Source organism: Pelobates fuscus, chromosome 2 (genome assembly GCF_036172605.1).
Source record: "Pelobates fuscus isolate aPelFus1 chromosome 2, aPelFus1.pri, whole genome shotgun sequence".
NCBI lineage: Eukaryota > Metazoa > Chordata > Amphibia > Anura > Pelobatidae > Pelobates > Pelobates fuscus.
Window position 1 is genome coordinate 156,381,697 of NC_086318.1, and position 144,179 is coordinate 156,525,875.

General features: G+C 41.8%; 4 protein-coding genes across 4 annotated transcripts; 2 read left to right on the plus strand and 2 right to left on the minus strand.

Annotated features, from left to right (window-relative positions):
• The first annotated feature begins 10,665 nt into the window (after positions 1–10,665).
• Positions 10,666–36,554, plus strand: VWA5B2 (von Willebrand factor A domain containing 5B2). Its single transcript, XM_063442882.1, has 21 exons — positions 10,666–10,809; positions 11,925–12,083; positions 12,618–12,837; positions 13,193–13,386; positions 13,759–13,890; positions 19,374–19,498; positions 19,793–19,966; positions 26,663–26,773; positions 27,103–27,305; positions 29,848–29,962; positions 30,078–30,263; positions 30,357–30,540; positions 30,952–31,268; positions 31,421–31,619; positions 32,378–32,713; positions 32,813–32,947; positions 33,397–33,483; positions 35,272–35,340; positions 35,607–35,664; positions 35,736–35,859; positions 35,946–36,554. Exons 1-21 carry the CDS (start codon positions 10,671–10,673, stop codon positions 36,552–36,554), a joined length of 3,876 nt encoding a protein of 1,291 aa, XP_063298952.1. The 5' UTR covers positions 10,666–10,670.
• On the minus strand, positions 35,673–48,293 carry ALG3 (ALG3 alpha-1,3- mannosyltransferase). The gene is made up of 9 exons (XM_063442883.1): positions 48,022–48,293; positions 47,640–47,739; positions 46,216–46,363; positions 45,285–45,445; positions 42,764–42,884; positions 42,434–42,639; positions 42,275–42,351; positions 37,148–37,292; positions 35,673–37,049 (listed from the first exon to the last, which is right to left on the minus strand). The coding sequence occupies exons 1-9, from the start codon at positions 48,224–48,226 to the stop codon at positions 36,860–36,862; spliced, it is 1,353 nt and encodes a 450-aa protein (XP_063298953.1). The 5' UTR covers positions 48,227–48,293; the 3' UTR covers positions 35,673–36,859.
• An 810-nt stretch (positions 48,294–49,103) lies between these two features.
• EEF1AKMT4 (EEF1A lysine methyltransferase 4) lies at positions 49,104–70,658 on the plus strand. Its single transcript, XM_063441109.1, has 3 exons — positions 49,104–49,312; positions 55,155–55,438; positions 70,182–70,658. The coding sequence occupies exons 1-3, from the start codon at positions 49,159–49,161 to the stop codon at positions 70,467–70,469; spliced, it is 726 nt and encodes a 241-aa protein (XP_063297179.1). The 5' UTR covers positions 49,104–49,158; the 3' UTR covers positions 70,470–70,658.
• Positions 70,659–86,886: 16,228 nt separating this feature from the next.
• Positions 86,887–91,258, minus strand: CAMK2N2 (calcium/calmodulin dependent protein kinase II inhibitor 2). The gene is made up of 2 exons (XM_063441110.1): positions 90,451–91,258; positions 86,887–87,546 (listed from the first exon to the last, which is right to left on the minus strand). Exons 1-2 carry the CDS (start codon positions 90,617–90,619, stop codon positions 87,476–87,478), a joined length of 240 nt encoding a protein of 79 aa, XP_063297180.1. The 5' UTR covers positions 90,620–91,258; the 3' UTR covers positions 86,887–87,475.
• Positions 91,259–144,179: the final 52,921 nt, after the last annotated feature.

Here is a 144,179-nt window from a genome sequence, read left to right on the forward strand (position 1 = left end):
GGGGCACAGGCCTCTCTCACTCGCCTCCAGTCCATTGGACCCTATCCAACTCTTTGGTAAAAGAGGCATCTAATGTACCCACCCCTACACCCTTGCGACACTTAGGCAGGAGCTTATTGCTAGATATCTAACTGTTTTTACGTTTTATTAGTTTTAGTACTGCATTATATAAAAAATGTGCTATGTTATCAATGCCAACAATTGTTAACCCTTGTTGGACAAACAACTTGCACCAGCTGTTGTGGCAAATGCAAGCCTGTCTGTACCGTTTATGCACTACTAAAATAAAAAAAATAAAAAGTATATTCTTTTTATAAGGGTTCAAATATATCACCATACACTTGACGCGTTTCGCCAAATCACATTCTTTATTAAAGTATTCCATATCTGCTACAAAGGTTGATTGTTAAATGTGTGAACATTACTCGAGAACATGTTTATTTCATTAATGCCATTCCTCTAGAAAGTTTAGGTATAGGTATTACGCTAACTGCTGTTAAAGCCAACGGCATTCAATGTCTAACCTCTATGCAAATGAGTCATCATTACAGATGTTAAAACCATTTTTCAACTTGTTTTTCACATTTGATCTCTTGCCTGTTTTCATGGTTTAACACGACTGGGTCACCAGAAAAGCGTTTCCAAGTGGTATAATTGTCTGAAGTTTGTATTATTATAAAAATTTTGCAGTTTCTTTTGGTTTGTGCTACAAAGACACGCCTGTCTGCAATTGACTATACCTGTACAAATAAACTATATTTTAAAGGTCACACTAGTACCAAAACCACGTCATCTTAATGAAGGGGTTTTGCTTCCATAACCTTGATCTTTTTTCTGGTAATGTAAAACTTGCTGTTTTTAGAGAAATGGCAGTATGTTTATTTTGCCCATATATACAGGTGATACTCGAAAAATTAGAATATCATGCAAAAGTTCATTTATTTCAGTAATGCAACGTAAAAGGGGAAACTAATATATGAGATAGACGCATTACATGCAAAGCAAGATAGTTCAAGCCGTGATTTGTCATAAGTGCAATGATTATGGCTTACAGCTCATGAAAACCCCATATCCATAATCTCAGTAAATTAGAATATTGTGAAAAGGTGCAATATTCTAGGCTCACAGTGTCCCACTCTAATGAGCTCAGTAAGCCATAACACCTGCAAAGGGTTTCTGTGTAGGAATCACAATCATGGGGAAGACTGCTGACCTGACAGTTGTGCAGAAAACCATCATTGACACCCTCCATAAGGAGGGAAAGCCTCAAAAGGTAATTGCAAAGGAAGTTGGTTGTTCCCAAAGTGCTGTATCAAAGCACATTAATAGAAAGTTATGTGGAAGGGAAAAGTGTGGAAGAAAAAGGTGCACAATCAGCAGGGATGACCGCAGCCTGGAGAGGATTGTAAGGAAAAGGCCATTCAAAAGTGTTGGGGACTTTCACAAGGAGTGGACTGAGGCTGGAGTCAGTGCAACAAGAGCCACCACACACAGACGGATCCTGGACATGGGCTTCAGATGTCGTATTCCTCTTGTCAAGCCGTTCTGGAACAACAAACAACGTCTGAAGCGTCTTACCTGGGCTAAAGAAAAACAGACCTAGTCTGTTGCTCAGTGGTCCAAAGTCCTCTTTTCTGATGAGAGTTTTGCATCTCATTTGGAAACCAAGGACCCAGAATCTGGAGGAAGAATGGAGAGGCACACACTGCAAGATGCTTGAAGTCCAGTGTGAAGTTTCCACAGTCTGTGTTGATTTGGGGATCCATGTCATCTGCTGGTGTTGGTCCACTGTGCTTCATTAAGTCCAGGGTCAACGCAGCCGTCGACCAGGAGATTTTGGAGCACTTCATGCTTCCTTCCGCACATGAGCTTTATGGGGATGCTGACTTCATTTTCCTGCTAAAAGCACCAAAGCCTGGTTCAATGACCGTGAGATTACTGTGCTTGATTGGCCAGCAAACTCGCCTGACCTGAACCCCATAGAGTATCTATGGGGCATTGCCAAGAGAAAGATGAGACATGAGACCGAACAATGCAGAAGAGCTGAAGGCTGCTATTGAAGCATCCTGGTCTTCCATAACACCTCAGCAGTGCTACAGGCTCATAGCTTCCATGCCATGCCGCATTGAGGCAGTAATTGATGCAAAAGGGGCCCAAACCAAGTACAGAGTCCATATGCATGCTTATACTTTTCAGAGGTCCGATATTGTTCTATGTGCACTCCTTGTTTTATTGATTGCATGTAATATTCTTATTTACTGAGATTGTGGATTTGGGGTTTTCATGAGCTGTAAGCCATAATCATCGCCCTTATGACCAATCACGGCTTGAACTATCTTGCTTTGCATGTAATGCGTCTATCTCATATATTAGTTTCCCCTTTTACGTTGCATTACTGAAACAAATTAACTTTTGCACGATATTCTAATTTTTCGAGTATCACCTGTACACCTCTGGTGGCTATCAGACTTCAAGCTACTAGAAGCACTTTCTCATTGAATACATTGTTATTGAAAGCCTTAATGTTTAGCATTGCTCATCGTAGGCAATTAATGTAATACAGATGCATGCTGAATTAGCTGAGTGTAGCCATACCACGATATATGTACCAGAGATAGCATGTAGTACAGTTCTGTTCTATCTGTGCATCTATAAGGTATCCCAGGTGCACACCTCCTGTATCCTTGGGGAAAAAAATGAAAGTTCTCTAACATTTATCTCAACTTGCTGCAAGATTCCTTTGTCACATTCTAAGTCACACCAATATTTTCCCTGTGTTGTTGGTACCTAACTGTATGGGCTATCATACCCATCAGAACGGGCACCCAAAACGGTGGCCCCTTGATGTTTAATTATTCTACTAATACAATTTATTACTTTTATGACCTGGCTTACCTGGGCAACATTGTAATTAAAAAAAAAAAAACTAAAAAACTAAAAAAACAACCTGATGAGCGATGTGGTGCCAAATGTACAAAAACAAGAATAATTGAATTAATTTATTAATGAGTAACCACGACAATCTGTGTGAACACATTTTTTGTGATTTAGTTGCTTCTATACAAATGGTGAAACAAACACAGTGAGAATTAATTACAGTGACCCAATTGCAGCATTGAATGCTGAGCCGTGAGTCTGTTTTTGCTCAGTTTGTGTTCCTCTGTGTTTGGTGAGAGCAATATAGTTTAAGTGTGTACAGATAAATGATTAATACTCTAGTAAACATGGCAGGATCCTGGCTGCATCTCTAGGAAACCTTTGAAATCGATTTGAGAGTAGCCTGGAAACTAGAGAAACGACAGAAGAGATGCCATAAAATGGTAATGTGTGTAACGGGTGCATAACACACACACACACACACACAGGACGAACACTAAAGTGCTTCTCTATGGTGTTCTACATTCAGGTAAATAACAATACACTCTTTCATAAGGATTCTGAATAAAAAAAGGTTCAAAATAAATAAATTAATAAAAAATACAATTCTCTCTCTCTCTCTCTCTCTCTCTCTCTCTATCTATCTATCTATCTATCTATATATATATATATATATATATATATATATATATATATATATATATATATATATATATATATATATGTCTGTCACTTGGGGAAATCAACATCCTGAGTAAGGGTCTTTCATTTATCCCCACTACGAGAGCCAATAGTTTCCAATGGGATGTGGAATTTTTCAAATTTGGAAGAAGTCTTAGATTGAAAGACTTTTTTAATAAAACACAGAAGGACCAACTACCAAATCAGACACCACAGGGCCACAGATTTAAAAATCCCAGCAAGTTCGATCCACCCTTAAGTCACTCTACAATTAAGACTTTCCTAACCACCACTAAAGCTAAGACGGAGGAAATTCTTTCTAAAAAGAGTTCAGGTCATTCTAATCTCTCTAAAGAACAGAGAGAGATGGTACAGAAATTATCACAGGATGCTTCAATAACGATACGACCGGCAGACAAGGGAGGGGGAATTGTGATACAGAACTATAGGGATTATGCATCAGAAATATTCAGACAGCTGGAAGACGAGAACACCTACCAAGTCCTCAAGGGGGACCCAACTGCGAGTATAGCACAAAAAATACAAGAAACTCTCACATTTGGGCTCACGGCAGGGTTCATTGATGTACAAATGATCCAATTTCTAAATAAAAGCAATCCACGTACCCCCATCCTATACACACTCCCAAAAATTCACAAGGATGCCTCAAAGCCACCCGGACGACCGATTGTCTCGGCGGTGGATGGAATCCTAGAGCCGATCGCGAAATATTTGGATTTCATATTTAAATCACCGGTAAATGCAATTCCAACCTGCTTGAAAGACACGGCTCACTTAATAGAGGAGCTCAGGAAATTGGAAGATATTGGAATATCTATTATTTTCATCACCTTAGATGTTTCAAGCTTATACACAGTAATTCCACATGAAGGGGGCATAGAAGCAATGCGGGAACTACTCTCGGAAACAGAAAACTATCAAGGACCCCCGATTGAGTACACACTTGAGTTGTTAGCTTTAGCCCTCAAAAACAACTATTTTAGGTTTGAAACCAAGTGGTATCTACAAAAAGCAGGGACATCCATGGGGGCGGCAATGGCCCCCATGTATGCCAATTCATATATGTACCAGTTTGAGAAGGAACATATCTTTAAAAGATACTCACAACTCATACTAAAGTACTTTCGGTACATAGATGACATATTGATACTATGGAGAGGCACCATAGAAGAAGCACAAGGACTAGTGAATGAGATAAATGAGTCGGATACTCCCATCCAAGTAACATCACATATTCATGACCAAAAGATACAATTCTTGGACTTGGAGATATCATTGGAACAAGGGAAAATAGAATTCCAATTATACACTAAACCTACCGACCGCAATACCCTGCTCCACTATGAAAGTGCCCACCCTAAACACGTGAAGGACTCATTGCCTTACTCTCAGTTTCTAAGGGTTATAAGAAACAACTCAAATAGGAGCCGTTGTGAGGAACAAATGCAACAAATGTATAACAAATTTGCACAGAGAGGCTACACACGAGTTGTATTGGATTCAGCACTCAGGAAGGCCAGGGAACATATGACCGAGGGTGTGACAATGATCCGGGACAAAAAAACCCGAACCCCTTTTCCAATGACATACAATTCATCCACAACCAACATCTGTCGAGAGATTAACAAGAATTGGCACATCATGGAGAATGATAAAAGTCTTCCAGAAAGCATACGGAACAAACCAATGTTTTCATATAAAAACAACAAAAGTTTGAGGGACCTTCTAGTTCAGACTGATCCCATTAAGAGTTATCTGCCGACAAATAGGAATACGAGCAACAATGGATGCATAAGATGCCTGGGATGTGTAACCTGTGGTCACTTGATCCCCTGTAAAACTTTTAATCACCCACACACGGGACAGACCTTTAAAATACAACACAGAATCACCTGCCGGACGGACTTTGTAATTTATAAACTCTCATGCCCATGCGGACTACGTTGGGAAAACTGAGACGGCCCTCTGTGAGAGGATCAGGGGACATAGGTCCAGCATTAGACTGGCCTATAGGGACAACAAGTCTGACAAACCAGTCGCACGCCACTTTTTGGAAAAAGGGCATCCTCTCACAACATTGAAGTGTGTGGCCATAGATCATGTCCCCGTCTCAAGGAGGGGTGGTAACAGACAGGAACGTTTACTACAAAGAGAAACATGGTGGATCAAAAAGTTGGGAACATTAGCCCCACATGGACTAAATGAAAAATTGTCGTTTATAGCCTTCTTGTGATAAAATTTACAAGAGAAGGGGCCTTAGAAACCATGTTACGGTAATCTATGGAATGGGTCTTGGTATCCAGCTGTGTAAGGGTGCCAACCCCTCCTTGTGATGAGTTTAAATTTTCCTCTATTTTTAATTCACATTAATTATGATTTAATGTTTAATATTATGCTCACTCTATCTCTTGGATTGGGAAACCCTATTTGGGTGTTTGGTCGCCATACTATAACTCTTTTTACATTGGTCTCAGTATAGGTATTCGCATGGGAGGTGTTAGTCTTCTCGCTTGGGAGTCTGGGACTACCCTTATTTAACTTCTTAGGAAGGATGGAACGTTAACCCTTTCAGCTGCTCACTGCAGTGTATTTTCCGGGCACTTTTTTAGTTCACGTTGGAATTGGTTTTTAGTTCACGTTTGCATTCTTATCTACACTGCAGCACTATGCACTTTATGTGTAAATTAGCACTCACACATATATTAGTAAAGTTGCATTTTTGTAACTGATATCAGTATACATTTAGATTACATCCATTAGGATGCTTACCACACACGGTGTTACAAACGCTTAAAAAGCAGGCATGACTTTATCCTGCTGACTATGACACTCTGGCAATAATCCTCAATATGGTGGGTGATACTGCCTTTCAATAGCTCTGGCCATCCCTATTGGGATGGCTCACCACATAGTAATAGTATTGAGCACTTTTTTATAGAAGACCTGAATGATGTGTCTTTGATTCCACTATACCTTTAAATAATTTTTGTCACGGGAGGATATGTCTAACTCTTGGTACTATTGGGGTAGCTAGAAGTCCATAGGCACCTCTCTGTATATATTTCTCTAGCTTTGTCTATGTTTGAAGCCAGATACTTTGACAGATAGATACCTACTCGTATTCATTACGAGAATGTATTCGGATTCCGGAATAGCCGACCTAGTGCGCATGCGCAGTACGTTCCCATAGTGATGGGAAACGCGATCTACCAGGAAGTAACTGGAGGGCGGATCGTTAGATGCAAATGGCGTCTCGATCTCCATAGTGATCGGTTACGTCACGAGGTCACTCGGATCACGTGACAGCGCGAGCAATAGCCGGAAGGAGATGTTTCCCGGCGTTTTGGCATCTAGAGGCTGGAACCTATCATGAATTAGCTGGCGTCAGACTTGAATAGTGAGTCCCAATCTAATTGATGTTCTTATTTAAGCAATGTATTTTCATTTATGTTTTGTATGCTGTCCTGATGAAAGCACACAAGAGGTGCTGAAACGTTGACTACGGAGTAAAGTAATATTTTTCTATTTATTTGAAAATCCTGAGAGTGCTGGTCTTTTTTTGGCTTTATATTTATTGTGCAACCAAGCACCAGGTTAAAACCTTTTTTGGTAGGAGTGCAAGACTTTTTTTGTATTTTTTATATACCGTATTTATCGGCGTATAACACGCACTTTTTCTCCCTGAAAATAGGGAGAAAATCATGGGTGCGTGTTATACGCCGATATCCTACATTTACTTACCTGTCTTGAAGCGTGGGCCGGCTTCACAGCGCGCACCGCGGAACTGGAACTTAAATTTCAGGTTCCGGTTTCCAGGGGGACTGAAAGGAAGTGTGCACACTATTGTGTGCACACTTCCTTTCAGTCCCGCCGGTACTGGAACTTAAATTTCAGGTTCCGGTTTCCGGCGGGACTGAAAGGAAGTGTGCACACTATTGTGTGCACACTTCCTTTCAGTCCCGCCGGAAACCGGAACCTGAAATTTAAGTTCCAGTTCCGCGGTGCGCGCTGTGAAGCCGGCCCACGCTTCAAGACAGGTAAGTAAATATGGGACAGAGGGAAAGTGCACTAGGGGACACTATGGGAGGGGGGGGGGGACACACTATGGGGGGTGGAGAATACTATGGGGGGGGAGAATACTATGGGAGGGGGGAGAGAATATTATGGGGGGGAATACTATGGGAGGGGGAAGAGAATACTATGGGAGGGGGGAGAGAATACTATGGGAGGGGGGGAGATTACTATGGAAAGGGGGGGGAACACTATGGGATGAGGGGGGGGAATACTATGGGAGAGGTGGAAATTTCCTGGAATTTCCTTCTGGAAATGAGGTGCGTGTTATACGCCGGGGCGTGTTATACGCCGATAAATACGGTATATATATATATATATATATATATATCTATATCTATATTATAAATAGAGTGAGAGAGAGATTGAGATTTATCTGCTCTGAAATGCTGTTTTTTTTTTTTGTTTGTTTTTTATTCTTTATTTTTGCAGTGCTTTTGATGGTTACAGGCATACATATGGTACCCCAACGGCATTCCATACGTTGAATTCGAAACATAAGTTACAGTGGGTAGTAGATGGACAGTGCACTTTTTTTTTTTTATATGACATAGATGTTACATAGATAACAAGCTGATAAGTGTCGCATTAGTGTATAAAATGCTAGGCTAAAATTGCGCTTAACTCCTACGTATCAGTAGTTATAACAACATGCTAGAGCTTTAAAAGCGAAAACCATAAGTTTGGTAGCAGTGTGCTGTATTTTCCTGGCTCGGCTGCGCTTGGCAAATGTTACGGTAAGATTCAATAGCGTAATCTGCGCTTTTTAAGATAGGTGTGCACGCTAAGTAAATACAGTTCTGGCTAGTAACTGTGTGAACCTTAAAGTAAAAGAACTGATTTTAAAAAGTGCAAATAAAATCACCTGGCTACACTAGTATCCTAATTCAACATGCAGACCTTGATTCTGGTTACAAGGGAACAGTGCTTATGTTAGTCTAGTGTCAACATGAGTTATATAGGTATATAATGCTAGGCAAGAGTTCTGGCTTGTGCGTTTAAGCTTGTAGCAGTGGTATGGGTATAGAAACTAGTCAAACTTTAAGTCTCACATACAGTGGGGGCAATAGTGATCGACAGTTGCTAGTGTGAGCTGCTTAGAGATAAGTAAAAGCATACGTTCCAACAATGAAGACAGATTCAAATAATAGTAAAGTGGGAAAAATAAAAATAAAAAAGAAAGTCAGTTATGAGTCCACAGACCAGTCCCTTTTAACCCATGCCGGTTCGTGGCAAGTCTCCAGGAGTAGAAAGGCAGCGGACATCGGAGCGTTGCTCGCATGCCGGGGGTCCCCTCTGACCCCAGACCTGTGTAGAGGGCAGCAACTTCGGACCGCCGACCAGAGGGCTCCGTGTGTTCAAAGTATTCCCATGTCTGGTGCAGTGGAGAATGCCGGTGTTCCATCGCCGCCTGTGGCGGGCTTTCTTCCTGCAGGGTGGTTGCTGTCGCGGAGGCAAACTCCCCATGACCCTCAGCCCGGGCGGGCCGCGTGCCTGTATGGCTAGCGTGGGGATGGTTGCTGCGCCAGGAGTAAGGCGCCTCTGATCCCTCTTTCTCGCTGCAGTAATCGGGTATGGATTGTATAGCCGCCATTTCGGAGCTTGTGTTTGCGCGGGTCGAGTGTTCATGTGGCGTGAGTCAGGCTGTCGCTTCTGTGGCAGTTTAGCAGTCGAGTGGGTCTGTGTTGGATGGTGTATCTTTTCCATCAGTTTTCGCCAGAAGTCGTTAAAGATTTTCTCCAGTCTGGCCGCACATCCAGATTCGTCCTGGCTGCTGATAAGCCACGTGGACGCCGCCATCTTTGGCGAGTCTCTTGGCCCTCCGATGGGTGTTTTTGTGCCCACCGTGGCTGAGGGGACTCCTAGTAGTGGACCGGGATCACCCCCGCCGGTCCATAGGGGGGGGTTGCGGGGTGCTCGCGGGTGGCGCTCAGCTCTCGGGCCGCTCCGGACTGGGAACTCGGCCGCTGCTCCCCGCCATTGCGCTCCCGGCCGCATGCTTCCGCGGGTCAATCCTGGTGCCTGTTGTCCGTTCACGGTCCGCATCACCGGTTCACCGTGTGGACTGTGAACAGGGTCGTCGTTTAAGGTCAGTGTGTGCCGGTTCATGAGGTTTGGAGGTGCCTTTTTAGCTGTTTTTTGCAGTTTAGTCAGGAGCATCAGTTAGGCACGTCTTCCCTCCATGGCAGTCAGGCCCCGCCCCCCTGAAATGCTGTTTTAATGCTGTTTAATTACCTTTTGAAGGGTCACTCACCAAACCCAAATAATAAGACCAAAGTTAGTCATTGTACATGACCACTTTGCAACAGATTGTTTGCCAGGGTTGTCATGAAATAAAGAGGATTTCTTAACCCCCTGTCGTGGAGAGTAACCTACACAATGTGAAGAGATCTCTAAAGTCTTCATGGAGATTTACAGTAAACAAACAAAGAAAAAGGTTACCTGCGCTCTTCCAAAATCCCTATGCATATTTAAACAAATGGAGGTTATTTAGTTTCTCCAATGGCCATGAGAGACTTTAGCCCACCTGCCCCGTTAAGGCAGACCTCTCAGGTGGGTCCTACACTGACCTTTCACCTTTCACCTTGCTTCCTTGAGCTTCTGGCAAAGATATCTCTGAGACAGAAAGGGGTATTTTTTATATACACCTCTACATGCTTATTAACCCCCAATAAGGAACACATGGGATGGGCGACAGCATTGTAACATAGCTGGGTGATACACAAGTGAATACAAATACAAAGAAACAAGTCCTGCGCTCAAACTCCCATCACTACTGGGCGGCAGCAGCAGCAGCGACCATAGTACACATCAGCCCCAATACATACAGTAAAAACCAAAGAAAAATGTTACCTGCACTCTTCCCAAATCCCTATGTATATTTAAACAAATTGAGGTTATTTAGCTTCATGAAGATATGCCTCGAGGACCAAAAAAAGCAAACCATATCCTTTTCAAACTGACCAATGTGATCCTGATTAAAGTGGCAACCTGTTATTCTCTCTTTTAAAGGTTTCAGAATGCCTGGACTCTACAATGCCTCCACCTGGGTGCAGCTCCCTCTAGAGGCTTCTTCTATAAGTGCCTGTGCCAATGGATACAGCTTCGGAATCGCTGCACATCTCACCTACCTAAACACGAACAGTGACTCTGTGCACGGTATGAGATTATTGATTTTTCTATTTCACCTGTTCCTGGATATTTAGAATCGAGGCCTAATTGTCTGCCATCAGGGAGGATTTCATTGTAATGTTAAATCTGACAGGAAGTGTTCTCACTAAGAGCACTTCTTGTCAGTCCGGGTAGAGGAAACTGAAAATCCTCTATCCGCTAAGCAGCAGGCACAGGAGGTTGGCGGGATGGAGGGGATGGACATGTAGGGGGAACTGTGTCATGTGGAGTGGAGGGGGACTGAGATACATGGAGGGGAGTGAAAGGAGGGATAGACGCTCAAAAACTAACCAGCAGGATGGGAGCACTTTCCCTCCTGCTGATTGCCTCACCGGGCAGTTCTTGCTGACAATATTAAAGGCAGGAGTGCTTTATTGGGAAGTATGAAGTGAATCTCATCTGTTTAATTGTCAGCTGGGAGGCGTTACTATTTTGAAATATAAAACTGCTATTTTCACAATGAAATTGGCACTTTTCTAAATTGGAATTGTAAATGGATACTACACAGCCATATAGCGATTTGGCAAGCTGAAGTGCTCTGGGTGGTGGACTGCTCCTTTAAAATATATATCCAGCCATTTGCAATACTTTTGAAACCTTTGAGACTTTCGGACAAAGTGAGGCTGATATATGCATTGTTTTCCTCCCCTTCCCACAATGTCAGCTATCTTACAAAATATGGAGTTCCCACCATGGATGATGGCTCAGGATTTTGGAGGGTTAGAGGACCCTGGTTTTTCGGTGGTTTACACATTATACTGTGTTTCTAAGTTGGGCTCTGTTGCAGATATGGATTGCCTTCCTCTTCTCCAGACGAGATGTTTTTGTTATTTGCAAATACAAGATTTTACTCTCTGTGAGAGTGTAAAGCAGGCTGCCACCTAGAGCCAGCTTTTATGAAGACCTCATTGTCCAAGCATCTGGAAGAAAGAGCCTGATCTCCCCGAACACTTGTATTTGGGGAGACCTAACTCACATACATCACTGGGCTCAAGACCTGTGTGTGCATAAAACGCTTCAGGTGAAGCATATTTTAGATTTTTGCACTAATGTAAGCAAAGGTTTTACTGGAGAACTTTAGCTTTACTGACTGTCCTTTGCAGCCATGTTTATATACCTACTGGAGGAGGGAGAGGTGGTGACGAATTTTGAGGCAATCATTGGCAACCGCAAAGTTCAAGCTCAGGTCCAGAGCCAAATCCGAATGGAGGATTGCTGCTCGGAGTGCCAGTGGGAGTCCATACCTTGCTTCTGTCCCAATGGTGAGTCTTGTCTGTCTAACGAACTTCAAAAGCCATACCTAGGCTCAGTGTCCCCAATAGCTCTGTGCACAAAACTGTAAAAAAAACAGTATGCTTTTAGATTTCTGGTTTAAATGAAATAGACTTTACAAATTTGTAAGGATATCACATTTACCTTTTTATTTTCAACCCACTACATCCTGCTCCCCCCCCCCCCCCCACCACCTACCCCATGTCCTTTTTAATGGATATGTCCAAAATCGCAATGTTACATTTGTAGGAACTCAGAAGTGTGTGGAGTCGTAAACATTCTTCAAACCCCTAAGTCTATGAAAGGAAAGTGTCACCAGTCCCTTAAACTACCAAACAGTCCTTTATATGTTTTATAAGACATTTGAAATTAAACTCTTACCTTATTGCATTATTTTTTTTTTCAATAATGCATTGTTTTACATTTCTTCAAAGTTCTTCAAGAAACTACTCAGTAATGTGCTTACATTTTTATTTTATTTCCGTTTCCCTTTTCTTTTCTTTTCTGTGCGCACTTGCTCTCAGGTCACATTGTGTTGGACGCAGACACAGCACATGATTTGTTTGCCCTCAGCGTGGGAGTACTTCCCCCTTATACCGTTCTGAATGTGACCTTGCGAACCAGTCGAGAGCTGCACACCCTTCCGAGCGGAGCCGTGCGTGTGATCCTCAACTCCACACTCACACCCTTGGCCCCTGAGCCAGGGACTGCCAGCGAACAGGGGGAGGGTCTGTGTGACGACAGGTTGTGCTCATGGTGATTGTGCGTTCTGTGTATGGGGGCTTGGTTTCAACTTCTTGCACCAATCTCAGCTTGCAGTCTTTAAAATTGAATTGTAATGTGTACTGTACTTTCTGTCATTGTGGCCACGTACTAGTGGAGGTCTGTAGCTTTAAATCTGCTAGAACTGTGTGTTGATGCATGAATGTGCAACTCTTTTTGATTACGTGATTATTATGTTGTGGTGCAGGGTGCTGTGTGGTGTTGGGGGCTCAATTGAGGTGAGTACATTCCCACCTCTAATTAACACTAGGCTCAGTTTTAATATTATTTATGCCCAGTGTTTATAATATAACAATGTTTAAACCATGTTTTACAGCCCAACCAGTTGTTTTGGGGGTGTGAGTGGTGCTGGAGGAAACTCTTGGGTTCTGCTTCCTGATTCCTCACCCCAAATGCAGCCTCCAGGTCGCTCCAATTCCCTGTCTGCTGCTCTCACTGGGCCAGCCACCAATCCACAACATTACCAGTTCAGCTTTCGTCTGAAGGTCCAAGGTCCATGCCTGTTGGCAGGTAATAGCAGTATTTAGCAGTGTGGTATGTCCAGCACATACCTGTTTACACTATTAAGAAAATGTATCTGGTATGCGTTCATACCAGCTAAATAAATAAAACTAGAGAAATGAAAATGAGTTGGCTATATATTATCATAGTAATCTAGGATGAAAAGGTCCACAAAACGTATTTGTGTACTCATCCTTACTTTACATAGCTTGGTGGTACTCTCTCCAACAGATGAGCAAGCAATGCATATAACACACATCATGTATCCAGTTAGAATGCAGACTTTTTTTTTTTTAGACTCCGTGTTCCATTTTGTAACCACTCTCCTCTTCCCAGGCTTTCTGTTAATAATAATATTTGCCTTATCCTCTTTTCTCACAGGTATAGAGAGTCCGTCACATGCACTCCGAGCTGATGCAAGCCCATTTGCTGTCTCAGCCTCCTCAGTATGGATCAGTCTGGCCGAGGAATACAAGTGCGACAGAGCTGTAGAGATAATTCTGCACCCCAGTGGTAAGAGAATGGTTATGGGTAGCAGTGAGGGCAATACCAGATGGGTAACATTGGCTGTTGGAGAGGCAGTGATACTAAGTGATCACTTAGTTTACCAAAGATGAAGTTGAAATGTGATAAGACATGTATTGTAAATTTTCAAGCTGGACAAAAGTGGTAAGTGGTGTCCCTCAGGGTTCTGTTCTGGGACCGCTTTTATTCAAAGGGACAATCCAGGCACCCAGACCACTTCTGCTCATTGGAGTGGTCTGGGTGCCAACCACTACTCCTAACCCTGCAAGTCTAATTATTGCAGTTTTTTATAAACTGCAATAATTACCTTGCCTTGCAGGGTTAACTCCACCTCTAGTGGCTGTCTACTAGACAGCCACTAGAGGTCACTTCCTGGTTTGTAGCAAGGATTTTCCTTGCTAGAGCGTCGCTGGACGTCCTCACGCTGTGTGAGGACCTCCAGCGTCGCTCAAATCCCCATAGGAAAGCATTGAAATTCGTTTTCAATGCTTTCCTATGGGGAGCGCTAATGCGCATGCGCAGCATTGCCGCGCATGCGCATTAGGTCTCCTCGCCCAGTGGGCGGGATCAGTCTCGCACACCGGCCAACGGAATCACAGGGAGGAGCGGCGCAGAGGAGGAGACAGCGATGAGGGACATCGCCGCTGCCTCAGGTAAGTATTGTGGAAGTATTGTGCTGAATTCAGCTGCAGATTATAGTGTAAAACTGTAAGATTTGGAGTTGTTTGTGGAATTAAATCACACTCAATATATTAACATTTTTGGACTATACTGGGTAGTGTAATATAAACTTGCACATGAGTCAGTTTTTAAGTGTGAGAAATGGCTGACAATCCCCTCCAGCAATGGTTCCATTGCAAAACTCCATTGTGGTGAGAGAAGCCTGCTAATGTGGACACAATATTATGAATTGGGAGAGAGTATGCCAATTCCCTTTCATATATTGGAACCACAACCTGTGTGTAAGGACCCAAAACAAAAAAAAGCAATCAATGTGGTCAGAGGCCTAGACTGTGTCTGCCGACAGGAAAGCAGAGTCTACAACCAGCTTTATGTGTGAATGTCAATCAATATAATTTCGTTGTCCAATGTCTCTCTGCCAGGAATAAATACAATGTGATGACGGTGGATCAGTACGGGCAAAAAGCAGGTTGGCTTGCAGCACAAGATTAATGCTTCGAAATTAGATGGATCTTTTCCTTCTTGAGGAATAACCTTCTATCCCACACAACCTAGGGATTGAAAATCTGAGACTTATCTTACAGTTACAGTCTACATTTTCTCCAGAGTACATAGACTTTGTCTGTAAAATTTTGAGTTTTATGCTTACCAAAAATGTCTTTCTCTTTAATGGCATGATTTACCATCAGACTATGTGTACGTCAATGGGTACTTCGTGTGCCCCCTCATACGCAAATTTATACCTGGGCACATGGGAAAGTAATCTTCAAACCGATGAGCGTTTGGTCCAACACTTGACACAAATACACTGTTGGAAACGCTACATCGATGATGTGCTCATAGTATGGCTAGGTTCAGCAGACGATTTCAATGAGTTTGTACGACTGTTGAATCTGAATGATCTGAATCTACACTTTACAAGCGAGGTTGGGGGTAAACACCTACACTTTCTGGATATCACCCTGTCATTACACGATGGTCGAATATCCACAACTCTGTACCGTAAAAAAAACGCTACGAATAGCTTTCTTAATTGGCACAGTTACCACCCTTACCCCTCTAAAGCAGGTATTCCGATTGGGCAATACCTGCGGTTGCGCAGAAATTGCTCAACTCTTGAGGATTTCAAAATAAAAGCTGTCAGCCTACGGAAGTCCTTTAAAGATAAAGGATATCCTAATAGAGTGCTGAAAAGGGCATATTCTAGAGCACTAAACTCCGATAGAGTGAACCTTCTCCATGATAAAATTCCATCTTCAAGTCACCAGATTCGATGTATCGGGACATATGACGCAGGTTGACAAACAATGCTGTCAATTCTTGGCAGATACTGGCCAATCCTGACATCAGATACCCATAATAAGTCAGTGATTTCATCATTCCCCTCCGTTACAGCACGTAGAGGGAAGAATTTTAAGGACCTACTGGTACCCAGTCATTTTGGTTCCCCTAGTAGTCCTCCTAAATCGCATTTACCCAAAGGCACAGGTGTGGCCACTGTAGTGCCTGCCAATATGTAGCCAGGGAAACCAGGACCTTCTCTGATAGTTTGAATCAGGATTTTCATTCAGTACAGTCTTTTTTCAATTGCCGTACAGAGGGAGTAATTTACCTTCTGACATGTTCCTGCGGAATTAAGTATGTCGGAAAGACTTTCCGTCCCTTTAAGTTCCGCATAAGGGAACATGTTAATTCAGTCAGAAGGAAATTGGAAACTCCCATCTCAAGGCATCTCAAAGCATACCATGCTAATTCATCCAGTAGGATACGCTTAATGGGCATAGAACTCATACCCCAAACCCAACGTAAAGGGGATTGGGATCGTAAGTTAAAGCAAAGAGAATCCTACTGGATCTACAAGCTGAAAACACTCACACCACAGGGACTAAATGAAGGTTTTTCGTTCACATCATTTTTATAGACTTATAGGTCTCTCCATCAACAGAAAATTTGTTTACCCACGTCTAACCTTATTTTAATTGCTGTCTGTAAATATGTTTATATGTAAATAAAAGTTTTTTGTTTTTTCTTTGATTAATCGCATAAATCGCTACCGGCTCTGACTTGACTATAGGGCTGATCTAATTGGCCAAAAGCCATCACTTAAGACTATAACTTTAATACCTTTACCATAATTTTAATAGAGGTCCTTTTTACAGTCTTTTATACATTATATACATTTTTTGGAAACAAACTATTGGGAAATGTGTTTTTTTCTCTCTCTCCCTCCCCCCGCCCCCCCCTTCCCCTCCTTCCCCTGTCTCACTTTGCATAGTGTGAGTTACATATAATTTAGTATTTGGTAACTAACTTAACATTGTATGGGTCTTTTGACAGTAGAGGGCATTTTTCATTTATAGTGTAGAAGATTTTGTGATGTGATGGGGTTAAAGTATTTAACCCTTAATTATATCATTGTTCTGGACTTTACACCGGCTTATTTTTTGCCCTGGCTTACATCTGGCAAGATGACTGTACTTTGTAGCTCATCTCCGTACTAACCGCGATGTGGAGGGGTGTGCTGCTTGTTTATGCACCCTCCCCTTACAGTGATTGACTTTGCCATATTCAAATAGTCACAAACTATAGACTATGATACGGCAAGGGGGGCGTGGATCAATGTTGATTGATCCCACTACAATCCAATAGTTTCTGTTACCAGCCATGACACAGTCAGAGGGGCGTGGTGACATCACGTCATTCACCCACGCCCCTCTACACGTCGGATCAGCTGAAGGACTTTTCCCCTAATTAGATAGGTATTTAACCGGCATAACGGGAGTAACATGCGAACTTGCTCCTGACAACGGTGTGTATTCACGCTGAAACGCGCGTCGAGCGCTTTTATTTCTATATTTATTTTCACTTTGGGTGGCACTTAGGTAGTCAGTATGTTGGTATGAGTTAGTTAGTATACCAGGTATTTAGGTTTTCTAGGTAGATAGCCTTAGTCCCCTTCTGGACTTTATATTTAGGGCGATTTAACCAGGACCCTTTTTGTCCATAGGACTTATAGTCTACCTATGAGAGAGGGATTTTTTCATTTTTCTCTTTTCTTTTGGGTTATCAACTCCTTTTTCTGTTTGTACCTAGGAAGTTGTGGGTGGTATAGGGTGGAGAGGAGCTTCTTTCTTCTGTTGCTCCTGTCCTCCTACCCTTTCCATCCTTTTACCCATTGTTATATGGAACTTCCCTCTCCTTGTTCTGTTACTCCTTTTATTATCTGGTACTACATACATCCCCTCTTTCTGTATCCAGAGCTACTTTCTTTGGGATCCCCTTGTTTCAAGGGTCTCCTTTGCTGTATTTAATTTTGTTTGGGTTACCCCCTATTCTGTAGCTCTGAAGTAGGCTTTTACAGGACAGATTCTACGACTTCACAATTCATTGTGACGCTGTGGCTCTGTCTTGTATCTCTTATTTTTCTCTTACATAATAAATATGTGTCACTTGAATCTGGTGGTTTGCAATCCCCATGAATGTGCACAGAATAAAGAAATTAAAACTGAACACAATGTTTTACAGAGTTTCACTCATTAAACTGAAGGAAAGATTTAGCCAACGTCTCCTGTCAATCAAGACAATTACAGCTGGAATATGGATCCCATTATCAGCATTATCATAAGAACAAATATTTCTATATTGTTCAATAAATACATATATATATATATATATATTTGCAATTATATATATATATATATATATATATATATATATAAATAAGTAAAAACTTACTTGATTATATTGTAATTATTTTGCATCACATTTAAAGATATGCTCGCACATAATTTCAAGTGCAGCTTGTAATCTATGCATATATAATAAAACAATTGTCGTGCTGATTTACAGCCAGTCTAAAGCTATTCGTACCCAGTCAAGTAGACCTTTTAGCTTCCGATCAATGCTTTCTTCTGTCTTCTACATTCTTGGCAGAAAATTGTGATCTTATTGAAAGAGTTTTTGTGAGAGCTTGGCAGAGAATGGGATGCTCTGGGTAAATAATTGCTCAACTGTATCTGCTAAACATAACAATTAAAGTGGTTCAGCCAAGGCATTTATGGTGAAAACTGTTTTGTATGTAATAATATAGGCAGCACATGTTTGTGTTTGGGCAGTAATGTCCCAAGAGGATGAAACATTTTTGCAAAGCCCTAAATTAGATTTAGTTTGCTAAATTGTTCAGATCACTTTTTCCAGAGCCATTATTTTACATGGCCATTAAGATGTACTGTGTGGAATTAAGCGTTCCGGGATGTATTGTGTATTTGGCTTATGATGCAGAGCAAACTTGCTACAATCAATGTGTCTGACCGTGTCTTCAGATTTTGTTTTTTCTTGACTCTGGATCACAAGTGCATTGCTCTGGTGCTGGTCTAGTTTAACGACTGATCAGAACTGTAGTAACAGGGAAGCTATCTAGAACACAGCAATAAAGGAAGACTAGTATAGATCACCATGACGTCTGAAGTGACACAAATGTTTATTTTGGCTATGAAACCGTAAAATTATTTAAGAGAAATGTGCACTAATAAACCCCTTTGAGTGGGTTCTGCTAATATGCTTCTAAAGTATTGCTTCTAAAGCGTTGCGGAATATGTTGGAGCTATATAAATGCCAATCATAATGATAATAAAAAAGGAAATTTGCGTAGCAACACAGGTTTTCTTCCTGTGAATGCCATGTGTACCCTCAAATGTTTGTCTGATCTGACTAAGGACTTTTGTAAGGCTCTGTCTATTATGATACGGCTTTGGAAAGCTGATTTCACTTTGTTTGTCTGTCTGTCTTAGAACCACATCTCCCGCACTTGTCTCTTGAGCGAGGAGCCAAAACCTTCTTGCAGTATGAGATGCAGATTAAGCAAAGAAAAGATTTTATCCGTGCAATCAAGAAATCCAGTGACCCAGAGAAACAAGTAAGGAGACTGGTATAACACTCGTGGGGACAATGAAATGGGTGAATGCATTTAGTGTGATATTATAGAACAGTGGGGAAGTGACAGGATTAGAAGTTTATGTGACACGACAGAGAAATGGTCAAACGTCTCTATTGTAAGCTAATTTGAGCAGGGTCCTCAATGACCTCCTATTCCTTTTGTAATAGTTTGTCTCGTTTGTTGTTAAATCCCCCCTTTATATTTTAAAACGCTATAGAATATGTTGCCGCAATATAAATTCCAATAATAATAATGTTTAATCTCCATGTCTAGGTTAACTTTGTGCGAAGACGTTTCCACAAGGATCTCCACCTCACTCCAGTCCTGATGCTGAACTTCTGTCCTGACTTATCTGCCCTCAGTTCCTTGAGCTCTGACCTCCCTAATGTGACTCGGGAGGTCATATTCCTTTTGCATCATGTAGAAGAGCCCTCCCGCAATTTTCGGGTAAGAGCTGGCACCATACACTACTCAACATTAGTGATGTCCCGAACGGTTCGCTGGCAAATAGTTCCTGGCGAACATAGCGTGTTCGCATTCGCCACGGATGGTGAACATATGCGATGTTCGGGCTGCCCCCTATTCGTCGTCATTGAGTAAACTTTGACCCTGTCACAGTCAGCAGACACATTCCAGCCAATCAGCAGCAGACCCTCCCACCTCCTAGACAGCATACAATTTTGATTAATTCTGAAGCAGCATTCATTTTTTATTTTTTTTTTGGTTATACATTATCCCCCCATAGCCAGTAACCTGTGTTTATTATACATTAGCCCCCCATAGCCAGTAACCTGTGTTTATTATACATAATCCTTCCATAGCCAGTAACCTGTGTTTATTATACATTATCCCCCCCCATAGCTAGTAACCTGTGCTTGTTATACATTATCTCCCCCATAGCCAGTAACCTGTTTATTATACATTATCCCCCCATAGCCAGTAACCTGTGTTTATTATACATTATCCCTCCCATAGCCAGTAACCTGTGTTTATTATACCCCCCATAGCCAGTAACCTGTGTTTATTATACATTATCCTCCCATAGCCAGTAACCTGTGTTTATTATACATTATCCCCCCACAACCAGTAACCTGTGTTTATTATACATTATCCCCCCACAACCAGTAACCTGTGTTTATTATACATTATCCCTCCCATAGCCAGTAACCTGTGTTTATTATACATTATCCCCCCATAGCCAGTAACCTGTGTTTATTATACATTATCCTCCCATAGCCAGTAACCTGTGTTTATTATACATTATCCCCCCACAACCAGTAACCTGTGTTTATTATACATTATCCCCCCACAACCAGTAACCTGTGTTTATTATACATTATCCCTCCCATAGCCAGTAACCTGTGTTTATTATACATTATCCCCCCATAGCCAGTAACCTGTGTTTATTATACATTATCCTCCCATAGCCAGTAACCTGTGTTTATTATACATTATCCCCCCACAGCCAGTAACCTGTGTTTATTATACATTATCCCCCCACAGCCAGTAACCTGTGTTTATTATACATTATCCCTCCCATAGCCAGTAACCTGTGTTTATTATACATTATCCTGATAATGGGATAAAGTGGTATAGCGGATGGATGAGTAGTTTGGTTCGTTTTAGAGGTTTGTAGAGAAAGTATATAGTGATCATGATTTTTAGCGATATCCAATATTTTTAAGGTGGTCCCAGTGCCACCACTCATATCTGGTGTCACAATAGCTTGCATTTAAAAAAAACAAAAAACTTTTTTGACTGTAATATAATAGCAGTCAGTTTCCTTCACACGTGTGCATTTCAGGGCCTGCCAGGGCACAGTGTCACACCAGTGCAACTCATATCTGGTGTAACAGTAGTGTACATTTAAAAAAAAAAAAAAAAATACAGGGGGCTTGATGTCACCTTTGGGGACCCTTGGTGTTATACGTGGCTGGGTGGAGGAAGAGACCTTCAATGACATCAGTGAGGACAAGGAACGGGACATGGCTAGCTTGGTATCCAACCTTGTGCAAATGGGGAGTTTGCGGTTGTGCAAATGGACTGTTTGCGGTGCGTTAAACGGGGAGTTTGGTCTGTCACTGTGAAGCGGGCGTAACCCTTACACTACCTGATCGATACAACATCATACCTGATGTTTTAAAGCACGTTATTCCAAACAATTTAGGAATGGTAGGTGATTTATGCCCTTTATGGATTAAAACCAGACTCTGCATCAACTATGTAATTTTCCATCGGAGTTTTGCCATGGATCCCCCTCCGGCATGCCACATTCCAGGTGTTAATCCCCTTGAAACAACTTTTCCATCACGATTGTGGCCAGAAAGAGTCCCTGTGGGTTTTAAAATTCGCCTGCCTATTGAAGTCTATGGCGCTTCGCCAGGTTCGCCCGTTCGCAAACATTTGCGGAAGCTCGCGTTCGCCATTCGTGAACGGAAAATTTCATGTTCGCGACATCACTACTCAACATTTACACAACATGCGGTTTTGTTAACGCAACTTAAACTGTGAGAGATATGTTTAAATAAATGGAATATTGCCAACTTTAATTTTGACAATAATCAAACCCAGCGCCGGTGCAAGGATTTTTGCTACCCTAGGCAAACAAAAATTTGCTGCCCCCGCCGCCCCCCATTACATTAAAAAGACTGCAGAGACAGGCTATAAACACCAAAACATTAAGCCGCAGTGGTTCTGGTGACGATAGCGGCCCTTTAATATGAGGTAAATTAGAGACTAGTGTCACTAATAATATACTGGATTGCCTACTTACCACCAGATGAGGACAAGAGGATGATGATGGGCTCAGGTTGCAGTCTGGCTCCTCATTTCTGGTGTAGAAGAAGCTCTCTGGAGACTGTTTGTAACAGTGCTCACAACAATTAATGAACAGGAAGCAGCTCCATTTTTGGGGCCCCTTACACAGCTTAAGGTCTGACCGTGAGTATGCCTTCAAGGCCCGCCCATAAGTCCACCTACATGGCCCACCCATGAGTTCTCTCACAGGGAGTGAAGTGTATGTGTGTAGGGTGATATGTTATGTGTTATTGCAGAGGATGTAATGTGTGTGTTGTTATAGAATGTAGTGTATGGGGATACCAATTTGTGTAAGGGATGTAGTGTGTGTATAGGGGATGCAGTCTGTGTTTGTGTGTAAGGAATGTATTGTGTATTTCTGTGTGTGTGTGTGTGTGTGTGTGTGTGTGTAAGGAATGCAAGGTGTGTTTCTGTGTATGTAATTTAATGCAGTGTGTGTTGTGGGGATATTTATGGGATAATAATAGTAAACAGATGAGAATTACCCACTATTTTTAATTCTCAGATCCCAAAGAACGTATCGTTATAAGTGAAATGTATATCATATCAATTAGTCACAGATTTGTTATAAAAATAGATAATATTTATTTCTTAACAATTTTAATAATAATAATGAGTAACATGCATAATAATAATCAATGGAAATTCAGTATAACACAAGTATGCAATACAATATGATAATATAAAAACATCTCCTGGTTAATACAGTAGTTGTCAAGAAGATTTATGGCTGTCTTCACAGAGACAAAGAAAGTTTCACGGGGAGAAGAGAATTCCTCAGCGTGCAGCGTAAAGCAATAAAGCCATAAAAATTTTCAGCTGGCAGTTAGAAATAACCCTTTCAATGCTGGCTAGACCTCCTAAGTAATTCAGATCTACTCTTGTGTGATTTTAAATAAAATAACATTTAAACCAGTCATAGTCATTAGTCATTTCCTTGTATTCATCCAATGAGAAACCTACATGTACTATAAGCTGATATTTTAATTAATTTGTCTAACAGATATTTTATCTTATTTTAGAGCAAATCAATACAGCTGGATAAATGTCACAATATGCTAACGTGATATTAATCACACAAATACATTAATGGCTATATTAATCCCAGCTGCAGATGGGATGCTATAACCATATATATATTCTTTAATAATTAAGATTTCTAAATATGGAAATCTGAATGTGCTTTTATCCAGTCATATATCATGCTATTAATTTTAATTAATTTTAATTAATTAATGGAAGCCAGTATAATTACCAGTAAATAGATATTCTCACCAGATGTTCTCAGGTAGCTTCAGGAACTTGTTTGTCATGGGTCTCTTTCTCTGCATTGTCCGATTCTCCTCTCTCTTCCCTTGTCTTAACTTTTTAAAGGGAAAATTCCTTAGGTGATAACCAATAGCATCACTGTGGGCGTGGTTCCTTTCTAGGTAACCATTTTAGTATTTGGACTCAAGATGGCAGTCTTGTCCCATTAAACATACCTATCCAGGAAGGAGTTAACTTTTCCTGGTGGCTATTTTGACGTCATTTACGTTATCTATATGGTGGCTATAATTTTATATTTTCTGTCAGATCAAGAGGTTTTCTTCAGACTATGCGTCTCCATATTCTGTAGTAATTCCTAATATGACAGTTTGTAATACTACAAATGACCCCTAAATACAATGGGACTTTGTTAGGTATAGAAAGTAAAATACAATTATTTAATCTCCTCTGCCCCCTATGTCTGGGTTCAGAATTTATTCTATTCCATTAGCAATTAGACAGTCTGTCCATCCCCCGTTCTCAATGTCTTATCTATTTGGTTTGTTTATACTACACATTCCATTCAGCTCGGGCAAAGCGGTCAGTTTTACAGGAGGGATAGAAATCCTGTGTCTCTTTGTTAACTTGAAACAAAATGGAGTCTGGTATGTCCAGATTACTTCAGAATATACACTTTGTATTTCTATCATAGCACAAAATGTCTGCCGATATAAATACCCTGACAGTGTCTGTAAGGGGTGCATTGAGTGTGTGTAAGATGCATTTTGTTTCTGTAAGAGAAGCAGTGTGTGTATGTGTGTGTGCGTAAGGGATGCATTGTGTGTTTCGGTGTGTCTGTGTGTGAGTAGGGATGCATTGTATGTTGCTGTGTGTGTGTGTGTGTGTGTGTGTGTGTGTAGTGATGCATTGTGTATTTCTGTGTGTAATGATGCATTGTGTATGTGTGTAGTGTAAAAGAGAGGGTTTGTGGGGTAGGATAGGAGCTGAGCTCTTTTCTTTTTTCTTTAGTATTCTCCCCTCCTCCCCCTTAGTGCTCTCTCCTCCCCTCCTGACCCCTAGTGCTCTCCTTTGGCCCCCTGTAACTTAGTGATATTCCCTTCCCTCCAGTCCATTAGTGCTCTCCCCACCCGGCCTGTAACTTAGTGATCTCCCCTACCCCTTCATCCTACGAGCTCTCCCCTGCGTGGTCTCTCCCCTCGCTTCCCAGTCCCTCAGTGTTACTCTCCCTTCCCTGTCACTTGGTGTGTCCCCCCTTCGTGATTCTCTCACTCCCCCCCTCCCCCAACCTTAAGACCCTTACTGGTCCTTCTCCCCCAACCCCTTAGTGGCCCTCCCTCTCCCTCTCCCCCCCTCTTAGTGGTCCTCCCTCTCCCCCCCCTCTAGTGTTCCTCTCCAGTCCCCAACCCCCGTTAGTGGTCATCCCTCTCCCAAACCCCTTGGTGGTGGTCTTCTCAACCCCCCCCCCCCCCCCCCCTTAGTGGTCCTCACTGCCTGTTGTGTCTCCTACTTACTTATGAAGCGTGGCTGGGCGGCTCAGACCGCGGTACAGAAACTGATCCCAGGGGAACTATATATTTAAATATTCAATTCACTTCTGCCTAAATCATTCCTTGTCTACAGATTCCTTCTCTCAATCAGTTAAGCAAACTTGAACCACCAAACAGAACGTACAAGGATTTTTGTCTCTTCCAATATGTATGGAAATATAATACATCATTGAATAAACGTAGACTCATAATATTGTAAAGTGCTACGGAATCTGTTGGCGCTATATAAATAATAATAATAATAATAAAATTATAAGCAGTAAGAAAAAGTCATACAAGTATAAATATTTACTTACTCCATATATTTCTTATAATTATTCATTGTATTGCCTGTTATATTTAAATAATTTTTATGCAAATGTTATTGTTTAACCCCTTAAGGACCAAACTTCTGGAATAAAAGGGAATCATGACATGTCACACATGTCATGTGTCCTTAAGGGGTTAAAGTATACCACCTATTTTCGAATCATTTTATAAAGCGCTAAGCCAGTAATAAAATAACATCTGACTTTTTTGGAACACGTTTCTATATGCAATCTCTTACTTGGCTCTCCGTTTCTCCAACTGTTTTCCTTTTTAGTCTGTTTGTTTGCATATATTTCTTCGTTAAGGATTAAACATTTCTGATGGAAAGCTTCAGATATATTAACCATCATATATATAATTTCCATTCTTTAGTGGTTTATAGGAAGAGCCTTCAAAGTGAATAAAATATGGTGCCTGACTTTTAACACACACATCCTTAAAATAACTGGCAAAAAATAGACAAAAATGAAACCGTGTATTCATACAACCTATATTAATCATAAATCATAAGATCATAAAATATATACTTCAATTTTATATAGCTTGTCCTTTTTCAATTTTCAAAAACAACAAAAAACACCACCATAAAAAGTAGTTGGATATATTCATTATTTAAAAGGTTACTTCAAACATTCAGCATTTTAAAGTGGTTGAGGTGCAAGGAGCCTGTATGTGCATCATTTCAATATGAAGTACATGCAGAGATATTTAGGCTCTTTGCTTGAGGTCTAACTCTCTGGAAGCATCATTATCCAACTGAGAATGAGAGTTCCGGGTTGACTATTGGCGATTCTGTGCACATTCTGTGTGCATGATTCATTGGCTGGGAATACACAAGCTGATGGTCTATGCCAATGAATGGATGGCAGGATTGTCATTGCAGAATCCGAATGTGATTCAGCCAACATGTTAGGAGGCTTGGTGCACGGCAACAACTATGGAAGAAGCAAACTGTTAGAAAATAAACCAACATATAAATAGAATAAAAACATGTAATATATGAATATACCCTCATGCTTTCCCGAATCTTGATTGCACTGATTCTGGATTGAATAATATTGATGTGGATCATTCACTGATACTGTTAAAGAGATATAGAACATAAGAATGATGCTTGAAAAATACTGCAAGTCTTTCTGACACGAGTGTTGACCAATTGTCTATTTTCCTCCTTTTACTTTTTCACTTGAACGTGTTGCAGGATGCTATTCTGCTGGCAGTGAGGAGTTTACCTGCACGCACTTTACTGAATGTAGCAGGTGGCATGTTTGACAGCAAGACCTTGTTCCCCACCAGCAGGCAATGCAGCAACGTGAGTGAGGGGGGCTGCAAGGGATTCTGGGTACTCTGTACTACTGCCTGCAAAGAATACTGGGAGCTTGGTGAGAATTTGCAGTACCAATCACACGGCACTTTAGTCTACGCTCTTCTTTCCTTACTTTATCCTATTCTCCATTAACCTCTTGCACTTTTCTCCATATTAGATCTGCTTTGTCTATCTTATTTAATTAAAGTTAGGCTTATGTAAATTAAGTCTTGGAATTCACATTAGAGCTCTATGTATATTGCCCTGTTTAGCCTTGCTGTTGGAAGCAGCTTATTAAATGTGAAGAACATGACTGAGCGTTTCTTATTTAATAGGAGTCCCTGGACATGGCATGTGATTACATACAGAGGGGCAGTTTGTATGGCACCGCCAGTAATCTGTATTCCGTGTTAAGTCGGATCCTGGCACTCCCAGTGCATCGTGGATACCCACGACAACTCTTCCTTTTTATGGACCATACTGCCAGTTGTCCTGGCAAAATCATGGAGTTGCTAAGAAGGCATGTAAAGACCACGAGGTAAGAGTGTTCTGAACAGTTTTTCTATATGGGGATAGATACTGGATGCAGTGCCATCTTAGCAACATTATGGGCCCCGGGAAAAGCACTGCACTGGGGCTCTGCCTACACACAACTCACCGGAATAAATATTTTAATTATAGATACAATTAAGCTTATATTTAAGCTGCTGGTGAAAAAGTAATAACACAAAGTAAAAAAAAAAGTTGAAATAAAGTTAATAAAAAATAAATAAACATATATATATATCTTATATAACGTCATACTAAGTGTATTTTTTTATTAATATATATACATATATTAATATAAAAATACACTTAGAGTAAAATTACACACGTTACATCTATCTATGTATATCCCCTTAACGACCGTGGACGTACTAGGTACATCCGTCAAAAAACGGTCATAAGGACCGCAGACTTACCTAGTACGTCCGTGGCAAATAGGAGCCCTGGACTTACCTGGACCGGCTATCCGCACCAATAACAGTTGTGGGGGACTGCCAGAGAACCCAGCAGTCCCCCTGCAGCAGCTCCGGCCACCCCGGCTCTCCAGGGCCATGTTCACATCGCCGCAATAGGACTCTAGGAGCTGCCAGCAGGGGGACTGTCTGAGCTGTCAGGCAGTCACATCATATATATGCATTATATATGTATAATATATTATAACATTCTTTAATTATAATATATTATACATATATAGGAAATAAAAGTGTGTGTGTGTGTGTGTATATATATATATATATATATGTGTATGTATGTGTATATATATATATATATATATATATATATATATATATATATATATATATATATACACACATATTTTATAATTTGTTTTCTAGTAAATTACATGATATAATAACAATAATGGTATCTTTAGAAAGACCATTTAATGGAGAGAAAAACTGTATATAATATGTGTGGGTACAGTAAATGAGTAAGAGGAAAATTACAGCTAAACACAAACACTGCAAAAATGTAAAAAGAGCCCTGGTCCTTAAAGGACCACTCTAGGCACCCAGACCACTTCAGCTTAATGAAGTGGTCTGGGTGTCAGGTCCAGCTAGGGTTAACTAATTGTTTTATAAACATAGCAGTTTCAGAGAAACTGCTATGTTTATCAATTCGTTAAGCCTTCCCCCTAATCCTCTAGTGGCTGTCTCACTGACAGCCGCTAGAGGCGCTTGCGTGATTCTCACTGTGAAAATCACAGTGAGAGCACGCAAGCGTCCATAGGAAAGCATTATGAATGCTTTCCTATGTGACCGGCTGAATGCGCGCGCAGCTCTTGCCGCGCGTGCGCATTCAGCCGACGGGGAGGAACGGAGGCGGAGAGGAGGAGGAGAGCTCCCCGCCCAGCGCTGGAAAAAGGTAAGTTTTTACCCCTTTCCCCTTTCCAGAGCCGGGCGGGAGTGGGTCCCTGAGGGTGGGGGCACCCTCAGGGCACTCTAGTGCCAGGAAAACGAGAATGCTTTCCTGGCACTAGAGTGGTCCTTTAACGGTAAGAAAATTGAAAAAACGGTCTGGTCACTAAGGTGTTAAAAGAAGAAAAACTACCACAACAAGAGGACATAGTCTTAAATTAGAGGGGCAAAGGTTTAAAAATAGATGTGCCGAATGGTTCTTATCTGCCGTCACATTCTATGTTTCTGTATGTTTCCGTCCGCTGAATACATACAAACAGACTGCTGAATACATACAAACTGCCAAATACACACACATACTGCATGGAGGGGTGCAGTGTATGTACAGGTGCTGTGTGTGGGTGGGGTGCTCTGTGTGTGTGTCTGAGGGGTGTGCTGTGTGTGTGTGAGGAGTGCTACAGAGTTTGAGTGATGCAGGTAGCAAATGTGTGTTTTGAATTATTATTTTTTTTTAAATCAATACTGCTGTATATTAATAAAGTCTTCACCACCACTACCTTCATCTTACCTTTGGTGAAGCGGGGGGGGGGGGGGGGGGGGGACACAGCCAGCCCTGGTGGTCCAGTGGTGAGTTCTGTACAGCCTGCAGCTCATCTGGCTGCAGGCTGTCTCCTGTCCTCCTGCACGCAGAATGATGTATGAAGCATTGCCATGGTAACCTGCGGCAATGCTCCACACAGTCTGCTCGCGGGAGGCGCGATCTGCCTTACAGGTCCCTCCTAGTCCTCCCGCCCTCTCTCCTCTAATGAAGGGTATTTGGGACGATGAGGCCAACAGCAGGAGAGCAGGGCCGACTCTCCATGTGCCGGCAGGGCTCACGGTCTTCCTGGGCATGCTGGGCAGCGCAGTGGGGTGCCCATGCCTGTGGGCCCCCGGGTAACTACCCAGCGTGCCCATGCCAAAAGACGGCCCTGACTAGATGTACATGCTATATATGCAGTTGCCTATTGCCTGAGGCTGAAATGTATATGCTGCAGGACAATAGTAATATTATTACTATTAAACATCGTAAAACACTTGTTGTTTCCCATTATCTCTTTGGCCAGTACTGTTTTTTTTTGTCCATATATAATTATACTGATGAAATGGTTTTATATACCTCTTTGTCAATTGTAGGGTGTTTGGTATTGGTCTTGGCTCCACTGCAGATCACCAACTTCTTCAGAAAGCTGCCGGTGTAAGCAGAGGGACAGTAGAAATGATCAGTGAAGGGGAGAGACTTCAACCCAAAGTGAGCTTATTGTCCTATATCTATGCCTTCAATCTGTATTGAATATACTGTTGACAGCTTTGCTGGACATTGTAGTTTGATTCCACAAACTGATATGGTGTGTTGCTCCATCTAGCTAATTAAGTCCCTGAAAAAGGCACTGGAACCGGCCCTAAGTGACATCACGATAGATTGGTACATGCCAGACACCATGGAGGCACTGTTAACTCCCCATGATATTGCTTCACTCTACCCTGGGGATTCTCTTATTGGCTACTGTGCTCTGTATCATACAGCCAGCTTTCGTTGCTCAAGGATTATGGTGAGAATGTAAAAAAAAGAATAATAAATCATGGTTACCACTCTGCATTCGTTTTTTTGTAACCACTGCATTGTCGAACCATTTCTGTTTCAGGGCCAGAGGCCCAGGGGTGGCTCATTCAGCTCTGTATTCCAATCTCAGGATGATTCAAAGAGTACTGGGGTCACTGAAACAAGTTGCTCAAATCCCTCGACAGATGATGTAGGACGTGCACTTCAGGAAATATCTCAGGAGATCTCAATGGAATTCTCAGCATGTGCAGAGGACGCAGAGAGAAGTAAGAACAAGTTTGTATCCTTAGTTGAGTCATGAAATCTATGCAAATGTATTGAGTTTCCTCCAAAATACATGAATACAAGGTGAACTAAGAGATCACAGATATAGGACTAAATTTAACCCCCTAAGGGCCAAACTTCTGGAATATTAAAATTATTCTATAGGAGCTTGCTATGTGAGGTATGTTATTAATGTTCAGTAAGCAAAGATTCATCAGCACTCAAATGGCTTCAAAGAGTTGTCAGGAACCATTGATTCAGCAAAGTCTCTTTTATGATGTACTGCCTTAGTCATGCTATTAAACCATAAATGTGTACTATTCATGCACCCTCCTTTCCTTCATCGGAAAACATACTGTGGGTGTGATGACATCTACTTTGTTTAAAAATCTGCTCTTCTGTTTGTTCCTCAGGTGGTGAGGGAGTTCCATTAAGTGATATTAGAAAGCGAATTGTTCAGTCATCCTATGTGCAAGACCAATATATTCTCACTCACTGCTCTGTGAGTACTGATCCAACCCAGGCACAGGTGCCACCATCGGTTTGCAGTGATCCCACTCAAGCTCCCACCTATGGATCAACCAGCAGTGAGTCAGTTGGGTCCCGAGATGCTGCGTTTGAGGAGTGCACCACCCCTTGCCCTGCCTTTGACTCTCAGCAGGCACAGAAAAGTATATCACTAAGTGAAGGGGCACAAGGCCCAAAGAAGAACTCCACCTCTTCCTGTAAGGTGAGACGGCAGTCTTTCAATCTTCATTATAACAAGACATTGTGAACCTTCTCTTAAAAAAAAAAAATATAGAAGTACATGATGGTTTTATTGATCATTGATGCATACACTGGCTGCAATACTTCTATACTGACTAATTTTTTTTTCCTCAGCCCCCCCTAACACAGAGTTCAGAGGAGCTAGTCAGACGAAAAGCCCTGATTAAATCAACTATGTCTGGCCGGAGTTTCTCTTCCCCTCATGGAGAGTTGGACATGATGCGACTACGCAATGTCTTTGATAAGGTGTCTCAGAACCGAAATCCTGATATGGATGTGAGAAACTCTCATGGGGAGAGCCTTGCTGACTCATGTAAGGGACACCTTTGTGGAAGAATAACGTCTAGTTGTAAGCGTGCAGCACAAAAGGTTTATAAGGAACCTCGGTTCTAGATCTGAAGGAATTAAGATGTATGAAAAGGACATTTAAGTTACGTAGCCACTAAAACTCGTTAAAATCTACTGGGAAATCCTCCCTTAGTACAATCAGTCTATCACTGATGTCTAAGTTGGACAAAATACAATTATATTGGATTTAGTATTGGAAGTGCCACAGAGTAGGAGGTGGTTTTCTCGACGCCGAGAACAGATTTTCTTTTAATGAAACTGCAATGTTTATGTTGAGGCACTAAGACAGCCTCTTGTGAGGATCTTCAGCATCATTTTTTTATGAACATGATTTTGCATTGTATAAATTGGTTTAATGAATTTCCAAAAGTGTTACACATTTGGATTCTAGTTTTGTAAAGATGCAAATATTTACACTTTTGTTTTATGTTGAGAGCATTGGCTGTGTTTAATTCTGATTTATATCAAGTAGTTCAGTTTTGGATGGAATTGGACAGAAAAAAAACATTAGCTTTACATAAAATTATTTGCTATATCTGATCGGAAGGATTTGACTCCTTAAACTTATAAGAAAGGGGTGCTGTAACCACGAAATAAATTTCAAACGAAGATAAATATACGTCAAAATACTTGATAGGGAAGTGTAATGGATACTGATTTGCACATTGCTTGTGTATTTTTTTTATTTAACAAAGTCTCTCTCTCTCTTTGGGTACATTGCAGGTCAGATTCTCTCTCCTTCCAACCTGGATTGGGACATGTTGGTCGATGCGCAGTACCTTTTCTCGGCATCTCCTTGTGTAGAAGGAGGGACTGCAGGATCCAGGGCAAGCAGTGGTTCTGTGTGGCAATGCCGGGCTGTGATTCGTGGTTTTATAGGGGGTAGAAGCCTCTCTTGGGAGACTTCAGTTAGCCTGGAGTCCCTTCTTAACTGTACAACTGAAGAGACTACTGCCAACCTTGAGGAAGAGGTGGACTGTGACCTACATCACTTGGCTGCACGCTCTGTCATTGAGGACAATGAGGACATGGCTTGGAGAGAATGTGATATTGAACATGGTGAGATAGGATTTTATGGAGTTAACACGCACAAAATTAGATTTACTGCATTCTTGTATATGATCATTACAATAGGACATAAATAAAATTCTCTTCCAGGTTCCCCTCGTAGATTTCGCTTGAAAGCTGTTCAAACTAGTAAATCTTGCTCACAGATCTCCAGATTTACTTTCCACGTTCCTATTGACCCCAGTACTCAGGATAATCTACCAGCGCAAATAACCGTGTGCAAAGGTATGAGGGATGCTATGCTCTGCAATTTGGTTTTGTAGGGAAATCAGATTAAGTGTTACAATATTGACCTGACCACCATGGGTGAGGGAGAGTTTTTGTAAAAGCTGCAGTTCTCTTGTTTGCTGCCTGTGCAAGCCCCCTCCTCCATCTCCACCCAGACGTTCTGTGTCTGTCCAATCACAAACTTCCCGATGCAGCTGAGTTAGAAGTCTTTGCAAAGCAGGTGCCCTGGGAAATTGCCTGCTATGTTTATAGAAAAAAGGGTTAATCCTAGCTGGACCTGGCACCCAGACCACTCCATTAAGCTGAAGTGGCCTGGGTGCCTATAGTGGTCCTTTAAAGCATAGCCTATTCAGGGAATGGTTCCAGTTTGACTATTTTGACTTAAATTTGAATTCTCATTTTAGTAAATAACCATACAAATCTTTCTTTCTGTATGTATGTCACAGGTGGACGCAGTAAACGAGGCCTAAGGTCAAACTCAGGAAGTTTTGGTCAAGGGGACAGTAGGCGTTCAGAAATATTTGAAACTACAGGTAAATTATGACGTTCGGGCTCTTCATCCATTGGAGACCTCTTTCAACATAATGTAGAAATACTATATATATATATATATTTTTTTTTTTTATTTCTTATACAAATATTTACTGCAGACAATCACATGCTTAAGGAGAGTTTATAGTTCTTAGATTTCCTAGGTTTATCTAAATCACACTACAAACTCCCAGTCAATAGCTATAGCCTGTTCTAAAATGTTAATATTTGGGGCGGAGCCTGTCAACCGAGCGGACCAGATGTGCATTGCCTGTGCTCGTCTGCTGGGACCACCCAAAAAAAAAAAATGAATATTCTCTGGAGCTGCTACTCACCGCTATTGGCAACCATCTTGACAAGGGGGAACCGGTGTATCGTGGGATACCAAACTTGGGCCTCTCCAACGCTATAAAGCCCGCATCGAGGCTTGCGACCTACCTCAGCAGGGACTGTGGAGAGATGGCCGCTCTCCAAGCTCTTGACCGGGCAGAGTGCAGCACATACCGAGCTACCCCCCCCAACGGACCGGTGGGGGTCATCCTGGTCCCCCCCCTTGACATACCCCATGTATTTCTGCTGACTACGAGCTGCTGAAATTGCACAGCAACGTGTTGCAGGCTCTCTTAAGATGGTGGACACTCCAACGCTATACATGTCTAACTCAACACTGCCCATGACACCCATCCAAGACGCATTTGAGCGACTGCTTACTAATGTGGGCAAGCTCTTTGAAAGCTTCCTTGCCAAGCTGTCAGCAAGCACCAAAGTGTCGCCAGCTCAGAACCAGGAGAGAGAACATGGTCAAAGCCGAGAGGAGGTGAGCAGGCCCTCTCTAGGCATAACCCTTCCACAAGCAACAAACCCCTCTGCAGTTGCCACGCCTGGGCTGAAGGCCCCAGGGGATACAATCCACCTGCATCTACCACAGTGGCTGAGGACCCATCCCCACCAGGGAAAGACTCTGCCTCATGCCAGAGCCCCCCCCCCCCGAGTCTGTGGCCCCATGATGCCGACATTCACAGCCCAGGGCTTGAGGGAGGATGGGCACAGCCCTTGCCTTGCTGCCTACTACTCAGACCATCACAAACTCCCGGTCCAGGGTACAGGTTGACGGCGAACTTCCAGGCACATTGGCATGTTTTTCAGCCACGATCTGCGGAGACCTGTTCATAGAGAGAGATGTTTATGTGCTTCTTACTGCTGCTTTCACTACTTAATCTGTAATGCAGCTAACACCAGTGAGTTTAGTTTTGGGGGGCAACTCTTATACCATTTTTGCTATAGCACACTGACCCTATGTTGATAACTCTTTTTCTTTAATGGTATGCACAGCTACGTAATGTCTTCATTAAGCTTGCTTGACATAACCTTACACAAGAGCAAGTCACTCATTTCTTAAGCACAATAGCATCTCTTACTACAACCACTCATATAGTCAATTTGTGTAACTTGTACTTAAAATATTTTTGAGCTCTCACCACTGACATACCTATAATGCATATTACATTGTTGTGTACCTAACCTGAATCTAGTAACTAAAAAAATTGTGCCGTTAGCTTATGCTGTGACACGGTTTACTCTGTATTTTCTCATTAGCTTGAACCTGCTGTTGTGGCAACTCAAGCTTGTTTGTAACTCTAAGCACTGCACAAATAAAGATTGACAAAATTGTTATATTTGCTCTGCTGGCCACATCTGGTTACCCTATGACCTTATTTATTACTGGTATTTATAAAGTGTCAGATTCCGCAGTTCCGTTTATAACTTTTCATCCATACATACTGTTACAGGTGAAGCTCCTTCCTTCCCACATTCTTTGGCTTCAGACACAAACTTAGAAAGGCAGCAATGCAAAGAAGGTGAGTGTTGCATTGGGTCTGTGTTAATGTATCATCACATTCAGAATGGAGGAGGGGAAAGAAGATAAAACCAAGTGACACCTACAGAATTGTCAAGCATTCAAAGTATTTTTCAAATTTAAGGCCAAAGTAATCAAATTCAAAGCATAGCTGACTTGTAGAATTTTTCTAATTTGTCCTTAAATTTAAAATAATGACATATCGCTAGTTCTCACTTTGGCGAATAACCTTGCTAATATCCGTAACACACTAACTTTGTATTGCAGGTCAAATTCTTAATGTTTCTGGCTCACAAAAATCTTCAGATGCATCACTGAGCTCAAGGTAAGACATTTTCCATCTACATATTTTTATTGAATGGTGGTGATATGTTCTCAGACATAATTTTCTTCCAGGATCAGCCTTGGTAAAAGAAGGATCCGTAGCATATCTGGAAAATTACCCCCTCTGAAGCCACCATGTATTAGTGGAAACAAGGAGAGTTGCTCAGATCATGGTATCCAAGACTACCTCCCTTTGGTGAGAGCTGTATTCATTCATGCTATAGACTACTTTGTTGTACATATTATTCTTTGTTATGCCCCGAACCTTTATTTTCTCCTCAGATAAGTTTGCAATCCCCAGAAGGATATTTCACGCTAAACAATAGCTTTTCCAGTATGGTTCAGATATCTCTCCAGCGACTCCTTCGTGCCTCACCCTACAGCTCTCATCGTGGTAGCCTAAGTCCAGTGTCTGAGCCATTGCCCCAGGACCAATCAGAAGTTTTTAGAGGTGGAGCACAGACTTACAAAAGGGGTTCCCAACCCCAAGTTCCAGTTACCCAAGACTCCCTTTTCCTTCCTATACTTACAACATCATGTCCCGAAGCGCTGTGTCATCAGGCAGATAGTGGACGTGGGTCAGAGACTGACCCATGTGACACTTCCCCATGTCCTTCTGAAGCTGGCACTGAGCAGGATATGGATCTAGAAGGATGTTCTTGGGCCACGGCTGTTGCTCTTGCATGGCTAGAGCATCGCTGTGCTGGCTTTTTTACAGAATGGGAGCTATTGGCAGCACGGGCAGAGGGATGGCTTCGGGCACAAACTCTGACTGAAGGGCTACAGTTGCCTGTTCTTAAAGGAGCTGCTCGTCATCTCTTCTTGTTGCTTCGTCACTGGGATGAAAACCTCAACCTCAACATGCTTTGCTATAAGCCAGGTGATGTCTGAGAAAGATGTTTGTAATGGGAAATAAAGGCATTACCCTAAGTTTGTCCAAAGTGCCTCTGTGAGTGGTAATGGGGGGGGGGAGGGTTGGTGGGTCCTTCTTAGAAACCAGTATCTTGACACAAAACTAAGGTCTGTAAATAACCGTTGTCCACATTTATTAGATTAAAAAAAAAATATGAATTATTATAGTTGTCATACCTCCAGACTCAAAACACTGGAGTTCAGTTCATAGCACCAGACAGTGCTGTCCTGAGTATTGCCAGTAGAAGAGACAAGTAATTTTGCCCCATGCTGGATTGAACAGGTTAGTCTTTCTTCTTGCGTGTGACCCGTGCACTGTTTGCAGAGCTGGATGTAGATGTATCTTCGTCAGGTGGAGTACCATACCACAAGTTCAGCAGAATAGCTCCATGACATAAGTGAAGAGCACAGGAACTGAAGACCGTTGAGGGAAAAGTGTTCCAGGACAGCTCAATTAAGCCAAGGATTAAGATCCTGCAGAGAAAACAAGAGTCGGGTATTATTTGTGTATTCTGGTATTTTCTCCCTGCTTTCTAGACTGCACTCCCACCCCAAGAACTTGAAAAGCATACTTTGCTAGTCCAGGCAGGAAGGCGGTATTTGTGCCCCACAGGAGGTATGGCAGTGAGTGGAAGTACCAGACGTAGAACTGATAGTGAAGAGAACGGCTGAACATAACACCCAGGAAATTACTAGAGAACAGGACAAAGATGATCTCTGTGAGAGTTAAGGTATCTAGTGTTACAGCAAGGAAGAAAAGACTACACACAGAAAATATGTCTATGATAATACAGCAAATAATAATATTTGAATTATGGGCAGCTGCCACTGTTTTTGAAGCTATAAATGCTTTATTCAAACTTTGTAGTGGATGAATGGTCGCCACAACAAAAAAAAGTATATACATATTAATAGCATGACTATTCCACTACGCAAAAATCAATGGTCATTTGGATCACAAACTTTCATAGAGATATTCACTGAAGTCTGAATGGCCTCGTACTGAATGTGGCAAAACTCTCCAGTGCTGTACAGGGATTTTTGGAATGCAAAATCCAGACACTGCTCATACTATTTAACAAAGTCTAGATTTTGCAGAGCAGGCTGAGAAAAAAACCTGAATGTGGTCCAAATCTCAATATAACCCTCATATTACTACAAGGGAGAGATTTAAAACCCACCTTATACCCCCACCTACCTTGGTGTGAGGGGACATACCTACTAAACTGCGAGCAGTGTACAGCTGCTCACTGTAACTATAAACTAGCAACTGGTGAGCCATTTAAAAAAAAAATTAACAGCAGCTGTTCCAGCAAAACTATGTCCCCATGCTACGAACACTGATTGACGATATGGAGAGATGGGTGGATAAGCCGATCTCTTGGATTGGCAGGATCCATTCAGTGAAAATGAATGTTCTCCCTCGAATTTTGTTCCTGTTTCAGGCACTCCCGGTCCGAGTGACTAAAGCGGACTTGGGAGCGCTTCAACAGGCTGTGGGTAAATTCATTTGGCAGAATAGGAAGCATAGAATCTCGCATAATGTTCTTTATAGAGCGAAAACGAGGGGAGGCTTGGGGCTTCCTAACCTCTACTTTTATTATTTGGCAGCCCAACTAACCCAGATAGCTATGTGGCACTCCCCTGTGGGGGAAAGGCGATGGGTGGACTTGGAATCTACTCTTCTGGGCTCAGATATGCCGCAATAGACCATTGACACATGTTAAGTGCCCGGCTATCCATAACTCCCTAAAAATATGGGACGCTACCGCTTCAAAGTATGGTTTGTCCCCCCGCATGTCTCCATCGGCTCCTTATCTGAGGAATATGGTGTTCCTCCCTGGGATGGAGGCAAGGGACTTTACAGGCTTAGAAAGTACTGGGGTACAGAGATTATACCAACTGTATGAGGGCGGATCACTTATATCCTTCGAGGGATTGAAATCCAGAGCCCCTTTACGTCCGTCTGACTTTTTTCGATACCTCCAACTTAGGGACTTTGCCCAGACCCCAGGGGTGAAAACAGCTGCATTGACCCCACTCACGTTTTTTGAGCAGATGTGCATGAACAATTCCAAAAGGTCTGATTACGAATTTGTATGTGCATTTGAGCACGACTACGTCTGAGTGGGGGGATCTTATATTGCCCAATGGGAAAATACAAAAATCTTTCACTATGAGATACAGTGATAATACAATTTCACCAGTGTAATATAACACCAAGTGTTGTAAGTAAATGAAGAAACTTTCCTCTAAATTGTGGATTTTAACCCGAAGATCTCCTCAAATCTTCCTTATAAACATGAAACCAAAATATGGGTCAATCCAACTATAGGGAAATAAAAAATAACATAGTGCAACTCAAGAGACAAATGGATCACTCACACTTTAACTGTTAAAACAGGGCGTATCGATATTCCTTGTGGCTCTCTGGTGTTTCTTTGGTTCCCAATTTATTCAATCTCATATGTATAGAGAGAGGAAAACAGAAGCATCCAAAAATGAAAATCAGAAAGGCTTGTGCAAAGTACAAAAACATTTATTACTTACACATAGGTAAGGATCAGTCAGCATAAAATCAAGTATGCATGATTTACCTGCCATACTGCTACAAGGTCCCTGAGGAAGTCCCTGAAGTGGGAAGAAACGCGTTGGACACACTGGGGGCAGTTTTTACTTGATTTTATGCTGACTGATCCTTACCTATGTGTAAGTAATAAATGTTTTTGTACTTTGCACAAGCCTTTCTGATTTTCATTTTTGGATGCTTCTGTTTTCCTCTCTCTATACATATGAGATTGAATAAATTGGGAACCAAAGAAACACCAGAGAGCCACAAGGAATATCGATACGCCCTGTTTTAACAGTTAAAGTGTGAGTGATCCATTTGGCACATAACACTATTACATATTCCAAACAGAGTTGCACTATGTTATTTTTTATTTCCCTATAGTTGGATTGACCCATATTTTGGTTTCATTGCCCAATGGGAGGCGGACTTGAACGAGGAGCTAGAGGGCGTTGAATGCCAGGAGATTTGGGAGGCCACAGCGACCTCGTCGATGTGTGTCTCCATGCAGGAACAGGCTTATAAGACCATGTTCAGATGGTACTCCACACCGGTAAAGCTTTGCAGGATGAATAAAATATCCACAGATTTATGTTAGAGAGGCTGTGGCCAGAAGGGGACTTATCACATGTGGTGGGATTGCCCAGAGGCACAAAAATACTGGAAACAGATTGCGGACCTGCTGCGGGATATCTTTGACAGAGAGGTCCGCTTGGACCCCTGGGTCTTCCTACTGGCCAGGTCTATGGATGACTGGACTAGAACTGAACAGAAATTAATACTTAAGGTAAACTTAGCTGCTCGGAGGGCTTTAGCACAGGTCTGGCTGCAGAGGGGGGGATCTGGTTATACAAAAAATTAGAGATAATTTCTTGATGGACAAACTAACAGCACAGGTCAGGGGTACTTTGTCTAAATTCGAAAAGGTCTGGGGCCCATGGATAGATAGTGGAGTTGGCGACTAGGAGATGAGGGGGGGGGGGGGGGGGGAGTGTATTCCCCCGGCCCCCTGTGTCTCTTGATGGCCGGTCTACACCAATTTTTGATTCACCCACTCTGCGCTCCCGCGGAGAGACGATTGGAACTTGCAGTCTATCCTCGCGAGATAGTCCTCTGTATTACCGTCGCGCTGTTGCTATCCATTACGATACCCCTTTGTGCTTGGGCCGCGTAGTCCTACCATGGTCGTGGCGATTGACTCCCTGTTCCACTCCTTCCTGTTCCTCTCTTTCCCCTCTCCTCCCCCCCTTCTATCCCTCCTTTCTCCCTTTCTCTCCTCCCTCTTTCCTTCTCAGAAGTTTTGTATACTTCAATCATTCTTAACATTACTTTCTTCTCGGATCTGACCGGTACTTGCATCTCAATATCACCGAGTATGTGGGCATCGTTTCTCATATGTAGAGTTACAGGTGGTACTAGCGTGAAACTAGAGGCACTATGCTGAAGGCTCTGTGAGCGATATAAGCTTTCTCGAGCGATGCGATCCCACCTGTGCTTTATATATGGGCGCTGTATGAAAGGGTTCTACGCGCACTGGTTGGTCAGATCTTGGTTACTTCCATTTTTATCTTTTTCCTTTTCTCTAAAAACTTGGCGGGACACCTATGGAGGACGGGCTATGGCAGTCTGTACACAACAGCCTCATGCACTTGTAGAATGACTTTGTATGCTATGCTCATTTATCTCACTTGTGCACCCTTGGATGTATATTCAGTTCTTTGTGTCTAACTGCATTACAATGTTTGTATTCATATGGTGTTTTGCCTTGGAATAAATAAAGAATAAAAAAAAAAAAAAAAATTAACAGGAGGGGGACCTGTCTTTATTATATAAAACAATGGGGAGACATCTCTCTCTCTGCTGCTTTCCTATACTTAACAATGCTATCATTAAAGAAACACTATAGGGTCAGGAACACATGTATTGTGTTAAAACCACCGTCTGCTGCCACCAAATATAGTTGAATCTTACTTTTGTTAAAGTCTGCAGCTGCTGGCTCTGCCCCTGATCGGCCTGCTTGGCTGACATCATCAGGAATGTTGTTCTGAGCCAATCACAATGCTTTTCCATAGGACTGGCTGACTATCAAGGAGGCAGAGCAAGCAGAAGCCAAACATAGCCCAGCCAATATGCATCTCCTCAGAGATGTATTGAATCTCTATGAGGAAAGTTCAGTGTCTCAATGCAGAGGGTGGAGACACTGAGTACTGCCCCAGGAAGCACCCCTAGTATCCATCTGAGGAGTGGCCAGTGGAGTTAACACTAGGCTGTAAACACTGCTTTTTTTTTTAAAAGACCGTGTTTACTGCAAAAAGCCTGAAGGTAATGATTCTACACACCAGAACAAATACATTAAGCTGTAGTTGTTCTGGTGACTACAGTGTCCCTTTAATATAAAAACAAAAGCCTAGCTGCAACAATAAGATAAAAAAACAACAACAAAACATGCTGCAACAAAAATAAATCCAAGTGAGCCCCTGCAGTATGAGCTTCAAAGTGTAAAAAATCTTTATAAAGGTTTCCCATCGTTTGAAATCCTAACAGCTCTGATTAGTGGTCAGAATTTGACCATTCTCACAAACTGCTGTCACAATGTGGAGCACTAACAATTCAAACGATGAGGGACCAGGTTTGGCTGATAATTCTTTGTCACTTTCTAGGTATGCAAGAACTGGGATAAGCACCATGTAGACAATGGATGCCCAAATAGTAGATCCCCAGATGTTTTAGAATGACAAAGCATCATGGAAGCTGTAGTATATATATATATATTTTTTTTTTTAACAGCTGGGGATCTACCTTTTGAGCACCCCTAGTGTAGACCTTTGGAGACAGAATATTTAGTTTTTTGTATATTATACAGCATTCATTTTCTGCATAAACCTTCTAATGTCACCTTTATGCCAATAAAGTACTGTACTCAGGACCATATTCCAATTCAGTTGTTGTCAGATTTTTACCACACTGCAATAATTGTGCTTTTGTAACAGTTTTATAAAGCTCCGTGTGCAAATGTACTATTTATGTTAATCACACTATGCTAACCAAAAAAAAAGGCTGCAAATATGTTGTCACATTCAAACTTTAAGCAAAACACACCAAAACATTAGCTCCACTATCTTAAGGATACGGTTTGCTGAAAGTCTTTGTGATGCAGACTTCTTCTGTTTTGGATTCTTCAAAAGTGACAGGATACTATGTCCAGATCTGTGGAGAAAAGACAGAACGTAAACAAACTACAGTAACTCATCACATTCAGAAAGGACAAAATACTCTTTTGGGTGCTCACCTATGCCAGCGAAACAGGCAGAAAAGCACCAATGCAATCAGGTGAGCTGTGAGCAATGCCAAGTGAAAAGCACGGTGGTGGAACACATATTCTGGAAGGAATCTCCAGTTCACTGTCCACTCAAAGAGAAACTGTCTCCCAAAGTCAAAGGACCGATGCAAATACCCAATGGGATTCTCCAGCAGGAAAGGGAGAGCGAGGACCACCTGTTCCAACAGACATGCAGAGAACAGGAAACCTCAATATAGGCACAGTGTAGGTGGAATTCCACTATTCACATAGGGAAAATAAATACCCATTTTATATTTATATTTACACTTGATAGGTTACCTGTAGTAGACCACAAATGCAGAGCTTTGGAATAGTCAGCAGTAGCCCAAATCGGCATAAAAGCAGGTAGAGCAGGCCAGGGGCTAGCAGCAGTATGTTCATCTTTACAGAAACCGCTAGGCTATGACAGAGAAACACCACATAAAGATAAATACATAGAATATTAGAGAAAAATCACTTTAGAATACAAGAAATGTAAAAAGATTACTTGCACACATTTGGTAGAATCTTCCTGACAGTCAAATTCAGCCCTGCAATAAAATGCTGCTCATAGCAACATTTGATTGGAGGAGCATAGCGTTTGGCCGTGACTGTGTATCTTGTCCAGTACTGCTTTACTATTAAAAGTATTGGAGTGGATGAGAAAGGCATGCTGATGGAGTAGGCGGCTGCAGTGGAGGATTGTCAACACTGAAAACTAGGCAAGTTAAATTAGAAGTAGGTAGGCACACTCAATCAAAATTAAATAAGAGAATAACGACACAAGCTATTTAAAGTCCAGGTGCTCACTTAAATAAGGTCCTATTCCCAGAGGACCACATAAGAATACAACGGATATCCAATCAAGGAGCACACCAATAATGTGACATTTTTTTATTGTTGGATAGATACAAAAAAGATCAATATCTCACAATTAGTGATGTCCCGAACAGTTCGCCAGCGAACATAGCTTGTTCGCGGTGGGCGAACATATGCGATGTTCGGTCCGCCCCCTATTCGTCATGGAGGTGGGAGGGTCTGGGAGGGAGGGTCTGCTGCTGATTGGCTGGAATGTGTCTGCTGACTGTGGTACAGGGTCAAAGTTTACTCAATGATGACGAATAGGGAGCGGACCAACCATCGCATATGTTCGCCCGCCGCGTTCGCCATGAACAAGCTATGTTCACCGGCGAACTGTTCGGGACATCACTACTCACAATGCCTATCAGAACAAATCAAAGCACGACTCACATACTGATGATGTATAGAAAATAATAAGAAGTTATATGATAATATCCAAACAGGATATATAGCAAATTAATACTTAACTACCAATGCAATTATTAATTCATAGAGATCTAAAATCTTAACATTCCATCCCAGACAAATTATTATATAGAAAAACCAATGCATACCAGAATAAGTGAGAAGAGGGAACAAAAGTCAATCAGCAAGCCCCCAACGTTTCGGCAAAAGAGATGCCTTTACCAAGGAAATTATATTTAGTTAACTTTCATTTTTACTAGCAAAGGGGGTGGACATTGATAACTGTAATAGAAGGTCCCACCCGAAAAAAACTTATTTTCGAGACTAAAGGTTCACTTTAAAAGTTAGATGGATGTCTACAAATTCACTTAACAATTGAATCTTTCTTTGCATGATCCTTTTTGGATTGATTGGGAATCTGTAGAATGTGTGTGCTTCGTACATATCTTCCTAGTGTTAGTACGACATTGCAAAAACATAACTATAAGGGCATTGCCTGTGATTCTGCACATTAAATCTAAACAACAAGAAAAATGCTGGAAAGCAGTTTGAAGCTGTCACTTCCTTTGGAAATTACACCACTTATTTAAAAAAAAAACTAAAAATAACTTGTAACTTGACTTTATAACTTTTTTTTTTTTTAAACAGCTGTTTTCCTGGCACTATAGCTTCCCTTTTGTCACGTACCTGGGTCCTGCACCGATGTTCACCTTCTCTCCTCAATGAGCTGAAGTGGTTTAGGTGCCTATTGTGTCCCTTTAACAATCACAGATATGTGAATCTATTTTGAGTTATTTTTCTTTAGTTGCACTTGAAGTGTGAACATTATGATAAGCAAAACAGTGAAAATGCAGTGAAAATGCATTTTCCAATTTGTAACTTCCTATTTTATGTTGTGTTAGATTTACGTATAGGATATTAAAGGAAAGCCATATTTGCCCCCTAAAAAGCAATGTATAATATGTGTGGGTGCACTTAAACCGAAATCCTTGAAATACCGAGGAATATACACATAGCACAAACTCTTGGTTTTGCTCTGGTTCAGATGTTGTACAATTGCCTCTGTCCTTAAAGAATTAAGTTTAAGCGATATTAATTCTAGGAAGTGACAGTTTCTCACTAATGGTCCACTCCAAGCACCATAACCACTACAGTCTGGTGTCCCCTAGCACACAAGCAGTGTTATCTTTCAAACTGTTGTAGAACTACATGGAACCAACCAGCACCCACTTTCATATAAGCCGATTTTGGAAAAGCTCCAATGAGCTAAGGAGAGTAACGCAAGACCGCGATCCGCCTGTATCAGCTGTTCTGCATGATAAGACTAGATGGGTGCCTTGGGGAGCAAGGCAAGTTGGCAAACCATTCTAAAAGGGTTTGAAAAATTACACTGGGAGTGCACCAGTGGACTCCTTGCACCATAACCTCTACAGTAGGCTGAAGTGGTTATAAGTGAATTTTTTTAAGTATTCAGAGGTACATAAATAAAAATACCGTAAATATGTCTTGTGAAATAGTATAGTCGTCAAATGTATACAGAGATGTATTATGTCACCTGTAGAAGAAGCATCCCCAGTTCCACCAGTCCTGCAGGAATAAGTTGATAGAGATGAAGAGTATTACCATGGCAACAGGATCATTGAATAGCCGCAGCAGAAAGATGGAGTGCACTCGGTATGAGGCACAGCACATAAAGAAAAATACATATGGTGGTACCTAGAGTCAAAGCATGAAAATAAGTTTGAGTGACAAACATTCAAAGGGAAATGCACTTCTAAAAGTACTTGTTTTCCAATTTTATGTTATAATGTTACATATACATTCATCTGAACGAAGTGTATAAAAAAACAAATAAACACTAGTGCTAACGTAATGAAAACATGAAAGAAGCCCCAGGAGGTAGTCCTATGCTAATTGCTCCTTTGCAGTGTGCGTGATCTGTATTCAGAAAACATCTTGGTATTAAACTCTGAAAGTCTATCTTAAAACTCCACATGGTCCAAGAGAGTATTGCATAGAAATGTATGCAAACACACATCAACCACTCACTTTAACAAAGCTATATTTTATCCTGAAAGGCTTCCGAAGTGAAGTGTGGAATCATGCATTTCATTTGTTTGGGGCTGGGGGGAGAGAAGGAGGGAACTATGATATTGTGGCACAAAAGAAGTGGAGAAGAAAAAGGAGAGGATGAACAAGATATGGGGAAAAAAACTTGGGAATTATGTAAAAATGTACGAAAAAAATAGAGTGGGTAGATCCCCTTCATATTGTTCCATCACCTATATCTATTAATTGTGAAGTCAACTGCTATTCTACATTTATATAAACCTGTAGAATATAATATCACATTCACTCCAAAGCTGTGCATCAAGCCTGGGTCAAATGTTGTGCTGTTCTCTCCAGTGCTCTGATAAAGTTCTGATAAGAAACTGGATCTGGACAGACAGAATAGTACAAGTATTTTGAATCTTACTGCTCCTCACCTTCTTGGTTAATACATAAATACGAAATATAAGTATCAGCGTTATAATATACAGCACAGCGAATATGTATTGAGCCAGGCGGATGTTGCTCCCATGGTCTGTTAAGAAGTAAAAAGCACTAAAAATGTAAACAAATCCTGCAGGATACCTGAAAAACAAAAGAGTGTGATGGTGAGCCTGGAGACATAATACCCAACTATACCCATAACAGATCCACCCCTTGCACGAACATCGACAATTATGTGTCAATCATTTCCAGAGTCCGTTTAATATAATGAAACGGTTTATCTGCCACTTAAATGTTTTTTTCATCTCTTTATACCCAAGTTTGTCAAATTTCTTCACTCAAGGTATCCACTGTGTGATTTGCAGAATATCTCATATAGTACTAGCATGGCTGAGTATAAATAATGTTACCTAGTCATCAAAAGACAAAACCTTATTACAATCTTGCAGAAATATTGATATTGATATCACTTATTCACTTACTCTGAATTGCAGTGAGCGGAAATCGAAATTGCAAAATTCAGAACAATAAACAAGTTGTTACTATTGCTAAATGGCATATATTTTCAAATCAGCTTTAAGTGCCTACATTTTGCAATTCGCTTTTTAACTGGCTATAATTCATAGTTCAGTGAATAAATCTGATACAGGGTTACTCACTAAAGTGAGATATCAAAGTAAATTTCAGGTATATAGCTGACCTGGAAACATCCCATAAGTTAGCTATAATTCCAGTTCTACTACTTTGGCAACTGTTTCAAAATTAAGTTGTTATGGTGCCAGGAGGCCACTAGGTGCTCTCTTAACTTAAGGGGTTAAACCGCTCTCGAATTGTTTAACTCCAAATGCTGCATACAGCAGCATATGGCTTCTAAATATTTCAGGAAACGTGGTGTCTCGCCGGGCAAGGGCGCTGCCGATTGGCTTAAACCCTCCTTTCTATCTGTGTCAGCTGACAGCTCTAGTCAATCACCAGCAGTCCTGCCCAGCGGCACTGTTTCAGAAGCCGGATGCTGCTGGGGGCCACGGAGACCCAGAGCTAGAGGGGGGCATTTGGAGTTAATCCAATCGAGAATAGTTTAACCACTTAAGTTACTAGAGCACCCGGCTGCCTCCTGGCACCATAACACCTTAATTTAGAAGACTACGTCACCCAATGGTGAATTTCTCAACTTAGTGTATGGTGGTCGCAGGATGCAGGATAAGGTGAGGGGGCACCAGAGAGTACTATAGTGGTAGGAATAGAGCCTTGTATTCCTAACACTATAGAATCCCTTTAAATTTGAATTTCTCAAATTTCACAACGAACAAGATTTTGTCAAGGGATCTTTACGGCACATAGTTATTACTGTTCTGCCATCATAAAGCCGTGGCCTAGAACACAACTCATACACTTCCAGTCCTAATGTTATACTCACACCAGGGGCCCAGTGTCCCCCTGAAGCTTTGTATAGTCATAGGTCCCATTGATCACACCTTCTACTTCATCCATGTAAGCTTTCCAGTCAATTTCTGTATCTATTAGGGACGAACATGAAGAATAGGGTTAAATGTGAGCCCCAAAGAACCCCTTCTAGTACTATGTGTTGTACATGGGCACAAACTGTGCCCCTCCACTATTTGGAGTTCAAATCTCATAATTCCCAGCCAGTCAATTTTTTGTTCAAACTTATTGTGAGTGAAACGGATAGCTGCAAAACTAAATAACCCCCCCTCCCTCCCACTTATATATGTTTTTTTGTTTTTGTTTTTATGCTGAACATATTGTCCCTGCAGCCTCTCAGAGTAGCCCATACTCACAGGGCACTTTCTGTATGACCCAGTGGCTGACCCCCAGCTCTGCCAGGCACAGGCATGCCCCCAGCAGGGCGGTATACCGGGGGTCTGTCAGCAGCTGCTGCTTGTTCTGCCATCCATGCCGCAGGGCCTCGCTGATTGGAGAGCGGGGCACCGAGGGCCCACCACTGGGACCCCCTCTTCTGCGAAGCCCACCAGCTGGAGGCATCCTAGGGAGTAACGTGCAAGTCGGCCCGGCCGGAAACAGGAAACTAGGGGGGTGAACGGGACAGGTGCTCTACGGGTATAGTCGGTTAATACTGATATTCCGCCGGTAGATGGAGACATTGCCCGGTGTATGGAGATACTGACTGTATTGGTGTATAATACTCGGCAGGCACAGGACATGCCCACTGCTGCTGTGTAAGACATTGTATGAGCCCGCACACAGTCTGTGTATTGGTAGCAGGCAGTGAGCACACACTCTGTGTATCGGTAGCAGGCAGCGAGCACACACTGTGTATCGGTAGCAGGCAGTGAGCACACACACTGTGTATCGGTTGCAGGCAGTGAGCACACACTCTGTGTATCGGTAGCAGGCAGTGAGCACACACTCTGTGTATCGGTAGCAGGCAGTGAGCACACACTCTGTGTATCGGTAGCAGGCAGTGAGCACACACTCTGTGTATCGGTAGCAGGCAGTGAGCACACACACTGTGTATTGGTAGCAGGCAGTGAGCGCACACACACTGTATATTGGTAGCAGGCAGTGAGCACACACTCTGTATATTGGTAGCAGGCAGTGAGCACACACTCTGTATATTGGTAGCAGGCAGTGAGCACACACACTGTGTATTGGTAGCAGGCAGTGAGCACACACTCTGTGTATCGGTAGCAGGCAGTGAGCACACACACTGTGTATTGGTAGCAGGCAGTGAGCACACACACTGTGTATTGGTAGCAGGCAGTGAGCACACACTCTGTATATTGGTAGCAGGCAGTGAGCACACACTGTGTATTGGTAGCAGGCAGTGAGCACACACTGTGTATTGGTAGCAGGCAGTGAGCACACACAGGGAACTTTGTGACAAGGGGCGAATGTTGCTGAGCTCGTGTTTCCGGCCGGCCGGTTAAGGCTGTTGCACTGACTGGAAGTAGCACATGTTCACGATGTACCGGGAGCAAAACTATTGGGACTCTCGTTACAAGGAGGAGCACGATCAGACGGAGAAATATGACTGGTTTGGGAGTTACCGGGATTTCCGTGACCTTGTCAGACGGCACATTAAACCGGGGACACGTGGACTAGTACTGGGTATAAATACACATATTGACCTATTACACTACAATGTACTTTAGTACTGGGTATTAATAAACATTGATTTATTACACTACATTGTACATTAGTACTGGGTATTAATTCACATATTGACCTATTCACATTGCACATTAGTACTGGGTATTCACATATTTATCTGTTACACTACATTGTGCACTAGTACTGGGTATTAGTTCACATATTGACCTATTACCCTACAATGGTACACTAGTACTGGGTATTAATGAAAATTAAATGACTTATTACACTACATTGTACACTAGTCCTGGGTATTGGTTCACATATTGATTACAGTACATTGCACACTCTTACTGGATATTAATTTACTTATTACACTACATTGTACACTATTACTGGGTATTAATAAACATTGACTTATTACACTACATAGTACACTAGTACTGGATATTGGTTCACATATTGACTTATTACACTACATTGTACACTAGTACTGGGTATTCGGTGACATTGACTTATTACACTACATTGTACATTAATACTGGGTATTAATTCACATAGGGACTTAATAACGACACCTATGATAGATTTTACTATGTACTGCAATGACAATGTATTTCTCAGCAAACGTCCCATAACGATTGTGTACTGTAGCAGCATTGCTTTTCCCAGTGGAGATCCATTTGATTAGGAGACAATTTGTAAAGAGGCAGTCTAAGCACAAAACCCACTAATGCTCAGTTTGTAGTGTTTATACTATATTAGCACCTGCTCATGTTTTTTATTTATTTTTTATTTTGTTTCCTTGTCACAACGTTTGGGAGTGGTGAGTTAGAAACCAGGGCTTTCCCCTTGTATCCCTCTCTCGTCTGTTTTGCGTATCACTGCTGTCCAGGTTAGTTATGGGGAATTAGTATGGATTGTATCGACATTTTTTTCATCAAGTGCCAGAGAGCCCCACTGTTAGTGACAAATCTGAGAATTGGCAAAACCTGGTTAAAATGTTAATTTATTTTCAATAATAATGAAACATTGACAGTTTTCTTTGAAGTGAGAGTTTGAAGTAAAATGTTACTCATAGGTTGTTTCTGTTTGGTAGTTGTTGGGTGTTAGAGGATTTACCTGATGTTGGCTCTGGTTCTTCTGCGTTTAGTGTGTTGATTTGAATGGGTTGTTGTGTTTTCTTGACCATAAGGTCAGTTTTTAGGTTTGCTGTCCTCCATTTGTGGATGTGATGGTAGCTGCATTTTTCTGTGACTCGTTAGTTGTTTCAATGTAAGCTGTCTTTAGCGTATTGGATGGCGTGTGGCTTATTACCCTTCAGTGGGTTTTCAGAGCTTTTAATACAGACCCTATGCAGTATAGGTGATAGTGATGGTCCCTGATGGTCTCCACGTGTTACTTCAGTGATGGGAACAGGTTTTTCACCCATGTCCAATGCTTGTGTATGGTTGGTATGTTCTTCATTTAGTGTTAATGAACAAACATAAAGAGGAATCCACACTCTTATCTGGGTCAATGAACAAACAAAAAGAGGAGTCCGCACGCAATTTAGCTTGAAAAAGATCTATCTTGAGACCGAAACGTTGTGTGTTTTTCTAATAAAACTGCTGCATAAATTGTCCTGAGTGCCTGGACTACATTTATTCTTAATTTAGTGCTAGTCTTTTGACACATTTCCGAGTATAGTTTTTGAGGTAAATTAATCTGTACGGACACAAAAATGACAGTAGTCATCTGGATGTTCAATATTATTCCTTCCCTTGCAAGCAAATCTAAATATTACCCTCAATGGTCACATCCATAATAAGCAGTAATTCTGCAAGTGGGTCGGTTATATTATGACAGCTGTGTACTATCATTGGAAAAGCACTCTGACTTACATTAAATAATAACTGCCTGTATTTTTGTTGGACCTTTTTGCATCTAATAAAGTGTTTTTTAAATTAATAAACTACAACTTGCCTTGATTACTTTTTTTGTGTGTGTTACTTGATCTAGAACAATTCTTCTTTCCTGAAATACTGGAAGGTAAACAAACTAATTATTTACTGCACAAAATCCAAGATGAATGCCTCAACATTAAAAAAACTGTTTTACAATCTGTCTTGTTTTTCATGTTGTATTTTGATTTTCTATGAGAGAGGATGGAGTGGACGGAGATGATCAAGTATGATGATCTCAGTTGAGGTAGAGGGAGTTTTTAAAGGTGAAAATCTGCTTAATCTGGAGCAATTGAAGAACTCTGTTTGGGTTTCCCCCCCAGCACTATTGTTCTACTCCATTAAAAAAAATGAACTTTATAAGACATTCCTTTTTAAAATATTCCTCTTAATTTTTGTTGAGAACAGTGGGGCACGCAGATTGCCATGCCAATGAGGCTGTCTGTACCGTTGTTACAAGGAAGTGCCTACCTATGGGTTTCTACAGTTTACTTTAAACCCTGAGTCTACCATGCAAATGTTAGAAAAGACATCAAAAGAGCCCAGGCAAGCTGTTACTGTGTGTAAACCATGCCTGTGATTTTATGTGATGAGTGGTTTCAAACAGAATATTTTAGAGAGATGATATCTACGTGAATTAGTAATTAGTAGGAACATAATGGAGAAAAAGTCAAAACAAAACACAGTTTAGGGCAACATCCTTTAACCCCTTAAGGACCAAACTTTTGGAATAAAAGGGAATCATGACATGTTACACATGTCATGTGTCCTTAAGGGGTTAAAGTAACGATTAAATATATTTTACTAGTTTTCAGAAAAATAAATCCTCTCACACGTGTGTAAAATGTGCAACTCTGCTTTGCTGCAAATCTTGCTTTTTGTAGCAGAGCTGATCCACCACATTTTTGTAGAGACCTTAGTTCCTTGTTGGTGCTGGACAATGACCAATAATTGCCTCCTATAGAGAGATTTTGCAGACACAAGGAGCATAATATATCATAAACACTCATAACAGTTTAGTGAATGTACACCACATACATTTAAAAGCTGTAAAAATATGTTATATAGTAGGGAAAAAATAGTTGTAAAAACAATAAATAATTTGCAGATATTTTACAAATTGGATGGGGGGAAAATACAGCAACCGTATGGTATAATGGTTCCTTCTTCCTTTGGACATGTTTGCAGGCTTTGATGAATTATCCAGTCTTGTGAGATTTATCTTGCACAATGAGCTGCTAGCAGGCAAGAGACAAGGTTTTTGCAGCTGTTAACATATATCTGTGAACCCTTCATAACTCTAAATAGGGTAATAAGGACTCGCCTGCACCTTCTCCTCCAGCAGGTCCCAACTTGAAAATGCGAGCTATGCAAGTAAGATCTCAAAATGAAACTTTTTTTTTTTCAGTAGTCCAACTTTGAGACAGCCACTAGAGGCTGGATTAACCCATTTATAAGAGAAACTGCTATGTTTACAGCAGAAAGGGTTAATCCTAGGTGGACCTGGCACCCAGACCACTTCAGCTGGGGAAGGTGTGGCTAGGACTTCAGAAATAAAGTAATTTAACATATAAATGGTCATATACTAACGTGAGAATTCAAAGAGAATAACAAATGTAAGGCCACAGAAGCTAAACTGAAAGCATAGCTGACTTAGAGATGATTTCCAGTTTAGCTATTGTGACCTTAAATTAGAAATTCACTTTGAATTCATTGTGAATTCTCACTTTATTTAATAACCTTGTGAGACTACAGGGTCATGATCCGTGCACCAAAACCACTTTATTAAGCAAAGTGTTTTTTGTGCTTCGATTGTGCATTTAAGATAGATGAGCAGCTAAAACTAATCTAAAATTTTAAAAAGAAGGCAACATTGTTCCACTGTTCCATTGCTCCATTTGGAAAAAGTTTTCTCTTTGATGTCAGATCTCAGTAAGGATAGCTATAAAGTTTCTGACCTTTGATCCAAGCAAATCACAAAAAGTTTCTCTTAAATGTAAGGCCACTGTGGAATTGGAACCTGGTCCTCTGGCTGTTGCTAAAGATATAATGCCGTTGGATAATTGAGCAAAGCATCAATGTGCTTTAAGTATGGAACGCTTTTTGTTGGTAATTAATATGGGCTGGCTAGTAGATATCGGGGATAGTTGTTCTAATTGTTTTAATTGCACAGATTTTCTTTTCACCAACACCTTTTTAAGTAGAGCTGAAGAGCTGATTATAGTTGGGTTTTCTTTTCTTAATCTGTCCTGTAAATGCCAATAAGTGTAAGACTGCACTGAAATAGGGTAAATCAAGTATGCATATGCTGCCGAACTCACTCGCAGATTTAATAACAAAATGAATTTGAGATTATCCATCCAAACTGAATGAGTTTTCCATTCCCATGTGAGAAGTGTATTGAACAGAGAGAACAGAAACAACTCCTAACTATAATGGGAGACAACTTTTAAAGGACCACTATAGTGCCAGGAAAACATACTTGTTTTTTTTTTTTTTTCCTGCGCCGGGCTCCCTCGGCGCTGGGACTCTCCTCCTCCTTTCCCCGCTAGAGGCTGGATTAACCCATTTGTAAACATAGCAGTTTCTCAGCAGAAAGGGTTAATCCTAGGTGGACCTGGCACCCAGACCACTTCATTAAGCTGAAGTGGTCTGGGTGCCTATAGTGGTCCTTTAAAATAATACTCCAGAAACCATAACAGCTTTATCAAAATGAAGTTGTTATGGTACCTGAACTGTTCCTTTAATACTATACAACACTATCAGAGTTATTCACTACAGTGAAAATTCAAAGTGAATTTTACATTTTAGGCTAAGGCAATCGAACTGGAAGCACAGGTGACTTAATTGCTGATGTAGTCCTACACGTATAGTAATAAGGCAGTCTTGCAAAGCAAAAAAGAAATTGTTCTACAAATGGTGTCAACATAGGGCTACCTGTTTTCCACTCCAGGCAAATGATAACCTGTAACTTGGTGGGAAAAAATAAATAAAAAAACACAATGGAACTACAAAGTTGTGAAATTTAAAAAAGTATATATAACTTTTTAGCTTATTAGTGTCTGCGGTGCATTTTTACACAAAAAAGTGAAAATGACTATATTACAAGGTCTTCTCCATTTATTTGCATACATTCTGTTTTTTTGACCATCTTAAGAGTCAGAAAGGCAGAAAACTTTATTAGTTAAAGGTGCTCTCCAGTGCCAAGAAAACAAACCCGTGCAGTTTGTATCTGTGAATTACTCCAATGTCTAAGGACTGGGTGGTCTAAAACATGTAAGATTTTTTTTTTTGGCTTGTGTTTTCCCCTGTTTGTTTATGTACTTTGCGGAATAAACCATTCCTATTGGATTTGGAGCCGCTTGCTTTTCCTGGCATCATTTTTTTGTTTTTTCTTTGCATCACTTTGTAAGGATTTGGAGTTCCTTGATTGGTGTCCTCAGTCCCAGAGGGGATTTGTTTCTTTACCCCACTTTAATTTTTTTCCTTTGACCTTTAAAGGGATTTGTGCATTTGTACTTCACATCACAGTGTTATGAGCTCCCTGGTTTCCAAGTACTTTTTTCTGATTTCCAAAAAGAAAAACAGATACTGCTATTCTTGTTATGTATGTAATAGCAGTTACTGACAGTCTAACTAAAGGTGCGCCGAAAGTATTTGAGTTGGAATTGTTTGGTAAGACATGGACGAGTCTTGCGATGTACACACATTAAATAAGCTGCTTCTTTTGGCACAGACTGGTACGATCAGAGAAGTCAGCAACCTCTCCAAGTAATTACTGTAGAATTATCCACAAACAATGTAGATTTATATGGAACAAAACATTGCATAAAGCCTTATTTCACACTGGCAAATCTATAAGACTTTCTGAATGTGGAGGTGATGGATGTCATTCATTGCTGTGTCTGTGATTGCAGGTTGTGGCACTAGCTCTCTAAGTGTGGATCTGCACAGAGATGGAGTGGACCCAATCGTTAGTATTGATTACTCTCCTGTTTGCATCAAGGAGATGGAGGAGAAGCATGCTGGCATACCTGACATGACATGGCTGGTGATGGATGCACGACAGCTGGAGTTTCCTGATGCAAGTTTTGATTTTATCATTGAGAAGGGGACGCTGGATGCCATGATGGTGGGAGAGAGGGATCCTTGGAGAGTTACCCCAGAGACAGTCGCTGTCATAGATAAAGTGTTGAGTGAGGTGAGTGGAGTATCAAGGATACATATTTCAATTGTCATTTGACTATACACCTGGGTTCGTTGCAGTTTATGAGATACAGCTACTTACGGTGGGTGTCTTTTTTTATTTTTAAATTAAAAAAAAGTGTTTTTATTTTATAATGCATGAGTGAGCTTCATTCACTTCCGGATTTGGTGAGAACTCAAATGAGATTCTGCTCAGCCAATGACTGCAGAAAATTCAAATGTAACTATTTTTTTATTATTGTTTTTAACTTATTATTGTGTGTATTGTATGCACTTTCTATAGAACACATTATTAAAAAAAAATGCATCAAATCCTATCCAGACTGTCCCTTTAACAAAATTGGTTAGTTACTTTAGATACATAGATTGTATAACCCACCTGTTGCACATGTATTGTGTGCACCTATAGAGTATCATCACTCAAATGTAACTCATATGTAACATCTTACTGCATGCACAGAGCCTCATTACTGAGACTAGCAATAGCTAAATGTACCCTCACTGATACCTTACTGTATGGATCATTTTTGAAATTAATAAATGCCTGTGATATGTTATGCCACATATCTAATAATAATAAAAAAAAGTCTACTATTAAACTACTAAAAAATGTGCAGCCACCAAGCTTATTATTAGTGGGTTGTAGTTGTACGTATATTTTTATATTCCCATTCAAGTAAGATTGTAATAAGTACAAACAGCTTTAATATTTTGTGCTGTGAATGGAGCAGTGTTTGTATAATTGTCCTTTCTGGCATTCCCAATCATGGGACTGGCCATTCCATGCTAGTATGCAGTTTAGAGGAGGAGTCCCCATGCCAAACCTCACATTTTATTCGTTATCACGCTAGTCCTCCAGCAAGAGTGTGACAGAATCATAAACAATCTTTTAGGTTAAAAGGGCCCTAATTTTCGCTTACACCTAACATATTACTCGATCAGACTGTGTGATGGAAGTTGCAGCATGTGTAGTTGTTCAGAAATATATATATGTTGCATTGGGATTTAAATTCCAGATATATGTACATGGTATGTTTATGTTGCATCCATCTCTGGAAAATGTCAAAAGCAGGAAATTAAATAAATTCCAGCTTTGTAGAGTTACCTGCAATCACCCCACCATCAGTTGTGAATGATAGCTGATGGCAAAATGTATCTTTTTATATAAGTAGATGTCTGTGGCATCTCCCTGTACATGTGGTAGAAGATCTTAGCAGGATCCTATGGTCCATCTGGATCTTCTATAAGCCCGTCGTTTAAACTTTAACCTATGAGCAAGACCAAAAAAATTACTGCTGAAGCTAACATGCCGGAGGAAGGCACTAATGGTGGAATAAATTGACGTTCCCATTCCATCCATTTTCTAATAGCAGGTTCCAGCAGACATATTATCTGAATGGGTCTTTACAAACCAGAAGACCACCAAGTCACACTTGTACAGTTTACATTGACCATGAGCCTATATTCATACTTTTGTTAGAATTTTGTCTTTTTTTTTTTTTTTGCTTTGAAACCTTTGGTCCATGTGATTATTTATCTTGTTTTTAATTTATTTTAAACTTTACTTAACGTTAACTCTTTCACTGAATACAACAAAATCCCAGCACTTGCATAAGTCTTCATGTTTTCTCCTCTAAGAGCTTTTCATTTGCATTACATTGTTGCACCACTCTATAGTGAACACATGGTGGCGTTTTGAGTCTATTTTGCCAGTCAACATGGTGCATTTTTATCTTAGCAATTTTTTCCCCAAGGACAAAGATATGTATTGTAGAAACTTACAGTAATAAACGCCCTGTAAAATGAAATCATTTGACATGTTGTGTCCTTGTGCTCTCCGTGGTTTCATTTTTATTTTTATTTTTTTTCTTCAACTAATGTTCTGACTTTTCTAAAATGTTTGTTACTTCATTAAGGATCAACATGTTTTATTTTGTTAATTGACTTTAAACATTTGTAAGTATTATTTTCTCGTGAAAGTGAACCTTAAAATCCTTACGGGGAAGCCATTTTCGCTTTATTAAAAGAACATTCCACTAATAAAACACAGGAGAAGGCGGCGCAGCCAGCCTCAGTGCACACTAGTCAAACCGGGCCTGGGAGTTTAGGGAACGAATTGCCAGACTAAGGGAACTGTGCTAACCAGCAATGCTAACATTATGAAGCTGTCCTCGAAAGTGCCCCTGGCATGCCTCGATGCCTGTCTTAACCTTACCTAAAATCCTGATGTACAGATGTATGTTATGAGATGATACCATTGGAACTGTACCGGTATTTACCCTACTTTGTACCCTCCCTCCCTCCCTTTCTGATTCTGTAACCAACCTACGACCAAAATCACAAATAAAGAATTTATATAAAAAAAAAAAAAAAAAAAAAAAAGAACATTCCAAGTATAGGAAGTATGAGAATGCATTTGACAAGGCTCCATCCCACTGTCTCGTTTTAAAGGGGAAATATATAGACAATACAGCTGTGTGTTTCTCCTCATGAACCCAGGGCAAACTTGTGGCTACTGATCATAGTGACCATACTTATCACATTGTCTCCAGATCATGAAATAATCAGGCATATTATGGTATTCAAGAAGCAAGTGCCTTTTATTAGAGTATCCAGGTTATTTACTAAACTGACATCTTAAAGTGAACTTTAAATGTAAGATCAGAGTAACTGAATTGGACGCATAGTTGTCTATTTTGGCCTTAAATTTTCTATCCACTTTAAATTCTTACTTTGGTGAATATCCCTGTTAGACTTTGTAAAATCCCATCATAAAGATTGGGAAAGTAGGTCTACAAAAGAAACAGCGGGGAAAGAAGAGAACAAGTTGTAAGGCTATAATCATTCATTTATCATCGATATCCCTTTAACATATTTCAATGAAGGAATTGCTTTAAATTAAGAAAATAAAATCAAAAACGACCACATTGGAAAATGAAATACATGTTTCACGTAGGCTGTGTGAGTTACAACAAGGGGAAGTGTGGAATAAACAGAAACAAATGTTTTTTAACCGTTAAATAGCAGATGGTTGAACTTTGACACTGCCGAGGCATGAGATATACACCAAAACTACTTTATTAAAGGAACACTTTAACATTGGGAATATAAACATTTATTCCTAACTCTATAGTATTCTAGTAACTAGTTAGACGACCACCCCTCCCTCAAATGAAATAAAAAACACATTTTGCTTACCTTTACTCCTTGGTTCACTAGTCTCAATATGGCTGCTCTGCTGTCTCAGCTGAGAACATTAATCCCGATGATCTCAGCCAATCCAATGCTTCACCATAGAGTAAGGGGTAGATCATCTGCCCATTGAGATGCCTTGAGTCAATGCTTCTCCATGGGGAGCATTCATCATCTCCATGCAGAGTGTGGAGATGCAAGTCTGAACCCAGGAAGTCCCTCCAGTGGCCATCCGAGTGACCGCTACTAAGGATGGCTTTAGGCAGCAGTGTAAACACTTGAATTTCTCAGAATGTGCAACATTTACACTACTCATAGTAAAAACCAAAGGAAACAAGTTACCTGCGCTCTTTCCACATCCCTATGTATTTTTTAAACAAATTAGGTTTTTAGTTACTTCCAATGGCCATGAGAGGGCATGCCCACCTGCCACGCCAAGGCAGACCTCTTTGTATTTGTATTCACTTTTGTATCACACAGCTAGGTTACAATGCTGCTGCCCATCCCATGTGCTCCCTATTAAGGGTTAAAGGGACTCTATAGTCACCATATAAAAGCAAGAAAGACAGGTCCCCCAGCCTTCCTTCTTGCTTTTATATGAACTTTCATTAATTAAAAAAAAAAAATCGGTGTTTTTATATTAAAAACTTACCTCCGTTCCAGCGCCGAGCTCCCCGCTAGGCCGCGCCCCCTTTTTCGTCAAAATGACGAAATCGCGGGGCCCAATGGGACGGCTTCGCGCTGGACCAATCGCGTTCTTCATAGAGCGGCATTGAATGCCGCCCTATGAAGAACCTGAGCGCTTTACCGCGCATGTGCGCGGAATGCGCGTTCGCGAGCTGAGCTGTCTGACTGACAGCTCAGCTCGCTTTCTAAAATTATCAATAAGGGGGGGGACCTACTGTCCCCCCCCGGCCCCCACCCCTGAGCGGCGGGTGGGGGCCCTAAAATTATCAATAAGGGGGGGGGACCTACTGTCCCCCCCCGGCCCCCACCCCTGAGCGGCGGGTGGGGGCCCTAAAATTATCAATAAGGGGGGGGACCTACTGTCCCCCCCCGGCCCCCACCCCTGTGCGGCGGGTGGGGGCCCTAAAATGATCAATGAGGGGGGGGACCTACTGCCCCCCCCGGCCCCCACCCCTGAGCGGCGGGTGGGGGCCCTAAAATTATCAATAAGGGGGGGGACCTACTGTCCCCCCCCGGCCCCCACCCCTGTGCGGCGGGTGGGGGCCCTAAAATTATCAATGAGGGGGGGACCTACTGTCCCCCCCCCGGCCCCCACCCCTGAGCGGCGGGTGGGGACCCTAAAATTATCAATGAGGGGGGGGACCTACTGTCCCCCCCCCGGCCCCCACCCCTGAGCGGCGGGTGGGGGCCCTAAAATGATCAATGAGGGGGGGGACCTACTGCCCCCCCCGGCCCCCACCCCTGAGCGGCGGGTGGGGGCCCTAAAATTATCAATAAGGGGGGGGACCTACTGTCCCCCCCCGGCCCCCACCCCTGTGCGGCGGGTGGGGGCCCTAAAATTATCAATGAGGGGGGGGACCTACTGTCCCCCCCCCGGCCCCCACCCCTGAGCGGTGGGTGGGGGCCCTAAAATTATCAATGAGGGGGGGGACCTACTGTCCCCCCCCCGGCCCCCACCCCTGAGCGGCGGGTGGGGGCCCTACAATTATCAATAAGGGGGGGACCTACTGTCCCCCCCGGCCCCCACCCCTGTGCGGCGGGTGGGGGCCCTAAAATTATCAATGAGGGGGGGGACCTACTGTCCCCCCCCCGGCCCCCACCCCTGAGCGGCGGGTGGGGGCCCTACAATTATCAATAAGGGGGGGACGTACTGTCCCCCCCGGCCCCCACCCCTGTGCGGCGGGTGGGGGCCCTAAAATTATCAATAAGGGGGGGACCTACTGTCCCCCCCCGGCCCCCACCCCTGTGCGGCGGGTGGGGGCCCTAAAATTATCAATAAGGGGGGGACCTATTGTCCCCCCCCGGCCCCCACCCCTGAGCGGTGGGTGGGGGCCCTAAAATGATCAATAAGGGGGGGACCTACTGTCCCCCCCGGCCCCCACCCCTGAGCGGTGGGTGGGGGCCCTAAATACAAAGGGGGGGGGGACCCTAGTTAACCCTCCCCCCCCCCCAAAAAAAAATATCTCCCTACCTACCCCCCTCACCCTAAAAATAATGAGGGGGGACCATTAACTAAAAACCTGTAAAAAAGAAAAAATGAGATAAAATCAACTTACCATTCGATGTTTTCTTTCTTCTAAAATCTTCTTTCTTCAGCCCCAAAAAAGGGCAAATAAAAATCCATAATAACCGACGCAATTAAAAAAAAAAAAAAAAAAAACGAGCGCAAAAAAAAATAATCCATCTTCACCCATGGAGGGCTCCGCGCAGACTGAGCTCCGCAGGGTGGGGAAGGCTTATAAAGCCTTGCCCCGCCCTGCAATTAGGCTAAGAACACTCTGATTGGTGGGTTTGAGCCAATCAGAGTGCTCTTTGTCATTTTACAAGCGTGGGAAAGTTTTTTGGAATTTTCCCACGCTTGTAAAATGACACAGAGCACTGTGATTGGATGGATTTCAAGCCATCCAATCACAGTGCTCTGTGTCATTTTACAAGCGTGGGAAAGTTCTTTGGAATTTTCCCACGCTTGTAAAATGACACAGAGCACTGTGATTGGATGGATTTCAAGCCATCCAATCACAGTGCTCTTTGTCATTTTACAAGCGTGGGAAAGTTCTTTGGAATTTCCCCACGCTTGTAAAATGACACAGAGCACTGTGATTGGATGGGTTTCAAGCCATCCAATCACAGTGCTCTGTGTCATTTTACAAGCGTGGGAAAATTCCAAAGAACTTTCCCACGCTTGTAAAATGACACAGAGCACTGTGATTGGATGGCTTGAAATCCATCCAATCACAGTGCTCTGTGTCATTTTACAAGCGTGGGAAAATTCCAAAGAACTTTCCCACGCTTGTAAAATGACACAGAGCACTGTGATTGGATGGCTTGAAATCCATCCAATCACAGTGCTCTGTGTCATTTTACAAGCGTGGGAAAATTCCAAAGAACTTTCCCACGCTTGTAAAATGACAAAGAGCACTCTGATTGGTTTAAACCCACCAATCAGAGTGTTCTTAGCCTAATTGCAGGGCGGGGCAAGGCTTTATAAGCCTTGCCCACCCTGCGGAGCTCAGTCTGCGCGGAGCCCTCCATGGGTGAAGATGGATTATTTTTTTTGCGCTCGGTTTTTTTTTTTTTTTTTTTTTAATTGCGTCGGTTATTATGGATTTTTATTTGGCCTTTTTTGGGCTGAAGAAAGAAGATTTTAGAAGAAAGAAAACATCGAATGGTAAGTTTTTTTTATCTCTTTTTATTTTTTTACAGGTTTTTAGTTAATGTTCCCCCCCTCATTATTTTTAGGGTGAGGGGGGTAGGTAGGGAGATAATTTTTTTTTTGTGGGGGGGGGGAGGGTTAACTAGGGTCCCCCCCCCCTTTGTATTTAGGGCCCCCACCCACCGCTCAGGGGTGGGGGCCGGGGGGGACAGTAGGTCCCCCCCTTATTGATAATTTTAGGGCCCCCACCCGCCGCACAGGGGTGGGGGCCGGGGGGGGACAGTAGGTCCCCCCCTTATTGATAATTTTAGGGCCCCCACCCGCCGCACAGGGGTGGGGGCCGGGGGGGGACAGTAGGTCCCCCCCTTATTGATAATTTTAGGGCCCCCACCCGCCGCACAGGGGTGGGGGCCGGGGGGGACAGTAGGCCCCCCCCCTTATCGATAATTTTAGGGCCCCCACCCACCGCTCAGGGGTGGGGGCCGGGGGGGACAATAGGTCCCCCCCTTATTGATAATTTTAATTTTAGGGCCCCCACCCGCCGCACAGGGGTGGGGGCCGGGGGGGGGGGGACAGTAGGTCCCCCTTATTGATAATTTTAGGGCCCCCACCCGCCGCACAGGGGTGGGGGCCGGGGGGGGACAGTAGGTCCCCCCCTTATTGGACCTACTGTCCCGGGGGGGGACAGTAGGTCCCCCCCTTATTGATAATTTTAGGGCCCCCACCCGCCGCACAGGGGTGGGGGCCGGGGGGGGGACAGTAGGTCCCCCCCCTTATTGATAATTTTAGGGCCCCCACCCGCCGCACAGCGGTGGGGGCCGGGGGGGGGGAAGGAGAGTAGGTCTCCCCCCCCCCCCCCCCCCCTTCAACCACTATTGTGGACAGTCAGCTCCCTGTGGGTTCGGGCTTCAGCTGTCAGCTGAAGCTGAAGCTGTCAGCTGAAGCCACGCCCGCAGCAGTGCTGACAGGCTATCAGCACACAAAGCGCGTTCACAGTGCTTTGTGTGCTGATAGCCCGTCTGATGCATTCACCCAGAATGCATCGGACGAGAGGCCTTTTTAGGGCCTCTGAACTCGGAAGTCCCTCTGGTGGCCGTCTGATTGACTGCAACAAGAGGTGTTCCAAGCTTCCAATGTAAACACTGCATTTTCTCAGAAAATACAGTGCTTACAAGAAAAAGGCTCCGGGTAGCTGTAGCACTCACCTGAACAACCTCATTAAGCTGAAGTTGTTCAGGTGACTATAGTGTCCCTTTAATAAGAATGGAAGGGGTGTATATAAAAAATACCACTTTGTCTCATTAGAGATATCTTTGCCAGAAGCTCAAGGAAGCAAGGCGAATGGTTAGAGTTAGGACCCACCTTGACGTGGCAGGTGGGCATACCCTCTCATGGCCATTGGAGGTAACTAAAAGCCTCCGTTTGTTTAAATATACATAGGGATGTGGAAAGAGCGCAGGTAACTTTTTTCCTTCGGTTTTTACTATGTGTATTTGGACTGATGTGTACTATGGTCGTTGCTGCCGCCCAGGAGTAAAGGGAGTTTGAGCGCAGGACTTGTTTCTTTGTATTTATTTACACTACTCAGCCTGCAGGGATAGGCTCAAGACACTACATTAAGCTGTAGTGGTACAGGTATTTATAGTGTCCATTTAAGCTAACATTCTTTTGGTGCTTAAAGTACCTCTTTAAATATTATCACAGGGAATCTTTTAATGGAAATAATAACACTTTTATTGGCAAAACAGTGGATTCAATTGTTAATGGATTAAGAAATAGTGCTAGCATTTCTGTTTTTGCTCTCATGGGGTGAGACATGGGTCTTAACCCTCCAACTTCCCCCTATTTTGTTTTCTCTCACGCTCATCCTTTCCTTTCCTCTTTCTTTACTCCCTACTGCTCCCTACTATCTTTTTCTATTTCTAATTTCCCCTCTCCCTTCAGTGACCTGTTTCATCTTCGTGTTGAGCAGAACGGTGCTAGTTCATCCCCAGTTGGATTTTATTAAGAAAAATGTTTGCCCTTTCCATTCTACCCCGGAGCTAGTTTGTGATGTCTCTTCATAATCTCTTTTGCTTTCCTTATTGCACTGCTGTAGAAATTGAAAACTCAATAAAGAATACATTACAAAAATGTGTCCGTGTCTTGAGAAGATACATATTTGAGGGGCATTTTTCTAAATCGTTGAGAGCATGCCACATTTTTGCAGACTATTGTTGTGATTATTCTCAGCCAGCCAATTTACATTCTGAGAAATTTGTTCATTGTCTGCAGTGCCAATATCCATCACTGACTTAGATGTAGACAGGGACAGGGCTCTGCGCCCCTTTTTTATCTAAAAACCAAAGTTTAGTAATGCAAATGTGATTTATTTATTTTTTACATTTAATTATACTTTGAATACATTTTAAAGTGTTGTTACAGGGTCAGATTTCTATGTTAATGTTTTGTCTCTTTCTTTTCTTTTCACTTCTTTTCTCCTTTTCCTTTGCTTTCTACATTGGCTAAAGGTCATATTATAACAGGGAAATCAGTAGAATAAGGTAATCTCAGCACCACATTGACATCACTGTCTTCTGTTGGGATTGACCAACTGGACAAATGAGGGAGAAGCATTAATTTAGCAAAATTAGAAAGACGCCATAAGGCCTCCTTGGATCCCTCCACCTTGTCAGAGATCAACAGAGTGAGAAAAGAAATCGCAGAGCAGACAGGCACTTTTAAAAATCAATAAAGCCATTTTTATTTTAAGACAAAAATGGTACCGTGCTGCCAATCGATTTAGCAAAATGTTAACAAGTAAGTTAAAGAATAAGAGAAGTGCTGATATAATAAAAAAAATTGTAGTTAAGGGAAAACAACTCCTAACCCAAGGCAGATCAGTCAGGCCTTTGGGGACTATTATCTTTATATAATCTAGAAGATCATGGATTTTCGAAGATTGAAATATCAAAATTTCTTAATAATCTTAAACTTCCTAAAATTTTGCCCTCCAAATTAGACTTTTTAAATAAACCTATATCGTTATTGGCCATAAAAAAAATTGCACTAAATCACTAAAAACTAACAAATCACCAGGGCCAGACGGGTACTCCGCCGGATTTTTTCCGAAATTTGAAAATTTACTTTCACCATTATTATTAAGAACATATCACCAATTTATGACGAGTAATATCATTCCATCTGAAATGTTACAAGCAACAATCACTCCAATACCTAAGGTTAATAAAGATCCCACCTCCATTTCAAACTATCGCCCAATACCTCTCATTAATCTGGATATTAAAATCGATTCTAAAATTTTGGTTGAAAGATTGAAAGAAGTTCTTCCTGATTTGATTCATTTAGACCAATGCGGGTTTATAAAAGGCAGGTGCACAAATGATAACACTAGAAAAGTGATAAATATTATATATCATATAAACCAACAAGAGGGGGTTCGACCATGATGGCTCTCGATGCTGAAAAAGCTTTTGACCGCGTAAATTGGCGCTTTTTAGATGAAATCTTGAATGTTTTCGGGATTGTGGGTGCATTCAGGAATAGTGTTATGGTTTTGTACACTTGCCCCACAGCTAGGTTTGCAGGATATATGCTGTTGTCAGAGTGGTTCAAAATTAGAAACGGAACGAGGCAGGGTTGTCCTCTCACTCCTCTCTTGTATGTCATGACGATGGAACTGTTAGCTAACCAGATTAGACAAGATAAAGAAATTAAGGGTATTACTAGTGAAACATTGGAATGTAAACTTTCCTTGTATGCGGACGATGTCCTTTTAACTCTAGCCAATCCGAAATTCTTTATCCCCCAAAGTCATCCATTTGATTGAAGATTATAGCAGTTTTTCAAATTTTCAAATAAACTTTAATAAAACTCAAATAATATGGAATAATGTATCTTTTGCGGATCTTGAGTACATTAAATCAAGATTTTAATTTGACTGGCACTCCAAATATATAGTCTATTTGGGGATTAAATATATATAGATTTAGAGCATATCCGAAAAGAAAATTATAATTTTAAACTTTGCGATCTTAGAAATACTTTAGCAAATTGGAAAGGGATGGAACTATCTTGGATAGAAAGAGCGGAAGTAGTAAAATCCTATTTGCTCCCTAAATTTTTATATTTGTTTAAAAACAAATCTCTCAAAATTAATAATTTAGTACTTAAGGAAATCCAACCGATTAATAAATTTATTTGGCAAGACAAGAAATTTAGAATTCCCTCCGATACTTTATATAAGGATTTTGAAATGGAGGGGCTATCATTTCTTAACATATTCTCCTTGTATAAAAAGAATATGTTTGCGCATGCTATCGCCCGAGACAATATGTCAACCTCCAGACCCATTTGGCTGGAGATCGAAAAACAAGATTTAGGAAAACGAGAACCTCTCTGTCTACTTTAGTCCAATATAGACCTTAAGGAGAACTTTTTCTATTCATAACCCGATAATTAGAGATATTTACACAACCTTTTATAATTTAAAGATTACAGAGCTGGGTTTACGAAATTCCCTCTTGCATAATATGCCATTAGAAACAATTGAACTAGATATAGGTGACATTAGTTTGTTAAGTTGGAGAGAAAAGAGCATCAAAACTCTAAAAGATCTAGCACCAGAGGGGTTCTTGTTACCTTTTGATTTGCTCCAGACGAGTTTTGATTTATCATCCAGAGAAGTTTTCTGTTATCTTAGATTGAAAAATGTCATTAAAACAAAATACCATTGTAACGAATAATCCTGTAATCGATTTTTTTGATACACACCATAAACATAAGATTACCTCTAGGGTTTCCAATTTTTTTCACCCTATTACACCCCCACAAGAAAAAATCTCTCCATGGATTAAATGGGAAAAGGAGATGAATGTTGAACTCCAATATGAAGAATGGTTGAAGGGTTTGATGATCGTTAGGAAGAATGTTCACAGTATGACTCTAATAGAAACTCAGTACAAAATAACTTTATGCTGGTACTTAGTCCCAGTTAGACTGCACAAAGTTTACTTCAATACATCACAAATGTGTTGGAGATGCGAAACAAACGTGGGTTCATTCTTGCATATCTGGTGGGGATGCCCTGAGTTAAAAAAAAAAAAACTATAAAGCCCTTACAGAATTTTCTTAAGTCTCTGCTGGGAATTTACTTTGTTCTAATTCCTCAGATCTTTCTTTTTAATATTTTGTTACCTGGAAATCATACTCAGAACTGTCTAATTGTTCACATAATATTAGCCGTTAAAATTTGGATTGCACGAAAATGGAAATCTAAGGGTGGTTTGGGTTGGACAGAAATATTGCAACAAATAGATTACCAACATAGAATGGAGGCCTCTTTTTATTTAGACCAGTCTCAATACGTCAAATATCTGAAGCTTTGGGTTCCCTGGAAATAATTCAAGGCAAACAATGCAAGCTTATTCTAGACGGAAAAATTGTCATCTCCTGCCCCCTCGATAAGGACCTTGGGTGAAAGCTGAATGTATGTAATTTTAATGTAGTATTGCTTTTCATACAAATTTAACTATTTGCTTGTACTTTAATTATAAAGAAATGTTAACTTGTAAAAAACAAAAGAAATAAGAGAAAAGGACCAAAAGAAAGAGAAATAAATAAATAATAATAAAAAATAATAAAGGGGTATACTACTTATATGTTTATTACATCCTATTGCCTTTTTCAAGTTGTTACTTATAGATGTTTAAAGCCTACTCGAAAAGTACTATATTGTTATGGTATATGTACTGTGTGCCTCCTTTGCTTGACTCAATAAAAAATAAACATATCAAAATAAAAAAAAATGTAATTTTTTATGTATAAAATCCACCTCTGCTCTATTATTTTTTTAACCTTTAATGAAAAGAGGATAGGCAAATCCCTATACATCTTGCCAGGTAGGAGAGTTATATACAATTTAAGTGTGCAGTTCTCTGCAAATTTGCAGCTGGACCACGTTCAGCAAAATCTGATACTTTGCAAATGCTATCTGAAATATAAGCCCGTGGTGACCTTCCAAACTGGAGCGTTCTTGTATAACGTGCATGAAAACAAACCTTGGACTACATGGGGAGCCTGTGTGTCTGTGTCAAGGTGTCATTTTAATTTTTTCTTTGAGCACAATTGCCATTTTTCAGTTTGCCCATACATCGCGTGTTCACTGAGCAGCTGATTTTATAGGTTGGTAATTAGGTCACATACATGCAAAAACACCACCTTTTGACACAAGTGGGGTTTTTATCTCTTTAATTAAAGGGACACTATAGTCACCGGAACAACTACAGCTTAATGTAGTTGTGCTGGTGAGTATAATAGTTTCTTTCAGGCTTTTTTCATGCAAACACTGCCTTTTCAGAGATGCTGAATTTTCCTCATAGAGATGCATTAATTAAATGCATCTCTATGAGGAGGTCCTTATTGGCCAAAATGGCATTTGGCCCCGCCCCGTGCCAATTTTAGATAGGGAAAGCATTGGATTGGCTAAAAATCAACCATTTTGATTGTCACAAAGGGGGCAGAGCTAGCGCTGGCAGACCCGCGCAGCGCTGGAAATAAGGTGAGTTTTGAACTTTTATAGGGGAATTAAGGGGGTGGGGGGGGCAAGTCACCTAAATGGTGGGTTAAGAACTATAGGGTCAGGAATACATGTTTGTGTTCCTGACCCTATAGTGATCCTTTAAGCTTACTGTCTCCTGCCTTCTCCTTTCTGCTGCCTTGTATATCTTTTCTAATTGTTCCCTCTGCACAGATACTTTATGTTATAGCAAGCAGGGCCGAATGCTAGATGACAATGGAAATATCAGACTTTTTATGGTACTTTCATCTTAGTACTATCTCAAGCTCCTTGTGTGCATGGTGATTAATGATTCATATCATCTTGGACATTCAAGGGTTCTTTGCTCACTAGAGAGCTTGTGTGGTCCTGTGAGTTTCCATGGAGACAGTGGTAGTGTTGTCTGTTCAAGATGTTGCCATGGAAACAGATGCCTTGAGGAATCCTTTAATTGGCTGAACAGAAATACCTCTTTTTACCCCTAAGTACTCCCTCTTTTTTCACGGCAGCATATAAGTCTTGCAGACAGGGTATAACAGCAAACCTATGTTCTTTAAAGCACCATCACATAATCTGGTACTTTTCTGCAGATATTCCTTTCATTGTATAGTGGTGTATCCTCCACTATAAGTTCAACATGCTGTCCACACAGGCACATAGGATATTTTAGTTATATGAATGCATGGCTCAGTTTTTTTTTTATATCATCTCTAATACTTACAATAGACAGTCGACACAATCTATTTTACTACAATCATTTCCACCATTCTTTGTTTTCACCTTGTTTATGTTACAATTCATCTGTAGGAGCCTAGATCCATTCACTCCTCGTTTTTTGTTTTGTTCATAAATCTTTACTTTTTCTTTACATCACCATTCCGAGTAAACTAGAAATATAATCAACCGGAGCACAATGAATACGTGAATGGCTTGGTAGCAGGTTTTGGAAATATTTAGGATTACAGGGACTCTCCAGTTCCCTAAAGCATTTAACCCCTTAAGGACCATACTTCTGGAATAAAAGGGATTCATGACATGTCACAAATGTCATGTGTCCCTAAGGGGTTAAACTTGACAAAGTGTTTAACTCCAAAGGGTTAACTCCATGCCCCCTGTGGCTCGTTTTAGAAAAGTGCAGATTTAAAAAGAAATCAGCAATTTTATAAATCCCTTTGGCCAGATAGGTAGCTAGGAGGGATTTCTGCCAGAAGTTCAAAGTGGAAGTGAGTGCTTCTCTATTAGATTGCAATGATGGCTGTGCATTTGTTATGTGTCAAAGTGCTTCTATATGAAAAGCATCTGATTGGACACAAATCACTAGTAATGCCGACTTTACAGGAGGCGGATCTGAGATGTAGGGAGGAGACTGTCCCAACACTGGAATAACGGTGAGTTTAGTAGTTTAAAATACCTAAATAGAGAGGCAGTAATATAAAAAGTAAAAAAAATAAATGATATGTATATTATTATTTTTTAATTAGAAAGTTTGTAACACAGCAACGATCCAAGCTATCAACAGAACATCAGTTTTCTTTTCACTTCCTACTTTTCTTCATTGTTTATGAATCTTTATTAAATATTCAAACTGCTGTCATGAACACTGCTTCTAACTTTTCTATAACCCTTTCTATTTTTTTTTATATTTTGCAGGTTAGTCGAGTACTTACCCCAACTGGATGCTTTATCTCAGTCACCTTCTCTCCCCCTCATTTCCGCACACGCCATTATGCACAACCAGAATATGACTGGTCTGTGTCCTGTGACACATATGGCAGAGACTTCCACTATTTTCTGTATACCATGCGCAAGGGGAAGGAACTTACTGTGCGTGACCAGGAGAGGGGGTTGAGTCTACATGCGCCATACATTGGTCCAGAGACACTACCAACACTTGCTGAGACTGATGATGAGGAATTCCTGTATAACATTCATATTTAACTGTGGAATGAGAGCTTATGAAGATTTTATTGAGAAAACTATTTTACTTGGATGAAGAGTTAACCAATATCAAAATCAATACTGAGATTGATTTTACTACTAATATACTGAGATATCCTTGTGATACTTTTTGACTACTTGTCAGATTCAGGCACATAAACAATCATTGTTGCTCTCTCTGAAGTTTATTTTTTTCTGTTTTGCTTTTATCTCCTTTTTTCTGTTACAACAATTCTTGACTTTAGCATCTTTGGTTCTTATGGGAATTATATTTTATACCATCATTATGGTATACACTAGTACTCATTTTAAACAAATGTATGTGACTATTATACTTATTATTAAGATTGCAAGTATACCAAAATCCAGATCCTTGACAAACTATAAAACGATAGTAATAACATCTCTCTTATTAATAACATTCTTCTCTTTATAAAGGACAACAGATCACTAATAAGCCTTGAGGAATACACCATGAACGTTGCTCCTTTGTTGCGTTAAATAAAGAGTATATTTGATAGAGAGGTGCTGTACTATGGTTTTATTATTTCACTCGGTGAAGTGTAAGCTTGCAATAACAAAGAAGTTAAGATTGTTATAGTTAAAATGGCAAATTGCCCATCTTGTATACCTCTCTTCCGTAACGATTCAATTTTTTTTTTTATAGATTTTCAATAACCTTACACATGTCACCGGCAACCTTACATGACTATTATTGGGGAGAGTTCCAAAGTAAGGTTAAAGTGATTTGAATTGTTCATGGTGCCAAGAGTCTGTATGTGCAGCGTTTCAAAGAAAAAACCAAAGTTTAACTCCTTTGTTACTGGAGGTGGTGTAGGTTCACCTTCTGCATCGTCATTAGCCAGCCCGGAACAATACTTCTAGGCTGGTCAGTGTCTGTTCTTTGCATATTCCAATGCACAGTATTGCATTCTTTGGCTGACAGCAGGCTGTAGTGGTTCTGATACTTGGAGCAACCTTTTAACATGAAATGCTTTCAGGGTTATTTACTTCGAAGAAAATTCAAAATTAACTTCATGTTTTAAGGCTAGAGTAGCAAAGCTAAAAGCATAGCTGATTTCTTTTCCACTTTAGCTATTTTGACCTACAATTTTAAATTCACTTTGAAATTCTGACTTTATTGAATAACCATTTGTGTGTTCTAACCTACAGTGTGAAATATTTGAATTAAGGTATTTAGACTGTGTACCACCTTATTCTCATTTGAGAAATGCATCTGCAATTACAGAGCCTGTGTAAAATAACACAACTTTTACAATGCTTTCAAAAGGGCAGAAAAATATGTATCTGATGTTGTCTACTGTAAAACTAACCTGGACTAATGTATTGACTACAATATTTCCTCGAGTCAGGGAAAAAAATGGTGAAATCCAAAAGTTCACTCTCAGTCAATTGAAATTGATAGATTACCCCCTAATGGATAACACACCTGCATTTTCAAACTGTTTTCCTGGCACTGCAGGTCCCCTCTCCCTTCCACCCCCAATCCCAGGTTGCTGAAGGGGTTTAAACCCCTTCAGTGGTTTACCAGAGTCCAGCGCCGATGTCCCGCGGCGCTGGTCCAGGGTCCGCCCACGCTCCTCCCCCACACGCGAATTAGACCTCCCCATAGGAAAGCATTCGAAAAAAAATGCTTTCAATTCTTCCCTATGGGGATTTTAGCGACGCTGGAGGTCCTCACATAGCGTCACACCAGCGACGCTGTAGCACAGAAAATCTGTGCTAGAAACCCGAAAGTGCCCTCCTGCAAGGTAAATATTGCAGTTTATGAAAACTGCAATATTTACAGTTGTAGGGTTAAGGGTAGTGAGAGTTGGCACCCAGACCACTCCAATGGGCAGAAGTGGTCTGGGTGCCTGGAGTGTCCCTTTAAACAAAATTGTATTAACTTCAGTTGTCTGAGAGTAAGTTGACATCATTGTGTTTATTGCAGGTGAATTCCTGGAACCTAAATTTTAAACCTATATGGGTATTGAAAGTATAAAATCAATGTTACTTGCTGCGTTAGAGTAATGGGTTCTTATTATTTATACATCTGTAAGTTAATGGGAGGATTCTTTAACATGCTGACCCCAGCTGTTAAACAGCTGTGTCCTGTCTGCCGAAGAGGCAAGGTAAATGTATGATCTGCTAGCCAGGTGCCAAACAATATTGTTGCTGCTGCTGACAGGAATGATTATGCTGGCTGGAAGGAGTAATTAACAAGTGCCATTTAATATAGTTTAATCTGCTAGTGCTTAGAAAATATAGCAACTATTTTTTTTATCACAATAAGGAATTTTAACAGATTTATCAAATTAACAGTGTATTTTTATCTGACAATTAAAATGAGACTATGTATGTTTTTGTATCTATAGTATCCTATTAAATATTTGCTAGTTGTAATGCAATATTATTTTAGTGTTCTGTCACAAACAAAATCTAATTGTAGCAAATTTAAAACTGAAAAGCAAAATTGATGCTGTAACAGCAAATTTAGAATAAAATATTAAAGGAACACTATATGGTCAGGAACACAAACATGTATTCCTGACCCTATAGTGTTAAAATCACCATCGAGCCTCCCTGCACCCTCCCCTCCCTTGCCTCCCTAAATATAGTAAAATCTTACTTTTACTCCAGTCTGCTGGTGCTGACTCTGCCCCTTTTCTGCCTGCTTGGTTGACATCATCAGAAGTGGTGATCTGAGCCAATGACAATGCTTGTTTTCCCATAGAAAAGCACTGGATTGGCTGAGACTGTCAAAGAGGCAGATCAGGAGAGGGCAGCACTAGCCAAACACAGCCCTGGCCAATCAGCATCTCTTTAAAGAGATGAATTGAATCAATGAATCTCTATGAGGAACGTTCAGTGTCTGCATGGAGAGGGCGAAGACACTGAATGGCAGCACTGCCCCAGGAAGCACCTCTAGTAATTATCTGTGGAGGGATCTTTGAAAAACCAGTGTCTGCTACAAAAAGCCTGAAAGGAATGATTCTATTTACCAAAACAAATACAATAAGCTGTAGTTGTTCTGGTGACTATAGTGTCCCTTTTAACAAAGCTATAATCACTGCTAGCAATTCAGTTTTAAAATATTACAATTTGATGTTTAGTGTATCGATTCTTTTATTATAATAATTTTCATTTCAAAGATGATGTTTCAGATATCAATAGGGTAAACAAACAATATAGCAATACTGACCAAATTGTGAATTGCTGGGAATTTTAGTCCAATATAGCTGAACTGCAAACATTCTCCAATTTAGCTCTTTTCCCAACTCTGCTGTTTGACCTGAAATTTGACATTTCCTGGTGAATTTCTGGCTTAGAAAATAAACACGAGAAAGGGCATTGTTCTGAGCTTCTTGTGTTTTTGTGTTTTTTTTTAATTCCTGTCTCTGAGGAGTTAATCCCTCCCCTAGACACACATACACCTCCTTTGATTAGTAATGCTTACTTTTGTTGAGATATCTTATTTAGTATGCACAGTTAACACTCAGCTGATGTTTTTGAATCCACAGAACAGTGAGCATACAGTTCTATTGCTTATTATAATTTTATAAGAAAATGTCATCTGAGGTATCGTAAGAGCCCTAAACTACCTCAAGTAACTTTGAAATAAACACATCTGATTTTAATGTAACAACACTTTTTTATTTAGCGTGCACCTCTGTATGTTGGAGAAAAAAAAAATGGTTATCGAAAATGCAAAAGATTTCAATTAAAGATTAATAAATGATTTCTATTCTGATTGGATGGCGTGATAATATTACACAGTGGGATAATATACATATGTATGTTATTGTCTCTCCGTGACTAGGATTGTACGTGTAGATCCAAGGAATAGGATCTTGAATTATTCAATTATCCTAATAAACTGCCCCATCAGAGACTCATACTTTACTCAAGTTACTCTTGTACATTCTTATTTAGTTCTCTCTTCCTTCACACTGCCTCCCTCTGTTCAATGTCCTTTCCATATCTCCCTTTATACACACATTTTACCAATTATATTTCCAACAGAACATCTTCATCTTTCAGAACCGTCTTTAGTAGCTCTTTCCCTGTGGTTATTAAATGCAGCGAGGATGCACTATGTTAAATATATTGCTCTGCAGACAGCAGCAGGCATTGCATAAAAAAGATAGTGATGCTATTTATATAATGCAGCTGAATTATTACATAATAATTCTTAAAGGAAAAGGGTGGGTGCAGTGAAGGGAATGTTCAGTAGATTGTCTTGGTGCAGTACATTCCTGTAAAGCTCTGACAGTTTGTACTGATGTTCTAATGACAGCTTGGTTTGAACTAAACAAGTAAATGGGTACGCAGCTCTGCCAGTCAAATATTTTAGTAAACTACTTTCCAGACTAGGAATTCAACGTGTTTCAAAGTGAATTTCATACTTTAGGCTAGAATAGTTGAACTTAAAAAAATGCTCCAGGTCAGTTCAACTATTTTGGCTAACATTTTAAATTCACTTTGAATTCCTGTCTCTTTAGTGAATAACACTTAAAGTCGTTTTTGTTGATATTTTTTGTAAATACATAAATGAGTTTTTATTTCTGTAAGAGCACTGTTTTTCAGAATGGGTTGGTTGGTAGGTAATTTGGAATCTGTATAACTGATATGCACAATTTTTTAAATCCACAGGAACCTTGGTTTAAAGGAAACCTATACACACAAAATCAATTATTGCACCTATTTTTGTTAATGTTAGAATTTATTTATTTCTCCTGCACTGTTAATAAATTGTTAGACCCTGTCTGAGCCTTCTGTGTGTGATTAAAGTTCAATTTACAGGCTGACTTGGGTGCTGGGCCTGGGACTCTTGCTCTGACATAGTCCCCCAGCATGTCGCCCGCTGAGCGTCAAGGTACTGTTTTAGTTCCCAGACAGATTTCTATTTTTTCTTTTTGTCTCTCTTCTCTTTACTATCAACTCACCACGCTTTATTCTTATTTTACTCTCTCAATGTGGGACACACCTTACCAGTCCATTTATGGGAGCTCCTTACTTTTATTAAGCTATGGTTCTATCCAATTGTAGACAGTGCATATTGTCTGAGATTTATAATATTTTTTTTTAATAAATGTTTATTTTTGTTGTGCTTCAGAGTAATAGTCTTGCTCTGTCCTCATAGCTGTAGCCAGTGGCGTACATACTGGGGTCGCAGGGGTCACAGCTGCGACCGGGCCCGGCCCACCAGGGGGCCCGGCCGCCCTACGACCCGGTATGTACGCCACTGTGGCCAGCCTCTTCTCCTGGGGGGCCCAGGAGCCGGCCACCTAAGGGCCCCCCCGAGGCTGGCCCTGGTGTCTCCAGCATCAGTACGTGGCGCGCGAGGGAGCTGAACAGGGAGAACTCAGGGGAGAGTGCTCCCTTGCGCGCCCGCCAGCCTGCCTGCCCGCCCGCCGGGTGACACCACTGGGCCCCAGGGAATCCCCTCAGCACTCCCAATGGTAGGGAGGCTGGGGGATTACATTTAAAAAAAAACGTGTGTGTTAGTGTTAGAGTGTGTGTGTGTTAGTGTGTGTGTGTTAGAGTGTGTCAGTGAGTGTGTTACTATGTGTGTCTGTTACTGAGTGTGTTAGTTTGTGTGCGTCTGTTAGTGAGTGTGTGTTTTGTGAGTGAGTGTGTGTCTGTCTCAGTGAGTGTGTATGTATGTCTGTCACTGAGTGTGTGTCTGTCAGTAAATGTGTGTGTCTATTAGCTAATGTGTATGCGTCTGTTCATGAGAGTGTGTGTGTGTGTCTTAAGCACTTACCGTGTTTCCCCGAAAATAGGACCTACCCCGAAAATAAGCCCTAGACGAATTTTCGGGGTGGGCTGCAATATAAGCCCTACCCCGAAAATAAGACCTAGGCATTTTACCTTTGCGGCCCGGCGGGACTTCCTTCTTCTATGAGGAGGGGGAGGAGCGTTGCGGGCCGCGGCATCACGCAGCGTGATGACGACGTGCGCAGCGTGATGACAACGTGCGCAGCGCCATCAGTCTGCCTTCACGGATCTTCAGCGGAAGGATCCATTCTGGGCGGTGAGGCACCCAGTGGTCTTTGAACTGTGAGTAGATACCGGTATTTTATGTCTGGGACTTAATTAATTAAAGGGGGGGGGGGTGAATTAATTAAAGGGAGGGTGAATTATTAAAGGGAGGGTGGATTAATTAAAGGGGGGGTGGATTAATTAGAGGGGTGTGGGGAATAATTAGAGGGGGGTGGATTAATTAGAGGGGGGTGTGGATTAATTAGAGGGGGTGTGGATTAGAGGGGGTGTGGATTAATTAGATGGGGTGTGTGGATTAATTAGATGGGGTGTGTGGATTAATTAGAGGAGTGTGTGGATTAATTAGAGGGTGTGGATTAATTAAAGGGGGTGGATTAATTAGAGGGGGTGGATTTATTAAAGAGTGGGGGTGGATTAATTAAAGGGGGGGTGGATTAATTAGAGGGGGTGGATTTATTAAAGGGGGGGTGGATTAATTAGAGGGGGTGGATTAATTAAAGGGGGGGTGGATTAATTAAAAGGGGGGTTCAATGTACATACCGGTACCGTAAATAAATAAGCCCTACCCTGAAAATAAGCCCTAGTGTGTTTTGTGTGACTAAAATTAATATAAGACCCGGTCTTATTTTCGGAGAAACACGGTACCTTTCTCCAGTGCCGGACTCCCTTGGCGCTGGGGATCTCTCCACCCCGATCCACCTCTCAGCTCCGAATGCGCATGCGTGGCAAGAGCCGCGTGTTGCGGCCCCAGCCCGCGCAGAGTAAGTGGGGCGAGGGGCGGCCCATGGATCAGTTTTCGCACCGGGGCCCTTGGGTTGTGTGTACGCCACTGGCTGTAGCAAGAGAATTAGTATACGTAGTTCAACAGTACAGGGCAGTCGATAATACAGCACATTTTTAATGTGATAATTTTTGATAACAACAAATGTGCCTAGTAGGACAATCTATGCTAAACAGTAGTGGAGTAACTGGCATATATAGGCGCCTGAAAGTTAGTACGAAATAAAATAAGTGCCTGTAGGAATACTGTAGGTTAGGTGTTAGTGGGAATACTAGTGTAGTATATATGTGTCGCCACATGCTTGGGATAATAGGTTGTAAGACCACTGGGTCTACACCACTGTGGATTATAATCGTATGCCATACTTGGTCACTGGTTCCCTAGGATGGTTATGAGGGTAGATGCCTATGTAGCAGATGTGTTTGTTGCCCTGTCATGGCCCTGGTAAGGCTGTTAGGTGATAAAGATCTACGGCTAGGTAAAGACATATCAACCATCAGATTGTGTCACGTCCTGTTCCGTTCTGGTCAGATGTCTGACCTTGGCTTCTGATATCCAGTACTCTTTTTACAATTCTTGTTTAGTTTTTCTTGTTTTTTCTGGTTATCTGTTCTATGTCTGGTTTTCGTTATGCTGGGTTTTCTGGGTTCATTCCTTTATTCCCTTCCTGGAATTCCCAGTCTCTTGGATTCCTTTAAATTAAAGTTTGGTTTTCGTTAACTCACCCATTCCTTTGCCATTAATCCTTTGTGTTTGTCTGTTCCTGCAAGCAGTGGTCTCATTTCCTTTGCAGGTAAGTACTGTGTGTGTTTTATTGTTGTTTATTTAGTCATGCATATCTAGGCAGTTAGGACCCACTATAATTGGAGTACTTTGGCGCAGTGGTGGGCTGCATACATCTTGGCCATTTATGTATGTCTAAATCTCCAATGTTTATTACATATATAGTACTTAGTTATGTCTCCTCTTGTTTTGCCTTGTATCTCTTGTCTCGTTTTATTTGTCTTGTATTTCCAGTTCATGTACAGTCCAGCCCTACCTGTCCTTGTCCTGTTTTTGTTTCCCTCATGTATTGCGTACGTGTTCTGGGTTCTGCTTTCTGTCCTGCTCCGGTTCTGGGTTCTTCTAGTCTTGTTCCGTTTTCTTGTTTGGTGCCTGTTCTAGTCTTACCTTGTTTCTAGTGCTGGATACATATCTGCTTATTATAAGCACCTGGCATCCGCTAAGCTGCATCAGGGCTCTGGTATGTGGGTGCACAAACGCTGGTGCTCAACATCAGGGGGAGTGTGGTTACCCTGCACCAGACCCTGATTGTCCACTTCCACGCTAAGCCTCCTATTTTCAACATCAGACACACTGGGGTCCCGGTCTTCAGACCGCCACCCGTGACAGATAGCATGTGTATCAGATCAAGCTGCGCAATCATAGAGCTACTGAATCTTAACATCATCTCCTAATATCCTAGCATAAGATATAAACTGTGACACATCATATTTGCACCGAAAGCAAGCAAATAAAATGGTGATCTGAATGAGCAAAAAGAAAATAAAAAACTTGGGGAGGCAAGTGAGTATTGGAGCAGTCAAGTAAGTGTCAAATTACGGGCTATCTGAGGGCTTTTGATATGCCGTCTCGAGTCAGCTGATGCCCTTGCTCGGTGGCAGATGAAGGAGGTTGAGAGGCAATACAAGAGAGTCTGAACAAGGCCACCACGAAGTCCTGCATCCAATGTCCACAAACTTGGGAGCTCACACTAGAGTAAGAGTTCTCCACTGTAGGGGGACGGCAGTAAATCCCGATGGTCTGTCGCTGCCTGCGACGATGGATTTTCGGCGTCTGTTGTCGATGCACTGGGATCGCATCCCTGTTGGTCTTCGGCCCGGGTAGGCCACATGTGGGTGCTTGACAGGCGTTGTTATACCTGCTCATGTGTGCCTAGTGTGGTCGTGTTAGTTTCCTGCACATGAGGTGGCAGCGTGTCTGCCATCTTAGGGTGGGCTGCCCCGTCCAGTGGAAAAGTGGTTACTTCAGCCAATATAACATTGTCCCCTGGAGGGTGGTGGTTGTAGTAGACCACAAGGTACTTCATGAGATACCATGGCATGGGTATATGTGACACAAACTTCGACATATGCCATAACATGTTTTTGAAGGGATGGGCAGCAAAGCTTCTCAAAATGAGTTCCATTGTTTTGTGGACCCCAAATGACCCATGGCTTTGGTATAATAGAAGTCTGAAGGGTGAGCCTTCTATCATTTGGTTGGATATAGAAACTGTCTTTTGGAGTTTTTAGAGAGGTGCTATTCTGAGCCCAATAAATTAAGCTCTTTTAGAAACTTTGAAATATCTAATTTCGAAATGGAACTTAAGAGGGTGCAGGCCAATGATGCCAAGGAGACCAGGTCAATGTCAAACAGTGACAGGGGACTCATGGAACCATAACCACTCCAGTAAGCTGTAGTGGTTATAGTACATACAGTATAATACCCCCTTAATACAAATGTTTATATTTTAAATTGATGTAAGGCAATGTTTATACAGTAGATGTGCTTTAACTGCTGAAAGTGCTTAATTATGGAGCAATCGCTGGCCAAAAAGGGTAGAATTACTGAGTACCTGCTCTTAAAAATAAATAAGTGTAACAGAGGCCACTTATGATACAGCAATATGGATCTTTAGAATACTTGCTTTAGATTTTTATTTTGTTTTCACCTTTGTTTTATTTATCTTTTCTAGAAACACCTTTTGCATCCCCTATACTATGGTTTATATATATTTGGACCAATGAAATATCATCAATACAAAGATCTCTCATTCATGTACAAAGTTAAAACTTAAATAAAAACATACTTATACCACTGAAATTATTCCAAAACTCCAGTTGACAGTGAATGCATCATACAGAAAAGTAGTCTAAAACCCCAGCAAGTAATGTATATTATGCAGAATACAATTGATATTACATGAGGCTATACACTAACAGAATTGTTCAGAGTTATTTAATAAAGTGAGAAATTATGCGAGTTCAAAGTGAAATTCAAAATGGAAACCACTCAGGGAGCAGAGTTGACTTCAGATATTTTGGCCCTAAATTTGGAAGTCGCTTTGAATTCCTGTCAATTCTCACTTTAGTAAATAACCTTGTCCGTGTGACATAATTCTAATTAGTTCTGAATGGCAAAAGTAGACAAAAATCTGATCTGGAGAAGTTCTCCAAATCAGCCATAGTGAAAGCATGGCTATTTTTGTTAGTAGTTTGAGACTTGGGACTCTGTATGTCAAAAGGAGACCACTAGGAGGCGTAGCTGAACCGATTTAGAATTCTCCATTTTACCATAGTCACCTTAAGCTAAGTGTTTTTTCACTCATATTGTCTACATGTTGGTAAAAGTCTTTATTTTTGTCAGCTTATATCCACATTAGTTGTGGACAAGTCAACAGGACTTTTGACATATGAACATACCATCTGTGTTTTGTACGTTTAGCTGGTGTATACACCAATGTCAATATCTGGGTCCAACATAGTTCTTTTATTTATTATCAGCACTGAGACAAATCTCTTTGTGTAATTACGCTCACACTGTTAATAAATAAGGTTCTGGGTTCCTTATCACTTTATGAAAGACAAACTGTCGCCTCACAGATTTATGAACAGGCAAATAAAACGTATAGTGTGTTTACCTATCTTCTTATATCCTGCTCTGTTAATTGAACTTTAATCAAACACAGGATGTTGCTGCAGGCTCTAGTGGGAATTGAACAGAGCAAGAGATAATACATATTTAAGATCTTTTTCAGGAACGCTGTCATCACAGCCAGGGGAGGTGTGGCTAGTGATACATAAACAAAGTGGTTTAACTTTTCAGTGTTCGAGAATTAAATAGTGGGGAGACTGTAGGAGCATTATCTATACTAAAGATTTTTTTTTAGACAGAACTGGGTAATCCCTAAATCCTGGACTGTTAGGGGGTACTTGAGGACTGGGTTGGGAACCCCTGATCTATACCATGGCTCAAAATAACCAGTAAAATTTGAGGAATATAAGGAAAGAAGAAACTAACTAACTAACAACAACAACAACAACAAAAACAGAATAGTACCATCTAATAACAGGGGAAGAGGCAAGAAAAAAAATCCATAGTCTAATCTGAGATCCTAATCAGGTATGAATACAAGGATGAATAGAGCACAGAGCTACATAACTGGAACCAACACCTAGCAGAAAGCCACCAGAGTGGAGCTATAATTGAGTAACATAAGGAGAACAAACCATAGAGGCCATAACTATAAAGAGAGAAAGGCTGGGGCAGGAATTAAAACAGGGACAATCAAAACCAGTAACAGAGAGCAGTGCTATGTACTAGTATTTGACTGAAGGTATGGAGAGATGTAGTTATGGAGAACATGGGTGTTGAGGGTGAGATAGCATCTTTGGGATGGACTGTTTTGTGTCTTTTAATGGAGGGAGAGCTAGGTACCGATATGATTGTGGTGAGACTAAACACAATAAAACTTTCCACAGTGCAAATACAAAACATTACTCTTATGTACCACCTGCATATCTCAAGTTAGGCTTTGAGAAGTCCTTCTTCATCGCAGAAACTTGAGAAGTCATGTTTCCTCAGATATCCCAGAGTTCCCGGCTTGACAAGCAAATGAGCACCGTCAGGCATCATGTTTCAGATTTCATACTGCAATTGTGCAGATAATCTTAGCGTTTTTTTTAAAACCAAAGCATGGACAATGATCCAAAAATATTTTATGGGCCTCATCAACATGGCTCTGCTTCTGGTCTCGAAGTTAAAGTCTCCCTGAGAGCATATAGCTATGTATTGAAAAGATTGTGATGAGACAAAACCCCCTCTCCAGCATACAAAGGAAAATCGAGCTGAGGAAGAACCTGGCCTCGGCACTGGAGGTAAGTTTTAGCTGTTTAATTTTGGGAAGGAGGAACCAGCATACCAAGGGTTATTTAACTACTGTTTTTTTGGTTGAAATTAATTAATAAAAATCCTTCTTTTCCTGAAATAAAAAAATAAAAAAATGAAAAATCACTATTGTTCTTATCTATAAACCAGCATCAAGAAAACCTCCTTTTGCAGCCTCATTTGCCCTCCCTGGAATCATCAACTTGGTGGCTTTTGTCCAATAAAAAGATTTTCATAGATAAGCATTGTACACATATGTACAATCCATGAATCCAGTGCTTCTCATAGAGAACCATTTGACATGCATCCAGGGTCTGTTGTCAACATACTTTCCACGCCAACATGGATTCTGTTATTGGATGTATTTTAGTCTAAAAACCCTGGAGGCTGTCTGATTGATAGCCACTAAAGGCATGATAGTTGCAATACGTAAACAAAGCTGCTTACCAAAAAGTTATTGTTTTCATTTGCAAGGCTGCAAGTACTGCACCTACACACCAAAATCACTGCATTAAGACTGGGCCTTTAACCCCTTAAGGACCAAACTTCTGGAATAAAAAGGAATTATGACATGTCACACATGTCATGTGTCCTTAAGGGGTTAATGCACTAAAATTTGGTTTCCCTGGATGTCCTTAAAACTAGCATTTAGCTGCCTCATTGTCTGGAAGCCTTTCTATAATTGAAGAAACCATGAATTTTGAGCTCTACCTGAACAAGAATGTCCTTCAATCAGTCAGTATTTGAAAGTGAAGTGTTTTTGTGAACCAAGAGCAAGCGAACATCATTATGGCTCAAATGTAACCTGTTCTCAATCTTCATTAGTTTAAAAAACAAACAAACATAAAAAGCCCAAGTAGTTAATACTAATAATTTCACTTCATATGCCCAGCATTTCTCCCTCTTACTAACAGCACACAGAGATCCTTTCTCTAATCTAAAAGTACTATTGCACAATATGTTCTAACAGGTTTCTGGGAGTTCCAACAAATGCTTATGTGAAGAGCTCAGCAGTGATATATAAAATAAATTGGAAGCAATGTCCTTAAAGAGAGGAGAGGTGCTGGGAAGTCAGTGTGAATGGCGAGATAATATATTGTCTTGGACTCAAAGTATCCATGACTTCTACTACCATATTACCTTAAGGCATGGCAATAATTACTGCCATCCCAGATAAATCTAAACATTACTCCTATTGAGGCTTCTCATCAATGTAAAGTGGGTTACGGGCAGGATTATTTACTGAAACCTGAATTTCAGCAAATGAAATCTAAATGGCAAAATGTAGGACTAAAGCTGAGTTGGAGAATATAATGCGTGTCCCCTTTTGTCCAGTATGTTTCTCCATTAATTCTGTATTATCAATATGTCCAATCCATGCTGAATAGGATCAGTCCCATAGCATTATTATGGCCAATGTCACATTTCACTATGCTGAGTGTGAGTCCGGAGGCATAGGAAGGGTTAGTCAAACACTGCAATTTAAAATTGGTCAAAAATTTTACCTGGAATTCATCTGACCATAAAATCTGATATTGTTGCTCAGCTACTTTTATCCTTTATGGCAAACCCCAGCCAGTAATTGAGTTGGAATGTTTTGAGTAGCAGTTTCATATCTTCAGTGTAAGAGATCGTTGCTCTCTTTTGTCGCTTTTCTTACAAGTCTTCTTATTTTTCATGCTGAATTTCGAGGTGTTAATAGGTGCTAATATATGTATTTAAAATACAATTCTATTAAGTTTTCTACATTGATCTCTAATTTGTGCATTTCCCATCAAATCTAAAGCCTCAGCATCAATTATTCCTTATAACATGGCGCAAATTCAATGGGTCACATCTGGAGGCCAGGTAAGTATTTCTGTAAAAAGACAGTTTCTTTCATCTGTGTAACTGGAAACTCCCTCAGCACAAGTGATAAAAATTATACGTGCAAGAGATGAATTTTTTTTTTAAATATAATAAATACATATTCCAACATGAAACCAATGTCACCTTAAAATAATTGAGTTTGTATATCTTGTTTATAAATTATCATACAGTACAAATTTTCAAAGGACAGTTTGAAATTCACCAATATGAAATAGACAGGAGATCTGAATACTACACACATACATGTCATAGCTTAAAGTAGTGCACTTCGTACCCGAGCGGTTCATGCCAATAGGAAACCTGTCACTGGATAAAAAAAACCATCCTAGACCCTCTATAGTACAATCCCCTTCTTGACCACATCCACACTTCATTAACCTGTCCACCTCAGTCTATATAAGGCATCCCAAACTTGTGTTATTTAATGAGAAGTTCCATGCTTTGTTGGCCATCTAGTCCATCCAAAGATATGCATAAGTTGTAGGACATCAACATCTTGGGGCACCAGAGATTGAGATCCCGTCTCTAAATAATGATCTCATTACTTCCTATTATTCCCACCACCACACCAAAGTACCCATTACCCCAATTTGAACCTATCTTTCCAGTTCTGATCCCTAATATTGAGTTTACTGCTCAGTTTTAATGTGGTTCTCTTTTGACTGTATAATTAACATACTCACCACTCAAACTGTGTTATTACTAAACTATATTAAAAAGCCCTGGGTAAAGCTACTATAGGAGAATGTTAAATAAATAAATAAATAAAACAGCTGTGTACGTGGAATTGTTCCTGTAGCTTTGCCAATTATCACAGATGGAGCCTACGATGCTCTCCTACAGAATGCATAATGTGAACATGTGGCCACTCACATGAATATAGCAAATACAGATGTTTTCCCTTTTTCGTATTTAGCTAAAGAGTTGGGATGTCACCAATTGGCTACACTCCGCTTATTATTATTTATTACTTTTCAAAATACACAAATAATCCACTGTGTCAATTTGTAAAACCTCTAGTAAGTACATTTTGTATAGTTCCTAGGAGAAAAGAAGCATTTACAGCCCTGCTGGTGATTATTAAGTTTATTTATTTAGTCACCAAATACAGTGGTAATGGTAATAATGTACAATGAGTCATTCTCAGAATGGCACAGCATCGCCTTATTAGAATCAGAAAATGAATATATTATTAGTACTGTTAATATTATTGTTGAATCTTAAGTCCATGCAGAGGATTTAAGAAGCTTTTCAAAAAAGAAAAGTACAAAATTAAAAACACAACTATTACGTCCCATAAAGAGGCGGTAAACAGCTGTTATCTCACATTTAGAGACCGCATGGATTCCTGACACCAGCGATGGTAAAATTGCAGTATATTTCCATGACACAAATATCGCATCTTGCTTAGAACATTTGTTCCTCACAGGTCACCAGCAATTCTAGATAGAGCATGGAGGAGCCACCACCAGGGCATGTGATACGTATGCATCTTAACTTCAAGTAAACCTTAATCCACCCCACCTTTTACCCTCCTCCCATGAGCGAATCCAAGGAGAAGGAATGCTATAAATATTTCTACATGTGAAAATGCTGGTGATATCTATGCAATCTGATTAGAAAAGACATAGACATTCTATAAAGAAATACAATGTTTATGTATGAACACCTGTGTTTGCATATGTATGTGTGTGTGTGTACATGGACATATACACACCCAGGCGTACACACAGATGGACACTCGTGCCCACATACATATATCATACAGCCAAGCACTGAAAAATGCATATAAAAAATATACAGTATTTTGTTGTATGTTTAAAAGTATAGAATGTGAAGCAAAGCAATGATGCAAGGGAACACAATAATAATGTGCAAATATCACATATCTATTGTACTGGAAACATTATAGAAAATTAGTCTGATATGTAGTGTATATAATATATGTACACAAATAATTTTTTGTGTGTGGTTTTTTTTTTATGTGCATAATCTTTGCAGCCTATTTCTACATATCTACTCAAAATAAAGCCAGCACATAACATATTTATATATCGTAGAGAAGCATCTACAGCAGTGCATATACACATATACTATACTGTGCCAGGCAATAGTATGGTGAAAGGCTTATGAGTTGTAATAAAGAGTAATGTGTCCCATGAAAAAAGCAGCTTATCACTGTGTATTGAATACCCAGTGCAGACAGCATGATATGGTGGCAAGTGTGTCATTAGCAACAATAAGATCTTGCATGTTAATAACAAGTGGTATAAGCATGTTCTAGAAACCCCTGGTGATGGCGCCTCCTTATGACTGCCATTCAGCCAGTTTACACTTATTCTGCACCAGGAAATGGCTGCATCTCTGATGTGATGTTGCACAGTCACCAGCATGTATCAGAATTTATATTAATAACAAAGATCTGTTTATAAAAAATACAAATGTAAAGGGTCCTCTTCAAAAGGAACGTGCAGGGAAAGGGGGACGGGGGTGGAATCCGGGACGAATTCGGAAGCTCATGCAAGAGATGGTGCAAATAAAGTCTTTATCTTGCTTGGGTTTGGACAGCAAAGGGATGGCCTGTGTCTGCTCTACTCCCTCCAGCTGCTCCGCTTCCGACCTGCTGGTATCTTGAATGTGAAGGACAAGATGAGACAGGTTGGGATGGGCCCAGTCTGTTATTGTTCTGAAGCTGAGGAGATGCTGGTATAGTAGGGTGGGTGGGCATAGGATTATTAAGAAAAATTCAAAGTGTGCGTGTGTCTAATTATTTTATATATATAATATATATATATATATATATAATATATATATATATATATAATATATATATAACGTGTGTGTATATTTTTAGTTAGAATAAAGGAGGGAAGATAGACCAATTGTCTACTTGTCTAAAGATTACTACTGACTAGACACAGAACATTGTCCAAATAAAGTGCATAACTAGCAACCTATAGCCCCCTGGGGTACATTAAGAGGCAGGAGGAGGAGGCAGCACCTGGCAAGGTTTGGAGTTGGTAGACACAAACTCCTTGGTGCTCAAGTCTACAAGCACCTTCTTGGCACACAGGTATATGCTGAGAAGATCAGCAACCACTACTTTCTGGGGTTGGCTTTAACATGGGCTGAAACATATCACTGCCCCACAGCCCAGAATGAAGAACAGTGACAAGGGATAAATGATGGTGCTGAAATGGACAACTCCACTTTGGAGGTCATTAACCGGGACTTAGTGGAGTGATGAACCGGATGGCACCGACAGGAGACCTGCAAAGGTTCTGGATCAAGGTGGAGGGTGGAGATTTGCCAGCAGCCTCAAAGCCTTTTCTTCTTCTCCATGTCCACAAACATGCACAGCCAAAAGTGCTTACAAATCGGGGAGGATAGTGAGCATTGGAGAGCAAACATATCCACCTTATACTCCGGAGGGAGACTTGTCCGACACCCCCTTCAGCACCTCGTCTATTCTGTCATCTTCAATAACCACTGAGAAGAGGGAGAGACATGATGTTGGGATCAGGAGACCAAATCAGTGACTACGTGTACAAGTTAATTGGGGGAAATTAGGAGTGAATTTGGCAAGTGAAATGGTGAGAATGAGGGGTGTGTAGAAGGAGCAAGTCTGGGGCAAAATTCTAAATGTGAAGGAATCAGCAGTAGCATTGGTTTCCATGGTGATCACTCCCCATTTAGAACCTTGATCAAGACTTAGATTTTATATATATATATATATATATGTATGAAGTAATAAATATAGAGAGATAATAGTGTGCATAATGCAATACACATTAAACAGACACAATATGTTTCCTAAAATGAACACACATTGCTTCACTTAGTTATTGAAATTATGCTGACGATTCATCACAGACACCAAGACCCTGGACAAACAGGATACAGAATGCGTAGTGATTTCTACACTCCATCTTCTAATAAACATACAATGTGTCTGTGTCTTGGTAGATCTGTATTTCTAATCCTGCTGCAAGATGCGCAGACACTGGCATGACACTGCACACTGCTACCCCTGCATTGAAATTCCATCACAGCCGATTCCAACACTGCACTGGCCAGATCTCCACATCAGCACCCTGGACAGCTCCAGCACGTTGCCATGCAGTGCGACCCCAGGACCAGGACCCTATACAACCCCAGCACCATGGACAGATCCAGTGCATGTGAATGCCTTATCCCGTGTGCAAATTATGTTTAGAGTAAGGAGCACACAGATAGGGACTGGGATAGTGCTCAGGATTACTTGGACCTATGAGTGTGTTGTGTTTTTCCCCTTAAAGTGCTACATGGCTACATGGCATGGCTGGTATATGTATACAAAAGCCACATGTATGTATACACTAGTGTGTGAATATATCCATCACAGTGTGCCTCTGTGTACTAATATAATGTTGGTGTTATGTATACAGTACGGTTCTGGTCAAAGTTGTAAAAGTGAAACAATCACCATGGAAACCAGTGGAATGTTCCTGCTGAGTGTTCCACGGTTAGAACTTTGACACTGAATTGTTCTGTATACATAATCACCATGTATATGCTTATCAGTAGAGATATTATCTGTAACGTGCATCTATTCCTATGACGAATGTATTATCCATCAGCAACTGTTAACATGGAGGGGGGAGTTAATAATAATAATAATAATAATAATAAGCACCATATGTAGATCCATGCTTGTCCATGTAATAATTTATATGGTGTACTTTCACAAAAGTACTAATGTATGTAGAGGTAAGAACCTAATTGATGAATGCATTGATACTTCTATGCACGTGTCTTTGTTTATATTAATGTTTATCTAGATACTCTGTGTTCTAAATATGGTACTTGCTCAACTACACACACATGTCCACGTATGTACATTGGTTTCAATAGCACCTAAAATTAATAAGTATATGTTATGCATATTTTACTAAATGCCTGTGCTTGTTTTATTCGGTGTGTTTATAGTCTCACCTAATCTTTTCATATAACTATTAATTTAAACACTTAGATGGGCATGTTTACGTGGGTAGACATTTATTAAAACATTAAATCATGTGGGGAAATTAAATATACGACTGCATTGGTGTGTCATGGTACATGTTCATTTAAATGTCCGGGAATCTGGTGTACTTGGTGTACTAGTGAGGCTGGCTTGGTCACCTATACTAAGGCAATTATATATCAGATATATTTATATATTTATAATTCTATAACTATATATATATATTTATTATTATTATTATTTTTTTTAATCTGAGCGATTAAATAAAAACCATATATATAAATTCATACAGAAAGAGAGATAATAAAATATGTATGTTTGTATATATTTATGTATATATATATATATATATATATATATATATATATATACACGTGTGTATGTGTGTGTTACCATTATATTGAGCTATAATTGCAGTCATGTTAGCACATGAATATCCCTACCACATGCCTGTGTATTTATATGGCTTGATTTCGGTGTTTGTCTGAAAACCACCGCATTTTGTTTTGAAAACCGAGCTAAGTGTATAGAGCATATCTGGTCTACTGTCACATCATTTTACCACCTGTAAACATGCACAGTTCCGTTTTGTGCTATTTTGGTGTTGTTTATATCTGTGTCGCCCGACTATATGTAGCTGTGGAGCTATACCTATGCAGCTAAAAATCTAACCATACACCACTTTGCACCCATCTCATAATACATTACTATTGGCTGTCTACCATTATAGTGAGCCCTCTACTCTCTGTTAATAAAACTGAGCTATCTATCGGGATACTAGAGTTTACCAATATACAGCTCTGAATGAAATGGATGAATCTGTTAACATTACCCACTGATATGACACAGACAATAGGTGGATTGCTACACCATAACAAAGGGCAGCCTGCAAGCTCACACCCCCAACATGGCAAAACGCTAGATGGGAATATATGGTTACACAAGAAGGCAATATATGGATGAATGTCAGATTTAAACTAAAGAGAAAGAATAGAAGGAAAGGTAGAGATTAGAGATAAGAAGATGGTGGGAAAACAGGTGGAGAAGATTGGCAGTGTGGTTATGAATGAAAGGGGGCTGCTCGGAGACCTGGAGATTTAAATGGCGAGGGAGCAAACAGGGATGCAGATATGGTAGGGGGAGAAGATTGGGAGGTGGAGAGAGACAGGTGCAGAATAGAGGGTGACAAGTGGGGTGAAAAGGGGTTATACATACACACACAGTATGGGAGAGGGTATGGAAGGTCCATAAGGAAAATGAGAACTGAAGATATTGGGGTGTTTAAGAATAGATGTACTGAAATGGGGATACAGAGCCCTGTAGGAGCATTGTGGGTGGGTGGGCATGCTGCACAGACCCCCTATATGAAAAATCCCCAGTCTCCTCACCTCTTTTAGCTCGCCCAATCTGCCCCAGTTTCGGAGGTCTTTTCTGCTGGTTCCCCCCAAAGAAGGAGCTGGTGTCCTGGAGGCGACAGCTGAACGATATTTGCCCCACCTCTGTGTCGGAGCCATAGTGGCCCATCTTATCCTCGCTGTAGGGCAGGATCTCAGACATGGCTAGCAGCACCAGGACTAGGAAATCCTTCAGGGTGGGCTGGGAGGTTCAGGGAATCCTGGGGCAGAGAGCAACAGAGCGTGGGCAATGGGTAATGGGGGACAGAGCAACAGTAGTTGGGCAGGCTGGGGTATGTGGGATTTTTGGGGGCAGCAGACGGTGGGCAGTGGGGGAGGGGGTTATGGGCTCGATATGTCCTGCGGTAGGTGATCACAATGTCCCGCTCTAAATTTCATGCACTGTGTGCACCCGGGGGTCCCGCGGTCCCTGGTGGGGGTCTTGAAGTGGTCAAAGAAGGGGGGTGGGGATCCAGTGGGGGAGCAGCAGTTCGGGGTATCCGGGCTTCCTGCTTCTTTGGAGGTGTCTGAGGAGAAACTGGAGAAATTCTACATCATAAAGAGAAGCGGTGGCCGAATGACGTCATGAGAGGAGGGGGTGCTGTGACGTCAGCAGGCGAGTGCGGAATAACAATGACACTGCAGCAAAACAAGGAATCAAGTTCACGGGAAGCAGCCCAGGCGAAGAGGAGCTGGCGGGCGGGGAGGAAGGGGACACCCAGTTACCGTGCCAGGGGAGTATCCTAAAGAGGAGAGGACACGCGTGGGGCAGGGGGAGCTCCCTGGGAGGAGAGGCGACCCACAGAGAGGGTCCTGCAGTGTGGGAGCTAGGGATGGAGAGAGGGGGAGGGATAGCAAGACTATATTTCACGATATCACATACTAGAGGTAGTAGGGGGAACATATTTGGCTATTCTGCTATTTTGGCGAATGTTTCCTAAGATGCTCAGCCATATAGCTAGCTGAGTGTTATTGGACACTGGTATTCAACACTATGAGTGCCAAATGTTTACTAGTAACCATCACTTTGATGTTCTGAGGTTCTTACTATGCTTGATCAGAGCTCATTTATAATCGAATACACAAAATTATGCACATAAAATATGTAAAGAAATGTGTGGCCAATTTTTAGAAAGAAGAATTCTGGGGCAATGTTCTAAAAGTGGAGCAACCAGCAGGGGCATTCCATTGGTTTCCATGGCAACTGCTTCAATATTACAGCGTAGGTACCACAATACACATAGCCCTTATATAGGCCTTCATGTAAAATTTCTAATTAAACATTAATATATTTCAAAAGTTATCTTCACTCTATATACACAGACTACAGGAATGTCTGCACTCATACTTTGCTGTGTGAGACATGGTACACTAATAGCCAATTGTAGATTATGCTAGTTTTAGTGTACCTATAATCTTAATTTTATTAATGACAGGAGGCTTCATATTTGCTTAAGTCTCTCTTTACTAGAACTCCACAGCAGCACAGAAAAACAACCAATCAGAAAAAAGTTAGGTACTATAAAACTCCCCTACCCATGCATCATTTCCTCTTTCAAGCTGCGACAAAAAACAGAATAAAAGGCAGAGAACATCATGGGGAAGAAGCGAAGTCCTAGATACAACGAATACAAGGATGTCCACCATCCGAGAAGAGCTGTCAAACCAGATAACGTTGATGGACTGTAAACTGAAACGAAAGAAAAAAGCAGAATCGAACAGGTTGATTATCCAAAGAAATGTACTCTGAATAAACATGTAGGTACCCAATATAGCAACCAAATTCATCTTAACATGTAGATATCCCAACCCTACTATGAAAAACAGAGATAAGAAACAAGTGACAGGTAGCAGAGACAACAAGCAGAGTTGCATACGTACCTGATTAATCTAAACTATAAAATTAAACAAGGGAGGGATAAGAATGGGTGGGAAATACTCGCCTCCTGTCATTAATAAAATTAAGATTATAGGTACACTAAAGCTAGCATAATCTACAATTTTATAACATGACAGGAGGCTTCGTATTTGCTGTTTCAACGCTCAGATCACCAATCCAACGCTGTTTGTGTCGCTGGTACCTATTCCAGGAGATAGCAGAGTAATCCTAATTGTACTTACCAACTGCGATAAACGACAGTAGACGGATCAATGAAGATGTCAGCCGACGAAGCATCTCAAACACGGAAAAAACACCATCCGCTGATAGATCCATTGAACTTGGTGTTGCGACCTGCTTCCTAGCGGTCGGGACATGAGCTTGCAAGCTGACCTATCAGCTATTTTCTTGTAGTTGTAAAATATCGAAGGACGTTTGCGGACGTAGGGCCGCGAGAAGAAACTGCCATCATGTCTCAACTCTTGATCTGTAGGGTGGTTCCTCCGATCGTGTCAGGGTCATCTGGCGACGCGGCCTTGCAGGTAGATCCCCAATCACAAGGAATGCGTCTAAGTCCACCACCAAATCGCAATATAACCGAGTAGGATCTTTCGTTCTCTCCTGGCTTATCTGGTGAGATGTCTCATCCAAGAATAAATCTGTAATGCAGGCGAGAGTGTGGTCAAACTAGCCGTATCCTAAGTGATTCCGATATTCCAAATGGACTGTGTAATCCTCGGACTCTGTAGAGAAAAGATTCCAAAAGGACGTCCATTCATGGTTCAGAACTGAACTCGTGTGGAGGAACAGTGGTCGACTATTTTCTGGAGTAGTGAATCCCAGAAATATTCAAAGGGATGGAAAGTGCAAACTGGAGTGCAGATTTCCATCCAGATATGTCCTCGTCTAAGAGTGAAAGGTGTCTGTGTAGGAGTCGGGGTACCCCAGGTACCCTCACAAAATCTCGTAGGTCTCCTCGACGGTAGTTGAAAAGTAGGTTAGCGCGAATCAAAAAACAAAATGGCTCCCGCGAGGGGTAAATAGCTAATAGATGGAGGACCCACCATCTCCGAACCCTGTTCACCAAGTATGCATTCCGAGGAGATGGGACAGTCCTGTCCCCTTATCCCAAGATCGTAATGACCGGGGAACTCAAGACAACCGGGATGTCCGGTCTTACCATGTGAACCATGCGTACGGTTACCTTCAGACTGGATAACAGGCCTTCCTTAATCTAGGTACCTGAGCAAGGCAGTGTCCGTTTGCTCCATGAAGGTTTCCGTAACTCCTGTCATCTTGATATGGGAGAAACTGTCCGCGTGGTTGGTCCGCAATAGTCTGGATATCCAAAACAGAAAGCAGTTCTCCGATTTATATGGTGCAGAATATACCAAAACCTGCACTCTCGTAATACCTGAGGACCATCCGTTAGGTACACACACTCCTGGAGATGGTACGGCTAAGTGGTCCGGACCCAGTAGAGCCATTACAGGAGATAGAATAGAGGGATCCAGTCTAAAATGTATACCTTGCATGACTAGGCAGTCCTCTATAACGAAATCAGTAGCACGGACGTCAGATCTAATTGAATGCAGGAGGGACGCCCCTCTATGTAGTCATCGATGTCTTGCACAGGTACAAGCCTGTGTGATGAGCAAATGGCCGGCACTGTAGAGTGTCGAGTGTATGAGAGAGCCGCGCTCTCTACCAATGTGATCGATTAACGTGATAGCGACCGGCTGATAGCCTGAGCGGGCCGCGCCCGTTAATAACCAAACAGTAGAGTCTACATCCGTGACCGGTTCTCTCTATGAGAATGTGTCCTCCAAACATGTCCTCTGTATCCAGCTCAGTATCCGGCCGAAGTTGAGGGAAGGCTGCACCCTCTAATAACAAATCAGTGTCCGGTCCTGTATCTGAGAGGGGTTCGCTCTCTGTTCCTGAAAATAAAGTATTCTCGGATCGAGATGATGGAGGGCCGCACCCTCCTGTGGTCCAAACTAGAGTCCCTAGAGACTCAGGGTGACCAATTGCAGGGTACACCAAATACTAATATCAGCATAAGGCTGATGGCAATCTACGGAAAAAAACACAATGAAAAAAACTACCAACTGACCGCCCGGATCCCGTGCACGCGCGCGGGCTCCAGGATGACCGTTGGTAGCCTGAGGAAAGCTGGAGACGTTCTCCACAATCCACGAGCACCCGGGAGGTCAGAGGAGGTCAAGTCAGGCCTCTCGACGACCCGAGCAAAAGGAAAAGGAAGTCACAAACACGAAAAATAACGTAGATAAGAGAAAAATACGTAAATTCTATTTCAGATAGAAGGCAAATAGCAGGCCGGAAGGTAAGACAGGTAAGCCCCACTGAACAGAGCCAGAAGCTAACCTAACGCAGGAAATAACTACCGATACCTCTAAGTATACCGGGAAGCAGATACGGAGGTAGATGTTAAAGACAAGGAAAACACTGCGTTCTCCTGTAGGTGTCTGAGCACCGATCCTTGCCTGTGCGAAGTTCTTGGAGATGTATGACCGGGGTCCTCATAAGAAACCCTGCCCTTCAGGCATGAGTTTTAGGGCCTTCACCCTACCCACCATATTCAGATGGCCGTACACTGGTGTCCTCTTGGATAGTATGGCAATGGTGCTTGTCTGGACACCTGCCTATTTCCATGTCACTGGTGGGCACTGGCATTTCCTCAGTGATATTCCCCCAGGCCTGCGGCCTAAAAGGGGGTTCGGCACCAATAGAGCAGGCCCGTCAGAAGGGCACAGGCCCAGCAGGCCAAACAAATGGACACAGGATAGTTGGCCAAGCAAATAGGCACGGACATAGCAGGCCATTCAGATAGGCACCGACATAGTAGGCCAAACAATGGGGCACCGACATAGCAGGCCGTTTAAATGGGCACAGACATAGCAGGCCGTCTTAATAGGCACAGGCATAGCAGGCCGTTTAAATGGGCACAGACATAGCAGGCCGTTTAAATGGGCACAGACATAGCAGGCCGTTCTTATGGGCACAGACATAGCAGGCCATTCTTATGGGCACAGACATAGCAGGCCGTTCTTATGGGCACAGACATAGCAGGCCGTTCTAATGGGCAAAGACATAGCAGGCCGTTCATATGGGCACAGACATAGCAGGCCAATCAATGGGGTACAGACATAGCAGGCCAATCCTGGGTTGTATATTATATCATATGAGTATCTGTTATTTATATAGCGCCACCCAATTCCGCAGCGCTTTACCATGGTCTTGGATGAGTAATGGGGACCTCTGAGCTTGGGTAGAGTTCCCCAAAAATTTGTAGATCCTCAGAGCACCCTGACATAGGGCCCCCAGACATCATCCCTTTTAGACAGCGTAATGCCGTGTGAATAACTTGAACCGGGACTGGCAGTCCCTGAATGCCCAGCAGGCAAAAAGCGGTATCCCAGCTGTATTGGTATAAGCGGAAGTTGTTTCAGCGATTACCATGTCCACGAAAGTAAGATACATTGAGCGATACTCTCCTTAAACTGTGAATTGGAATGCACATGCTCACACAGATCTGTTTGATGTTTCCATCATTAATATAGATACCATCATCATATCTGAAAATATTGTATAGTATCAGTGCAGACTGGTCCCCCATACCAGTTTGAGCCAGATCCAGGTCTGTTAGCTTTATATATATATACCATGGACAGCGAATACCTACCAGGGCACTCTCCTCTGAGACCCCCTAGCTGGATCCGAAAACATATATACTGTGAAGCACATGAATCCCAGTTCATAATACCTGTAACTCACACAGCAATCCGTGATCTACACTGTCAGCGTGATATACACACACACACACACACATATCTACACATATATACAAATACATACACCCACACATACATACACCTGGATATAGAAAACTCATGGTAAAATTGTCACTATAATGTCCCTTGTAGAAGGTGCCAGCTCATAGCTGTATTCAGTCACCTAATGAAAAAAACTGACATGCAGCAGTTAAAAAACTGAGCTGGTGGAGGCAGACCTCCAACGAGTAATGCACCGACGGGGGAGGGGCCGCGATCGGTCGCACTCTCTCCTGGTCGGACTCTCCCCCGCCCGGTCGGACACACGCGGTCCGCGGGCAGAGGCGGCCGCGGCCACGTGGGGAAGAAGATCCGGCCGCTGGGTACTCGTGTGCGCACGCGAGTACCCCCGTGACCGGAAAGCCACATGGGACCGCCGGAGATGAACTCCGCGGTCCCGGAGCTCGTGGGTCGAAGGAGGCAGGAGTAGTCAGCCTCCTGAAGCCCCCGAGCGGCACGCACACCGTCAGGCAAAGGCGGAATGCGCTTAACCGAGAAAAACAGGCATACACAAGAAATGGGAAACGGACAGGGGGTGGGCACAAGTCTAAGGAAAAGACAGCAAGGACCCCAAAGCCCCCACAAATATACACAAATAAAGGAAAATACAGTGAAAGCCTGAAGTTACAGGCACTAAGAAAAATCCCACAAAGATATATAACACAGCATATTGGAATAAAATCCCACAAGGGCATAAACAGTATAGAATACATAATAATAAAATCTAACAAGGGTAAAATAAATAACTGAATATAAGATTAAATCCCACAAGGGCAATCTATAATATAGAAAATAAAATTCTGAAAATAAGAATAAACCCCAAAGCCACCCACGAATATTAGCAGGAGGCAGTGGTACTCTGACCTGTACTGTCTGCGGAGCAGCAAAGAAAGAGGAAATGATGCATGGGGAGGGGAGTTTTATAGTACCTAACTTTTTTCTGATTGGTTGTTTTTCTGTGCTGCTGTGGAGTTCCAGTAAAGAGAGACTTAAGCAAATATGAAGCCTCCTGTCATGTTATAAAATGTATTTAGATAATAGGATGTGACTATTATAGATTATGGTTATTGGGTAATATTTATTATGCTGGATTTTGGAGTAAAGGCAGTAATTAGTAAGATAATACCTCTAAAGGTGAACCATTTATTATTATTATTATTATTATTATTATTAATAATGTTGCCCGAAAATATGTTACAGCACCGTACAGTCATACAATGTTGAAGTACAGGAAGACTAATTGACAAATTAAAATGTTGACAGATTCAAGAGTGATTATGTAAGGTAAAAAAAGGGTTAATAGCTCTGTAGTTGACTGAAAAAATGTGGGATATACCTAAACTCACATTGTTTCAAACACAACTACACATCAATATATCACCTCACTTTATACTAGCAATGTTGATAAAGATGTATCTCCCTTTTAATATTACTATGTGATTCCAAGCACAATTGTGTACTGAACAATGTTCTAACCAATGTTAGATAGTGCTGAGAATTAATTGGGGAATTTCACATTTTACCATTATGATTTAAATAAAAAAAATCACAGTGATTGAAATGTTTTATTGAATGGAGCCCTCCCAAAAATGTCACCTTCATTAATCTGGAAATAACAAGTATATATGTATAATATAAAAATTAATCAGAATTGTTGTCCACATGTTGCTAAATTCACATGCCATTTAACTAGCTACAAATAGGATTTTAAATGTTTTTGTTTTTCCCAGCATTAGCCTTGGGCACATCTGTGAAGACCAATTGTGCAGTATCTAGGAGGTTTTTAGTTTTACCATGAATGATTTATGCCATCTGCATAACTTTCTAGCTCCTTTACAGTTCCTTGGTCTTGTAGCGGCTTCTCTGAATAATGCTCTCCTTATCTGGTTGTATAGTTTTGGTAGAAAGCATCTTTCAGCATAGCCACTCTTGTATTAGATATTTAAATTGTTTTAAATAATTTAATGGTACCATGAGGCATGTTCCAACTGTGAGGTAATTTTTCTAATTACGGAATACTTATTAGGTCTTCTCCACAACTTCATCCTGGACCCTTTTTTGATATTACCATGGTCCTCATGATGCTGTTTATTTAGCACAACCAGAACGCAAGATTTGTAAGTACAATGGTAAAAAGCACCAATAAAATCCAGTTTAATTCCAGATGGGACAAAATAGAAACATGGGAGTGAATACTTATGCAGTACACTGTTTATGTTACATGAAACACTTAGCCTATAGTTATAAACTAACTGTTCTGCATATGAAGAGTCAGCATTCATCTTTACATTTGGCTTGATACAAAGCTACAAAATAGCTGAAGCTTTGTACATCTGATTTAAGAAGCTTGGATATTGTGCTTTCATGCCAAAATAATAACCGACCAAGCTCTGTGTCAGGTCCCTCTTTAAGAATGGGCTCTGCATGCTTAACAGTTATTTGCAGTTGTTATGCTTGGCTTGATGGATGACATAACTGTGTGAAAATCAATTACCAGAGATATGTAAGATGTGAAACAAAGATGGACAACATGAATTAGTCCAGCAACAGCTGGCGAGCCACAGGCTAGCTAGTGCTCGCATAATGACAGCAGCCAATAGTTAAATATGTTACTTTATAGTTAAACCTGAGCTTCGTCTTGATGTCTGTTCATCATATATTGTGTGCCATGGGTGCCTTTGTTTTAGTTCTCATCTGCTCCAGTAGTAAAGTATTCATTCTGTGTCCTCGGGTGTATTCCAGTTTTCTCTTACCCTAGTTTTGATCCTTTCCACCTCTACCCAATACCTTTACTATACCATCAATTAACAATTTTTACTTACTTTTTACTTTTAAAATGTTCGTGTTCCTCAAAACAGCAACATAATCCTCACCTTTTCATTCTTTGTAAATATGTTGTCAACTGTTTTCACCTAGCCAGTTTCTCCTATTCTGTATTAACAGCATATTTAAGTAAAAACAAAGTATAGGGATCCCAAGAACTTTCAGTATTGGCTTAAGAGCGCATGATTGGTCTCCCTCATTTGGAGGGTACAATAAATGCTAGGAGCAAGTTGTCACGAAGCCCTGGCCTCCACTGTGATAACATGGTATTTAATAAACTTTTTTGCAAATATTACTAGTAATAATAATAATTTAAACATTTCAATACATTATCCAACATAGTCAAGTAACACCTTTGTGTTCTGTCCAAAGTCAGGCTTTCCCTGTCTGCTAGAGGGTACCACTCACTTTTTGTCATGCAGAATGGACAGTTAGTGTCTTGATAATGTCCACCATTTTAATTGATGTATCTTTTTTATTAGAAATTTAAAAAAAAAAATGGGACAAGTACACCAAGAAGAGATCATACAGTGGCAAAATGTCACCCAGAATCAATATAATTTTCAACACATTAGCCAAATTTAAGCATTTCATAAGATGGAAACCCCTTCCTATATTCTACAAGAACAGTGTACAAAATTGAGTAATAAAACAAAATACAGGTATAAATAAGGCAGTGTTTTTGTTAAGGAACTACATAAGCATTGTGATAAAGTGAAGGCAGAGAGGCCTTCTAACCCCAGGGGAAGTACGTGTAGTTTTTGTGTTGCACAACACAAAGCTTTGTTTAGTTATGGGCCCCTGGGGTGGAGCATTTGGAGAGAAGGGTGGGCCAATGCTCCACTCCACAGTTTAGTGGTTTTCTTGGGAGACAAAGATCCAGGCCGGGGTTTTTTGGACTGTCTCCAACCCACTGCTCAGCTGCAGATAATCAGCTGTAGCAGTGGGAATAAACCACTCCCTGCTAGGCAGGTACAGGGGGATTGCTGGCTTCCTCTAAGGAAGCAGGGAGGAGAGAGGCTGTTCTCTCCAGTGAGAGTCAAGGAGATCAGGCACTGGGAGTGCTGGCTTGGAGCACTGGGAGTGCTGAAAGGGAAGCAGTCAAGGCTGGCTTGGAGCACTGGGAGTGCAGAAAGTGAAGCAGTCAAGGCTGGCTTGGAGCACTGGAGTGCTGAGAGTGGTCAAAGACTCTAGGTTGGTGAAACCAATATTGTTTTGTTTAGTGTAACCCCTGAGAGATAGGGAACCTGATATTAGTTAGTGCTCAGACGAGCTAGGTTTTTGTTTAAAGGGATTTATGTTTTCATTTACTGCTGTTTCCTGTGTGGATTTACAATAAAGTTGCCTGAATTACATGAAAATAAAAGGACTGTGCATGTTTTTGCCCTAGAGGACCGTGCTATCTACAGACAAAGATCACAATATGGTGGAGAATGCAGGCAACCACGTAAGCCTGAGGGTAGGAGTCAGTTAAAGCTCAACATGGAGGATGTTATCAAGGCTCTGATCCAGTCCACCTCTGTGCAACAGGAGACTAACAGGAGAGCTGCAGAAAACAGTGCAGCCCTGCAGCAACTGGTGCTGGCCCAGGCAGAGGGTGCTAAAATCCTGGCCAAAACACAAATGGAGTGCACTGAGTCCTTGGTGAAACACCTTGTTGTGACACAAGCGGAGATGTTTAAAGTAGCCCGTGAGGAGCAGCAAAAAGTCACCCAGGGGCTACAACAGGAAATTCAAGCTATCTCTGGAAAATTGAATGGAGACCCTGATGGAGGATACCAGGGTCAGCCAAAGGCGATTCGGGCGAGCCACTATCTTCAGAAAATGACCACATCCGATGATGTTGAGGCGTACCTTCTGGCATTTGAGCGCACTGCTGAGAGAGAGGGTGAAAAGGCAGCTGGATCATCCAAGGACCAAAAAGCAAAAGAAGGAAAGTTACTAAAGAGTCCAGCAAAGCTAAAGGAAAAAGTGGAATTGTCAAGAGGCAATGATGGTGACACTGATGACATGCACCAAAGTAAGAGAGAGCAGAAGAATCAGAAGGGAGAACAAGACAAACTGATAACTGAAGTTGACAAGTGTTTATATGAGAATCAAAACATTGCAGCTTCACGTGAAAGCCTCAAACTTGCTCTGAGTGACATCACAACAGATGAAGTCTTAGAAAAAGAGTTGGAAACAAAAACATTTTCAAGCTCAGAAACTGAATCTTGCATGTTTCAAGAGAAAGCTGAAAAGACTAAAGCATGCAGAAACATCCTAAAGAAAACTGCAAAGATGAGAAAAAGATGTATGCAAGGCCGAGTGTTGGTGGTAAGAAAAAAACACCCAGAAGGCGTAAGTAAAGCTAGTGTATACAGCCAGGGAAAGAAACATGAAGCAGAAGCCGCTGATGTACACCCAAGTGAACAAGTTAAAACCATGAAAAGCAGACTGACTTGGAGAGTCAGAGAAGACAACAGCAAAGGAGCTGAGCTTAATAGAGAGAAGCAAGGCACCCCAGTTGAGTATAACAATGCGGTGCACTGTTTAGTAGCCGAGGCTACCCAAGAATGTCGACCAGCTGTTGAACAGTTGGGCAGAGAAGTAGTGGCAAAACAAAGTCACAATAAGAAAGGCAATGTAGCCGCTTCTGATCTAAGCCAAGAGAGAGCGACTGTTACAGAACCATGCTGTGATGAAAAAATGGGCACTTCCGCAGCTAAGCCAAACCAAGGCGAAAATTATATAGTAGATGACATTGGCGTAGCAGGACAAAATAATTCAGAGACACCTGGTATTGCTACAAAGACTTTAAATGATTGTCCGGGAGCCGTAGAACTGGATCTGCTGGCAAAGGCTACTGCTACAAGGCCTGGGCGCACTGACTACCTGGAACAGCTGCCAGATTCTGGGAACACAGCCATGGAATTAAAGGCGGAGCTCGGAATGCCTGACTGGCTGTTTGATACCGGGGCTGTCATGACCCAGCGAGAGGCCATGACTGTGTCTCTGCACACCCCCGAGGGAGCAGGGACACCGCCAGGCAGCCCAGAGGAAAGCTTTGCTGACATTGAGAGGTGGCCACTCAAGGCCGAGCAAGCAGAGGATACCCCTGGGAAGGAAACCAGGCAAAGGAAAGATGAGCTAAGCTGGGAGTCTGGGCCTCCGGCAGAAGAACAGCGCTCCATACCAGGCCAGGCCGAGCATGATGGGATGGAGCTGAGATCCAAGGCTGCATTCATGCAGGAGGAAGTTGCTCTAGACAGCCTCCATGGCCAACCCTCTGAGGATATAAAGAGGAGACCTGCAGCATTAACTGTAGAACGCAAGGAAGGTTCCCAGGGATTCACAGAACAGATGGGGGATATTGTGAAGCCCTTCATGGAGGGACCTGTTCCAGTGGAGGATGAGCTGGTGACAGAAACCGGTCTTGAAGACGTTGAGACCCTGGAAAATTCAGCTCATGAAGGAGAAACAAGGGTTAGGCCAAAGAAAACCGCCAAGAAGCGAGTAAGCCGGCGTAGCATCTTTGAGATCTATGAACCCAGTGAACTGGAGAGTAGCCACCTTACTGACCAAGACAATGAGATCCGGACTACCGACCTGCCAGAGAGGTTTCAGCTCCGTTCCATACCTGTTAAACCGGCTGAAGATGATGAGCTTGAAGAAGAAGCTGACTGGATATATAGAAATGCTTTTGCAACACCAACAATATCTCTACAGGAAAGCACGGACTACCTGGAACATGGACAAGTTGGAGCCACCTTCAGCAGGAAGGGTCCAAGCACTATACAGAAGATCAGAGAGGCCCTAAATTTCATGAGGAATCAGCATTTTGGGGTCCCCTTTATTGCATTCTACAGAAAAGAATATGTGGAACCAGAACTTAAAATTAATGACTTGTGGCTTGTGTGGCAGTGGGATGAAAAGTGGACCCAGCTGAAGATTCGAAAGCAGAGTCTTATCCGCCTTTTCCAGAAGATGCAGGCTTACCAATATGACCAAATATCTGCAGACCCTGACAAGCCTTTAGCTGATATAAAAAGGCTAATTACACGCCAAGCCTTTGTAAAGTTTGCGCTTGAAAGTTACTCCGACGTTGAGAGATTATCAAATCAGAAGCTGCGGATGTGGAAGCAGATGATGATGATTGAGAGGAACTTGGCTGCTAAGGAGCCACACTGTATTGATCTTCAGCCTAGATCCGCTAACAACCATATTAGCGGGGAAACTGGAAAGAAAGGACAAAACCTGATATTGAGCATGGGACAATATAAATATGATGGTAGAGTGTACCCAAAAGTCCCATTATGGCTACGAGACCAGACTGAGAAAAAGCTCAGATGCTTCAACTGCCACCTGCAAGGACATATTACATATAACAGTCCTAAGAGTGAAGAGACAATACAATGTGACATAGTATTAAGGGCTCTGCATAGGATTTTATTGACCTGCTTATAGATGTGTATGGTGACTGGTGGTGGTGTTACAGCACAGTTAAAAGTGGTGATGGTGGAAGGGAATTGTGCACAAGCACTAATTGATTCAGGGAGCAGGGGTTCTTTGAAAAGTGTTCTGCTTCAGCCAGAGAAATGTGATATAAGACAAATGTTTAATATTGTGTACACATGGTGACACCCACACATACCCCAAGGCAGAGGTAGAGTTTGTCACTGAGGTTGTAAATGTTAAATGCCCTGTAGTACATGCAGCTCAAACGCAAGAGCGTATAAGTAAGGCCAGGTATCTGAGTACCTTGGACCTGGTCATAAGGTATTGGCAGGTTCACCTGACAGAGAAAGCAAAGGGAAGGACAGCGTTTTCTACTCCCAAGGGGTTATGGCAACATAAAGTACTGCCATTTAGGTTGCATAGTGCACTAGCCCCCTTTCCGCATATAAATAGGATACTTTGGCCCCACAGAGAGAATGCAGCTGCCTACCTTGGTGGTGTGGCGATTCACAGGGTGGACTTGGAAGCACACCTGATGAAGGTCCAGTTAGTTGTGCATAATGTAAGGGCTGCCGGTGTGACCGCTAACAAGTGTTATCTAGGATTTGAGGAAGCTAACTATTTGGGTTATCCACTTGGGTGGAGGTTCCTTAAACTACAAGGGAGCAAGGTAGCAGCCATCAACAATAGGCCACTTCCTGTAACTGAGGAGCAAGTCAGGGCTGGTACAGCCCTAGGTGACGTGAATGTTCACGGTTTGTGTTCTAAGGCCGCTCGACCCAATGGGTCTGAGCTGGGGGGGAGGATATGTGATAAAGTGAAGGCAGAGAGACCTTCTAACCCCAGGGGAAGTACATGTAGTTTTTGTGTTGCACAACACAAAGCTTTGTTTAGTTATGGGCCCCTGGGGTGGAGCATTTGGAGAGAAGGGTGGGCCAATGCTCCACTCCACAGTTTAGTGGTTTTCTTGGGAGACAAAGATCCAGGCCAGGGTTTTTTGGACTGTCTCCAACCCACTGCTCAGCTGCAGATAATCAGCAGTGGGAATAAACCACTCCCTGCTAGGCAGGTACAGGGGGATTGCTGGCTTCCTCTCAGGAAGCAGGGAGGAGAGAGGCTGTTCTCTCCAGTGAGAGTCAAGGAGACCAGGCACTGGGAGTGCTGGCTTGGAGCACTGGGAGTGCTGTCTTGGAGCACTGGGAGTGCTGAAAGGGAAGCAGTCAAGGCTGGCTTGGAGCACTGGGAGTGCAGAAAGTGAAGCAGTCAAGGCTGGCTTGGAGCACTGGAGTGCTGAGAGTGGACAAAGACTCTAGGTTGGTGAAACCAATATTGTTTTGTTTAGTGTAACCCCTGAGAGATAGGGAACCTGATATTAGTTAGTGCTCAGACGAGCTAGGTTTTTGTTTAAAGGGATTTATGTTTTCATTTACTGCTGTTTCCTGTGTGGATTTACAATAAAGTTGCCTGAATTACATGAAAATAAAAGGACTGTGCATGTTTTTGCCCTAGAGGACCGTGCTATCTACAGACAAAGATCGAAGCATGTAATCCTTTATGCCTCACTGAATAAAGTTCAAGTTTCATTGAAGAAGGTTTTCCACTCCTCCTGTTTTTCCCAGGGCTGGACAACAAAGCAACTGAGCATCCAGACGATTTTGGCCAACAGCGATTCTATAAAGAGTCCTAGTTTTTCCTGAGGCTTCAATTCCAGCCTCAGAGGTGCACCTGAGGTTCTGGTGCTGGATGTGCACAATTCTTTACAGATGGCAGGTGGGTCCACTGTGTTCACATAATGTTTCTTCCCTACCCATAGCAGGTCAGATCAGTCCCATTCAGGCTGCACCGCCTCCACCCTTAAGAGCCAATCGCGAGCAGACCATCCTCTTCAACAAGGAGGCTCGGTCACAGTGGCTAAAGGTCTCTATTGAGCCAGCCACATCCCGAGGGAGTTACCTCTGCAATATCTTTCTGGTGAAGAAGTTTGATCTGGACTTCATAGCAAGGGATAAGACTAGGATATAACATATTACCAGACCTTAGAATGGCCAGACTAAACGTCAGACAGAGATAAAGAACTAGCCAGAGTCAGGTACACAGCAACCAGTCAGATGGGCAAACAGGACAGGACAGGGTTAAAGATAAACTCAGATTCAGGAACAAAGCCAAGATCAATACCAGAATAAACACAATAGATCAAGGAACGCACAAAGGGTACTGAAACAGAAACCATGATAGGACAATGTGGATAGGGCTAGGGAAGTTTAAATATCCTTTAACTAACATTTGATTGGCAATCATCCGGGCTCGCAGGCCCACATTGTTGATGGACACGCAGGTCCCTTGTAGTATTCAGTCTGTGGAAATGTATTAGGGATGTAACAATGAGACTAGCAGTTCTCTTTAAGCATAATAGTTTTAGAAGACAAAAATATAGTCAGTTCGCACATTGGGGGAGTGCCATAATCTATGCGAGCATAGTGGTCTGCAGGCCCAGACTATTAATGGTTCACTGGTACTTATCCACCTCAGTTAGCCATCGTGAGGGCTTATCTCCCCTAGGTTATGTCTCGCACTCAGCTATAGTAGCATTTCAGCCCTTAGGCCTCACTATTCCCAGCTCTGTGAGTGCGTTAAGTTTCACGGCTGCCCATTAATTTTTTGCTTACTGCCTGGAGGCCAGGACTCTCTCCCTCCCATTGATGCTAATATTAATTTCCGCTTTCATCTACTCTGTTGCGAGTGAAGGGTTTCTACCTCTATCGTTTGCATTGGCTAAGTTAATTGTGGTATCGTATGTCCTTGTGGCGGAGCCTGTGTTTTGCCTAGTCACCTTATCATCTCCTTTATGTTGTCGTTACTTTTAGTATCGAAAGTTGTGTATTAGACTTCCGTAGTTGTAGTGTACGTGGTGTGAATTGTGTGAAATTAGAGAGGTGTGTGCTTGTGTGAGGGTTAGTTGTATCTGCGGTATGTGTGTCAGGTCCCCAACCATTCTCCCTGTTTCCGGATTGTAAAATGATGCGTGTCTCTCAATGCATGAGGGACGGGAATCGTCTCGGGTCGCAATAATGCAGGGTGTGTTTCATCCATTCAGGAATGGTGAGCTACCTATCATGTGGTCTGCCCATTCAACCCCGTTCCCCGGTCCCCCTGGCCCAGGCATCCGACAGCAGAGAAGGTGAGGATGGGAAGAGGGTGCAGAGCAGTGTAGGAAGGTATAGTAAGGGGGTATGAAGTATGACCTGTGTTAAGTGGGGCACGTACCCGCCGTTGCCCCTTCTGTGGGCCTGGCAGCGTCCCCATCCTGCCTGTATCGGGTTATGTATAAGAACCAGGGTAGCTACATCTCTGCGTGTCTGGATCCTCGTCCTGTCAGGGAGGCGTGTAGTTCTTCCGCTTCTTGAATGTCCTCCACTATGCGGATCCATTCTTTTTTAGTAGGTACTGTACTTGTTTTCCAGTGTACTGGTATGGTAGCATTGGCCGCGTTTAACAGATGGTGTAGTATTGATTTTTTGTATATCGGGATTGGTTGCGTCGAGATGTGAGACCAATTTTGCATTCCAGTCCAGTATGTCCCCAGGATAATTGTCACTGTTTCCTTGATCATCTCCCAGTACGGGGCTATGTCCCTACATTCCCACCAGATGTGTAGTAGTGTGCCTCTTTCAGCCTGGCATCTCCAGCATATCGGGGGAACAGATGGGAAGATCCAATGCAGCAGTGTTGGTGTTCTATACCAGAAGGAGAGAACTTATAATTCTACCCTGGTAATATGAGCTCATGGAGCTCTTATGTTGCCATAATAAAGCAGTATCCTATTGCGGGGTTGTGAGTGTCCTCCCTAATTGATCCTCCCATTGTTATCGGAAAGTGTTTGCAATTGTCATGCTGCCTATTACTAGGTTTTGATAGAGTACAGAGATTGCGTGTTCTAATGGAGCACCTCGGTCGCAAAGGTCTTCAAATCATGTAAGGTCTCTGTGCAGGCGTTCTTTGTGAGGCATCATATCGTAATAATGTTTCAGTTGTATGTATCTGAGTAGAGTGAGGGGAGTCTGCGGTTCACCCTCCATCATTGAAGCCAGGTCCCGTAATCTTCCGTCCCCTAGGGCCTTACGTATAGGGATGTATTTCCCAGTGCTCGAGATGGGCCTCCTCCGATGGCCTAGTTTTGTGTAAGCAGAATCATTGGACTGAGCATGGGTGAAACATGATTCTGATCTCTCAGTGACCGCCAGCTATGTAGCGTCTGTAGGACCATCCCCTCAGTATGATATTGAGCCAGAGTCCCCATATCTCCCCCCCGGATCTTCGCATCCAGCGTTGGACCGTAGGAATCCTCACTTGTACCTTTAGCTTTGGGGTATCCGAATTTAAATTTCCAAGGCCTAAATAATCTCATTTTTGGGATATATAATTTATCCTTAATGTTCTCAAGAACTAGCCTGTCAATGATTTTTTTTGTCGTTACGGCCATTGGTGTATCCTGGTTTTGTGCTGCCCTAGGCGGCTTTTTTTGCCGCCCCCTGGAAAATGCCGCACAAGGCAAATAAATGCCTTGTTTACCTCGCGGCTAAAACGTCCCTGGTTACGGCAATTTTTTTGTGAAATTTACCTTGCTTTTGTGCCTAGTTTCCTTCCTTTGGGTGTCTAATGTTCACATTCTGGATGTTGACAATGTCTCTTTGCTATTTCTAGAAGGACCAGGGTTAATTCGGCTTCTTTTATCCGTTTTTTCGGGATGAGCCTCTTTTGTGTGTGGTTATGTGTCTTTCTCAATATTTGTCAGTGTCATTGCATTCCGCGAGTGGTATAAAAAAGATAAAAGAATGAGACATCCCTCAAACCCTTTAAAACAAGACAAATAAAAACAATAGTAAAAAAGGCTGCACCACAGTCAATAATATAGGATAAAAGTATGCAAAGTCCGATAAAAAGAAAGTCCAACTTGTGTGTCCTTATGAACGGTCTTTAGTGCAATGGTGATGTCTTCTAATACTGTAGTTGTTCCACTCTATATAGAAGATAAAAGAGAGGGACAACCAATAGTGCAATATGTAATATTCAAATTTGGACGTGCAAGAAATAATGGTAGAAAACTCACATTTGCCAGAGCTTATATCCAGCTCTAGAGTAAAGCGCATACAGCGGTATAATCCCCGCTTATGGGATATAAATTGGGTCCCTCTCCATCACTGGTGTCCAATTCTCGGGAAAAAAGAGACAGCCGATAGTGCTCACTGTATAACAGTGGCAATAAAATTAATAAAAAATGTACTTACAAATGGAGAGCAGACCGACTGCTCTGTGATGTCAGCTTGGGTGGATTGATCCCCACCTAGGATTTCTTTAAGTACAGGAAACTTCCAAGGGTTTTTTTCAAGGTTTTTAAAACCAATCAAAATAAAAAATAAATAAAATAATAAAAAGCCTGGGTAAAAAAAAGTTATGTGTCTATAAAAAAAGATAATTGGCACAAACAAATGACCAAAATACTTTAATATATATAAAAATACACAATATTTAAATATCCATAACGCGTTTCGTCAACAGACTTTATCAAATGGAATAACATGCAATACCTGGCTAGTAAGTGTTATATAGGAGAACAACTAATTGAAATATTGGCGCCCAAAATTGGTCCATCCAATCAGTATAAAGAACAGATTTGTAAAATTAAAATTCATAAATAACTAGATAAAAGGATAGTTTATAGTACCATGGCATATTTCTAATGTATATAAATCAAAAATGAGGGTGGGAAAGTGTAATTATAAGCGTTTTAAAATGGTCACGTGACTTTCGTCACTTCCGCGTTTCGGAAGTTTAGCCGCAATGGCGCATGGGAAATGTAGTTTTAATGGCCGTGAATGGCGGCCGTGCAAATAGTATGAGAAGAAGAACATATAACATTAATGGGACCATAGTGTGGAATATAAATACATAGAAGATGGCCTTTTTAAGAGAAGCAGTTAAAATACATAAAATAATGTAATATTAACAGTAAAAAACAAAACAAAACAAAAAACAGTAAAAAAGAAAGTAGAAGGAAAAGAAAAACTGGATGGCAAATAGTATATAAGTAAATAGTATAACTGGCAATAAAAATAAATAAATAAACATAGGTGAATAATGTCATTAAATAAAAGGACAATAAAAAACATAAAAATGAATATAAAACATGGTGATTTAAAGGTACAGGCATAATTTCTCATTGTTATAAAAAAAAAATGTGTAAATCAAAGTCTGCATTAAGACCATGGGGTATAAGGGTCTGAAGTTTATACACCCATTCCATCTCTGTTTTTCCAAGTAACTTTTTTATATCTCCTCCACGCCAAGAGGTAGAACATTTTTCTATACCAGTGCATTTTAGTAGGTGTGGGTTTTTTGCAATAAAAAGCCTTTTTTACTATTGTTTTCATTGCATTCCGCGTCTGTAAGGCAACTTCTCATTTCCCTCTCTCTGTCGGGAAGCTTCAGCCACTCTCGTAAGGTGGATCCAGAGACATATTTCCCTGGCAGGTATCTCTCCTTCCTTTGGGGTACATGATGCTGCTGCTTCCAGCCCTTTTTCAGCGTAGACTTCTTTAGTAGACATTTTACATTTGGTTGGCTGTGTTAATTTGTTTTGTTTTGATAATTTTTTAGTATATTATATATACTAGTATACTATTTACACTGTATTTCTGCTGCTTTGGTATCAGTATTATCATCATATAATACATGGTTCTTGCCCGCACATTTGCAGCCTTCATTAATGGTCTGGATTTTTGCATGAGCTCTCCATTTTCTTTTTGTGGGACTATTATGTTCTGTCTTTGAGCCTCAAAGAAAGAGGAGTTGGTTTAATGGGGGTGTGGCAATATGATCATTCTGTTTTTTGTTTTTGGTTATTTTTTACATTACATCACTTTGCTGTTATTGGAAGATGGGAAAAGAAAGTAATGCAAAATATTCACCTCCTGTCATTATTAAAATTCGGATTTTCAGAAACTACGACTGTGACAGACTATCTATACCCAAAGTGGACAGCTTTAGAAGGCACTTCAAGAATGGTTCATGCCAATAGGTAATAAATGATTGTGGGTGATCACAAACAGTGGGGAAACACCTGGGAAGATACTCAAAAGGTCCCTAAATGTCCTCCAAAGTTAATAATGAGCCATATAATTGGGTGAAATTGTGAGCAAAGTGTAGATATGGAACAAGTCTGCTTACTCAGGGGAAGAGCTGCACTAGAACAAAACCCTGTTCCAAACAATGCCACAATTTGCAATGGTCAACTCTTGTCCATTCAATAAATAAAAAAAATAAAATGGCTAAATAATCATGAAATATGTTCGGCAATCCCAACCCGCCCCGTCCCCCACATCCTTAGTAGAGATAAGGTATGGTAAGGTTTTGGGTGCTAGAAGCCCATACAAAGGAAGTATATGCACGCTTTAGTCTTGACAAAAAAAATTGTCCAAAAAATTGTCCAAGCAGGCGCGACCACACTGTGGTGCCAATCGGGCACTGTAATAGTGTGACCATACCGATCAAGCACCATGACAGTACCCCCCACACAAAGACCACCCACCGGGCGGGCAGGACCAGGCTTATCAGCGTCCAGCAGGAACCCATGAGCGTTCCTCAGGACCATAACCCTTTCAATCCACCAAAATACTGCAAAGAGCCACGTAAGAACCTAGAGTCCAAAACATAACGGACTTCATATTCCTCCTGTCCCACAACCACCAAGGGAGAGGAGGCGCGGAAGGAGTAGTGTATCTATTGCAGATAAGTGGTTTTAATAAAGAAACATGAAAAGTACGGGGTATTCGAAAGTTGGCAGGGAGGTCAAGCACATAAGACACCGGATTGATCCTATGTGAAACACGGAAAGGACCAATGTATCTAGGAGCGACATTCATAGAGGATACCCTAAGTCTAATGTGTCTAGTGGACAGCCAAACCCTACTTGATAAGAAGGTGCAGCACTACGTCTCTTATCAGCATGCTGCTTACAACAGGACTCAGCGCCGACTAAGGAAGAATGAACCAGATCCCATGTTTTCCTCATAGAGGTTAGATGCTCATCCAGAGTGGGAATATCGGTATCAGAGAACACAGAAGGTAATATAGTAGGGTGGAGACCATATACAACAGAAAAAGGACTAAGTTTGGAAGAGTCATGTGTAGCGTTGTTCCGGGCGATGTTCGGTCCGCCCCCTATTCGTCATCATTGAGTAAACTTTGACCCTGTACCTCAAAGTCAGCAGACACATTCCAGCCAATCAGCAGCAGACCCTCCCTCCCAGACCCTCCCACCTCCATGACGAATAGGGGGCGGACCGAACATCGCACGTGTTCGCGGCTGCGAACACGCTATGTTCGCCGGCGAACGGTTCCTGGCGAACTGTTCGGGACATCACTATCTATCATTAAAATGAAGTAGTCTACATGCTATCAGTTTTTAGGATATTGTCTACACTACAGTCCCTATCCCTCTCTACACTACTACCTCTAAACCACCCTATACTACCGCCCCCGCCCTGCTCTACAGTATCCATCTGTTCCCCTCTATATTACAGCCCCTAGCCCTCTCTACACTACAGTGTCTAATCAACCCTATGCTGTAGCCCCTACCCCCTTCTACACTTCATACCTAACCCTTCCTACACTACAACTCCTATTCACCATACAACACAGCTTCTATTACACATATATCCATATACACTACAGTCCCTATCAATCACACTACAGCGCCCATCACCATCTGCAAAATAGCCCCTATTTTCCTCTACACAACAAGAATTAATTTGGGGTGCCCTATCGCAAAGATGGAAAGAAAGGTAGCTCTCCATCTTTTGTGCAACTTCCACCATGTTTTTCCAGCTTGGGATCTTCCATTTGCCCATCCTTGCAGTGTTTTTATATTTTTGTATGGAGTATCTGTGTGAATGTAGGGGGTGTATTTGTGTGTAGTGTTGTGTTGTGTGTTTTTAATGTACTGTTGCCATTTGAAAGCAGTGGCTTACTTGTGTGTAGTGTTCCAGCTGAAGTGGTAGAGGTAACCAGACACACATACAGACACACTGGCACACATACGGACACACAGATTCACAGACATGCTGACACACATAGAGACACATGGATAGATACACACATAGACACACATACCAACACACAGACATACATACAGACATGTATGCAAACTTTACACATTTTAACCACCCTCCTGTTTCCTACCTTTTGGGTGCAAGAGGGTGGCTTCCCTGGTGTCCTGTCGGCTGGCTGGAGTTGTAGTGTTTGTGAGTGTGTGACAGGATAGGGTCTGACTCCCAATAGCCTCAAACACAGTCCTTCCAAACACAGTCTTCTCCATGTACCCTACATTACAAACACTACACCCCACAAGCAGCCTCCCCTACATCTCAATTCCACAAGCAGTGTTTCCCAAAACATATGCAGCATCCATACAAACATGCAACACCACAAGCAGCATCCCTACAAATTTGCAATATCACTTGCAGCCTTCTCTCACACAATAAAAACAATTAGTGTCCCTCCACACACAAGTCCTCACAGACATGCATCACTACAAGCATTATCCCTAGCTCACACAATAGTATAAGCCGCTTACAGACAAACACGTAGCCTACCACCAAATATGCGACAACACAAAATGCAGGCACAATACACTCCCCTAGACCTGTCTCTCTTGTTCTCAGGTGTCCAATTTATGGGGACACCAAAGAAAAGAAGCTAGACAAGAACAAGTGTAAATCTAGGTGTAAAAACTAAAAAGGGGGAAAGCCCTACAATCGACCCTGTAAATTTCAAAAATCCCATAAAACCTGAACATTAACATGTGTATTTTATTGCAGTAAAAGCTAACAGTATTATTCCATTAGTAGTTAAAATGTCATGCAGAACTTGGAAAATCATTTTTTGTTTAATTTCTCTCATATATAAATGTTTGATGTGAAATGAAAGCCCAGTTTCTCCTGAACAAAATTATCTGTAATAATTGTGGGTGCAGTTGATATGAAAGAGGTAAATTCTAGGTTTTGTTATGGTTCAGAACGTGGAAAATTGCCTCTTTCCCTAAAGGGACATTATAGTCACCAGAACAACTACAGTATATTGTAGTTGTTTTGGTGAGTATAGCCTGTTCCTGCAGGCTTTTTAATATAAACACCGCATTTTCAGAGGAAATTGAGGCATATTCCATAGAGTTGTATTGAATCAGTGCATCTTTATAAGGAGATGCTGGTTGGCGCAATGCAACGTTTTGCCGCACAATAGCCTCTCAATGCTTTTCTATGGGAAAGCATTGGATTGGCTGAAATAATTAAATCTAATTATGTCAGCCAAGGAGGTAGATCAAAAGTGGGGCTAGATGCAAGGAGCCTCATGAAGGGCTGGAAAAGGTGAGTAATTCACTTTTCTAACCCAAGGTAAGGGAAGGTGGTTTTAGAACTATTATTTAAGGAATACACATCAGGAATTCCTGATATTATATTGCCCCTTTAAGGGGTTAATATAGAAGGTTGTCTTGTTGTTGGATTGAAACCCATGTCCTTCCAGGTATCGAGTATTACAATTATTTAAAATTAATAGCGTATTACAATTATTTAAAATTGATTCTATAATATTAGAGTAGATCTGTTCTGTCTGATCAAGACATTACTTGTTTTTTTAAAAAAAAAGGCTTCTGACACACTTTTTAATGCTATTATCGAATACTTTGCAAGAAGATTATTCTGGATTGGAAAAAATGAATACTCTCTGGAGGTAAAATCTGCTTCCCGTGAATGAAATAACGGTGCTCTTCTGCATGCATCCTTAAGCACAATAGTTAATGAAGGATTTTTAAATCTAAAGGGCTTCTGAAATTAAGTTTGCTCCTAGCCCAAATTCTATCAAAGCATCTAGAAGAAAGTCTCTTTTGACACCACTGGATACTTTGTCCAAGTTATCCATCCACACTTTGAAAGCTCTAGATACAGGCATTAAGCCCACTGCTGGACAAAACCTCTACCTATAGCTAAGTTTCACCTTGCAGTGTAGAACAAAAATCTTGGCAACAAAGGAGTAGAAACAATAAATTAAGTCACTAACAGTCATTATTGATTTTGTCGGTTACATTGTAATTAATCAAAGGCAACAGAGTTAGATTACAGTTAGAATGTGTTTGATATAAATTTTTTTAATTAATCTTCTTTATCTCTTCTTCTAAATAATTATAGTTTTTGCTTTATAAGCAAAGGACTTCCTCCTAAGTCTACAGTGCTTCTCTTTTCTCTCCATAAATACTGCTGTACATAGTGTTCCGGCAATCTCGGGGGTTAAAGTTCAGCTATCAAACACAGACAATTGAACTGCAACTCCCTCAGCAGCACCAGGAGTTTGTGGCGAGCTCACTGCAGAAGCACCATCAAATGCCGAATTTCAGATGTGTGTTTATGTTGTTTGTTTATTATTTCTTGCATTTATGATTTTTTTTTTTTTTTTACAAATAATTTTTTTACAAATGTGTTTTTTTTTTTTTTTTAAATCAGCTTTCAGTATAGTACAAATGGCACAAAATATAGAGACATGTAGATGAGATTGTAAACTACAAATTAGTCATGTTTGTCACATGTGATGTATCCGTAGGGAAAAGGAAAAAAGGAAGAAAATATTACATTAAAATATAATCTTAAATAAACTGAAGCATAAGACAACATTTTTCATATAGAAAAAGCAAATGGTTCAGCACTTCTTATAATTGATAAATTCCCTTTATGAGACGCACTGGACTGTTTGCTTTTTCTGTTGTAAAGCTTTGCCGCTTGTCAGACTGGACTGGAAGCCCATGGGACACTGTCTTGGAAGACTTGTGGTGAATTCTGGCCTGTGTTGTATATCTACTAAACACTATTAATAGAAATGATTACACACGTTGAAGATGTAAAAGGAACATTAAATCATTAGGAATACAAAACTCTATTCCTAACGCTATAGTGTCCTAAAGTCTGATTACTTATAGCCCCACCCTCTCCATTTGTAGTAAAAAGCTAAAAAAAAAAATTTTTCTTCTTACCTACTAATTCCAATCCAATGCTCCTCTTGGAGGACCACTGGGGACTGATGACAATGCAACAACCACTTTCCGTGCTTTCCTATGAGCTGCATTTGACCACATGACCAAGTTTCAGTTTCACATGGACAGCCACTAGAATGTTTAACGTTGCCGTTTTTAAAAACTTGGAATGTTTTACATTGCAGGACTAAAATTACAGGACCACTAAACTCAGGCCACTTGTTTGAGATGATGTGGTATGGGTGACTTCAGTGGTTCTTTAAAGATAGAATTAACATAAAATAGCACTGAGTGGATCCCAAGTGTATACAGATAAGGACCATGCAGGTTTTGTTTAACCCTAGGAATAGCTTTTGGTATGAATTTATCATTTTAAATGTATTATTTAACTATGCAATCCATTAGAAAAAGGATGAGTTAGCAACAACCTGGAGTTTATTGGTTAGTGTTAATAAACACATTTCATATGAAAAAAAGGCACCAATATGAAACCTGGAATAAGAAAGCAGTAATGGTGAATAGAGGTGCTCAGTGCATTCATAATTAGTACATCCACTGTCTGGTTATATTTAAACGTGTTTGATTTGCTACCTGGCATTTTCACATTTTTGTGACTTTAATTAGTTAATTAATCTTTCGAAGTTTATGTTGGTTACAGAAACATACTATTTACCAACAGATTAAAAAAAACAAAAAAACAAAACACTGATCCTTTTAATTTTTATATACTTTGTAAAACAAATTGTGTCTTCAAACATCATTAACTTACTTTATTCCAATTTCTATTGTATTGTTATTATTATAACTTCATTAAGTAATTTAACATTAAGGACAAGCAATGGATTCTGCAACCTATATAAAACTGGTGTCATAGTAGTTATAGAGAAGTAGCATTCACTTTCTGCAAATAACATGTGTGAATCAGAGACATAAACACCAGTTTGCAGAGATCGGGAATCTTCCCAGAATCATGCCAGTTGCATCTTGGCATTACAGAGTTCTGTGTGGGCTTGGATTGAAACTACATCCAATAAGTAAACTAGCACGAAAGCAGAAAAACAAATATCTTATTTCAGGTATCTGACAAGATATAGGTCATCTTGCTTGAAAATTGTGTGTAGACTCTATTCCTATCATCTGATGTTCCACATGTATAGCTCTATTCACCCATTTTACAGCACATGTTCCATTACTCTAGTACCGACGAGCTCGAACCTACCTAACCAAGGCAAACCTTACCATTGCTCCTGAACTTGAACTTCCCCCACTAAGCAAGCCAACCTACCCCCAATTATCCTTATCCATCCCCCGCCACAGCACAGAGCTTGACCACCTCAAGCTACCCACTATAAAGAGCCTGTCTCAATCCTTCCTGAAAACCCAAGTTCAAGAAGTCCATGCCCACATCAGAAAGATGTCCTCCATCATACCACAAATAGCCGGGAAGCATAGCTTCCAATTCTCTGTGCCTAATCACAACACCCCCTAATCTCTTAATGTAAACCACCAATGATTGATTGATCTAAATACAACATATAGCAATCGCCGCAGGGACTCTAGCAAAACGCCAGTGCATATGCGGCACCATTTTAGACAAATAATAATTACACGGAAGCTAAATCTCTCACCCTTTCCACGTCCCTCTTCATGGAACGGATCAATTCCCTTTGGGGTACAAGCCCCAAGTCATCATTACCCCCGGCATGGATTAAAATACAATCCGGAACTATGCCCTGCCCTATTTTCCTAAACAATTCAGAGCAGATGTCACTCCAATAAAAACCAAACTAATGTACTTTAAGTAAATGATGAGGAAAGTCCAGCTGCATGCCCTTGGGTTGAACCGCGGCTTTCTGTTCCGCCCAGTAGAAGAAGGAATGGCCTACTATCCAGGCAACCCGCCCTAGAATAGAAGAGAAACATATAGAACAGCACATGATAAGCACTTTTTACTTTCCCCCCTCACCCCCTGACTTAAACCAACCAATCAATCTTCTTCTCCCAGGAGCACCCCCAGCTGGTTTGGGACCTCCCGCAGCCGTATTTCGGTTAGTTTTTGCGACCGCCATAAATTGCGGCATCGCGTGATCCTGGCCGCACACCTCACTTTGTGGCGGACCTCCGAGGCATGTTTGTCGTCCCCGAACACCACGAGGCTGCAACCGGTTGTCTCCACTCTCATGGAAACGAGTGTCAGTAGGGGAGGGCTTCTCCGCCAGAACGGTACCCGATACTCGCCTGGGCTCAGTCTTTTACGGTGGCCTGGTCTGCAGGGCTGTCTGTTGCGCCTGGGTTCCAGGGGCTCCTGCTGCTTCCATCGATGCTCCTAAGCGCTCCACACACCACGATCCGCTACAGCCGCACGGACACTGGCAAGGAAGGCCTCTACCTCTTGGACTGCATCCATGGAATCCATCTGCAAAACAAAAGAGAAAACTCCACACCAACATGTTGCAGCAACAACAGGTAAGTGGGAATTAATTTAAAAGGGGGCTCTCCCTAAAATGGCCTCTATTTATGTGGCTATAGGCCACCCCTTCCCAAATTCCACAATCCACTCCCCTTATCCATATGCCTGCCTCCTAGCTAAGTCAAGGCCCACTCCACTTAGCTGTTCCCTGGACTTCATGACAGTTGGTATGAGGTGTTTGTGCTGATATGCTGTGTTTGGATGTTCCAAGTGTGGTGCTGTGCATTATGGCCAATAGTGATGTCGCGAACATAAAATGTTCCGTTCGCGAATGGCGAACGCGAACTTCCACAAATGTTCGCGAACGGGCGAACCGGGCGAACCACCATAGACTTCAATAGGCAGGCGAATTTTAAAACCCACAGGGACTCTTTCTGGCCACAATAGTGATGGAAAAGTTGTTTCAAGGGGACTAACACCTGGACTGTGGCATGCCGGAGGGGGATCCATGGCAAAATTACACAGTTGAGTCTGGTTTTAATCCATAAAGGGCATAAGTCACCTAACATTCCTAAATTGTTTGGAATAACGTGCTTTAAAACATCAGGTATGATGTTGTATCGATCAGGTAGTGTAAGGGTTACGCCCGCTTCACAGTGACAGACCAAACTCCCTGTTTTACGCACCGCAAACAACCGCAAACAGTCCATTTGCACAACCGCAAACTCCCCATTTGCACAAGGTTTGATACCAAGCTAACCATGTCCCGTTCCTTGTCCTCACTGATGTCATTGAAGGTCTCTTCCTCCACCCAGCCACATACAACACCAAGGGTCCCCAAAAGGTGACAACAAGCCCCCTGTATTTTTTTTTTTTAAATGTACACTACTGTTACACCAGATATGAGTTGCACTGGTGTGACACTGTGCCCTGGCAGGCCCTGAAACGCACACGTGTGAAGGAAACTGACTGCTATTATTTCACAGTCAAATTTCTAGTTTTTTTTTTAATGTACACTACTGTTACACCAGATATGAGTTGCACTGGTGTGACACTGTGCCCTGGCAGGCCCTGAAACGCACACGTGTGAAGGAAACTGACTGCTATTATATTACAGTCAAAAAAGTTTTGTTTTTTTTTAAATGCAAGCTATTGTGACACCAGATATGAGTGGTGGCACTGGGCAAGTGGGCACAGTATTCGCTTTGAGCCTGACACACACGCTGGCAGGCAGGCAACTGCAATTAGATCACACAGGGGGAAAAAAAAAGCAGACTGATGTTCTAGCCCTAAAAAGGGCTTTTTGGGGTGCTGTCCTTATAGCAGGGATCAGATGAGTCCTTCAGGACTGTAGTGGACACTGAATACACTAGCCTAGCTATCGATTTCCCTATTAAATCAGCAGCAGCTGTCCCTCCTCTCACTAAGAATGCAGCTTCCGGGGGGCGGGGCCTAGCTGTCATGGAGGAAAGACACACTTTGTGTGAGCTCCCTCAATATCTCACTTTAAGCAGCTATCAACAAGCGAATTTCCCCCCAGAAGGGGATGACCCAGCAATGTTGCTCCTACCTGACCGACCCGACATGCTTAATAGCGGTCAGCAACTCGACAGAGTCTTACTTATCTCCGCGTGGCAAGTGTGGCCTGGTGCTCACCGGGCGGGAGAGGCGGCCAATCTCCCGATCCTGGGATGCCCAGGAGCAGCTACTTCCCGGCAGGAGCTCCGTTACCCCCCCCCCCCCCTTGGACCGGTGGGGGTTATCCCGGTCCACCCCTGAGAGGCTGTCTGGAGCTAATGGACGCACAGAGCACAGCCGCCCAGGCTGACATTCTCATCTGCGACTCTGCCAATATGGCGGCAGCCGCGTGTCCTCCTGGTACCAGCAAAGCATGGCAGGATATTGAGTTTAAGCTGGACAGACTCTTTAATCATTTTTGGAAGCAAATAACAAGCAGGAAGCCCCAACAAGCTCCACCACAGCCCCAACAAGATCCACCACAGCTAAGTGAAGCAGTCCCCATTAAAATCCACCAACGCAAAAGGCGTCAAAGACGGGACCGGAGGCACAAACAGAAATGCAGAGCCTGCCCCACGTCAAGCACTCGCCTCCACCTTAAGCCACCACAAGCACCACCGGGACAGATCCGACCACCCGACAAAACAAGCTTCCACCACCTCAAGCCGCGAACCCGGCACTCAGCCAGAGACTTGCCTTTGTTGTTCCAGGTATCAGGGACTCCCAGGGTCTGCACCTGGCGCCCAGAAAGGATCGGATGAGCACAAGCAGTAAACAGCAGCCTGCCAAGCATGTCCCACTATAGCCGATCCTCCACACCATGCCTTTGATCACATGAACTGCTCTCTGCACATTAACTAATCGTAAAGTAGCAAGCGTTTAAACATGTAATTATTTCACCTCCTAAAGAGTTTATTGTCATAGTTCCTTACATGCCTTTACCTTAACCGTTCATGTATTATGTTATTCACTAGTCTCATCTCATGGGGCGACTCACACTTGATTTATAACTAGTGGTGGAGCTGCTGATATAAATACACAGATGATGTGCAAGCTACACCCTAAACATGACAGCCATCTTTCACAACAATGTACTGCTATATACTCATACCCTCAGTGCAACTAGCCATGATATACGCACTTTCAGCCTAGCATGCTCAAATAAAAAAAAATAATAATAAATAAATAAATAAATAAAAAAGAATGCAGCTTCAGAATTAATCTAAATTGTATGCTGTCTAGGAGGTGGGAGGGTCTGGGAGGGAGGGTCTGCTGCTGATTGGCTGGAATGTGTCTGCTGACTGTGAGGTACAGGGTCAAAGTTTACTCAATTATGATGAATAGGGGGAGGACCGAACATCGCATATGTTCGCCATCCGTGGCGAACGCGAACAAGCTATGTTCACCAGGAACTATTCGCCAGTGAACCGTTCGGGACATCACTAATGGCCAAACATCCCCACGTTGGTCTCGTCTATCCAAAGGACATTGTTCCTGAAGTATTGTGGTCTGTTCAGATGCGACATTGCAAACCTAAGCCATGCTGTCTTGTTCTTTTTAGAGATAAGTGGATTTCCCCTGGCAACCCCTTCCAAACAAACCATACTTGTTCAGTCTTTTTCTAATTGTACTGTCATATACCTTAACATTTAATATGACAACTGAAGCCGATAGAGTTTTATTTTTTTTTTTATGTATCATTAAAGTTCAAGTTACCTATGAACGTGTTTACAAGTCTGGATACATTTTATTACATAATCATACCATAAAAATATAAATACATATTATTTTACTGTGTTGTTCACTTGTTTATGTATTGTGTGAGTATCTAATAAAGTTTATTCAAACTTATGACTCATAGGTACCTTGGACTTCTAAGACATTTTATAATTCTCTCTCCCATTAAAAAAAAAATACTTGTAATTCCAATGGTGTCCTCTTTTTTCTTTACACTGTGTTAACAGGCAACATTTGTATTACAATTGAAACTACTAGAAATAATAATATCATTAATAGGAATTAACATGGTTTAACCCCTTAACACCGCAGCCAAATGTACAAGTTGTGAACAGAAAAAAATTTAAACAAACCACAGGATTTTACTATATGTCTGTTCAACAATAATTTACCTCTTTCATACTAAGTGCACCCACACTTATTATATATCATTTTGTTCAGGAGAAACAGAGCTTTCATTTCATATCAAACATTCACATATGGAACTCCATTTTATATGAATAAAATCTAAAAAACTTGAAAAATTAAAGAAATCTTGTTATTTTTCAATTTCAGCATGGCAATTTAACTGTTAATGTCAGAATACTGTTCGGTTTTCCTGCAATAAAACATAATATTTGTATTCAGAAATGTCTCACGATTAAAACAGTACCCCCCATGTATAGGTTTTTTTGGGGTTTTGGAACGTTATAGGGTCAAATATACGGCTTGTCCATTATTTTATTTTCTACATAGAAATTTGACAGATTGGTTTGAGTGGCCTAGGTTGCCTTTGAGACCGTATGGCAGCCCAGAAATGAAAATTACCCCCATCATGGCATACCATTTGAAAAAGTAGACATCCCAGGGTATTCAAAATGGGGTATGCCCTTTTGTAGTAGCCACTTGGGCACAAACCCTAGCCAAAGTTAGCGTTATTTTTTTTTTTTTAAATTTTTCACATAAAATCTGTACTTTCACTGATAATATTATTGTTAGTATATAGTTTACTGCCCTGAAACACCCCTAGTTCTGTTCAGTGATGCCTCACGAGCGCCATGGTACCCCCCATGTATAGGTTTTACGGGTTTTTTTAAAGTTACAGGGTCGTATATGAGGCTTATCCATATATGCTTTTTCACATTCAAATTTGTCAGATTAGTCTGCTGTGACAAGGCCGCCTTTGAGACCGTATGGCGGCCACAAAATGAAATTTACCCCCATCATGGCATACCATTTGAAAAAGTAGACATCCCAGGGTATTCAAAATGGGGTATGCCCAGTCTTTTGTAGTAGCCACTTGGGCACAAACCCTAGCCAAAGTTAGCGTTTGTTTGTTTTTTTTGCATTTTTTACATAAAATCTGTACTTTCACTGATAATATTATTGTTAGTATATAGTTTACTGCCCTGAAACACCCCTAGTTCTGTTCAGTGATGTCTCACGAGCGCCATGGTACCCCCCATGTATAGGTTTTATGGGGTTTTTGAAAGTTACAGGGTCATATATGAGGCTTATCCATATATGCTTTTTCACATTCAAATTTGTCAGATTAGTCTGCTGTGACAAGGCCGCCTTTGAGACCGTATGGCGGCCACAAAATGAAATTTACCCCCATCATGGCATACCATTTGAAAAAGTAGACATCCCAGGGTATTCAAAATGGGGTATGCCCAGTCTTTTGTAGTAGCCACTTGGGCACAAACCCTAGCCAAAGTTAGCGTTTGTTTTTTTTTTTGCATTTTTTACATAAAATCTGTACTTTCACTGATAATATTATTGTTAGTATATAGTTTACTGCCCTGAAACACCCCTAGTTCTGTTCAGTGATGTCTCACGAGCGCCATGGTACCCCCCATGTATAGGTTTTATGGGGTTTTTGAAAGTTACAGGGTCGTATATGAGGCTTATCCATATATGCTTTTTCACATTCAAATTTGTCAGATTAGTCTGCTGTGACAAGGCCGCCTTTGAGACCGTATGGCGGCCACAAAATGAAATTTACCCCCATCATGGCATACCATTTGAAAAAGTAGACATCCCAGGGTATTCAAAATGGGGTATGCCCAGTCTTTTGTAGTAGCCACTTGGGCACAAACCCTAGCCAAAGTTAGCGTTTGTTTTTTTGTGTGCATTTTTTACATAAAATCTGTACTTTCACTGATAATATTATTGTTAGTATATAGTTTACTGCCCTGAAACACCCCTAGTTCTGTTCAGTGATGTCTCACGAGCGCCATGGTACCCCCCATGTATAGGTTTTATGGGGTTTTTGAAAGTTACAGGGTCATATATGAGGCTTATCCATATATGCTTTTTCACATTCAAATTTGTCAGATTAGTCTGCTGTGACAAGGCCGCCTTTGAGACCGTATGGCGGCCACAAAATGAAATTTACCCCCATCATGGCATACCATTTGAAAAAGTAGACATCCCATGGTATTCAAAATGGGGTATGCCCAGTCTTTTGTAGTAGCCACTTGGGCACAAACCCTAGCCAAAGTTAGCGTTTGTTTGTTTTTTTTGCATTTTTTACATAAAATCTGTACTTTCACTGATAATATTATTGTTAGTATATAGTTTACTGCCCTGAAACACTCCTAGTTCTGTTCAGTGATGTCTCACGAGCGCCATGGTACCCCCCATGTATAGGTTTTATGGGGTTTTGGAAAGTTACACGGTCAAATATCCGCCTGTCCATTTTTGGTTTTCAACATTGAAAATTGTCAAAGCGATTTTCTGGGCCTATCTTGCCTTTGAGAGAGCATGGCAGCCTGGGTAATAACATTTCCACTATTATGGCATACCATTTTCAAAAGTAGGCAACCCAGAGTATTTCAAATGGTGCATTTTAAGATGTTTGGTCTAACCACTTTATCAGAAATGAAGGGCCCACCTAGCGGTAATAGATTTATTTGTGCTTTTTTCCACACATGAACTCACTTTTCACAGGACATTTCCTATTCCTGGTATGAGTTCTTGGAACAAAGCATCACTATTTTTTTTAACATTGTCTCCTGAATATAACAGTACCCCCATGTACCAGATTTTTTGTTTTTTGGGGAAGTAACAGGGACAAATATATTAGATGTCCATTTCAAAGTTTCAATTTTGGCAAAGTGATTTTCTGGGCCTATATCGCAGTTGAGAGAGCATGGCAGCCTGGGTAATAACATTTCCACTATTATGGCATACCATTTTCAAAAGTAGGCAACCCAGAGTATTTCAAATGGTGCATTTTAAGATGTTTGGTCTAACCACTTTATCAGAAATGAAGGGCCCATCTAGCGGTAATAGATTTATTTGTGCTTTTTTCCACACATGAACTCACTTTTCACAGGACATTTCCTATTCCTGGTATGAGTTATTGCAACAAAGCCTCACTATTTTTTTTAAACATTGTCTCCTGAATATAACAGTACCCCCATGTACCAGATTTTCTGTTTTTTGGGGGGTAGTCACGGGGACAAAATATTAGATTTCAAAGTTGGAAATTTGTCAAAGTGATATTCTGGGCCTATGTGGCTATTCAGAGAGCATGGCAGCCTGGGTAATAACATTTCCACCGTTATGGCATACCATTTTCAAAAGTAGGCAACCCAGAGTACCACAAAATGCAGACCTTGAGATGTTTGGTCTAGCCATTTTAAGAGAAATGCTGGGCCCATGTAGCGATATCTACTTTTAGTTTTATCTTTTTAATCACATAAATTGGATTTTCACTAGAAATGTCATAATCCTGGTATTAGTGCACTAAAACCTCAGTATTTTGATTGATCACTGTCTTCTGAATATAACGGTACCCCCACGTATCATTATTTCAGATTTTTCCAATAAGTACAAGGCAAAATATATTAGATGCCCTTTTAGCTTGTAAGTTTGGCAAAGTGATTTTCTGGGCCTATGTGGCTATTCAGAGAGCATGGCAGCCTGGGTAATAACATTTCCACCGTTATGGCATACCATTTTCAAAAGTAGGCAACCCAGAGTACCACAAAATGCAGACCTTGAGATGTTTGGTCTAGCCATTTTAACAGAAATGCTGGGCCCATGTAGCGAAATCTACTTTTAAGTTTTATCTTTTTAATCACATAAATTGGATTTTCACTAGAAATGTCATAATCCTGGTATTAGTTAGTGCACTAAAACCTCAGTATTTTGATTGAACACTGTCTTCTGAATATAACGGTACCCCCACGTATCATTATTTCAGATTTTTCCAATAAGTACAAGGCAAAATATATTAGATGCCTTTTTAGCTTGTAAGTTTGGCAAAGTGATTTTCTGGGCCTATGTGGCTATTCAGAGAGCATGGCAGCCTGGGTAATAACATTTCCACCGTTATGGCATACCATTTTCAAAAGTAGGCAACCCAGAGTGCCACAAAATGCAGACCTTGAGATGTTTGGTCTAGCCATTTTAACAGAAATGCTGGGCCCATGTAGCGATATCTACTTTTAGTTTTGTCTTTTTAATCACATAAATTGGATTTTCACTAGAAATGTCATAATCCTGGTATTAGTTAGTGCACTAAACCCTCAGTATTTTGATTGAACACGGTCTTCTGAATAGAACACAAGTAAAATGTTTCAAGGTTTTTATTATACCACAGGAATAGAACAGTACCCCCACATACACTTTGATCTGAAGGCAGAGAGAGGCAGATAAATCTTTGACTCTGTAGCATTAACCCTGTGATTAGTTTTTTGCTTTTTTTTTGTGAAGGCACATTTCAAATACTACAATTGTAGTAATTTGAGTTGTTTGGTGTAGCCACTTTAGAATGGCTAGCGTAAACAGGGACAGGCCAAGGTCAGGGGAATCCAGAAGTAAGAGTAGTCGGTAAAGCAAGCCAATGGGTCGGTACAGGCAGCTAACAAAGCGTAGTCAGGACAAGCCGAGGTCAGTAATCCAGGGAAATCAAGCAAACAAACTGCCAAAGTCCCATACAGAGTGATTTAGAAGTTCAGCTCTGTATGGTAGACTTTGAAACAGTCTGCTATGCAGAGGCCGGGTTGAGATGGGCAGGTTGGGCAATAATAACTAGAGTCCTTTCGGACTCCTTTCGTGTAGCAAACACGGCACCTTTTTTGGGTATTTATTTTACGGGCGGTGGCAGGAATTCGGGAAGGGAAGTGTCTGCCACAAAGTCTTTGGAGATCTACTGATCCCAAAGTGGGATTGGGGGGCTGGGTAAATAATAAATGAGACAAAAGGCTAAGAGTGAAGTCTAGGAAAGGGCAGGGCTTACCTATGACCTCTTTTTTATAGAGCACATAGGCATTGAAAATTGCAATCTGGGTCACGTAGATTGCAATTTTCTTGTACCAGGTCCTACTTTTCCGGTTCACTAGATAGGGCTGTATGCATTGGTCAGCCAAGTCTACTCCCCCCATAAACTTGCTGTAGTCTACAATGCACTTCGGCTTTTCCAAACGCTCAGTGCTACCTCTCACAGACACTGGCACTGTACTTTCGTCATGCATTGTAGACAGCATGTATACATCCTTCCTATCTGTGAAACGAAGGGCAAGCAACTCATCCTGGCGGAGGGCTGAAGAGGAACCTCTACTACTTCTGCCTCTTGCCAGGGTTTGGGGGAAACCCCTGTGATTCTTCCTCACTGTGCCACAGGCTAGGGTTTCAAAGTAATATAAATTTTTAAATAACGGTACACTGGTATAATAATTGTCAACCCATAGCCTATATCCCTTATTCAACAAGGGAAGGATTAGATCCCAAACAATCTTGCCACTTGTACCCACAGAATCAGGGCATCCTGGTGGGTCAAGATGGCTATCCTTCCCCTGGTAAATGCGAAACGCCCATGTGTAACCAGTACAGGATTCGCATAATTTATAAAAATTTAACGCCATATCGGGACTGCTTCGATGGAATATATTGCTTAAATAGCAGTCGACCTTTGAATTTCATAAGGGACTCGTCAATTGAAATATCTTTCTCGGGGATATAATTTTCAGAAAATCTGTCTGACAGGAGTTGGATAAAGGGCCGAATTTTATAGAGCCTGTCAAACAGTGGGTCATTTCTAGGGGGACACAGTGAGTTGTCATTAAAATGAAGGAATCGCAGCAGTCGCAGATAGCGATCCCTCTGCATAACCTCAGGGAAAAGAGGTGTAGCCAGGATGCGTTGCTTGCTCCAGTAGGACCTGATACTGGGCTTTTTAACAATACCCATCATTAGGGTTAAAGCCCAAAACCGCTTCATCTCTGCGACATCCGTGGGTCTCCACATATTCCTGCGATTATGATGGGACCCCGGATGTGCAGAGAGATACTGCATAGCAAACAAATTTGTTTGCTGAGCCATGAGCTCAAATACATCATCAGACATAAAGAGCTCAAAAAAACGAATTGGCTCGCAGTCGTCCACTGTTACAGTGATGCCAGGTGTAACAGTGAACGGCGGTATTTCTGGTGCCATCATGTTTGAAGGCACCCAGTCTCCCTCTGGCATTGGGCATTCTGAGCGTCCTCTTGTGAGTGGTGGTGGGGCACCATCACTTGAGGTCTCACTCAGAGGCTCAATGTCAGAGGCAGTGATAGTGTCACTGTCTTGCAGAGTGTCACTATCACTGCCTGCCAGAATGGCATACGCCTCCTCGGCTGAGTAGCGACGTGCCATTCTAGGGGGAAAAATTAATTAAGTGAAAGGGGCTAACTAAGGGGCTAATTAATTAACTACCTGCCTAACACGCACTACCCACCCTCAAAAATAAAATAAATGTACTGATCACAGTATAGGCAGCTGCGATCAGTACTGAAAGGGTTATTTTTAAGTTTTGAAAAAAATAACCCTAAAAAAAAAAAGTCAGTCTGATCAGAGAGCCCTCTGATCACAGTGATCACTGATATAGTACCATACAGCAGATATACTGTACAGTACAGTGATCACGGCAGCGGGGGAAAGGGTAATGGAGATTTGGGTTGCTGCAACTGACACAAAGGGTCAAAAAAAATTAGAAATAATTTTTTTGACCCAAAAAAGTTTTTAAAACTGAAAGGGTTATTTTTTGATCTGTAAAAATAACCCTAAAAAAGGTCAGTCTGATCAGAGAGCCCTCTGATCACAGTGATCACTGATACAGTACTGTACAGCAGATATACTGTACAGTATAGTGATCACGGCAGCGGGGAAAGGGTAATGGAGATTTGGGTTGCTGCGACTGACACAAAGGGTAAAAAAAAATGAGAAATTATTTTTTTTGACCCCAAAAAATTTAATAAATATAGTAACAAGGGTACTAGATGCCCTAATCAGGTTGATCACAGTAATATGCTGTGATCAGCACTGAAAGGGTTAAATAAAATAAAAAAATTCAAACTTTTAGAAAGTAAAACTTTTTCTTCTTTTTACAGGAGCTGTAAAACAACGATGTCTCTGCCTCTCTCTCTCAGATCGAAGTGAGGTGAGGAGAGGGGCAGAGACAATGTGTCAGCCAGTGACCTGAGGTCATTGGCTGACACATGCCAACAGTGATCACAGTGACTGGCTGTCACTGTGATCACCTCCTGCAGATTGGGTAATTGACCACAGGGGGGGAGTGCCTGGGTGGTACAAGCACTCCCCCCTACCAATCTGCAGGGGGATCATGGCGCCTGTTACATGTATCAGCCATTAGGCTGACACATGTAACACTGATCGCAGTGAGAGGCTGTCACTGCGATCAGAGTGCTTTGAGATCGCAGTGACAGCCTGTCACTGCGATCAGACTTAGCAGATCGCGGTCACTGACCCCAGGGGGACTGCCTGGGGGGCCAGGTAAGTCCCCCGACCGCGATCTGCACAAGGGGAGAGCTGCCGCCACGTGTGTCAGCCGATTTGAAATCGGCTGACACACGCTGAATACTGATCGCAGTGACAGCCTGTCACTGCGATCAGAGACTGCAGATCGCGGTCACCGGCCACAGGGGGGGTTGCCCGGGGGGCCAGGCATCCCCCCCGACCGCGATCTGCAGCGGGAGAATACCGCCGGCCACGTGGGCGGCAATAAAAGCGAGGACGTACTATTACGCCCGCCGGCGTTTAGAGCCGGTTTCTGCGTGGCGTAATAGTACGTCCTCCGGACTTAAAGGGTTAACGAGGAATAGATCAAGCCAAACTAAAATACTGTTTTACATATCAGGACAAAATAACAATCATCTGTTCCTTGACAGGTCTCAAGTTAAATTAGTTAGTACAACCTCAGATGAACAATAACACATAACATATTACATTGTGTCATGATTTAATTAACACAAATTAAGCCAAAATGGAGAAGCCATGTGTGAAAAACTAAGTACACCCTTACTGCTTCCATAGGAATTAAGAGGCTAAGTTGTAGTGTGCTGATAATCAAATACCCTTTATTAATTAATCATAAGCAAGTGTAACCACCTCTATAAAAGCCAATGTTTTAGCAGTTTGCTGGTTTACTGATCTGGAGCATTCAGGTGTGTGTTATACAATGCCAAGGAAATAACAACTCAAAAAACACGGTGTAATAAAAAAAATAGATAAAACGGGCAGCAACACACATATACAAGCGACTAGATCTGAGTGTAGGCTCACGAAATAAAATGCATGTGCGCACCTAAATAAACAGAAAAAATAAACAAAAATGTTTATACCAATATAAATGTATTTATTATTAGATGATTAATAAAAAAGATAGCCAGATAACTCTACAATTAGTAAAATTGATATAATATGTGGTATATAGTAGAATATAGCTATCTAGAAATATAAAAAATCATACAGTAATATAGACATGAAAAAATTAATAGCATAAAAATGAAACAGCTCAATAGAAGTACCTAGCCTCGGTGGGGGCCCCCACCGAGGTGTAAACCGGAGGAATATTCGGGAGCAGGACGAGATCCGACGTGTAGGGAGAATAATGCTGAACCGCGGTCGGAATCTTCTAAAAAGACCGCGGTAAGTAAAGAAGGCACTCCAGCAGGGAACGTGTTGCACCACGGTCGGTGCCTTCAAAAAAGACCGCGGTGTACGAAGACCAGCCGGCAGCAGAACACGCTTCAAGTGAATACTCACGGAAATTCCTGCACCCGACCTCTTCCTGCAACGGCTGATCAGGGTGTCGAGTTTAACAGCTGTGGCTCATCGACGCGTTTCGTCCCGCCCACGGGACTTTCTCAAGATGCAGGAACAGCCACAGTTCAAACTTTATATACACCCACCAATTAACCATTAAATGCAAAGTTAATGGACAAAAAATGAATAAAGATGAATAGAAATAGCAACTAAAATAATAAAAATACAATGCCAAGGAGGAAAGACATCAGAGAAGCAATTGTTTCTGCCCATCAAACTGGGAAGGGCTATAATACCATTTACAAACAATTTAAAGTCCATCATTCTACAGTGAGAAAGATAAGTCAAAATACAGTTGCCAATAGACAAGGTCCAATGTCTGAGAGTGCAATGCTCAGAGATATTGCAAAAAAAAAGAAAAAACAACAACCCAAGAGTTATATCCCAGACTCTAAAGGCCTCAGTTAACATGTTAAATGTTAAAGTTCATGACAGTACAATTAGAAAAAGACTGAACAAGTATGGTTTGTTTATAGGGTTTGCCAGGGGAAATCCACTTATCTCCAAAAGGAACATGGCAGCATGGCTAAGGTTTGCATCGTTGCATCTGAACAAACCACAAGACTTTGGGAACAATGTCCTTTGGACCGACAAGAACAAAGTGTAAATGTTTAGCCATAATGCACAGCGCCACGCTTGGCAACATCCAAATACAGCATATCGGCACAAACACCTCAAACCATCTGTCAAACATGGTGGTGGAGGGGTGACAATTTGAACTTGATTTGCAGCCACGTGACCTTGCAGTCATTAAGTCGACCACAAACTCCACTGTATAAAAAATATTCTTGAGTCAAACCTGAGGCCATGTGTCCACCAGCTAAAGCTTGGCCAAAATTTGGTCATGCAACAGGACAATTATCCCAAGCACACCAGCAAATCTACAAAAGAATGGCTGAAAAATTATTGAATCAAGGTGTTGCAATGGCCCAGTCAAAGTCCAGATCTCAATCCGATTGGAATGCTGGGCGAGACCTTAAGAGAGCTGTGCATAAACAAATACCAGCACACCATGATGAACTGAAACAACGTTGTAAAGAAGAGTGGGCCAAAATCCTTCCACAACAATGTTAGAGACTTTAAAAGTCATATAGAAAACACTTACCTTAAGGTATTGCCAAAAAAGCTGGTTCTACAAGTTATTGGATGATAACGTTGTGTACTTAGTTTTTCACACATTGCTTTTCTACTTTGGCATTATATTTGTTATTACAAACATCATGACACCATGTCATGTGTTGTTGTTCATCTGAGGTTGTATTGACCTAATTTTAAGACCTGCTAAGGAACAGATTATTGTTAATATGTCCTGATATGCAAGACCACAGACTTCTCAGAAGGTGTACTTTCTTTTAACCATGACTTTACATGGACTTTGCTAAAGTACTTGATATGGTTCAGAACTGCATAGACAGAAAGAAATTGGTTTTAGAAATATGTATTTGTTCTTGGATGGAAGATAGAGAGCAGGGATGGAACAAAGACAAACATTGCAGCATTAACTAATATCTCTGTTTTGCTTATGTCTACCCACAGCAACAATAGTTTACCAAAGACGGGGCTCGCCCAACTCTTCACACTAATCCAACACAAGTGAAAACACTTTCCAGGAGGAATTACTTTTTCATTACTTTTTCCCAAGTGCCATACTTTGCATTGTGCCAAGACACCCAACTGCCATCTTCGTCACTCAGCAGAGGAAAGGTCTTCCACACCACAACAAGCTGCCTGCACAGACTGCTCAAGGAATCTGGAGGACATATTCTAATTTTTATAACCTGTTGGGACACTGTGGGACAACTTATACATCTAGACCATAGATGTCAAACTCGCGGCCCACAACTAATATGTGAGTGTAAGCTCTCCCTGCTCAGCTTCCCCCAGTGATGCCGGGAGCCGGAATATGACTTCACTCCGGCTCCCGACATCACTTTGCGGTGCGCGAGGGAGCTGAGCCTTGAGAGCTCAAAATCAATGCTCCCTCACTGCCTGTCTGCCCCCCTGCCTGCCTGAATGTAAACCTGCCCAGCAGCCCCACTAGGCACCAGGCTGTCCGTGTGTGTGTATTGTTGTCTCTGTGTGTGTATTGCTGTCTGTATGTGTATGGCTGTCTGTGTATGTATGGCTGTCTTTGTGTGTATATATGGCTGTGTGTGTGTGTGTGTGTGTGTGTATGGCTGTGTGTGTGTGTATGGCTGTCTGTGTATGTATGGCTGTCTTTGTGTGTATATATGGCTGTGTGTGTGTGTGTGTATGGCTGTCTCTGTGTGTGTATGGCTGTCTGTGTGCATGGCTGTCTGTGTGTGTGAGTGTGTGTATGGCTGTGTGTGTGTGTATGGCTGTGTGTGGATGTCTGTGTGTATTTCTGTCTGTGTGTGGGAATGGTTGTCTGTGTGTGTATGGCTGTCTTTGTGTGTGCATATGGCTGTCTGTGTGTATGGCTGTCTGTGTTTGTGTGTGTGTATGGCTGTCTTTGTGTGTATGGCTGTCTGTGTGTGTGTATTGATGTATGTGTGTGTGTATTGATGTATGTGTGTGTGCATGGCTGTCTGTGTGTATGGCTGTCTGTGTGTGTATGTGTGTGTGTATGGCTGTCTCTGTGTGTGTCTCTCTGTCAGTGTGTGTGTGTGTGTGTGTGTCTGTCTGTCAGTGAGTCTGTGTGCGTCTGTGAGGGAGCCCGTGTGTCTGAGTGATTGTGTGTCTGTGAATGAGTGTGTGTGTCTGTGAGGGAGCCTGTTTGTCACTTAGTGTGTCTGTCAGTGAATGTGTGTGTCTGTGAGTGTATGTGTGTGTTGGAGTGATTATGTGTGTATGTCAGTGTGTGTGTGTATGTCCGTCTGTCAGTGAGTGTGTCTCAGTGAGTGTGAGAACAGGGGTTTAGTAGACAGTGGGACAAGGATTTAGTAGACATGGGGGGACTAAGATTTAGTAGGCGAGGGAGGGACTGGGATTTAGTAGATGAGGGGGGGACTGGGATTTAGTAGGCGAGGGGGGGAGTGGGATTTAGTAGGCGAGGGGGGGAGTGGGATTTAGTAGGCGAGGGGGGGACTTGGGTTTATTAGGGGGGGTCGCTGTTTTATTTTTAATACTGTACTTTTCAAAATAAACCTAAGTTTCTATGAAAATTTACATTTTAGTTTTTTTGCAGCCCACATAAACTTAAACCTTGTTTAGTTGGCACTTGCTAGCCTTTGAGTTTGACATGCTTGATCTAGACCCTAAGCTGTAGATTGTCTTGCCAGGAACCCAAGCCTAATTATACCTCCTTTCTTTGCTAGTTACAACAACATTAAGGACTAGCAGGGCTGGCACTACCACATTGGCAGCACAGGTGGTCATCTGTCTCTCTCTGTATCCTCTCTCTCTGTATCCTCCTCCTTTACCCGTTCTGTCAAGGAGCTGCTTTTAGTGAATGGAAGGGGTGGGGACCGTGCGGAATAAACAGCAAGCAACTTCCTGTCAGACTGAGTAGAAGTCCGTACAGTCACTCTACAATAGGAGTAAGAGAAACAAAGAGGGGAAGAGGGAAGGAGTGCAAGAGACACTGAGGGGAAGGGGGTGAGAGACACATTGTGTGGAAGTAAAATACAAGGGTGAGTAAGAGACACAAGGGGGATAAGATATACAAAAACTGGAGTTAGAGACACAAGAAGGGATAAAATACACTAAAGAGGGGTACAATATTCAAAAGTGCAGGCTAAGAGACACAATATCGTATACGAGACAAATCAGACCACAAAAGAGGGGAAAAAAAACTTGAAAGCATGAATATAACAAAAAGGGGATAGAATGCGCAAAAGGGGGAACTAGGCCAGAAATAGTGGGTACGATATGTTGTTACACCAAATGTAGTAAAAATAGTTTTACTATATCAGACAGCCACTACAGACACTTCCTGGTGTTTAGGCGACTTTTTGTTGCCTAACTGACACTGGACATCTTCACGCTTTGCATGAGGACATCCAGCGTCAAGAAAAATCTCATAGGAAGGCATCAATGCTTTCCTATTGGGAGGGCTTAATGTGTTTGCGGCGTTAGCTGCGCATAAGCATTAGTGCCCCCTTGTTTGGTGATGTCGGAGGAGATGGACCGCAGACCCAGCACCGAGGGACAGCGGCGCAACGATTGAGTATTTACACTAAGGGTATTTTAAGCCTTGTTATGCTGGGAGGGGGAGGGGGGCGCGAGGGCGCTATAGTACTAGGAATACAGCTTTGTATTCCTTGCACTATAGTACCCCTTTATGGCTGTGGCTATTCTTCAAAAACACAAAGCACACTGACAATAGGCACCCTAAAACATGAAATGCATGGTTTTATTATTTTGCCCATCTCATTTTAAATAATAGACACAGATATTTAGTACCACTCAGGAATAAGCCTGTCATAAACAGTTATTTGAATGCCCTTAACGTCTGTGTAGGCCAGACAAGTCATCTGATTGTATCTCCCCAGCTCCTCTCCCAGCATATCATTATTAGGACTGGGACTGAATTAAGGAAAGTAGCTGCAAATAGATTTTGCCCAGTAATACGTATATGTCTTTACAAAATCTCGGACAGACTGGGACATGTATCAGTGCTTTTCTATGTTTTAAAGTGCCCTAAACCTAGCCCTACTACATAATGCAGTATTATTATAGGGTTCTGGAGTCATTCATAAACTACCCGACCTTCACTATGTAGGTATATATGTGTTTCCCTGTGTATATAAATATATATATTGCCGTTAATCTGTACATGTTTTTTTATTCATTATCTCCTTGTATTGCCATTATTGCATATTTTATTGGATGTGCCTGTCATTTATGAATGCAATATAATTTCTCAGAGGCGTGCAATTTACTCCAGACTTAAAAGCGTCAGAATTTTCTTCAATGAGTCTTGCACAATAGAGGGCATGACAAAGCTACGCCTGCCCGTGTCACTGTGTCTGAGATATTTACTATACCTGCATGTATGTCACTGTGTCTGCCTGCTTGGGATTCGAGTGCGTCACAACATGTCTCCCGCATTGTGTGATTTGCAGTTGTACACAGAAGCACGTGACTCACATCAACACTACCTTTCTTGGAGAGCAGTCTTTGCTAATTATGTGATCACAGAACTGCAGCTCTTGTCCTCCCTCCCCATATTGTATCTCTTTTTCCTCCTTTCCCATAAAGTATCTCCCTCTGTCTTCCCTTTTGTTTTCTTTTCCTTCACCCCCCTCCCCCCACCCCCTCTTCCAACCCCCTCCTTTGAGGCATGAGCACACTGCAGAGGCTGCTTGTAATGCAGAGGGCACTTGGATGTATCTATTGAAACAGAGTAGCCCAATATCTTTCAATCTACCTATCTATCCATCTCCTGCATAATCATTCTATATCTATTATATATTCAGTGTATCTGTGAGCCAGTCCATGGGAACTATAAATCCACCTCATTGACACACTCCAATGTGATGAGCGGTGCTGGATTACTTCACTGGGAGATGTATTTTTGGTGCAGACAATGCAGGAATTCACAGCCTGGGGGGCAAAGTTAATAATTCAATGGTGGGTAATACAGATGAAGAAAGCACAGAAAAATAAAGCCATGATTTAAAAAAAAGAGAAAGAAAAAAAATATGCAGGGCAGGGGCAGAGAAGAGAAAGGGTGGAGGAGCGTGGGTGTAGTGAGAAGTGAAAAGAGTTGAGGGGAGAGGAGTGAGGATGAGATGAGAGAAGGTGAGACATCTGGAGGAGGATTTTTCAAAATAGAACGGTAGCTAGGAATAAAAAACGGGTCTAGATTTCTGTAAGGTGCATAGAGGGAAAATAAATGGAATTAATTATATAGTAATTATGATAGCTCTATTTGTTGATCTCTGAATTCCATAAATAAGGATATTGTGTGTATATATATATATATATATAAAAGGAGATCATCAACCCAGATATTGAACGTCAAGTTTAAAACGTGCCTGTTATCTGAAAGTAGCATGATACCACTTTGTAATTTTTGGAATCAGATTTATTTGTTTATGCATTTTGTAATAACTTGACTCCTTAACACCTTTGAAATTTCCATCTTTTGAAGGAAAGGTCCTCCTTTCTGAATGAGATTCCATTGTCCCCAGAGCTGCCTGCCATCAGAAATCTCAGAGCCCCTTAAAGAAACATTGGCCAGGCCCCCTCACCTAGATACACACTCCTTCCCACACCTATATACTACACACATAAACTTTCATACACACACTCTTTCAAAATACACACATACATATTGCCAGACACAAACATACAATGGCATGCACACATACACGGTGACATACTGGAAAACTCTACAGTGGCCATCACAGTCACCTGACTTGAACCCTGTAGAAAATCTCTGATGTGATTTGAAGAAGGTGGTAGCTACACACCAACACAAGAATATTACTGAACTAGAGGTCATTGCTCACGAGCAATGGGCTAAGATTAATCAGGAACGCTGCCAGAAGCTGGTGTCTGCCTATACAGGGAGTGCAGAATTATTAGGCAAGTTGTATTTTTGAGGATTAATTTTATAATTGAACAACAACCATGTTCTCAATGAACCCAAAAAACTCATTAATATCAAAGCTGAATATTTTTGGAAGTAGTTTTTAGTTTGTTTTTAGTTATAGCTATTTTAGGGGGATATCTGTGTGTGCAGGTGACTATTACTGTGCATAATTATTAGGCAACTTAACAAAAAACAAATATATACCCATTTCAATTATTTATTTTTACCAGTGAAACCAATATAACATCTCAACATTCACAAATATACATTTCTGACATTCAAAAACATAACAAAAACAAATCAGTGACCAATATAGCCACCTTTCTTTGCAAGGACACTCAAAAGCCTGCCATCCATGGATTCTGTCAGTGTTTTGATCTGTTCACCATCAACATTGCGTGCAGCAGCAACCACAGCCTCCCAGACACTGTTCAGAGAGGTGTACTGTTTTCCCTCCTTGTAAATCTCACATTTGATGATGGACCACCGGTTCTCAATGGGGTTCAGATCAGGTGAACAAGAAGGCCATGTCATTAGATTTTCTTCTTTTATACCCTTTCTTGCCAGCCACGCTGTGGAGTACTTGGACGCGTGTGATGGAGCATTGTCCTGCATGAAAATCATGTTTTTCTTGAAGGATGCAGACTTCTTCCTGTACCACTGCTTGAAGAAGGTGTCTTCCAGAAACTGGCAGTAGGACTGGGAGTTGAGCTTGACTCCATCCTCAACCCGAAAAGGCCCCACAAGCTCATCTTTGATGATACCAGCCCAAACCAGTACTCCACCTCCACCTTGCTGGCGTCGGACTGGAGCTCTCTGCCCTTTACCAATCCAGCCACGGGCCCATCCATCTGGCCCATCAAGACTCACTCTCATTTCATCAGTCCATAAAACCTTAGAAAAATCAGTCTTGAGATATTTCTTGGCCCAGTCTTGACGTTTCAGCTTGTGTGTCTTGTTCAGTGGTGGTCGTCTTTCAGCCTCTCTTACCTTGGCCATGTCTCTGAGTATTGCACACCTTGTGCTTTTGGGCACTCCAGTGATGTTGCAGCTCTGAAATATGGCCAAACTGGTGGCAAGTGGCATCTTGGCAGCTGCACGCTTGACTTTTCTCAGTTCATGGGCAGTTATTTTGCGCCTTGGTTTCTCCACACGCTTCTTGCGACCCTGTTGACTATTTTGAATGAAACGCTTGATTGTTCGATGATCACGCTTCAGAAGCTTTGCAATTTTAAGAGTGCTGCATCCCTCTGCAAGATATCTCACTATTTTTGACTTTTCTGAGCCTGTCAAGTCCTTCTTTTGACCCATTTTGCCAAAGGAAAGGAAGTTGCCTAATAATTATGCACACCTGATATAGGGTGTTGATGTCATTAGACCACACCCCTTCTCATTACAGAGATGCACATCACCTAATATGCTTAATTGGTAGTAGGCTTTTGAGCCTATACAGCTTGGAGTAAAACAACATGCATAAAGAGGATGATGTGGTCAAAATACTCATTTGCCTAATAATTCTGCACTCCCTGTACATCTTTTTTTCAGCAGATCATACCAGCAAGACTTGCCATGAACGGGTTGAATAACGTTGAGACTGGAGAAGTCAATATAAGTTGCATTTTCAGCATTCATTATGTTAAACTATTTCAATTGCTTTTGTTTGATTTGTTCATTGTAAACAGATGAAAGTCTGTACATTTTGACAATAAACCTGATTTTTAATATGGGTTAAATAATTTTGATTGCAACTGTATATACATACTGTCAAGCAAACACACAACCATATATACAAACTCACACACAATTAGATACACACACCGTCAGATAGACACACAGGCAGACATACACACTCACAATGGATACACACATCCACTATTCAACAGACAAACATCCAGACATACACACACAACCACTGTCAAATAGACACAAAGCCATACACACACACACACACATACAAAAGATGCACATACACTGTCAAACTGACATACAGGCAGAGACGAACACACAGTCAGACAGTTACAGATGTAGATCTCCAACCTCTTCCCTCAACAGTTACCAGCAATTAGTATCCACTGCTCCTACCGTTTGCTCCATCGAGGCAGTCCTACCTCACATGCCATGTGTTCCAGCTTCCTTACATCTTGCGAACAGGTTGCGGTGATATAAGACACCCATACAACTTGCCGTTACTCAAATAACCATGAGTTATTTTTAGGGTAGTCATAGTATAATCCACTGCTTTTGGTTGTCTAAAACTTATCGAGGACTGTTATTTTTTGGGGTTGGGCACTGTGTTACTATATTTTTTTTTTGCTAGCTATGAGTTACTTATGATTTATTTATTTACTCAGGTTTTTATGCCCATTATTTTCTCCATAGCTGATATTAAAATTACTCACTACTTTGGTTTACTTCACCAGCCCTACATTCATTCTCTCCAAAGAGTCATAAAAATCAGAATTCAAAGTGAATTTCAAATTCAAGGTCAAAATAGCCGATCCAGAAATATTATTTCAGTCTTTGGCCTAAATCTGAAATTTCCTTTGAATTATTTAATTCACTTAGAATTCTCCCTTTAGTGCATAACCCTGACAGTCTCCTAAACAGGACTTTGGCAAACTGTCTACTGTGATATCACCTAAGAAAATTACTGAATGTATCCTGCTCCACAGCAATAAAACATACTAGTATTTTTCAGTATGTAGGGCTGTACAGTTTTTGACAGAGCTCCACGGCAATTAAATTTAGCAATAATCTGCATTGGCAATCACTGCCTACCTTGTCATACCAAATCAACCCCATACATCCAAAGGTGCTCAAGGGTGGCAGAACGTTATTGGACGAAGTCTCGTAGTACGGCTGATTTTCTGCACTACAAATTTATGTTGCATTCTTATACCTTCACCCTGTCTTTAACCAAGCAAACATATTTCAATTCCTTTACCTCCACCTTTTTGAATGATTCAAAATGCCTCCTTCTTGAATGACTCGAAATTACTCGAAATGCCTCTTTTAAAATTTGAATTCATTGAGGCACCCTACATTGGCTCTCCCATTTACTATTCTTACTGCTGTCAATTTTACATCCTACTTCACAGGAAAAAATATTGACAAAATCCAAAAAGAAATTGCCTCAGTAGCTTCTCTCCACTACTGCCAGCCTCCTTCTCTACACTTAGTATATATTTATTTCTGTTTCTGAAGAGGACGTTTCTTTGCCTCACCTTTCCTTCGGTCCTACCACGTGCCCCTTGATCCCATATCCTCGCACCTTACTCAGGCTCTCTCATCTGCGACCAGGGCCGGACTGGGGGAAAAATTCGGCCCGGGCATTTTTTATTCACAGCGGCCCACTGAAAAGGGGGCGGGGCCAGATAGGGTGTGTTTTGTCATCCCCAATGACAAGCACGCCCCATCTCAAAGTGAGCATGTTGGTTCAATGCTCTTCCAGGGCATGAGAAAAGGGCCCTGTATTTGTTCTGCACAGCGCAAGCAAATTTAATAACATGCTTGCGTTGTGTTTTCCTGAAACTTGTCTCAGGGGTTTCCATAATTGGGATACTCACGGTATCCCATTTATGGAGACACTATGTGTTTGCTTAAATGGAATCTAGTGTGTGCATAGGGTATCCAGAGTGTGTATGTCAGAAATGTAGTGTGTGTGTGTAGGTGGTGCAGCGTCTGTGTATAGGGGACCTAGTGTGTGTGAAGGAGTGCGTATAGGAGTGGTGCAGCGTGTTTGGGGGTTGCTGTGTGTGTGAGGGATGTAGTGTGCATTTGTGAGGAGTATAGTGCGTGTGTGTGAGGGTGCAGTATGTGTGTGTGTGAGGGTGCAGTATGTGTGTGTGAGGGCGCAGTATGTGTGTGTGAGGGCGCAGTATGTGTGTGTGAGTGAGGGCGCTGTGTGTGTGTGTGAGGGTGCTGTGTGAAGGTGATGTGTGTGTGTTAGGGTGCTGTGTGAAGGTGATGTGTGTGTGTTAGGGTGCTGTGTTAGGGTGCTGGGTGAGTATGTTAGGGTGCTGGGCGAGTATGTTAGGGTGCTGGGCGAGTATGTTAGGGTGCTGGGCGAGGATGTTAGGGTGCTGGGCGAGGATGTTAGGGTGCTGGGTGAGGGTGATGTGTGTGTTTGCAAGGATTGTGTATTGGGGGAGGCAGGTAAATGCCAATAGTGAGTTTTTTTTTTATTAATTTTTTTTATTTATTTTTTATTTCTTACCTGTAGCCTGGAAGGGGGGGGGGGCGCTGACATCCATCCCTGGTGGTCCTCGTGGTAAGTGAACTCTAGCCTGTGGGGCTAGAGTTCACTCTCGCGAGACCGGGCCGGTTGCCATGGCAACGGCCCGGATCTCGCAAGAGAAACCCGGCGGAGCTGCAGGTTAGAGCTCCGCCGGGTCCTCTCTCCAGGCAGGCTGTCTCCCTCCCTCTCTCCCCGCCGGCGGCCGCGTTTGACAGCATGTGGGCCGGTGAGGGAGATCTTTGATCTCCCCACCGGCCCTTCATGCAACACAGCGGGGCCGGCGCTTGGATAGCGCCGGCCCTGCATAGACCGGCTGGATCTCCCCGGCCTCGGCCCGTGGCCATCGCGGCCCACCGGGCATTTGCCCGGTTTGCCCGATGGCCAGTCCGGGCCTGTCTGCGACTGTCCAATTCTTGACTAAAATCTTCAATCTCTCTCTTTCCTGTGTTATATTCCCCTTGTCCTTCTAACATGCATTGGTCATGCCCATACTAAAAAAGCATCTTGACACGGTTGTTGTGCCTGGGTCTTTATTTTCTATTTCTCCATTTCCTTTTGCCTCCAATCTCCTTAAAAGGCTTGTTTATACTTGACTCACAGATAGGGCCAGTGCAAGGAGTTTTGGGTACACAGGCGAAGATGAGTTTGCTCCCCCCCAAAAGCATCCTAACCTGTGTGCCTCTTAACCAGCCTTTTGTTTCTTATCCCCCTTTTTTAAATCTTACCCCCTTTAGGATATCTTATCCCCTCTTTTTCACCATTGTGCCTCTCTTACAACCTCCCTTTGTGTGTCTTACTCCCCCCAGCCCCTTTGTGTGTCATTCTCTCCCAGCCCCTTTGTCTTTTACTTTTACCAGCTCCGTTGTGTATTTCTTTTTCACCACCAGCCCGTCTATCTCCCCCAGCCCCTCTGTTTCCTCTTCTCCAGCCCCTCTGTATCTCTTACACCCTCAGCCCCTTTGTATCTCCACCCCCAGGCCCTTCTGTGTGCCGCTTTCATCCCCAGCCCCTCTGAACTTTCTCACCCCCAGGCCCATCTGTGTGTCTTTCTCGCCCCTCATGTCACTCTGTGTGTCTTTCTCCCCACTCAGGTTCCCCTTTGTGCCACTCTCCCCTCCATGTCCCTTAATGTTCCTCTCTCCTACGCTACATGTCTATTAGTGGACCTCTCCTCTCATCTTCCTGTCCATTAGTGTTCCTCTCCCCTTCCTTCCTAGTCCCTTAGTGTTCCTCTCCCCTCCCCTCCCTTCCCTGCCCCTTAGTGTTCCTCCCCCCCTCTTACTTGTCTTAGTGCCCTCGCATACCCCTTAATGTTCCTCTCCCTTCTCTTTTAGTGGTTCCCCCTACCCCAGTGTTCCCTTCCCTCCCCTATACCTTAGTGCCCCCCTTAATGTTCCTCTCTCTCTCCTCCCCTAGTGTTCCTCTTCCCTCCCTATTTTCTAGTGTTCTTTCCCACCTCCTCCCCTGTCCCATAGTATCCTTTCCTCTACCCCTCCCCTGTCCCATAGTGTTCTTTCCTCCCCCGTCCCATAGTGTCCCCCCCCCCTCCCCTGTCCTATAGAGTTCCTTCCCCCCATCCCTGGTGTGTCTCCTATCTTTATGGTAGCGTGGCCAAGCAGAGCAAACCGCGGTACAGGAGTTTCAGGTTCCTGTACCCGGCCGTACTGACAGGAAGGCCGCTTATGCCGCTTTATGGACGCGCTGGCCCTGCTAACAGATCTGAATTCCAATTCCTTACGTGACCCGCTATAGTGTGGCTTCCACTCCCAACATCCCACAGAGGCTGCCCTGACCAAGGTCACTAATAACACAATTATTTGCTACTTATTCTTCTTGATGTTTCTACATTGTTGACCACTTGCTTCTTCTCTTCACCCTTCACAAATCTGGCCTGTGTTCCCTCTGTCCAAACATCCCCTCCCATTCTACAGGTACATACAGATCATCTGAACTGATTCCCTTTGTGTCATTGTCCCTCATCACGTTAAACTGTAAGCTTGTTTGGGTAGGGCCCTCTTCACCTACTGTTCCTGTATGTCAAACGTCTTTTGTTAGAATGAAATGTTTGTCTTGTTTATCTATTGTATAGCGCTGTGGAATATGTTGGTGCTATATACATAATTGTAATATCATATAACAAAGCTTCAAATCAATAATATTCACTGACTGCAGTACACAGTGTGAAGGCTTTTACTACAATCCTCCTCTGTAACAATACTCCCAATAATGTGCATAGCTATCAAACTACCATTAATGTGTAGTATGTAAATACAAATCTTACAGTAACTGATAGTATGCGTGTATCAAAGGGCTCTACAATGGTAAGATTCACAGTAATGTGAGGGGTGTGAATATATTAACAAAAATATGTGGATCATGAAATAGAGCTCACAGTAAAGTGCAGTGTATACGATGGAATCACTAACGCAAATACTTAATAGCTACAAATAGGTCAGAAAATTATTGTTAATGATCAACCCATATGTCACTTATTCCTCCTAAAATAAGTGCCCCCTTTGGCCGTTTGGTTTATTAGGAGGTATGCTTTCTTTCTTACTTTGCACAAAGAACAAAAAGTACAGTATATTCTTAAATACATAGATTGTCATTTTCAACTATTTATTTAATTGCCTGATGAAATCATGTTTCCAAATAGACAGTACACAAACTAAAATAATAACCCTAAATTAAATGACACTGTCAGTTTGGTACAGTTCCCACTGGTTATTTTTGTTGAGTAATAAGTATGTAGTGAAGGCTTGTACAATATTTGTGCTTTAATGGTATATACTTTCTGACACAGAAAAATGTGTCAGAAGATTTGGCAGTTTATTAAGGTGTGTTGGCAGGCAGGCTGGCATGAGCTGCTGTTTAATGACAACACATAGTGAGACAATCAGTGAAACAAGCGAATTGTGGGGTAACTGACACTAAGTGGAAAGAAGTAACTCGCAGGACATGTGTGCTGGTGTGAAATGCAAACTGACACACAAGAGCAATAGGTATTGTGACAGTGAAACTGTAATACAGGGTAGTGTTGCACTGCATGGTAAAAGGAATTGATTCTCAAATCAACAGTCTTTCTGTGTGGGGGTGGCAGTGTGAAACTGTGTGGAGTAGCAGTGTAACACTGTTTGGGGGAAGGGTGTGCAGG

What these genes read in the sequence shown, in the direction of transcription:
- VWA5B2 (XM_063442882.1), top strand. Translation starts at nt 10,671, where the DNA reads ATGCCTGGACTCTACAATGCCTCCACCTGGGTGCAGCTCCCTCTAGAG. An exon ending in CCAGTGACCCAGAGAAACAA is followed by an intron (nt 19,499 to 19,792) that starts GTAAGGAGACTG and finishes CTCCATGTCTAG; the next exon opens with GTTAACTTTGTGCGAAGACG. An exon ending in AGAATGTGATATTGAACATG is followed by an intron (nt 32,714 to 32,812) that starts GTGAGATAGGAT and finishes ATTCTCTTCCAG; the next exon opens with GTTCCCCTCGTAGATTTCGC.
- ALG3 (XM_063442883.1), bottom strand. Translation starts at nt 48,226, where the DNA reads ATGCCTCCAGCTGGTGGGCTTCGCAGAAGAGGGGGTCCCAGTGGTGGG. An exon ending in TTTATGTATTAACCAAGAAG is followed by an intron (nt 45,446 to 46,215) that starts GTGAGGAGCAGT and finishes CTTTGACTCTAG; the next exon opens with GTACCACCATATGTATTTTT. An exon ending in TTCCTGCCTGGACTAGCAAA is followed by an intron (nt 37,050 to 37,147) that starts GTATGCTTTTCA and finishes TTTTCTCTGCAG; the next exon opens with GATCTTAATCCTTGGCTTAA.
- EEF1AKMT4 (XM_063441109.1), top strand. Translation starts at nt 49,159, where the DNA reads ATGTTCACGATGTACCGGGAGCAAAACTATTGGGACTCTCGTTACAAG. An exon ending in GACACGTGGACTAGTACTGG is followed by an intron (nt 49,313 to 55,154) that starts GTATAAATACAC and finishes CTGTGATTGCAG; the next exon opens with GTTGTGGCACTAGCTCTCTA. An exon ending in TAGATAAAGTGTTGAGTGAG is followed by an intron (nt 55,439 to 70,181) that starts GTGAGTGGAGTA and finishes TATATTTTGCAG; the next exon opens with GTTAGTCGAGTACTTACCCC.
- CAMK2N2 (XM_063441110.1), bottom strand. Translation starts at nt 90,619, where the DNA reads ATGTCTGAGATCCTGCCCTACAGCGAGGATAAGATGGGCCACTATGGC. An exon ending in GATTGGGCGAGCTAAAAGAG is followed by an intron (nt 87,547 to 90,450) that starts GTGAGGAGACTG and finishes CCCTCTTCTCAG; the next exon opens with TGGTTATTGAAGATGACAGA.